This window comes from Prionailurus viverrinus, chromosome D2, assembly GCF_022837055.1.
Source record: "Prionailurus viverrinus isolate Anna chromosome D2, UM_Priviv_1.0, whole genome shotgun sequence".
In the NCBI taxonomy this organism is placed as follows: domain Eukaryota; kingdom Metazoa; phylum Chordata; class Mammalia; order Carnivora; family Felidae; genus Prionailurus; species Prionailurus viverrinus.
This window is the reverse complement of record NC_062571.1, coordinates 55747794-55856053: the sequence shown is the minus strand read 5'-3', so window position 1 is coordinate 55856053 and position 108260 is coordinate 55747794. Positions and strand designations below refer to the sequence as shown.

The following is a 108260-nucleotide window of genomic DNA, read 5'->3' as shown; positions in this document are numbered from 1 at the left end:
ATTCCATTGTGTATATAAACCACAATTTCTTTATCCATTCATCAGTTGATGGACATTTAGGCTCTTTCCATAATTTGGCTATTGTTGAGAGTGCTGCTAGGAACATTGGGGTACAAGTGGCCCTATGCATCAGTACTCCTGTATCCCTTGGGTAAATTCCTAGCAGTGCTATTGCTGGGTCATAGGGTAGGTCTATTTTTAATTTTCTGAGGAACCTCCACACTGCTTTCCATAGCGGCTGCACCAATTTGCATTCCCACCAACAGTGCAAGAGGGTTCCCGTTTCTCCACATCCTCTCCAGCATCTGTAGTCTCCTGATTGGTTCATTTTGGCCACTCTGACTGGCGTGAGGTGATACCTGAGTGTGGTTTTGATTTGTATTTCCCTGATAAGGAGCGACGCTGAACATCTTTTCATGTGCCTGTTGGCCATCCGGATGTCTTCTTTAGAGAAGTGTCTATTCATGTTTTCTGCCCATTTCTTCACTGGGTTATTTGTTTTTTGGGTGTGGAGTTTGGTGAGCTCTTTATAGATTTTGGATACTAGCCCTTTGTCCGATAGGTCATTTGCGAATATCTTTTCCCATTCCGTTGGTTGCCTTTTAGTTTTGTTGGTTGTTTCCTTTGCTGTGCCAATTTGTCATTTTAAAATACATTTGTATACTGTCCTGGCTAATGAAAAATTAGATGCTCTGTATTACCTTTCACACACACATTTCCCCCTTCCTTCATCTCCCCAATATACAATTTTAACACATTTTTGGTTACATCCATTTTCAGTTGTTTTCATTGTCATGACTACACATTGTTCACTGTGCAGCCACATGGTCTCCTATAATCATACTTTCCTTTTTGTTTTCCTAGATGCTTTTTCTTTGCTTTCTTCAAGTCTGTGTCTTAAGTTTTCTACATCCTCCAATAGCTCTGTAAAATGTCTCCATTCAGCTTTCGAAACAGTCAAGCCTATCAGATCATCTATTGGTTTTATCTTTCCACTCTTGATTGATTCCCCTGGATCCATCTAATGCTGACACTCTAGCTCCAATATTGATGGATTCTCTCTAGAGCTGATGGCTGCCTATCCTGGGTTAGGTTCCTATTCCCAGGATCACGTGTCTTTCTTTTCTTTGACTTACATATCCCAACAGCTTTCTGAGAAAGGGTGTCTGGGAGGCAAATCTTTGAGACCTGGTATATCTGAAAGTATCCTTACTCTCCCCTCATCCTTGGTTGTTTGACTAGATATGAAATTCTAACCCGGAAATCACTTCCCCTCACAATTTTGAATTCACGCTCTAGTTAATGCCTTCTAGCCCTCTCATTTCTGCCAAGGGGATTGGAGGCTACATGGAGAAGCAGCCTGGAAGGCTGTCTTCACCATACAGTGAACACACTTTCACACGATCTCTCTGTTCTCAGTAGAACCACCCACCCCCCCCCCCCCCCCCCCCCCCCCCCCCCCCCGCTTCCCCACAGTTCAACCTCTTTAGAAAATAAGCTTCCAGGGGCACCTGGGTGGCGCAGTCGGTTAAGCGTCCGACTTCAGCCAGGTCACGATCTCGTGGTCCATGAGTTCGAGCCCCGCGTCGGGCTCTGGGCTGATGGCTCAGAGCCTGGAGCCTGTTTCCAATTCTGTGTCTCCCTCTCTCTCTGCCCCTCCCCCATTCATGCTCTGTCTCTCTCTGTCCCAAAAATAAATAAACGTTGAAAAAAAAAATTAAAAAAAAAAAAAAAAGAAAATAAGCTTTCAGACTTCTAGTGTTGGTAAGTAGAGTTGCCTGGCTACAAAGGATGAGGAAGGGGATATTTTGGTATAGCCATTCCTTTTAAAGACTTTTAGCTGAGCCTGCTATTTTTTTTTTTTTTTTTTTTTTTTTTTTTTTTTTTAAATTTTTTTTTTTTTTCAACGTTTATTTATTTTTGGGACAGAGAGAGACAGAGCATGAACGGGGGTGGGGGGGGCAGAGAGAGAGGGAGACACAGAATCGGAAACAGGCTCCAGGCTCCGAGCCATCAGCCCAGAGCCCGATGCGGGGCTCGAACTCGCAGACCGCGAGATCGTGACCTGGCTGAAGTCGGACGCTAACCGACTGCGCCACCCAGGCGCCCCTGAGCCTGCTATTTTTAACTCACCTCGTATCTCTACCTTTACCTCCATCTTTAAAGTGTCACAGGTCCTGAGTTTTCTGAGGTTCTTTGTTGACTTTGAAAAGTCCCAACATCCCTGAATCTATAGGCATTTCATTTTCAGCTTCCTGTGGTCTGGTAAATTGGTTATCATGCGTCTATCTACTTTCTAGTTTCTTAGCTTTTATTCACTTGTGTGGTCCACTTGAGAGGGAGTAGAGTAAATTGTGTTCAGTCTACTACATTTAACTTGAAGTTGAATAAATTATTTCCAGTAAAAGTCTTACACTTTGTTCTTTGCTTGTTTTGATACTTCAGAAGTATGTTTCATAACTGCAGTTCTGTTGGTTACCCCCAAAATATGTCTTGGGTTGGTCTATTACTATATTAGTTTCCTTGGGCTGCCATAACAAATTATCACAAACCGAGTGGCTCAAAACAACAAAACTTCATTCTCTCATTGTTCTGGAAGCCAGAAGTCTCAAATAAAGTTGTCAGTATGCTCCTCTGAAGGCTCTAGGGAAGAATCCTTCCTTGCCTCTTCCTAGCTTATGGTGGCTCCTGGCAAACCTTGGTGTTCCCTGGCTTATATGATTCCAATCTCTGCCTTCCTCTTCACAGTACCCCCTCCTCTGTGTCTGTGTCCTCTCCTCTTCTTGAAAGGATAGTAATCATTGGATTTAGGGCCCACCCTAATCCAGTATGACCTTGTCTTAACTAATTATATCTGTAAAGACTCTATTTCCAAATAAGATTACATTCTAAGTTTCTGGAGATACAAAAATTTTTTTTGAAGGGAGGAGCTGTTCAAGTCAGTACAGCTTATTTGTGTCCATTCTCGACATCCTAGCCCAAGGTACCATCATCTCTTACTTGGACTTGTATGATAGTTTCTCAATGAGTTGTATTACCACTAGTTCTATCCTCTAAAGTATTCACCCCCTAGCAGTTGGAGTGGTCATAAAAAGGTAAATCACACCTGTTATAAACATGGCATGGAAGAGTTCCTTGACTACATTTCCAAACTGTTTTAGCATAATGCATAATGTTAAAGAGAGCTGTCAAGGCTATTTTTAAAAATAGGGCACAGAATATGTAGACATTTATAATCTCTAATCAACAAGGGGGTATTCCAAATTTGAAAATGCTATATGGCAATGTTCCATTTCCAGGTAAGATGGTTGTGACAGTTAAATTTTATGTGTCAACTTGCCCAGACATTTGAACAAACATTATTTTGAATGTGTCTGTGAGGGTATTTTTGGATGAGATGCACATCTGAATCAGTAGACTGGGTAAAGCATATTGCCCTCCTGTTTGAATAAAAATGTTTTTATTCACAACCTTACACTAACCCACTTGCCAACCCTCTAGACACAAATTGGGTGTCCTACAATTCAATTCAGTTCTGACACTGTCTACCTGGAGTAGTGTCATATCCTACAAACGCTCAATACCAGAAGACTGTCCCCACTTTAGACATGAATCGCAAGTTTTGGGGCTTTCAGACTTTTGACTAGGTATAAATGAAGAGTTCTGTGACTCCCTCCTCAGGTTTGATAATTTTTTAGGACAGCTCACAGGACTCAGAAAATAACTTTACTACTACAGGTTTATTATAAATGATACACTATGGAGGAGGAGATAGAGTAGGGTAACGAACGTATGGGCAAGGGGTTGGAGCTTCTATACCTGCTCTGTGCATGCTGCCCTCCCAGCATCTCAGTGTGTTCATCATCCCAGAAACTCTCTGAACCCCGTTGTTTAGGGATTTTATGAAGGTTGTATTATGTAGGCATGATTGATCAAACCATTGACCATTGGCGATTACCTCGATCTCTAGCCCCTCTTCCTTCCGTGGAGGTCGGGGAATAGGGCTGATAGTTCCAACCCCCTAATCACATGGTTGGTTCCAGCCTCCATCCAGAAGCTATCTAGGGGTCCACCAAGAGTCACATCATTAGTATAAACTCAGGTATGCTTGAAAGAGCTTCTTATAAATATTAGAAGATACTCTTCTTATCCCTATCATTCAAGAAATTCCAAGGGTTTTAGAAGGTCTTTTATCAGGAACTTGGGACAAAGACCAAATGCATGTTTATTATATCACAATATCATACATTCCTAATGTGGGTGGCCCCCATTTAATCAACTAAAGTTCTGAATAAAACACAAAGGCTGACCCTCCTATGAGTGAGAGAGAGAATTCCTTCTGCCTTAATGCTTTGAGCTGGCACATAGGCCTTTTTTTGGCCTTCAGACAAACTGAAACACTGGAGTTTTGTGGGTCTCGAACCTGCTGGCTTTCAGACTAGAACTTACACCATTTATGAATTTGTTTACTGGGAGCTTTTTCTACTATTTTTGAAAGAGAAAAGCAACATATAGAAAAGCATACAGAATATGGTCACATTTTTATAAAACAGGAACATATACATACACACGTATATGTCCATATGTGTATTTGAGAATGATGGTAAGTGGAAGGATGCATACTTTGTTACTAAGCAGGTGAGCCGGGTGAATAATGCGGGTGGAGGAAAGGGGAGGGGAGAACAATGGAACAGGGATCTAAGCAAAAAAAAAAAAAAAGGCTGCATTTAAAAAATATGATCACATTTATACACTTGTAATGAATATCTGTAAAAATAACTTTTGAAATAATCTCAAATATAAAAGAGAAAAATATTTTATTCAGTTACTTAACACCTTTTGATGATTTGCTATTGTACTTCAAATACAATATGAATTCCTTACCATGACTTCTGTGATCTGATCTTTGACCACCTCTCCAACATTATGTGCCTCTACTGTCCCCTCCCTATGTAAGTCTCTTTCTGGACACAAGGACTTTGCAATTGCAGTTTCCTCTGCCTGATAGGCTTTTTTTTTTTTTTTTTTTTTTTTTGCCTGATATACTTTTGATATAGGTTTGCATGACTGGCTTCCTCTCCACAAATGCCTACCCAATAAGCCACCCTCCCCTTCCTCCTCACCAACAGGACACTGATTTTATTGGGACAGCAATATCTCATTAAAATATTTGACCTCCCAGCTTCCACTGTATCACTAGGAGTGATACAATTCTGGTCACTGGGATATAAGTGGAAGTTACTAGGCATGGCCTCCTGGGAAGCATTTTAAAGGAGCTACACCAGCTGCATCCTTTAACTTTCCCTTCTCTTTCTGCGTTTTTTTGCCATGGAAATGGTTGTGAGGCTAAAGCAAAGGTTCTCAAGGTGTGGTCCTCAGATCAGCAGTCTCAGCATCACCTGGGAAACTTGTTATAATGACAAATTACCAGGCCCCAACCCAGACCCACTGAATCAGAAATTCTGAGCGTAGGGCCCAGCTATCTTTGTCAACTACTGTTCAGGTGGGTCTTAAGCAAGTTTGAGAGCCACTAAGCTAGTGGACAGAAGCCTCCTTAGAGATGCCGAAAAGATGGATGAAGACTAGTACACCTGTGACATTACAGAGTCACTGCATGGACTTGGACTTCCTCCTTTGGGCTTGGCAGTTATGTGAAAAAGTAATCCCTATTTGGTTAGGAGGCTGCGGTTAGGTTTCTGTTCCATGCAACCAAATGAAATTCTAGTCGATAAGTCATCTTCTAAATCTTGGCTGTAACATTGTCTCTTTAGAGAGGACTTCCTTGACTACTCTACTTATACCCTCCGTCCCCACTGAAGTCCTTCTCCATCAGGCCATCCTGCTTGCTTTCTTTACAGCACTCAGTACACACTGAAATTATCTAACTTACTTACTGTTTATTTGCTTATGGTCTGTTTCCCTGTAAGAATGTAACCTTCACAAGGGCAGGAACTTTGTCTTTTCACTGCTGTACTCCAGCACATAATGAAGTATCTGGTACATAATGGAGGCTCCATTATTATTTGTGGAATGATTTAAAGAACTTTAAAATTATGTTACATTTAAAATCACGTATTTTGAGGGCACCTGGGCGGCTCAGTCAGTTAAGTGTCCGACTTCCGCTCAAGTCATGATCTTGCAGTTTGTGAGGTCGAGCCCCTCATGGGGCTCTGTGCTGACAGCTCGGAGCCTGAAGCCTGCTTCAGAGTCTGTGTCTTCCTCTCTCCCTGCCTCTCCTCCACTCACACTCTCTCTCTCTCTGTCTCTCTCAAAAATAAACATTAAAAAAATTTTTTTAATATAAAAAAATAAAATCATGTATTTTTAAGTTAAAAATAGAACTACCCAGGGAGCCTGGGTGGCTCAGTTGGTTAAACCTCCAACTTTGGGTCAGGTCATAATTTTGCAGCTTGTGGTTTTGAGTCCCTTGTTGGGCTCTGGGCTGACAGCTCAGAGCCTGGAGCCTGCTTCAGATTCTGTGTCTCCCTCTCTGCTCCCACCCTCTCAAAAATAAATAAATATTAAAAAACAAAAAACTACCGTACAATCCAGCAACCACACTATTGGGTATTTATCCAAAGAATACAAAAATACAAATTCAAAGGGATACATGCACCTCGATGTTTATAGCAGCATTACTTATAATGGGCATGATACGAGAGCAGCTCAAGTTTCCATTGATTGATGAATGGATAAAGAAGATATGGTATATATATGCAATGGAATATTTATTTTTCAGCCATAAAAAAAGAATGAAATCTTGCCCTTTGCAACTACACGGATGGAGCTAGACAGTATATTGCCAAGTGGAATAGGCCTGTCAGACAAAGACAAATATCATATGATTTCACTCATATGTGGAATTTAAGAAACAAAACAAATGAGCAATGCGGAGAGAGAGAGAGAGAGAGAGAGAGAGAGAGAGAGAGAGACGAACCAAGAAACAGATTCTTAACTATAGTGAACAAACTGATGGTTAGCAGAAGGGAGGTGGGTGCAGGAACGGGTTAAATAGGTGATAGGGATTAAGGACTGCACTTGACATGATGAGCAACAGGTGATATATGGAAGGGTTGAATCACTATATTGTACACCTGAAACTAATAATAAAGTACTGTATGTTAACTAACTGGAATTAAAATAAAAATTTAAAAATAAAATCACATATTTTTAAAATAGACAAATGAAAAAATGGTTCATTACACAGTTTCAAAATTTTAGGGAAAAAATTTTAGTTGAGAAATCCATACACCTACAAAAAAACCCATATGATACAGAAGGGTTCTCTATGCTTGCCTATGAATACTTTCTACCTAACTCTTAAGTGGCCTATCAATTTGAAAACCATAAATGACTAACAAAATAGTTATGTAAATATTGAAGGTGCCACAGAAATGAACTGCGTGAGTTCAGTATTTTTTTGTCAACATTGTCTTTCCATAGACATCATTTATTGCTACCCCAATCAATATGGTTGACTTGCTAATAACAATACTTCATAGAACATTCAAATAAGAACAAAAATTCTGATCAGCTAGGGGATACACACACTTAGGTTTTAACCTTGGAGAAAAAGCGTTCTCTTCACCCACACCTCTACTATTTTACTTAGGTAGTCACAAGTTTCGTCCAAGACTAACATCACTGCACATAAATGAGGTCTTCCCTGGCACCAGCCCATGCAGGTGCATTGCAGGACAGAATTCAGATTGAGGAGTCCCTGGGGATGTATTTGGGGGGATCTCTGCTTGTGAGAGTGACCCAAGAAACTCCAGCTTGTGGGAGAGGTGAATTTTCTTTCTCCTGTTTTTACCTCATACAAAAAAAGCTTTCATCAACCTTTGGAAATCTGTACCTTTGGTTTTTTTTTTTTTTAGAGTAAGTAATTATGCAACATTTAAGTAAACTGTATAAATACTTTTCTCAGTGAAGCACAGAACAACCAAATAGAAGAAAATACAGCGCTTCTGACTTAGATCCCTGTCCACTCTCTCTCAAGGCTCCTAGGATCTAGACAGGCCTCCTTGGAGTCACTGCTGGGAAAGGAAAGCAGCAGAAAAGTGCGAGAAGCAAAATGGCGGACTCCTCACTAAGGAGAAAAGGAGCCCTGAGATTTGGTAAGACCATTTTCTCCCTTTCTCACAGAATCGGGAAAGCATGTTAGAGCTTCTTGGGAAGCCCTTCCAAATACTAGGAGCTGAAAGAACTTCAAGTCAGTAGCATGCCAAGTGAAAACTTTTAGGAGGCCCCAGAAGCTGACCTCAGCCCTCAGCCCCACCTGGCAGATTTTTCTTTTACTCTTAACCAGTGAAATAATCTTTGGAGAGGCAATGACCTGGAGTTTGTACTTGAGTATCTTCTACCTGGAATTGCATCAGAACCCGCGTCAAAAGTACCAGCCTCACTTTGGTAATGACAACATTCTAAAAGGCGGGGTTTTCACTCTTAACAGGTCATCAGAATGATCTAGGGAGCTTGTTTAAAATAATGTGGGTTCTGGAGCTCCACTCCCAAAGGTTCCCATTCAGTAGGTCTTAGGGGGATGTGGGAATTTGCATTTTCAACAATGCTTTCCAGGTGATTCAGTTGAGCTGGTGTGAGGCCTACGATTTGAGTAATACTGGCTTAAAAGGTAGGGGCCAGAATTACTTCTTTCCCATGATAAGACCCACTGTAGACAGTGACCGAAGGCCACCAGACTGACTGAAGTGTTTTCCTTGAAGAGGTCGGGAGGTCATCTAGACTCATTCTCAAAGGTTCAGGGAGTGGGTCTCCATGGTGCCTAACTCTATAAGAGAACCAACAATCGGGCTCACATTTGGCTGGATTTGAGGATAAGTAGCAAAATCTAAAGTACCGGAAAAGTCTTGATTGCTTTGGGCGAGGGGCCCAAGGCCTTTTTTTTTTTTTTTTTCCTTTTTCCTTCTTCCTTTTCACTCGTGTCGAGCTAAGGAAGCCAAATAGACCCACACAGATAATACCTTGTTTGGGTATGGGTGAATGTATACAGCTAGAGCAAATTCTGTCTGGGGAAATTCAGAAGAGTGAATTCCAGTTTGATACACAGCGTCAATAATTGACTGCACATCAGTGTATGGCATCTGCATAGGAAATCCTGTGACCTAGACAAAAGACAGAATAACATGTAAACCCATGCTACAGGCATGTAGGCAGTCAGGAATTATTGTATGCAAAAATATTACAGAAGCCTCAAAAAATGGTAGTCACGAAGTAATGTTATTTTCTAGGTGCTTACAATTGATGTGGGAAACAAAGGCAGAAGAAAATGGTAGATAGAATTAAATTTCCTTATAACCTGCAGCCCATTGACAAACACTTGAGGCTGGCGGAGTAAAATGTTTCTCCAGGAACTCCCTGCTATCTTAATGTTAATGCTTTGCTAGAGGGAAAAACAACCTTAGCTTGACAATAGCTAGGCCTCCAGTATCTCGTGAGTCTTCTTTAGCATATGAAAATCTCACTGGAAACTTCCCCTGGACTCTACCTCCCCCACTCCAGAGTATATAACCAGTCTCTCCTCCTGCTCCTGGGGCAGCTCTTTCTGCCCACCAGTCCTGTCCCCATGCTTTAAAAAATAACCTTTTTGCACCAAAGACATCTTCAAGAATTCTTTCTTGGCCGTTGCCTCTGGACCCCACAGACCCCACTATCACCCCCAAAACTTCATCAACCGTGTTCCAGGAACAGTACTAAATGCTTCACATACATATTTAATCCTCAAATAACCTTATGAGGTAGGCTCTACTATAATTCCCACTTTCCAGAGAGAGAGGAACAAAGCCAGATACCACAGCCCTCACACTTAACACTCCAAATACGTGCACCCTTTCTAGAATAGCAAACTGCCAATGGGAATATTACTTGGTCCTACAAATGAGGTATTTAAGTGAGCATTATGGAAGAATTTATTTAACACTGATTCAATTTATATTTATTAAGTGACAACTGTGTGACAGGATTAAAGGATTATGGTACATGGTCCTATGTAAAATTATCTATTTAATAAGATGCAGATAACAATCAGAAACCTCTTTCAAGCCTTAGATTGCTTACTTCAGGAGGCTTTTCTTGATCCTTAAATCTGTTCATGTGTTCTTCCCATGTGGTTGCAATAGGATGCTGTCCTTCCCTAACTTACTTCGTAAACTAGACTGCAATTACATGTTTTCTGGTCTGTCTCATTAGCCTGTAGTTTCTGTGAATGCACAAGATTGTATCTGTCTTGTTTACTGTCATAACCCCAGTGCCTAGCACAAGGCCTGTCACATGTAATACAAATAATAATAAACATCTGCTGAACACTTGCTAAGTGCTGGGTGCTGTGGTAAGTAGCAGCTCATTTAATCCTCACCAGAACCACAAACCAGATTAACTATTTTTATCCCTGTTTATCTTGCCCAGTGGGGTGGAAAGTATAAAGGAGTTAGGTAACTTGGTCAAAACTAGTGATAAATGGTTGAACCGGGGTTTGAATCCAAACCACATGATTAAGCTCAGGTTTATGATTATGTGTTACTAAGTAGATAATTTTACAAAGAAAGTACACGTTTTAAACCTTGGCTTATATTAGCCTCGGTTTATATTGCTTTGCTTATCTGTTTACCACTAATTCTGTTTTTTTTAATGCAAATAAAAGCAACTTCCTCCCTATTCATGAATAAATAGCACCCACAGATCCCTCTTTGACAGCTTAAGTACTTAACTCCAGACAGATTCCTTCTTTTCTTCTCTCAGAGGGTTTCCCTAGAAAATGTCTAGTCTACGAGATGGTAGGGGGAAAGAATCTCACTCTTGGGAGGCTGGGGCTTTCAAAAACCCATTGGATCAATTCACAGGGAAGAGTCAGTGACAGGATGTCAAGAGCTGGTGGTAGGTAGGGGAAAAACAACATACCAAATGCCCACCATGTCTGTTTATAAACTTGTTGAGTTTGAGATACCTTTTAACCAACCAAGATGATGACAAATGTGTTGGCAAATATATAAGAAAGGAGGTCAGGAAAGAAGACCAGGCTGGATACAGAAATTTGGGAGTATTTTGCATGTGAAAGGTATCAAAGCTTGCCTGGAGTCCTCTTGCCCAGAACCAAGGACAGAGAATCTAGTCTATTACTACCATCCAGAGATCATTTTTCAATTTCTTATTTACAGGTGACTTTCTTTTGTTCATCTCTTTTTCCAAACTTTGTGGCTATATAACATAAAACATATCAAGAAAATGTCATGCAGTGTGGTCATGGTAATAGTTGTTCAGTCTATTTGAAATTGCTTAGTCTACAAATAAATGTATTTTAATGCCTTATCATCTGTTGTCTAGGATCAAGATAAAAAAGCATTTCAGGGATATTGAAGATTACTATTCCCTAGCAATTAACAACATAGATACAACAAATGTCATTAATGCACTAAATCATACACATACCCAATAAAATTGGAGTAGCCTTTCAAATTCACCCTCTTCTTCAGACAAAACAAAGCTTCCAGTGCCAAGTTCTAGCTTAGGAAGGATTTTTTGCAAAATATAAGTACATTGTCGATTCCAGCGTGTTGGCTGTTTAGGTCGCCATTCCATCATTTTACATTTCAGAGTCCTCTCAATCCTAAAGTAAAAATGCAAAGGTTATTTTATGACAAATTACAATTCATGTAATAAGCGTGATAAGAGTGTTGTCACTTTACTCAAGTGCAAGAATATTTTTTTTAATTTTATTTAGTATGAACCAGACCTTCATGGCTAAGAATATCTACCATCATTCACATTAATCAAGTTGGGGAGAAGCAGGCACTTGCTTGGCTTGGGAAAGCAAGAAGCTTCCCAGGAGAGCCAACAGTTGAATCTCAAAGGCACATCTCTTTTCTGGTTACCTGTGTGTAGACAGCTGCCTACTGGGTGTGATGTGACAACGTCTACTGTCTGATCACTGGACTGACATCCCCATTCTCCAGGGCCCTCCTCTGTCATAAAATATTGTGTTTCCAAGAAACTGCATTTATGAAAGTTCAGATATCTGGTCTGGGTGATGTCAGCAGGGATGGATTTATTAGATTAGTTAATACAGCAAGCATGGTTGGAAGGAAATGAGGCACAGACTGATAAGTATGATGATCAGTTTCCCCCGCTAGAATGTACACTCCATAAAGGCAGAGATTTGTGCCTTTGTATTCAGCCCCTAGAACAGTGCCTGCTGGTAGATTATTCCAGGGACAGTGTACGTTGGTTGACGGGGCCCCCTTGAGAAGCCTCATCTTTACACAGAATCACTGTGTGCTTAAAAACAAAAAGCCACTGGGAATTTCCTCCTGGCTGAGTCTGTAGTGTGACTGAGTAGTTTTGGAGTTTGCAGAGTCCCAGAAGCGGCTAAGCATCAGAACTACTTGTAGGGCTTTATCAACATATTTCACCTTCAGGTATTGATTCAACAGGTCTGGTCTGGGATCCTGGCATCTATTTTTTAAAATAGTTCTAGAAGTGATTCTGATGAAAACCAGAAGTTGGAATCATTTCTCTACTGCATTGCTTCCTTTTTTTGTTAAGAACTGGGGAAGAAGGAAGGAAATAAGAGGTGGGAGTTGTGTACTAGTGACAGAAGGGAGTGGCAATATTATTTGTTATGTTTTGTTTTGATTAGTTGGTAGGGGCTTATATGGCAGCCTGCTATGTCAGCATGAGTCACTGGAGACAATAAGATCTAGAAGCTTCTGACACATTTGGAGTAGAAGCAAGCCCTGCTGTAAAGTTTGTGACTTTGACAAACTTATTCAGCTTGACTGAACAACTCCTTGGGACGTGTGTGTGTGTGTGTGTGTGTGTGTGTGTGTGTGTGTGTGTTTGGGGAAGTGGGGAGTGCCGATGAGGGACAATATTGATGTTTCTACCACCCAACTTGGATGTTTTTTCCATACTCCAAGTGGTGGGCCATTTACCTTCATTTCCTTTCAAGAAGTATTAGTTACTGCATTATTGTTACCATAACTTCAACAGGTGTCCGTGTTGAGAACTTCCCAGCAGTAGCCCTACAATATTTTCCAGAGGCAACCACTTTTTAACTTAGATGGTCTTTTATAAGGAGTGTCCTGGAATGACAGAGGAACTGCTTTTTGATGCACGGACCAAAAGTCAATGACTCAGTGGAAGACACTACCATAACCTCCATCTCTTGCTTCTATTGCTGAATCTAATAGGTATTTTGAGAGCCTGGGTTGGAGAACTGAAAGGAGCAAGAGACAAGGGAGAAAACGTAGTAATCGTAATATATAAATAAAGGTCATACCTGTTCTTTAGATCTTCTATCATGCTTTTATTAGTCTCACAATAAATTATTTCCTCAGGCTGAAACATATAGACAACTGAAAGTTATAAAAGATTCTAGGGAGACCACTTTGACATCACAGTCACCCCTGGAGTGCTAATTATAATGAGGGGAACCCAAACCACTTTCATGTGGCAAAAGCACTCCACCACAGAAGCACAAAGGTAAAACACAGATCACAGTGTTTCCTTTGATTTTAGTATTACTTCACCAGAGCGCGGGATGAGGAGAGGATTTACAAGGTATTTTTCCTGGGTAAGACAGGTCTGCTGGCCACATTCATTTATTCAAACAAACATTTGACATGCTTATTGGTTATACCAGAAAATCTTCGGCACCTGCACTAGTCTCGTCCACTTATTAACTGTGGCCTTGGTGAAGTCACTTAACTTCTCCAAGTCTCCGATACCACATCTTTAAGAAAGGGACAATAATAGTACTTACTTCCCTAGGGTCTTGTGAAGATTTTGATATAAAGTAATATATGCAAAGCCTGGCACATATCGTTCAATAAAATCAGGTATTATTACTACTACTCTTTCATTTTTTGAAAAAATTTTTGAAAGAGAGAGAGAGAGAGAGGGCATGAGCAGGAGAGAGGGGCAGAGGCAGAGAGAGAGAGAAAGAGAGAGAGAATCCCAAGCAGGCTCCACACTCAGTGCAGAGCTCCACACAGGACTCAATCCCATGACCCTGGGATCATGACCTGAGCCAAACCAAGAGTCAGACGCGCAGCCGACTGAACCAAATCAGGCGCCCTACTACTCTTTTAACACGGTTTGTTATCTTCCTTCTTTGGTTGAATATCCTTTTCTTCCAGCTGGCAGGAGCCAGGTCTTTGTGTGCATGTCCCTCCCTGCAGGGCTCACATGGACAAGACAGAGGGGCTGGGCTTGGGCATTTTTATTTTGAGCATTCCTGAACTGAGAAATAGAGGTAGCTGTAGAGATAGGGAGATGGGCGGAAGGAGGCTTGTGCAATAAGAGGGCAACAGTTTTCAGACCTCTAGGGGCTAGAATATTTCAAGAGTGATTGAGAAGATTCAGTCTGTCAGGTGATGATCTAAGCCAGTGGTTCCAGAAGTGTGGCCCCTGGACCAGCAACCTCACACCTGGGAACTTGTTAGAGATACAAATTCTCAGCCCCCATGTGGTACCCGCTGAATTAGAAACTCACAGGGCAAGGCCCAGCAATCTGCCAGGGTTCTGATGCCACCATGGATAGATTAGACAACAGTCCCAGGCACAGGGAGTTCCCCCACAACAGATTCCTCCAGGAGAGGGGAGACACTGGAAAAAGGAAACTATGAACTCCAACGTCATGTTGCAGGGCCACCAGCTGTCCCAGACAGCACAGGTAAACTGAATGCCTTTATTGCTGCCACCAACCACTGTGTAACCCTCCAAGGCCCCCACTCCCCTCCCCGGCCCCTCCCTCCGTCAGGTAACTAGTGGATTAGTTAGGCCACCTTCAGGCCTGAAAAAGAGGCCTGGGTTAACGTTAACTCGATAAGTTTATGAGGTGTTAGTCCACTTGCTTTCTTTGGCAAAGGCCCTTTCTTTCAGGGAATTCATATCTTTTAAAACTTCAAGAGGATCTCCCTGTTAACTTCATCTCTGAGTACCCACATGCTCATCTTACACACTCAAATTTGGGTTCACAATTGTGACAAAAAACAAGTGTTCACCACAGGTAGTGGTTTATTTTGGGATGTGTGTTGCAAGACAGAAGATTGAGGGCCATTAATCCACAAGAAAGAATAGAGATGCAAGTCAAATGCAATACTGGGTTTTATATTTATAGATTCGACATGACAAAAGGTTTTGTTTCCATACTTGGGCAGAGTGGCTTTTAAAAACTACAATTTTGATCACGGCAGCCCTTGCCTTAGTGATGTTAGCTTCTGACTGTCCTGAGGACAGGCGCCCATGTCCTTACCAGGACTCTGCTCACCGCTGAGCTTGTCTTGCTCACCCCCTGGCCGCAGCCAAGCTGGCCTTTTAGCTCCTCGACAGACACCTGCCTGCACCTGCTGGTTGTCATGCCTGCTGTGTCCTCTCCTCTGCCGGGACTATTCTCTACTCTGACCTTCCTCCAGGCCAGCTCCTGCTCACCTTCCTCACTCTGCTGGTCACTGCTTTTTACCCAGGAAGCCCCAGAAGCTGTCCTTCCCCTCAGGCCCTCTGCTGCACGCTCCCAAAAGCACACTCATTTCTTCTGTGATCGCATTTACCACTCTTGTCCTGCAATTGCCTGCTCCCTTCTCTTTCCTCCTTGAGAACACAAGTCCTGGCAATACTGAGACACATGTTTTCCTTGTGGTACTGATGCCTCACATAGCTCAGGCACACAAACAACATTTCACTGAAGCCCTAATAGAATGATTAACAGTAAACAAAAAAACCCTCATCTCTAAATATGTCACCTCGCTGCCAGAGGCGGCAATACATCAGTTGCAACTTTGGGATGGGAAAAGCAAGGCATGGCCTGTGGATGCTGAAAATGTTGTTTGCTCTAGAGAGATAACTACACTTCCCCTTCTTTAAAATGACTTTACAACAGGAAATATGTATACATATATACGCATGCTTGCATCACACGGAGAATGTTTAGAAGGATGCACAAGTAACTACTAACAGTGTTTATTTCTTAGAGAGTGGGAAAGAGATGTTGAAAGGGAGAGACATTCTTTGTACAGTTTGGTACTGTATGATCCCCTCTCTGTAACTTCCATGCATTCCTTCTGATTTTGTGAAATGGCTCAAATATATAGATGAGCATAGAGAACAAGGTAATGAAAATCCACCCATCATACCTACCACTTAGCTACATCTCACCTTTGCATTCTTGCATATTTGTTTTAGATTTTTTAAAAAGAAGTAAAACATTACAGACTTGAAGTACTTTGTATGTTGCTCCCCGACCTCATTCCTTTTTTTCCTCTCTCCAAAGGTCACCTTTAACCTAAATTTGGTATGTATCATTTCTAGGAATGATTTTACACCATCAATATGTGTCCATATATACATAAACAGCACATCATTTTCAAACTTCATAGAAGTGATTTTGTACTATGCGTGTCATTTCATATATTTTTCATTTTGCTTGACATTACTTTGTTTTATATTCATTCCTGTTGATACTCATAGCTCTAGATCAATGACTCTCAACCTCAGTTGCACATTGGAATCACCCGGGGAGCTTTAAATAACATGGGTGTGTATGTCCCACCCTCAGCGACTCTGATATAATGGAGGTACAGTCAAGTTGAGAACTAGTGTAAGTTGGTTCATACTTTTTTTTCTTCTGTTACGTAGAAGAAATCATACTATGAGTACTTCACAACTCATGTATTCTTTTTCTGGTTGATGAATTCTTTTCTCATTTTTTTTCCTATTTCAAGCAATTCTATAAAGAACACTGTTGTACTCGGCTGTCTTCCTGTGCATGCTCCTCTAGGATATATGCTGAGAAGATGAACTGGTGGGTCAAAGGTTGAGCATCTTCAGCTTTATCAGATCTCGTCACACTGCTTTCCAGAGCACTTACAGCAATTTACCCTCCCACCACTTCTCCCTCTTTGCCAGCACTTGGTATGATCACACTTAAATTTTTTTTTTTTTTTTTTGCCAATCTTAACCATGTAAAGAGGTGCTTTGTTGTTTTAAATTGTATTTTCCTGATTGTGAGTGAGATTGAGCATTCAAGTTTCTGCTTCTATGAATTGTTTTCTGCCTATTTTTCTACTATATATTTCCACTATCTTCTTTTAACTTTCACTTCTTCTCGGCTCATAGCTCTTAGTTTATGGATTTTGTAATTGCCTACACCTTGCCATGCCGGAGGCCTTGATCCAGAAACAGCCACTGAAGTGGAATTTGGGGCCCCTCACAAAGGGCCGTCACATGCACCACAGATCCACTGGCTGAGCCACCTGGTAATTCCGTCGTTCTTGACCTCAGGTCTGTGCTTCCACCCCTGCCTCGGTTCTCCTGGCACTGGGTCTTCAGCTTTTCTTCTCCATCTTCTTTTGAGAGTAGTGACGCAGGGGGACCCATCCCAATCCCTAGCTTCGAAAAATGAGGCTGGCCCGGTTCCCTGGATTTCATGAACCGTTTTCAGACCTTGTTGCCGTCCTTCATTCAGCCCTACTCATTGCTAGTATTTCTGTCCTGTTTCTACTCCACGAGATCATTGTCATGGTTTGGAGCCCAGGTAAACCTTTTCTTTTTCAATCTTTATATTTTATCATTACCATGGATGTGGAGCAGAGGGCTAGGTCAAGGTAAACTTACGACACCATCTTGACATTATATTTTCAGTTTTAGAATAAACATTTACATTTTTTCCCTTTAAAATCTACATTCACTTTGAAGATGATGACTTCTTTCGATTCTTCTTTTCTGCAAGTAGAGGACTATGATAGGAGTAGCCCAAACTCAGGCTGGATGGCAGAGAAAACTAGATTTTATTAGCATTGCCAAATCACTCAGTCTGCAATCAGCTGTATAAACATAACGAGAGCTGGCACAACTGGTAAAGATTAGAACCGATGGTAGCTTTCATACAGACATACCTGAGAAGAATTTAGTTTACCTGTATGCTTTGTGCATTTGTCCCTTGGAAATCTTTTGGAAGCAACTGTTTCCAGAAACTTTCTTTTGAATAGTCAAAATGTACAGCCATTGGTGTATTATTTTGTTGAATATTAAACCAGACCTATTAAAACATTAACATAAAATCGGTATAGGCACATGGGAGCACAAAGCCCCTACTGGTTAGGATGGAGAAAAAGTTTACAGCCCTACTACCCAGCAAAGGTAGAAGCCCAGGGAGGTTCTGAGGTAGGAGGTAGAGATTCCACGGGCATGTGAACATTAGATTGATCACTGGTTCTCAACCTTGGAGGCACTACAGAATCACCTGGGAACTTTAGGGAATGAAGAATCCCTGGCTCCATAACCCAGGGATTCTACTTGAACATCTGTATTTTCTTCAGAGTCCACATGGTTCTAATGTAGAGCCGGAGTAGAGGAGAACTGCCTGACTCTTGAGGATATTAACTCCAAATAAGACTTCTTTCCCCAGATACTTACATTTCCATCATCAAACAAACAGTCCACACTTTGTAAGGGACAAAATGGGTCAAACTGCTTATGACATTGCCCAGTTAATGGATTCCAAAGCAAATATTCATCAGTTTCTTGAGTTAATACATAAGCTACTTGCCCCTGTTTGAGGAAAAAGATGGTTAACGTCATTTTTGGCAGGTGGTTGATTCAACTCATTTTTGTATGTGGAAATTGTAATGTAAGTATATGATATCTTTGAGTTCTACAAGTCTTTTTGGGGGGAGTCTTCAAAGTCTTTTTGAAAAGGAAAAAAGCTAAAGCTCTAGAACTCCTCAGGCCCAGGCTAGCATGAGGATTCAAATGAGAGAACTTCTGAGCTGGTGCTGCCATGTGCAGCCCTGTAAGGTTTACCCTCACAGCAATGAAACATGTTGCTCTAGAAAAATCAGTATGTTTTGACAATTTCCCAACAGCTAGCACTGAAGTGTTTTTTTCTTAATTTTTCTTAACATGTTTATTCATTTTTTGAGAGACAGAGAGAGACAGAGTGCGAGCGGGGGAGGGGCAGAGAGAGAGGGAGACAGAATCTGAAGCAGGCTCTGAGCTGTCAGCACAGAGCCCGATGCGGGGCTTGAACCCATGAACCACAAGATCATGACCTGAGCTGAAGGATGCTTATCCAACTGAGCCACCCAAGGTGCCCCTGAAGTGTTTTAAGGTAGGGACACTTTGGTCTAATGCACACAAAAGCACTGTATAGGCCAGCCCTGCTTTGAGTGGAATATACTTGGGGACTGAATTTAGGAAATGGATACTTGCTGAAGGCTCTGAAAAGGCCAAGTGAAGTTAAAAGGTCATTAAGTTAATTTTGAGCATAAGATCTGGCATTGGAGGCTAGAGAGAAAGTATACAGGGGACCATCTGAAGAATAAAAGTAGTCATTATGTTATTATTCTGTTCTTAACATACCTTTTTAAGTGCAAAGTTTTATTAGCAAAGAATAACAATTTCAGGTAATAATAAAGACTACTGAACACTTAATTGGAATATGTGCACCAGGCACCATGCTCAGCATTCACACTAAATTTTTCACTTGCATTCACTCCAAATTCTTTGAGGTAGGGGTGATCATTATGCTCATCTTTCAGATAGAGTCAGAGGTTGAAGGGCTTGTGTAGTGTAACCATATAGTCCTATTTATGGGGAAGATAACTGAGGTTCAGAAAAGTTAAGTAAACAAGGCTGAGACTATACAGTTAGTAAATGGCATTGCTGGGTTTTCAACCGCTCTTTGACCCCCCCAAACACATATTCTTAACACTGTGCCTTGTCTCTCCAAAGCTCTTGTTCTTTATCACTGTGCTTGGCTTCTTTTCAGGAAGGGGGAGGCTTCGCCTCAACCACAGAGCTGAGGTGAAACACACAGCCGAAGTACCTACCACCCATGGTGTTGACTCGCAGGCATAAATGCAAATATTTGTTGAAATACTGTTGACTGTTTACTGCCATCTAGTGGCACTTAAACCTACACAGGGGGATCGTGGGGGAAATTAACCACAAGCTTTTAGCCTGCTAAAACAAATAATAAGCCATGCCAAGGAAACATAGAGAAATAAATGATCACAACACAAAGCCTAAAACGAGACTGGAAATCTTGACCCTCATCAAGATATTCGTGGTAGAAATAGAAACAGTCCAAAGGAAGATAGTGTTCTGGAGGTATGAATGCAGGAGTATATAATTAAGGTGTAAAAATGTCAGTAGGTAAATTCAAATTGCAGGCCCACTTCTTGAATGACTAAAAAGAGAGAAATGAAGAATAAGGAGAAGTATTTCTTAAGGATCTTTAAATATAGTATTAGAAAATTATAAAGATGATAGTGGTGGTGATGGTTAATAACTCCTACAACCATCACTATAACTGTTAGACCACCACCACCACCACCAAGTGGTGACTATTGAGTTTTCACCATGGACCAAGGTGCTATTCTCAGTGCCACACAGTCACTACGTAATTTAACATTTTAGTAGCCCCATGAAGTAGCACTATTATTAGTACAGTTTTACAAAGAAAAGAAAGGAAAGCCTTTCTTTACACTGTGGTCATTTGGATGAACCAACATTATCCTCTTAACTAAATCATTGGTTGCCCATGAAATTCCCCAATTAGCTTGTGAAAAGAAGGAAAATTGGGATTGAGGTCTTTTAAACTTACAGCTGAAAGTTGATTAGTTTTGTTTACACTATGTAAATATTAACACCAGCACTTACTTCCAACATTGAAGTCCCCAGGACGACTAAAGCTTTCTTTCCAAAATACAGAAAGAAATTACAGAGCAGTATGGCATGCTCTTCCTTATTCCCAATAGCCAAACTGATGCAGCGCTAAGGCAAAAGAAAAGCAACAAGGCCAGAAGAAAATGGAAGAGAAAGATAAGCAATGCAAGCATCCAACAGACTTGGGCCCCTCTCCTCCCTCCAGCTTCAAACACACATATTTTTGCCAGGTCGCTGGGATGACTGACCGCAAAGCTGCAAGGTCTGGTACCTTCTGCCTTTGAAAACACTGGCGAGAACACTAGCTTGGAATATAGGGGTCACTCTACTGTGGGGCAATTAATGTGGATACTGTGCAAGTGACCAGTTTATCATCCAATCTAGAACGTTTCTGTTAAGGACAAATATTAAACTGCCCTGGGCAAACAGGGACATATGGACTGATATTCTAAGAAAACCTCATGTGATAGGAAATCCCATAGAGTTTTTAGAGGAAAGGATCCTTTGGTCAATGGAGCTATACACTGTCATGTATCAATAGAGTGCTCTCAAGTCACAGAGAGGAAGAGATTGGAGTTGAAGCCCAGTCAGGAAGATGATTGAAACATCTTCAACTAAAAAGGCTGGACAGTTGGGGCTGGGTGTAGTCAAATATAGGGTGCCTAGTAAAACAGTTGTTGCAAGAGAGTAAAAGCATGACAGAGGTGGCAGACTGGTGGTCTATGACCTAGTTCTACTCTAAAGGTGTGTTTTTTGTTTGGCCCTGGAATGTTTTTTAAAATTGGGAGAGCTCATATAAAACTCTACATTTCCGGCTTCCCTTGAAAAAAATCAGAAGATCTAACAACATAAACGGGCCCAAATGTTCATACAGCAAGTCTGTTGTTGTTGAATAGCATCTGCAACATTTAGACAGGACGCGTGCCTTCCAGTTCAGTACAGTCCTCTGTAAAGGGCTGTAGTGGCCAGGGAGGTGGGGGATGTGGGACCTCAGGAAGTGACTATTTACCATTCTGTATGAAAGCATTTCAGTGTTTTAATAACTGATATGGTCACATCTATTCACACTGGCAGAACATGGTGGTGAGGGATGGAGTTTAGGGAGGATGGTAACATGGCTCCTCTGAAAGAAAAGTGTGAACAGAAGAGTGAAGGGCAAAGTATGAGTGGTCTTCATTGTTAGGCCAAGGAGGTTGCCCTGACTGGATTTCATAAGAGGAGGAGAGAACAGGTGAGAACAGGTAACTAACATACGAAGTTCCAGATACCTGCATATATGTTATCCTTTCAAAACCTCTGTATGACACAGATGAGGAAGTCGAGGTCCAAGGAAGCTAAATGATCTATCTTAGGTCCCAAAGCTCTTAAGTGGTTGAAGTGGGATTTGAACCAAGGTTTGTTTTTCTCTACAGACTGTGTGTTAGGAAGGAGAAAATAACACTTGTCCTGTGACAGCCTAATAGTCATATATCATGGGCATCCCATGGCCAAAGAGTTCATGTCAGTGGGAAGACATTAGCCAAGAGGAATCCCATACTTGTAATAACCTCTCGGTAATGGGTATTGTTTGGATTGGTGGTTGGGGGTGGGGAGGGACTCGAGAGTACTAGTATTTGCCTGAATGGTTATTTTTATGGTTATTTTTTAGCTATTTTAGAGGCTCTTTCAATGTTCTGCAGGATTATAATACCCATGAACACATTTTGATTAGATGAGAGAGTCTCAGAAGAGTCTACAGTTAATGACCTCTTTGAGTTCTACTAGATTTGAATTACTGAATCACTGGAACCACATGCTTGTGTCTCCCTTGTTCTCACTTACCAAAAGACAGTGACCTATTAAGTTAGCCCTGTGCCCCCTAGATCCATTTCAGCTCAACTCTAACTTCTAAAACATTCTAGATAAGTACCAGGACCATTGGCTCCAGATGGAAAGTGTCCCTCTCTAAGGCTCCTATCATACTAGTAATTTTCAATCAAAAATATTTGTTGAATGCTTGCTGACTTTACATAAAAATAAATAATAATCAAATCTACTTATTCATTCAAAGAGATTAAACTTGGGATGTATATGTGCAGAGTGTGGGTGTAGAGTCAATATATAAGCAACTAAATATAAGAGCACTGACAAAAGTGCTCTACTTAGGGTTGCCAGATTTGTGGAAAACATAGGATGACCAATTAAATCTGCACTTAGTATAAATAAATTTTTAGTATAAATATGTCTCAAATATTGCATGGGGCCTCTATTCTATTTGGCGACCAGTTTAAAGAGAATTTTAATCCAAGTGCTGAGAAAAGAGCATTGCTATGCATGCTCTTCCTTGAGATGTGGGGAGATTGGGGAAAGCTTCTGAGAAGGGGTGGTCTTTGCCCTAGACTCAGTGTCTGTCCAGCTCCATAGTGACAAGCCAAGTTCTGTCTGGAGGATGTCATAATATTGTACTCCTGGAATTTCCATTGGATGAAAATATTCATGAGCTACCACTTATAACATTGAATAGACTGTTCCTCTTGAGAATTCTTTCTATTTTTTAAATTTTTTTTTACAATTTATTTATTTTTGAGACAGAGAGAGACAGAGCATGAACGGGGGAGGGTCAGAGAGAGAGGGAGACACAGAATCGGAAGCAGGCTCCAGGCTCTGAGTCATCAGCCCACAGCCTGACGTGGGGCTCAAACTCACGGACCGCGAGATCGTGACCTGAGCTGAAGTCGGACGCTCAACCGACTGAGCCACCCAGGCGCCCCATCTTGAGAATTATTTCTATGGATTATGATAGAGCTGCCTATGATGTATTAAATTATCAAATGATGTCAAATTTCACAAAACAAAGTATTACATATGTGCATACTATTTTTAAAAATCTATTTATGAGAAAAGTAAGAAATACTATATATTTGAATTATAAAACATAATTTGTTACCTCTGATGTCATCCATATATCAAAACCATCATTTTCATCCAGAACATCGGGCACAACAGGAATCAAAGATACAAAGCGAGCAATGAGGTCCTAGAATAATATTAACTAACATTTATTAAGTGCATACTATATGCCCATCACCGGGCATAGTATTTTACATGCATGACCATCACATTTAGTGTATCCCATAAGCCCATGAAGCACATACTATTATTATTTTTGTTTTACAGAAGAGGAAAAAAAATCATAGCATGCTAGGATAACTTGCCCAGGGTCACACAGCTAACACAGTGCATGGAATCTCTGGGAACAAGCCCAAGTTAGCCTGACTCCAGAGGATGCCCATTAACCACTACACTACACTTCACTGTAATAAATTCTAGAAAATTTAAACATTATATATATTACCTATATACTTTAAATTACAACTGTTAAAAATTTTTTTAAAAATATATTGAAGAATAGCAAAACTGATTTGCTTTTAGGTTCCAAATCTATTAGAATTATTTTTATTAATACAAGCTTGTTACAAGTTATTGGAGCAGGAAGATGTTGGTACAGCTTGCTTTCTCAAACAACAGAAGTTATACTGTGGATTGTTCCCCCTACTGGGCTAGAGACAAGGACTCGGACTAAAATAGGAAAGTAGAAAGGCATACAAATAAATAATGAGTAACACAGAAAGTTTACTGACATTTTCATTGATTTATAATGGCCATCATTTATGCACCAATGACCTCCTACATTGGTCATGTTTTTGACTTCATGATTCATAGTCCTTCATAAGCAAAGTTGCTAGGAGTTATATTTAAAAACAAAACAAAACAAAACAAAACAAAACAAAACAAAACAAAACAAAACAAAACAAAAAAGGATTGGGGCAGCTGGGAGGCTCAGTTGGTTGAGCATCTGACTCTTGACTTCAGCTCAGGTCATGATCCCAGGGTCATGGGATCAAGTTCCACGTTGGGCTCCACACTAAGCACGGAGCCTGCTTAAGATTCTCTTTCTCTCTCTCTCTTTCTCTCACTCCCTGACCCTTTCCCCTGCTCTCTTTCTCTCTCACTCTCTCTAAAATAAAAAACAAACAAACAAAAGACCTGCAAAGATGGTTTTTGATATAAATCTAGAGCATTATTATCTCTTTGGACTTTGGGTGTCAGAAAACATGGGCAGAAAGAAACTCATGATGGAAAGGCAGAGCATAGCAAAAAGCAACCTAAGTTAGGATATTTTATTGCATCCTAGAGTGCAGCTAAGGGAGCTTTATAGTGGAAAAATAATACAAATATTCTGAGGTGAGCCAACTGACTCAATCAAACCTGAATAAACAAAAGGTATAAGTGATTTTTTGTGGATGCCTTTTAAGCAAAGCTTATTTTTTTTGCCTCAAAGAGGAGACTTATAGCTCTGATTTCATATTTTCCTTTCTTAAAGTGGTAGGAGTTTTTGAGTCCATAGTGAATAAATCTTCATTTTATATGAACTTCAATTTTGAGTATGTTTCTCTTGTCAGCTGGTAAATAGATATGCATAAAGGAAAAGTCACATAGGATGGGGTAGGAGGTGTTATGATGGCAGTTTACAGAGAAAAATATAACATAGTTTCTTCATTCCCATGTAACAATGAGAAGCAACCCTTTGAGAAGCCATTTGTAGGACACAACTCCTTTAGAAACATAACTTAAAAAAAAATGTTTATTGATTTATTTTGAGAGAGAGAGAGAGTGAGCATGAGCGGGGAAGGAGCAGAAAGAGAGAGAATCCCAAGCAGGCTCTGCACTGGCAGTGCAGAGCCTGAGGCGGACCTTGAACTCACAAAATTGTGAGCTCATGATCTGCTGAAACCAAGAGTTGGGTGCTCAACCGACTGAGCCACCCAGGCGCCCCCAGACACATAACTTAATTTTGCCTGAAGTCAAAGGAATTTTTCTGTGTCATTTTCCAAAGTTTGGTAGAAACACTACAAAGCTAGTGTGGTCACATGAACTGGTGTAGCAACAGTGACTCTCTAGTCCAAGGGGGTAGAAATGAAGGAGATCAGGAAGAAATATTTTCTCCCATCTGGGGCTCAAGAGGACATACTGTAACACAGATGGTTTCTCTCTCAGGAAACTGTTTTTGAAAACAAAACAATTTTAGTAAGAAAGTTATGCTCAAAGTTAATATAAAAAATAAACAAATTAAAATAGAGTAACAAAATGTTCTAAAATTTACTATGGTGATGGTTGCACAACTTTGTGAATACACCAAAAACCACTGAACTGTATACCTTAGATGGGTGAATGATATGTAATGTGAATTATATATCAATAAAGCTACTAAAATACATATCTTACAAGTGTTGCATTAGAATCATGAAGAAATATATCCAGGAGTTGCTGAGGTGGGTTTAATGCCTTGATATATCTTGTTACTAAGATCTGTATCCCTTCACCATTAAAGACAGTAGCTGTGACTCTTCGGTTGGGAAACATCGCCTGACAACTTTTTTTAAAAATCTGTGCTCTCTTGAAAACATCTGTTTGATCTGAAAACTAGAATCAAGTTCAAAATATTTCAATATTATTCCATATTGTTCCCACAGGAAAATACCAAGAGCCAATGTTCATTTTTATCCACTTTGAAATTATTACTAGCTTTTAAAACAAGTTTATACTTCTTTAATAGTACCTATAAAAACAATTCAGTGCAAAACCTACCTTGTCTAGTTCTGGATTACAGGTGACATATGATATTTGAGGTTCAATGGTAGCAAAAATATTTAAGAAGGTAGATTCTTTAAAATTCTGCCCATTATAATCTTCTTTAGGAGACGCATGAGTCTTACTCCAAGTATACCCAAGCAAAACTGGTGGAGTATTTACCTGAAATGTTCCACTAATCTGAAAGAATATATCAATATAATAGATTCTTCATGACAAAAATACACATCAGTCAAATACAGTACAGCTTGTCCCAGTCTTCTCCCAAAGAGGAAACAGACTTGCATGGGTACGCACATGCGGGTTCTACCAGTATGTACCTGCACAAGGATGATCAGGTTCCCCATGGTGATCTATTCACACACACCCTCCACACCCTGGGTCCCTGTCTAACATGCACTATGTGGACAGGGCAGATGTAGAAAAGGGATGAAGCAAGGATGCAAGTTGCCCTAACAGAGTGATAGAAGTTCTTAGAAGATCTAATTCAGGCTCAGAGAAGATGCTAAAAGACCATGTTACACTGGGTACATTTTATATTGGGTCTAGAAAGAGAAGAAAAAATGCAGCAGCAGGAAAGACAACCCACAGGTCCACAGGAGGAGGAATCTTGTGTGTGTGTGTGTGTGTGTGTGTGTGTGTGTGTGCGCGCATGTGCAGAGGTAGGAGCTGATTTACAATAATAATAACTAATAGTAATAGCTAATAGTTACTGAACACTTACTATGTGCAAGGCACTATGCTAAGTGCTTGATGTAGATCATATCACTCAATGAAGTAAATACTCCTCTAATCTCCCACTTTGCAGATAAAGAGACTGAGGCTTACAGAATTTGAGTAATTCGTGCAAACTCACACAGCTAATGAGGTCTGCCCACTTTTGAAGCCCACATTCTTAACTACTTCTCTATCCTGGAGTCCAGCCTGAGACTGAGAGATACTCGGAGATTTACAGATGTAGGAAGCCCTGTACCCCAACAACTTAAATCTCTATTGCTCTTTCTTTGCAGTCCGGATACTTGCAACATGCTCCCTCATGACATCCCTCGTGATAACATATTATGCAGGCATTTCTACTCTCTTCCCTAATGTCTATTCTCTTCTCCTTTCTCACCAACAGTTTCAGGTGGCAATATGACAGGCACATAGTGGCCAAGTCACATAAATGTAAGAAGGCTGCCAGGGTTTTCTGAGAAAGCGCACTGCCCCTTCTTGCTTCACCCTGCTCTCATCTGCAACATGAATACGAGGCTGGAGGAGCACTGAATAATTTGCAATTATGAGGATGACAGCCACATGATATGTAATGTGATATTCTTGAGCTGCTGCACTGTCATCTAGATTTCTTTTTAGGTGAGATAAATAGACCCCTTATATCACTCATTGTTAGGTTTTCTGTGGCAAATGGCTGAATGCAATTCTAATAATACACACATAGTTCCTTCTGAGTCAAATGCCCTCTTTTGTTTGACAACCATTTTTAAGGACTTGATTCAAAAGTTATCTCTTTGGTAAATACTTTTCTGACCTTTCCTTCTCCTTCTCATACCCCTCTTGTTCACCCCTGGCCCCTGTGAATACCTCCACTTCTCCAAACCAGTAAGAGTAAGGTACTCCCTACTGTATGTTCTCATAGTATCTGTCTTGTGCCCCTATCAAAGCACTATAGCATTAGTTTTCTTCTATAGACGGCGAGCTCCTTGAGGTACAAAATTCATTTCTGAAACTTCTATGGATGGCATAGCTCTATAACTAACTAACAAAGCCCCAAAGAGAGTCTAGGCTGGGTTTTTTCTATTTTTCTGGTCATGTAGGCATATTTGTGCTACACAACTCAACAGGAGAGCCCTGTGGGGATATCACAGAGACAGGTGCTAATCATCAGTCTCACCATTATCAATAAGCAATGCTGAGGAGCTGAAACTCCTAGAACCCAGTCACAAAGCAACACCATGAATCATTTATCATTAATCAAAGAACATTTGTGAATCTGATCCTAAAAAACTATTATATGCAAGTGTTAATGTTATTTCAAGACCTAAGGCTAGCTGTGTTATTTTTTTGTTTGTTCATTTATTTATTTTGAGAGAGAAAGCACATGTGTGCATATGAGCAGGGGAGGGGCAGAGAGAGAGGGAGGGAATCCCAAGCAGGCTCCATGCTGTCAGCCCAGAGCCCGACGTGGGACTTGATCCCATGATCCATGAATCATGACCTGAGTGGAAATCAAGAGTCAGACGCTTAACTGACTGAGCCACCCAGGCACCCCTAGATGTATTATTCTTTATCATCAAACACTCTAAACATATAAGAAATAAATTTGTGGGTGTCTCCTTTTCTAGAGACAGCTAGAATATTTAAATACTCCAACACCCCAGGGGCACTCAAAAACAGGGTTGCTTTGACCTACCAACCTGGTAATCACAGAATCTAATTCATGATAACAGTAAGTTTCTACTAGCCAAGGTAAAAACTTAGAATAGTTAGCAAATACTCATTTTCTATTACCTCAGATTGTTGCAGAAGAGCAGAGAAAGGGAAGACAATGGACCCGAGCCAATTCTTTCTTATATGTGAATAACTACTGCAGCTCTTGCAATAGGGATCCTGTTAATAGAGATAATTTTTGTTACTTACTTTAATCACATGGTGAATAATTTCACAAACTTCACATAAGTATAAAAAATCATTTTTTATTCTTAAAAAGAAACCAGAGTAAACAGAAAGAATATTTTTCTTTCTTTTTAATTTCTTTAATACTTTTTTTTTTCAACGTTTATTTATTTTTGGGACAGAGAGAGACAGAGCATGAACGGGGGAGGGGCAGAGAGAGACGGAGACACAGAATCGGAAACAGGCTCCAGGCTCTGAGCCATCAGCCCAGAGCCCGACGCCGGGCTCGAACTCACGGACCGCGAGATCGTGACCTGGCTGAAGTCGGACGCTTAACCGACTGCGCCACCCAGGCGCCCCATCTTTTTAATTTCTTTAAAAGACACTTGACTATTTAAAGCAAAATAATGACCCACTGTGGAGTTTATGGCCTATGTACAGCTATTTACATTATTGTAGTAGATATGCTCAGTGCAGCAAACTTTGAAAATACACTAAAGAATATAGAGAAAAGAATAAAAATTACTTTAACTCAACCCCCAAGACATCACAACCACTAACAACATTTTAAGATGTTAAATTGTAGTGAAAATATGTTGAAATGATGAGGACACATTCAGAGGAGAATAGCATCATAGATTGTAGATCAGGGAGAAAAGCAGGCTTAGAGTAGAAGTTTGATGGTTGATAGAACATGATAAAAAACAAGCAGGTTTTGCTGACATGACTAAGTTAATTTAAGTGCATGGTACCAATTAGGAAAAGGTAACCCCCAAGGCTACCTCAACTTAAGCCCTTAAGACCATGCAATTCAGTTTTCTCTGATTTACTTAGTAGTCTTCTGAGCCCAGTTCAGTTTTTTTTCTTCCTCCCTCCCTCCCTCTCTCTCTTCCTTCCTCCCTTTCCTTTTTTCTTTCTTTTGTTTATTAGCCCCATTCAGTTTCTAAGAAAGGTTTCTATATTGAGAAGTGATTGCACTGATAGACCAACTTTGACTGCTTGGAATGTTATATTTCTTATGCTATTGAGAGATTGTTTATTTTTCCCAAGGTCCTGATCGGCTTTATCATGGGAATTTTAGATTTGCAAGACTGGTAAGATTGGTTTGATTTCCCTTTTTTTCTATCCTCACTTTGGCCTTGGATAGAGCCTACCTTACACTTCTAGGAACTTATCATTAAAGAAGTAAACAGGCCATCCTGTTAAAGTAAAAAAGAGACCATCCATTTGTGTGCAAAGAGAAATTAATCATTTTGGTCTGTTTAGAATATTATGATTGATTCTAGGCATGCTTAAGCCCCATCATGGTGCAAATTGGGAGAAGGAAATTGTGATAGTTAATTTTACATGCAAACTTGACTGAACTAAGGGATGCCCACATATGTAAAACACTTTCTCTGGGTGTGTCTGTGAGGGTGTTACTGAAGAGATTTGCACTTGAATCAATAGACTGAGTAAAAATCAGCCCTCACCAATGTGGGCAGAAATCATCCAAACCTCTGAGGACCTGAATAGAACAAAAAGGTGGAGGAAGGGCAAATTCTCTCTTTCTTTTTGAATTGGGACATCCATCTTCTCCTGCTCTCAGACATTGGAGCTCCCGGTTCTCAAGGGCTTCAGACTCTGGAACTTACACCAGCAGTCTCTCAGTCCTCAGGCCTTTGCACTCAAACTGAATTATAGCACTTGCTTTTCTGGCTCTCCAGCTTGCAGATGGCATATTGTGGCATATCTCAGCTTCCATAATCCCATGAGCCAAAAATAAATCTCCTATATCTATATCTATCTCATATATATGATATATCTATATCTATATATCATGTATATCTCTATCTATCTATCCTATTGATTCTGTTTCTCTGGAGAATACTGACTAATACAAAGAAAATTAAAGGGGGAGAGGGGACATATACCATGTATGTGGGATTGGAAAGATCAGTATTATAAAGGTGTCAGTTCTAATTAAATTGATCTATGTATTCAATCCATCCTAATAAAAATACTAGCAGGTTTTGTCTTGTTTTTGGAAAGCAATAAACTGATTCTAATACTTATATGGAAATACAAAGGGCTAAGAATAGCCAAAGCAATCTTGAGGAAGAAAAACAAAGCTGAAAAACTTAGATTTCTGGATATCGAAATTTATGACAAAGCTTTAGTAATTAAGACAGTGTGGTATCAATGCAAGGATACATATTAGACTAATAGAACAGAACAGAGTCCAGAAATAAACCCACATTTATACAGTCACCAGATTCATAACAAAGGGTGACTTTGTAATGCAGTGGGGGAAGGGATGATCTTTTCCATAAATGGTGGTGGGTCAACTGAATATACTTATGGGGAAAAAAATAATCCTGAACCTCTACCTCACAGACACATAAAAATCAATTCTGGTTGGATTTTAAATCTAAATGTGAAAGGTAAAACGATTAAACTTTTAGAAGCAAAAACAGGATAATATCTTCATGATCTAAAGTGGGCAATATTTCTTAAAGAGGACCAAAAAAGTACCACCACTGCATTGCAGTACATTAAATCAAGATTTTCTGTTCATCAAAAGACACATTAAAAAAGTAAAAAAGTAAAAAAGACAAGCCAGTGTGGGAAAAATACTTGTATATCTGACAAAGTACTCATATCCAGATTATACACAGAACTGTTAAAAATCAATGAAAAAAAATGGGCAAAATACTTGAACACACCTTTCACAAAACACACATTTCACATCAAAATGGCCAATAAACATAGAAAAAAGTGCTCAATTTCATGAGTTATCATGAAAATGAGACTTAAAACCGTAAGGTGATATGGCTGCTTTCATCAGTGTGTTTGAAATGAAAAAATCAGACAATGCTAGGTAATGACAAGGATACGATCAACCAGAACTCTCATAAACTGGTGGTGGGAAGTGTGAATTGACACAACCCTTCTGAAAATGGCTTGGCATTAAACAACTAGAGCTGGGCATATGCACAGTCCGAGAGATAGCAATTTTACTCTTAACTATATATCCATCAGAAATGCAGATGTCCCCAAGACATGTACAATTATATTTATATCAGTGTTAAATATAAGAGCCAACAACTAGAAAGAAACAAATTATCTATCAATAGTAGAATGCATAAAAAAGTTAAGGTACATTCCTACAACAATACACCATACAGCAATGAGAATCAATGAGCATCATTACAGATGACTTCCACAAACACAGTGTAGAGAGAAATAAATCACTCACAGATGGATGCATAATGTATGATTTCAATCATACAAGATTCAAAAATAAGCGATACCTAGTCTATACTGTTAGAAGCTAAGATAGTTACTCGTGGGGAGGAATGAATGTGGATAGAGCACAAAAGAGGCTTCTAGGGTTATACTAGCAATATTTGGTTTCATGATCTGAAGCACTGACATTTTTTACTTTCTTAGCCTTTTGTCTCCACTATTTATTTCCCCTTGGATATAAAGCAAAATGTTTGCCAGAATAAGCTTGTCAATACAAATTTAATTAAGAAATCCTAGGTTGAGTCTCTTGCCTCTGAATAATTCAAACTTACCTGAAGTGGTTTGTAAACTCTAGAAAAAGCATGTAATTAAAATTAAACCTCAAAAATAAAAAGTTCTAAAGAGTTATGTTTTTCAACAATCATAGTTCTGATTATTAAAAATTACAAAAGCACTTTGACTACAATACAATAAAACTAGAATTTGAAATCAAAAGCTACATTAGTCATTTGAAAATATATAAAAACATATTATTAAATAAGTAGTAGGTCAAGAGAAAATAATACTACATAGAAAATAACAAAAAATAAAAATAACCTAATATGAAAGACGTGGTCTAAGATACTCTAGAGATAAATTCATGGTCTTAAAATATTTCCATTCCTATGAGAGAGAGATTGGTTCCAAATTTGTCTTAGAAAGAGCCCAGCTCTTTCATCCCCAGTGCTAAAAATAGGCCACATTTCTATGAGACTTCCAAGTCCTCAGCTTCCTGCTAACAAGTTAACTAATGAAGGGGGAACCCACAGGAAGTAAGAAATAGTTGATAGCAGGAAGAAAAAATACACAAGGAGAAGAGGAAAACTGAAGCATGGGAAGAAACTGTTTTCTAAAGAACAGTGGTTGATGATACACCAACACCTTCTTTCAGCGGGGTAGTCATCCTGGGGCTCAGCCTAGGTGGGGTCTTTTATGAGAAAAAGGAATGTTTTGGCCTGTAGTTACCTTGTAACCCAGTGCATGAGAGGAAGGCAAGAACATAGGCCAGGCCCTTTCCTTTCCTAAATAGCAGGCTCATGTTGTCACATATGTCCTGATACTTAAAGCATATGGATTTCATTCAATAACAACACAAAGCACTTACAAGAATTTAACTATGAATCAAATATTATTCAATTCCAGTCAAACCAGATAATTCACTTCTGAGAGAGAAAGTCTGTTAGGCATTTTTTGGGTTTCCCAAGTTCTACCCATTATCAGTTTATTTTTTTATTTTTATTTTTATTTTTATTTTTTTGAGGGAGAGAGAGAGAATGAGCATGTGAGCACATGTGTGGGGGAGGGGCAGAAGGAGAGGGAAAGAGAGAATCTTAAGCATGCTTCACACCCAACATGGAACCCTACTCGGGGCTTGATCTCCCAACCATGAGATCAAGACCTGAGCTGAAATCAAGAGTCAGACACTTAACTGACTGAGCCACCCAAGCTCTCCTTTTTTTTTCTTTCATTATCAGTTTAATCAGAAAACTACTCAGTTTAACTCCTTGGAGAACAGCCATCACCAAATTACTGTTCAATATTTTACCTTTTATGAAGCATTTATGAAGAATTGATAGAAACTATTTTAATAAGAATGTGTGTCCCATCTCCTGGAAAACTGAATTGGAACACATTGACATTATGTTTCTTAGTTCTTATAGAAGACTCATTCCTAAACCATACTTGAAGGTCTAGTTCAACTTCTCTCCCTCTGAGCCCCAGTCCCTAGATAGAACTAATTGCTCCTTCAACAGCACGGCCATAGAATTTGATGAGCATTTATAATAAAGCGTTTAATCAGAGTCCCAAGAGAGGAGGTATAATGGATATGCATCTTTATACTTCTGGTGCCGAGTTTAGTAGGAAGGAAGCTAATATTTATTTGACAGATTACACTAAGCATTGTTAGGAGCTTTTGCGTATCTATGATGAAGACATTCAGTAATTTAAAAAATCTGATTGACTAGAACTGGGTTTTAGTTCTGTGAATAATTTTGGTGTCTTTTGCCGAAGTGGTATGTTTTCTTTCATCAGGCAGTGAGAAATACAGAATGCATTTTCTTTTCGTTTCAATTTTCTTGGCTCCCAGAAAGCTCACATTTAAATGTAATGTTAAATTGCAGAAACCTATTTCTCCTGAAATCTTGGTATATTTACCCCCTCCACCTCCTCTATGTGGTTTATGATCTCTGATATTTTTTAACTGACTTGTCACATGTCTGATTTTATTTCAAGTTGCCCCAAGTTCTTTTTAGAAAATGTTGGAAAAAGACATTGCATCTAAAAGCAAATTTACAAAGATGTTACTAGGGTTTATTCAGTCTGACCTTAAAATTAGTTCACCATTGATTGTTATAATTATTCTAAATTACCTGTTTTTCAATAATCATTTCATCAAAAATGTTGATATATATATTATCTTTTATTTTAGATAAGCTTGAGAAGCTATAATCATGTCCTGGTGAGCTGTAAATAAAAAAAAACATATAAATTGCTTAACTTGTTTTATAAGAGCATTATTAATAAAGAACCATGTAATTACCTGTGTTCTTTTCTTTTACAAAGTGTAGGCTAAGAAAAAGCTATGTGTTTTGCAGATGACTGTTATCTTCCTTTAAGCCAGTATGTGCTTTGTAATTTATCCTGTACCTCTCTTGAGGTAATTTGCATTAAAAGTGTTTCAGTGTCAAGCAGGAAGACTTTTACTACAGCAATCCATTGCAAACAAATTATCCAAAGTATGGTGCATTAAGATTGTCCAAATAGGGGCGCCTGGGTGGCTCAGTCGGTTAAGCGGCCGACTTCGGCTCAGGTCATGATCTCGCGGTCCGTGAGTTCGAGCCCCGCGTCGGGCTCTGTGCCGACTGCTCAGAGCCTGGAGCCTGTTTCAGATTCTGTGTCTCCCTCTCTCTCTGACCCTCCCCCGTTCATGCTCTGTCTCTCTCTGTCTCAAAAATAAATAAACGTTAAAAAAAAAAATTAAAAAAAAAAAAAGATTGTCCAAATATCTTAAATTCTGCTGTCTTCTGCTAGTTCCCACATACAGTTAAACTGCTCTTTTGCTGTCAGCTAAAAAATACGACTGCTTAACCATAAAGCTTTTTTTCTTTCCTGCATTTATTTTCTTCAACTAGAAACTGGGACAGAGGAATGCATTTGCAAGCTGTCTGTTGATGGTTTACTTGACTAGATACATTTCTGGAGGTAGTGAAAGGAGAGTGTGGTATACCACAAGCAATGAACTTTCTTCACTCTTAGCTCCAGCCTGTGCATGGAATCTTGACCACGATCAAACTTCTAACAGCTCAGAGAAGTTAAATAACTTGCTTGAGAAAATACCACTAGCAAATGACAGAGCTCCTACCTGAACTCATTTCACTATACCAACTGCCACCGATAATATTATTGAAGCTTGTTGCTAAGGAAGCAACTATTTCAAAGGATCTCTGACAGTTTCTGTACCTTTCTGAGACCTACAGTCAGTGACAATTGCAAAATGTAAGTTGAGATTACAGAACAGTTTGAAGTTTCCTTATATTTTTAAGTGATAAGCTGACTTCCCTACCCTACTCCTCCAGAGTTCCTTTTCATGTTGCAAAGACTTATGAGGCCATGAATACTTACAGCACTATGCTAGTAGGAGAAATGATAACTGTCATCCTCAAACATTTTTGAGTGTGTCAACTTAGCACGTTCCTTCAATCACTCAAGTCCTGCATTGTCCTGCATTTTGTATTCTACTCAAAACTTACTCAAATTTCACAATTTCTCCTTCACAGTAGAGCTCACAAGGCTAATAACTATCTACTATGTATTTATTATTACTATCTATCCCATTTGCATGTGGTCTTTATTCACTAAAATGTCCTGTGGAGAAGGGAACAGAGCTCTGGTATGTCGTGGAACGAAAAGTGGGTAACTGAATGGTTGTGCCTTAGCTGAATCCTCTGATCTACTTGGTTGTTCTCTAAATGTGTTCCTGGCTTATCTCGCTGCTGTAACTGCAAATACTCTACAGCCTTCTTCTCTTCAGTTCACTTGTAAGTTTATTTATCTTACAATTTTGTGTTCTCCTAAATCCTTTTATTTAATACAGTGACACCATCAAAGAACCATGCCAATAGTCAGGAACCACATAATCTGTAGAACTTGAGGGAGATGAACACGATTGGCAGGAGAAGGGGGAAAGGGCACCAGGACAAGAGAAAGGAGTTTGATAATGGATGTAGTTGCCAGTTCTCTATATTACTTTCACCCCAGTGAGAGCTAAAGATACATAGGAAGTGACAATTGAAAATTGCTTATTGAGTTTAGAGAACAATTTAAGTTCTATGTTTCAAATTTGTCTTGATCAATGTACCTTATTTCCAATAACAAAAGCCTATTTACATAGATTTAGCATCAAACATAAATCTTGAGAAAGACGAACAAACCTGAAGGTATCCAACATCCTGATTTCAAAATACGTTACAAACTACAGTAATCAAAATATTATGGTACTGGCATTGAGACAGACATACAGACCAATGGTACAGAATGGAGAGCCCAGATATAAATCCCCGCATCTATATTGGGTCAACCGATCTTTGACAAGGATGTCAAGAATACACAACGTGGAAAGAATAGTCTCTTCAACAAATGGTATCAATAAAACTATCAACATGCAAAAATAGTCCAATTGGACCCTTGTTTTACACCACACACAAAAATCAATTCAAAATGGATTAAAGACTTAAAATTAAAGACTTAAAACTGTAAAGCTCCTAGAAGAAAACACAAGAGAAAAGCTTCATGGCATATGTTGTGGCAATGATTTCATTTCATAGATATGACGCCAAAGCACGGGCAATAAAAAGAAAAATAATCAAGTGGAAATATATCAAAATGTAAATCTTCATCACAGCAAAGGAAACAATCATCGAAGTGAAAAGGCAATGTATGGCATGAGAGAAAATATTTATAAACCTTATATGTTATAAAGGGTTAATCTCCAAAACATATGAGGGACTCATACAACTCAATAATAAATTAATAATCCAATTTTAAAATATGCTGAAACTTGAGTAGACATTTTCCAAAGAAGATCTACAATGACCAACAAGTATATGAAAAAGTGCTCAGGGCGCCTGGTTGGCTCGGTCACTAGAGCATGCACTCTTTGCCTCGGGGTTGTAAATTCAAGCCCCAAGCTGGGTGTAGAGATTACTTAAAAAATAAAATAAAATAAAATCTTTAAAAAAAAAGCTCAATAATTGTTAACCAATAATAAAATGCTCACTAATAATCAGGGAAATGCAAATCAAAACAGCAATGAGATACCACCTCACACCTGGCCGAATTTTTTGGCTTTGTTTTTAACAAAAAAGGAAAGATGACAAGTGTTAGTAAAGATGTGGAAAGCTGGAATCCTTGCACGCTGCCAGTAGGAACGCAAAACAATGCAGCTGCTATGGAAAACAGTATGGAGGTTCTTCAAAAAAATTAAAAACAGATTTGCCATCTGATCTAGCAATCCCATTTCTGGGCATCTATCCAAAAGATCTGAATCAGGATCTCAAAGAGATGTTAGCACTCTTATGTTTATTGTAGCGCAGACAATAGTCAAGATACGAAAATATCCTAAATGTCTGTTGACAGATGAATGGATAAAGCTAATGTGCTACACACACAATGAAATAAATACTATTCACCCTTAAAAAATAAGGAAATTCTGCAATATGCAACAACATGGATGAACCTTGAGGACCTTATGCTAACTAAAAGAAACCAATAAACCAGTCACCAAAAGACAAGTACTGAATAATTCCACTTATATGAGACATCTAAAACAGTCAACTTCAAAAAATCAAAGAGTGGAATGTTAGTTGCCAGGGCCTGGGAGAGGCAAATGGGGAGTTACTAATCAATAGGCATTAAGTTTCAGTTAAGCAAGACGAGTAAGTTCTAAAGATCTGCTGTGCAACATTGTACCTACAGCCAACAGTAATATACTGCACACTTTAAAGGTTAATGGGGTAGGATTCATGTGAAGTGTTATTTCTACATTAAAAAAAATTAGTAGACCTTGAGTAAAGCAAATTACCTTCTGTAGTGCTGACTCACGTGATTGTGGGGTATACAAGTCCAAAATCTGCAGGGTAGACCAGCAGGCTGGAGGCCCAGGGAAGAGTTGCAGTTTGAGTCTCCCTAGGGGGAGGTAAGTCTTTTTCCTGTTAAGCCTTCAACTGATTGGATAAGGCCTACCCATAGGTTAATGCAATGACATTCTGGAAAAGGGAAAAAGCTATGGAGGCAGTAAAAATGTCAGTGGTTGCTAGAGGTCCCAGGGGAAGGATGAAGGGATGAATAGATGAAACAGAGAATATTTTTAGGGCAGTAACACAATGCTGTATGATATTATAGTGGTGGGTTCATGTCCTTATACATTTGCCAAAACCCATAAAATGCACAACATGAGAGTGAACTCTCAGTAATGGTTGATAATGATGTGTCAACATTGGTTCATGGATTGTAACAAACATACCACACTGATGCTGAGGGAAGCTGTATGTGTGTGTATTGTGGGAAGGGTGTATATGAGAACTCTCTGCACTTTCTACTCAAGTTTACTGTGAGCCTAAAACTGCTCTAAAAAGTAGTCTATTGATTTTTTTAAAATGGGGAAAAAACTCAATCTCATTAGAAAACAGGGAATGTAATTTAAACCACAATGATAATATCATTTTAGATCTATCATATTGGAAAACATAATTTTAAAGGTACAAAATATTATTGAAGATACGACACACAATAGAAGTTTTGTATATTGCTATTGGGAGTGTATATTGGTACAGTCACTAGAAAACAGTTTGGTATTATCTAGTAAAGCTGAAGCTGAATTCAACTATAACCTAGCAATTCTACTCCTGGACATATATCCTAGAGCAGAGGTTCTCAAAATATCTCCTCACTAAGTAGCATCAGTAACACCTGGGAACTTGTTGGAAATGGAATCATCAAGACCTACCCCAGACCTACTGAATTAGAAGCTATGAAGGTGGGGCCCAGCAATGGTTTAAGAAGCCATACAGGTGATTCTAAGGCACAAAAACGTTTGAGCACTACTGTCTTAAAAAGAAACTCTTGCACGTGTGCTCCAGAAGACAAGTACAAGAATGTTCAGAGCAACATTACTTGCAATAGAAAAAGCCTAAAACAAGAAAAATGTGTATCACCAGGAAAAAGTAGAAAAAATTATGGCATTTTAGTCCAGTAGGATACTATCTAGAAATGAAAATAAAAGAAGGAAGGAAAGAAAAGAGGAAGAAGGGAGAAGAGGTAGCAAAGAAAGAAAGAAAATAGAAGGGAGGAAGGAGGAGAGAGGAAAGCTATGAGTATGAACACAGATGAATCTCTCAAAATAACTGAGAGCAAATAAACAAGATTGCAAAAGACGATTCAATTTATATAAACATCCACAAGTAAATAATACATAGTTAGGGATAAATATTAATGATATAAAATCATAAAGAGAGGGAATGTTAACACAGATTAGTGGTTGTTACCTCCAGGGGGAAGGAGAGGGAATACGATGAGGTCCTGGCCTTCAAAGGTAATGGTCATATTCTATTTAAGCTGGATGGCCAACACATGGGTATTCATACTATCATTTTTCCTCAGAACTTACATTTGCATATATATTCATGCCTATCTAAGAAATATTTCATAATTTAAAAGCTTAAAAAATAAATCATATCTCAACCATTATTTTCGATAAATGGCGTAAGAAAACAATTTTGTTACTGCTCGTTTTTAGAAGCTGAAGAGAAATAGATTCCAACCTACATAAAATCTACTTTAATTTCTTCGTTCCAGCATGGATGAGATCCACTTGCAGTACTGGTTCGGTATACAGTGTGTTGAAAGGAAACTTCCACGAAAGGGTATATAGTACCCTGAAACACATAATAAACACTGACTAGATTTTTGAAATATTTTATAAAGCTGGTAAGAGGGAGAAGGCTAGGACATTACTTGGTTACTGACTGACAACTGGATGGCTTACTTTTTCCAGGTTTTCAAACAGCCAGTAGTGGTTCATTCATTTAATAAATATTTATTGGTCCTATTCAATATCAGGTACTTTTCTAGGATCAAAACATAAATGGAACTTACCTTCAAGGATTGTATAGCCTGTCAGGGGAAGTTAAACAGGTAAACAAATAAAACTGCAATGAAATGTGAAAAATAAAAGAAATATATTCAAGGTAGAATAGTTACTCAGGAAGGCCAATGATTAATTTTCTGGGGTAAGGAAAAGGAGAGCTTCACAGAGAAAACATGTTTGAGCTCTGAAATGTTAAGTAGGAAGTTTCATGTGGCCAATAACATGGAGCTGTGTGGAGGCCATTCCAGGTAAAGGAAAGGGCAAGAGACCTTCTAGAAGTAGAAGTATGATATGATATGATATGATATGATATGATATGATATGATATGATATGATACTGTCGTGGGGTGGAGAGTGATGTGGCTGATTTGGAGGTAAGGGCCAGATCATCACAGATTTTTGCAGGTATTCTAAAGGAGCTTGTACCTTATTCTGTAGGCCCTGAGAGCAGGGGAGCATGGAATGAATTGGTTAGGATTACATTTTATAAAGAGCACGTTCATTGCATTATAGAAAGTCAACTGGAAGCTCAAGACGCTAGAGATGGAGGGGCGCCTGGGTGGCGCAGTCGGTTAAGCGTCCGACTTCAGCCAGGTCACGATCTCGCGGTCTGTGAGTTCGAGCCCCGCGTCGGGCTCTGGGCTGATGGCTCAGAGCCTGGAGCCTGTTTCCGATTCTGTGTCTCCCTCTCTCTCTGCCCCTCCCCCGTTCATGCTCTGTCTCTCTCTGTCCCAAAAATAAATAAACGTTGAAAAAAAAATTAAAAAAAAAAAAAAGACGCTAGAGATGGAGAGGCCAGATAGCAGCCAGTCACAATTCAGGGCAAACATAATCAAAATTGAACTTTATAGAAGTGTTATTAAATACTTACCTCATTTAAGATCTCATCTGAAGATATTGATTTGACTGTTTCCTTATGTCTGAGGTGAGATACGGATGATATCAAATAAGTGGGCAGATCCAAGGCTCTTCAGGAAAAATGAGTTAGAGGTAAACACTTTAAGTAATTTTAACATTAGTGTTGGTGGGAATCAGTAGCGTTTTGCCTATGTTCATGGAGATAAAGAATTCAGTTACCCTGGATCTGAAAATTTGCTTTGTATCTTCTTATCATAGGTGGTTAGAGCTAAACATTTGATAATCACTATTCTGGAAGACTGGCTCCTAAGTGCGGAACTATGTATTGGATCCAGTGTGTGATAAGTTTTCAATGGACTTTGCAAAGGAGAAAAATAAGGTAAGCGATACATGGAGATTATATCCTTCCTGTTTTAGGTATTATAATATTCTGTCTTTTACAAATTGATGACTACAGAAAATGGTGGTGATTTTATGATGTCCTTATTTCATAAAAGTTAGCATTTGAAATGTGCATTTGTTTTGAGAACATCAGTTCTATTGGATAAATAAGGATGTAGTTTATAAAACATAGGAAAAACTTTTGAGAGGTTTTATAAATTAGGTTTTATTTTTTATTTTTTTTTTAAATTTTTTTTTCAACGTTTATTTATTTTTGGGACAGAGAGAGACAGACCATGAACGGGGGAGGGGCAGAGAGAGAGGGAGACACAGAATCGGAAACAGGCTCCAGGCTCTGAGTCATCAGCCCAGAGCCTGACGCGGGGCTCAAACTCACGGACCGCAAGATCGTGACCTGGCTGAAGTCGGACGCTTAACCGACTGCACCACCCAGGCGCCCCTAAATTAGGTTTTATAGATAATCTATAGATTAGTACCTAGTAAGCAAAATATTTTTTCACATGTAGAAATCATGGGATGTGGTTAACATAAGACAAAAAGAGCACATAGGTGTTAAACATAGGAAGGGATACTTAATATTCCTGAGATACCTGGGTTCTAAATATCCATAATATACGATTCATACATGAGACTAAATATATAAGACACTCAATATTCAGGATACATTAAATATACATGAGCATTTAATATTCATGATGCCTTAATTTGGCCACTAAATGGCAATGTCTATTCTGGCCCCACATATCCTTGGCTCAAGAAACATAAATAAAACACAGAGAGTGCCTGCAGAAGAGTTGGGTAAGATCTGATTTTTGCAGAGGTCAACCAAAATGACAAGTCTCAGACAGAGCCTACTTTCAATACTAAGAGGGGCCAGTGGCAGAGAACAGTGCACTTGGCAGGCAGCATCACAAGTTTCCACAACAGGGAATAGGGACAAAGGTATTTATTTGATATGTCACCCCAAAATACACATGCTGAAGTTACTTTGTGCATCTCAAACTTCTGAAAACTCTTAAGACATGGCAATGACAGTATGACTATCCAAATGAAGACTTCAGCTGTCATTCCATTTCTGTATATGGAGCATTAATAAAGTGCAGAGTTTTACACATAGGACAGTTTGGAAATTATATTTAAGACAGAGCTTTTGCAACTGTAAAAACTGGTGCACACTGTCTTACCTATTAACTGTTGTGTTTCTGGTAGGAATATTGTAAGCCCGCAGTATTCTAACAAGAATCTTAATATCTCCATCACAGATAGTCTGTGCAGCCACCTTTCTCCTTTCTTTCCTCTGAGGCTTTAACTTTCTTTGTCGTTCAACAAGCTTACAAACTGCATATGTCAACTGGCTAAAGAGTAAAAAAGTGATCATCCGCATATACACAAGATTACTTTGTTTTAAAAGACATCAATTTTTAAAGTTAACTATTGTAAATAAGGCCATTATTCTGAACCCATATGTTCTCCATTGTGGAGCGGATACAGAGTTGTCTTAAACCGAAGGAAAGAAGCTTTTTTGGAGCATAGAAGAGATGCTAGGCTCACTGTCATGTTATGAGAAAATGTGATTGCTCCATGCCCTTTGGGTACATGGCCCAAGAAGAGACAAGTAGAGGTAATTCCACAAAACATGATGTTCTTTCAGAATATTATTCATTTTTCAGGAATTGCTCTCTTGAAAGTGGTTAGACACTCAACTTTTCTGCATGGCTTTGAGACAGGAGTTAGTTACACAGGCTGCCAACACAAATCCATGGAATTATAGCTTTATGGCCACACGCATTTCCCCCCCCACCCCCCCAAAAAAAGAAAATAAAATACAATAGATTTCTGCATCCAAACCAATTTAAAGCCTTATTAGTAACATTAGGAATCTGCATGTGGCCCCAGGGAGGGTTCCCAGAAACATGGCATGCATAGTACTGGTCCCACCGCTAAGTTTCAGAGACAGAATGATATAAGAATTGAGTTCAGCCAAAGGCTCCCCCAACTGCTGTCTGTGGATCACAGCACCCATGTATGGTTGAGGATTCAGTTTTGAAAGGGGGAGATTGTAGGCTTAATGTGTGGTGCTGCCAGCAGTGACTTTTCCAGTAGTGGTTCCAGGACAGGAAAATCTTAGGACAAAACGAATTTGGGACAAAGGTATTTCTTTTCTTTTTCTTTCTCGCCTAAAAACGATCAATAAGGAGAGGGTTAAAAACTGAAATACTACCGGGGCACCTCGGTGCCTCAGTCAGCTAAAGCGTCCAATTACGGCTCAGGTCATGGTCTCATGGCTGTTGGGTTCAAGCCCCACAACGGGCTCTGTGCTGACACCTCAGAGCCTAGAGCCCCCTTCAGATTCTGTGTGTGTGTGTCTCTCTCTGCCCCTCCCCGGCTTGTGCTTTCTCTTAAAAAATGAACATTAAAAAAATTAAAATGCTATGCAACTGAAAATACATATCATAGATATGTCCAAAGTGCAATTTTAAATAACCAAAAAAAAAAAACCCTAATAAAAAAAATAACAAAATGGGGCGCCTGGGTGGCTCAGCTGGTTAAGCATCCAACTTTGGCTCAGGTCATGATCTCGTGATCCGTGGGTTAGAGCTCCACATCAGGCTCTGTGCTGACAGCTCAGAGCCTGGAGCCTGTTTTGGATTCTGTGTCCCCCTCTCTCTCTGCTCCTCCCCCGGCTCACACTCTGTCTCTCTCTCTCTCTCAAAAATAAATAAACATTAAAAAAATTAATAATATATTTTAAGTCACTATATTTCACTTTGTAAATGCATCCTTTGTATTCACTTTGTAATGCATCCTTTGTATTCACTTTGTAAATGCATCCTTTGCATGTAACTTAATATTAGAACAGAGAACATAGAGAAATTTGAAGGCATTATCTTACAGCTTTATATTTCATATTTAAATAATAATTTTTACTATGTACCTTGCAGATACAATTTCTTCATAATCAGCCACAACATCCGATAAGTTAACTTTGCTAACTTTGACAATTCTTCTCATTATCAACTTTTTCATCTACAAAAAAATAAATTTAATTTAAAGAAATAACAGTTTCTATTTGAAGATTAAGTATTTACAATGGTAATGGTGCCACTATTTTTCACTCCTAATTTTTGCAAGCAATGAATGGAAAAGGAGATTAGGAGGATTTCACAAAAGTGAATGCAAACATATTAATGATACTATTTTGCCATTGTTACCTTTTTCAGAAAATTGGCAGAATTAATCCGTTGTGCAGTAATAGAATTGACATCTGAAATGGGGATATCCTTCTCTATCTGAGTTTCATATTCCTAAACAGAGAATTAAGTTAGTTTCACCTCTTCAATGTCACAGAGCTCAGCTATGATACACTACAATAAAATATTAAATGTTCACTTTGGTTCATGGATAGGAGACACTGGAAATCACTGAGCATTAGCTAAGAAGAACTTTTGATTCTTTTGTTTGATTCTAGGATAAGTCCATTCATCTTTTAAAATAGAGTAATGTTGAGGAAAAAATTACGATTGAGAAATTATGAAAAAATGTGAAGATGATTGAGAAATGTTCTTTATGCATATATTTACCTGGCAATCACTGAAAATAAAACATATAGGAAACAGTATAGTATCAATAACTTTAATTTTTAATTTATAACCTTATTTTTAAAAAAAATTTTAAAGTAAACCCTACACCCAATGTGGGGCTTGAACTCACAACCCCAAGATCAAGAGTTGCATGTTCCACTGACTAAGCCAGCCAGGTGCCCCTTAACTTCTAGCTTTAAAAAGTTAATGATAGGCAGATGGCGGTGTAGGAGGACGCTGAGGTCAACGTGTCCTGCGGATCACTTAGATTCCACCCACACCTGCCTAAATAACCCAGAAAATCGCCAGAAGACTAGCAGAATGGATTCTCCAGAGGCAAGCATAGACAAGAGGCCCACAGAAGAGGGGCCCCTCCCGAAGCGGATCTCCAAAGGAAAATCCAGCTGAGCCTGCCCCTCCTGCCCCCGTGCACCTTGCAGATCCACCCCAGCTAATACGTCAGATCCCCAGCACCACAAGCCTGGCAGTGTGCAAGTAGCCCAGACGGGCCACACTACCCCACAGTGAATCCCGCCCCTAGGAGAGGGGAAGAGAAGGCACACACCAGTCTGACTGTGGCCCCAGCGGTGGGCTGGGGGCAGACATCAGGTCTGACTGCACCCACCAACGCAAGTTATTCAAGACAGCACAGGGGAAGTGGCCCTGCAGTCCCGCACCACTCCAGGGACTATCCAAAATGACGAAATGGGGGGCGCCTGGGTGGTGCAGTCGGTTAAGCGGCCGACTTCAGCCAGGTCACGATCTCCTGGTCCGGGGGTTCGAGCCCCGCGTCGGGCTCTGGGCTGATGGCTCAGAGCCTGGAGCCTGTTTCCGATTCTGTGTCTCCCTCTCTCTCTGCCCCTCCCCCGTTCATGCTCTGTCTCTCTCTGTCCCAAAAATAAATAAATGTTGAAAAAAAAAAGATTTAAAAAAAAACCCAACAAAATGACGAAATGGAAGAATTCCCCTCAAAAAAACATCCCGGAAATAACGACAGCTAATGAACTGATCAAAAACGATTTAAACAATATAACAGAAAGTGAATTTAGAGTAATAGTCATAAAATTAATCTCTGGGCTTGAAAACAGTATAAAGGACAGCAGAGAATCTATTGCTACAGAGATCAAGGGACTAAGGAACAGCCAGGAGGAGCTAAAAATGCTATTAATGATCTGCAAAATAAAATGGAGACAACCATGGCTCGGATTGAACAGGCAGAGGAGAGAATAGGTGAACTAGAAGATAAAATTATGGAAAAAGAAGAAGCTGAGAAAAAGAGAGATAAAAAAATCCAGGAGTATGAGGGGAAAATTAGAGAACTAAGTGATGCACTAAAGAGAAATCATCAATGCATAATTGGTATTCCAGAGGAGGAAGAGAGAGGGAAAGGTGCTGAAGGTGTACTTGAAGCAATAATAGCTGAGACCTTCCCTGATCTGGGGAAGGAAAAAGGCATTGAAATCCAAGAGGCACAGAGAACTCCCTTCAGATGTAACTTGAATTGATCTTCTGGACGACATATCACAGTGAAACTGGCAAAATAAAAGGATAAAGAGAAAATTCTGAAAGCAGCAAGGAATAAACGTGCTCTAACATATAAAGGGAGACCTATAAGACTCGTGACCAATCTCTCCACTGAAACTTGGCAGGCCAGAAAGGAATGGCAGGAGATCTTCAATGTGATGAACAGAAAAAATATGCAGCCGAGAATCCTTTATCCAGCAAGTCTGTCATTTAGAATAGAAGGAGAGATAAAGGTCTTCCCAAACAAACAAAAACAGAAGTAATTCGTCACCACTAAACCAGCCCTACAAGAGATCCTAAGGGGGATCCTGTGAGACAAAGTACCAGAGACATTACTACAAGCATGAAACCTACGGACATCACAATGACTCTAAACCCATATCTTTCTATAATAACACTGAATGTAAATGGACTAAATGCGCCAACCAAAAGACACAGGGTATCAGAATGGATAAAAAAACAAGACCCATCTATTTGTTGTCTACAAGAGACTCATTTTAGACCTGAGGACACCTTCAGATTGAGAGTGAGGGGATGGAGAACTATTTATCATGCCACTGGAAGTCAAAAGAAAGCTGGAGTAGCCATACTTATATCAGACAAACTAGACTTTAAATTAAAGGCTGTAACAAGAGATGAAGAAGGGCATTATATAATAATCACAGGGTCTATCCATCAGGAAGAGCTAACAATTACAAATGTCTATGTGCCGAATACAGGAGCCCCCAAATATATGAAACAATTACAAACATAAGCAACCTTATTGATAAGAATGTGGTAATTGCAGGTGACTTTAACACTCCACTTACAGAAATGGATAGATCATCTAGACACACGGTCAATAAAGAAACAAGGGCCCTGAATGATACATTGGATCAGATGGACTTGACAGATATATTTAGAACTCTGCATCCCAAAGCAACAGAATATACTTTCTTCTCGAGTGCACATGGAACATTCTCCAAGATAGATCAAATACTGGGTCACAAAACAGCCCTTCATAAGTATACAAGAATTGAAATCATACCATGCATACTTTCAGAACACAATGCTATGAAGCTTGAAATCAACCACAGGAAAAAGTCTGGAAAACCTCCAAAAGCATGGAGGTTAAAGAACACTCTACTAAAGAATGAGTGGGTCAACCAGGCAATTAGAGAAGAAATTAAAAAATATATGGAAACAAACAAAAATGAAAATACAACAATCAAACGCTTTGGGATGCAGCGAAGACAGTCCTGAGAGGAAAATACATTGCAATCCAGGCCTATCTCAAGAAACAAGAAAAATCCCAAATACAAAATCTAACAGCACACCTAAAGGAAATAGAAGCAGAACAGCGAAGACAGCCTAAACCCAGCAGAAGAAGAGAAATAATAAAGATCAGAGCAGAAATAAACAATATAGAATCTTAAAAAACTGTAGAGCAGATCAACGAAACCAAGAGTTGGTTTTTTGAAAAAATAAACAAAATTGATAAACCTCTAGCCAGGCTTCTCAAAAAGAAAAGGAAGATGACCCAAATAGATAAAATCATGAATTAAAATGGAATTATTACAACCAATCCCTCAGAAATACAAGCAATTATCAGGGAATACTATGAAAAATTATATGCCAACAAACTGGACAACCTGGAAGAAATGAACGAATTCCTAAACACCCACACTCTTCCAAAACTCAATCAGGAGGAAATAGAAAGCTTGAACAGACCCATTACCAGCGAAGAAATTGAATCAGTCATCAAAAATCTCCCAACAAGTAAGAGTCCAGGACCAGATGGCTTCCCAGGGGAGTTCTACCAGACGTTTAAAGCAGATATAATACCTATCCTTCTCAAGCTATTCCAAAAAATAGAAAGGGAAGGAAAACTTCCAGACTCATTCTATGAAGCCAGTATTACTTTGATTCCTAAACCAGACAGAGACCCATTAAAAAAAGAGAACTACAGATCAATATCCCTGATGAATATGGATGCAAAAATTCTCAATAAGATACTAGCAAATCGATACAGCATATAAATAGATACAGCATATAAAAAGAATTATTCACCATGATCAAGTGGGATTCATTCCTGGGATGCAGGGCTGGTTCAACATTCGCAAATCAATCAATGTGATACATCACATTAATAAAAGAAAAGATAAGAACCATATGATCCTGTCAATCGATGCAGAAAAGGCATTTGACAACATTCAGCAACCTTTCTTAATAAAAACCCTTGAGAAAGTCGGGATAGAAGGAACATACTTAAACATCATAAAAGCCATTTATGAAAAGCCCACACCTAACATCACCCTCAATGGGGAAAAACTGAGAGCTTTCCCCCTGAGATCAGGAACACGACAGGGATGTCCACTCTCACCGCTGTTGTTTAACATAGTGTTGGAAGTTCTAGCATCAGCAATCAGACAACAAAAGGAAATCAAAGGCATCAAAATTGGCAAAGGTGAAGTCAAGCTTTCGCTTTTTGCAGATGACATGATATTATACATGGAAAATCCGATAGACTCCACCAAAAGTCTGCTAGAACTGATACATGAATTCAGCAAAGTTGCAGGATACAAAATCAATGTACAGAAATCAGTTGCATTCTTATACACTAATAATGAAGCAACAGAAAGACAAATAAAGAAACTGATCCCATTCACAATTGCACCAAGAAGCATAAAATACCTAGGGATAAATCTAACCAAAGATGTAAACGATCTGTATGCTGAAAACTATAGAAAGCTTATGAAGGAAATTGAAGAAGATATAAAGAAATGGAAAAACATTCCGTGCTCATGGATTGGAAGAATAAATATTGTCAGAATGTCAATACTACCCAAAGCTATCTACACATTCAATGCAGTCCCAATCAAAATTAAACCAGCATTCTTCTCAAAACTAGAACAAGCAATCCTAAAATTCATATGGAACCACAAAAGGCCCCGAATAGCCAAAGTAATTTTGAAGAAGAAGACCAAAGCAGGAGGCATCACAATCCCAGACTTTAGCCTCTACTACAAAGCTGTCATCATCAAGACAGCATGGTATTGGCACAAAAACAGACACATAGACCAATGGAATAGACTAGAAACCCCAGAACTAGACCCACAAACGTATGGCCAACTCATCTCTGACAAAGCAGGAAAGAACATCCAATGGAAAAAAGACAGTCTCTTTAACAAATGGTGCTGGGAGAACTGGACAGCAACATGCAGAAGATTGAAACTAGACCACTTTATTACACCATTCACAAAAATAAACTCAAAATGGATAAAGGACCTGAATGTGAGACAGGAAACCATCACAACCCTAGAGGAGAAAGCAGGAAAAGACCTCTCTGACCTCAGTCGTAGCAATTTCTTACTTGACACATCCCCAAAGGCAAGGGAATTAAAGGCAAAAGTGAATTACTGGGACCTTATGAAGATAAAAAGCTTCTGCACAGCAAAGGAAACAACCAACAAAACTAAAAGGCAATCAATGGAATGGGAAAAGATATTTGCCATTGACGTATTGGACAAAGGGCTAGTATCTAAAATCTATAAAGAGCTCACCAAACTCCACACCTGAAAAACCCAGTGAAAATAACCCAGTGAAGAAATGGGTAAAAAACATGAATAGACACTTCCCTAAAGAAGACATCCAGATGGCCAACAGGCACATGAAAAGATGCTCAATATCACTCCTCATCAGGGAAATACAAATCAAAACCACACTCATGTATCACCTCACGCCAGTCAGAGTGGCCAAAATGAACAAATCAGGAGACTACAGATGCTGGAGAGGATGTGGAGAAACGGGAGCCCTCTTGCACTGTTGGTGGGAATGCAAACTGGTGCAGCCACTCTGGAAAACAGTGTGGAGGTTCCTCAAAAAATTAAAAATAGACCTACCCAATGACCCAGCAGTAGCACTGCTAGGAATTTACCCAAGGGATACAGGAGTACTGATGCATAGGGGCACTTGTACCCCAATGTTTATAGCAGCACTCTCAACAATAGTCAAATTATGGAAAGAGCCTAAATGTTCATCAACTGATGAATGGATAAAGAAATTGTGGTTTATATACACAATGGAGTACTACGTGGCAATGAGAAAGAATGAAATATGGCCCTTTGTAGCAATGTGGATAGAACTGGAGAGTGTGATGCTAAGTGAAATAAGCCATACAGAGAAAGACAGATACCATATATTTTCACTCTTATGTGGATCCTGAGAAACTTAACAGAAACCCATGGGGGAGGGGAAGGAAAAAAAAAAGAGGTTAGAGTGGGAGAGAGAGCCAAAGCATAAGAGACTCTTAAAAACTGAGAACAAGCTGAGGGTTGATGGGGGGTGGGAGGGAGGGGAGGGTGGGTGATGGGTATTGAGGAGGGCACCTTTTGGGATGAGCACTGGGTGTTGTATGGAAACCAATTTGACAATAAATTTCATATATTGAAAAAAAAAGTTAATGATAACTTTAATTTTACATCCAACAGTTGGTATAAGATTGTCAGGCTGTGTCATCTATATAATTTAGAATAAATCTGCATCTGTTATATCTGCATTTGTGGGATACATCCTTAATGTACATGGAAATTGTTTTACATTATGGATATCACCAAACACTACCCAAAAATAATGAAGTAGATACTTTATAACTTTCAGCTATATTACAATGAAAATTCTTTTATCTGAAAGTAACTTATTTGTTCTTCCAATTTTCTGCAAGAAATCTTGAATTTAATTCTGTTGGTTGGTAACTTTTACTTAAAAATATATAAATATTTCATATCACTTCGTTCTTTAAAGTATTAATTTATAGGAATTACTTAAATATTATATCTCGATATTAATTTTTGTTATATGTGTTATAAATATATTTTCTTAATCTGTAGGGTTTTAATCTTAGTATCAAATTTATTAAGCTTTTCCTTTTTAATTTATACTTTTTGTGTTTTAAGAAATACTTTCTTACCCTAAGATTAAGATATTCAGTTAAGTTTTGCTTTTCACATTTTCCTTTTTATGAAGTTTTTTATTTTAATTCCAGTATAGGTAACATAATTCACGTGTAATCTTCATTACACATGGTATGTATTCCTTTTGTGAGATTTGAATTTGACTTTCCTTCTTTCTACAGAGATGACCAGAACCACTTAACAGATAGTCCATTTTTTTCCAACTGATTTGTGACAATACCTCTGCCAAACATAGAAGTTTCCACACATGCATGATAAGTCTGTTTGGAGGCCCTGTGCTCTATTTCACTGGTTTGGGATTGTATTACTACATTTTCACGTTAATTTGGGGAGGACCAGCATCCTACAATGTGGGCATCTTACAACTTCCTATCAGTGAACACTTACTCAGATTTTTTTTACATCATTCAAAATGTTTTATAATTGTCTCCACTAAGTTTTTGAACATCTTTTTGTTAAATATACTCCTGAGTATCTTAGAGTTTTTATTGTCATTGAAGGGGTATCTTCATTAAGTTACATTTTTAGTAGGTTTTTACTGATGTATAGAATGTTATTTATTTTTGTCTTTATTTTCTCCTCAGATTTTTCAAACCTACAGAAAATTACCAAGAATGTTAAAATCCATATACTCATTTTCTTGATTAAGTAATTACAGTTGATCCTTGAACAACATGGCTTTGAACTGTGCAGGCACACTTAGATACAGATTTTTTTTGCAGTATGGTACTGAAAATATATTTTTTCTTCATTACGATTTTCTTAATAACATTTTCTTTTCTCTCTAGCTTACTTTATGGAATACAGCATATAATAATGTAACATACAAAATATGTGTTAATCAATGCTTTATGTTATTGGTAACACATCTAGTCCACAACAGGCTATTAGTTCAGTCTGAGGGGAGTCAAAAGTTATACACAAACTTTCAACTGCTCAGGGTTCGACGCTCCTAACCCCCAAGTTGTTACAGGATCAACTGTGTACTTTGCCACATCTGCTTAATCTCTTTTATTATTTTTATTATTTTGGCTAAAATATCTCAAAGTAAATTATAGATACCATGATACCTCATTCCTAAATAAATACTTCAGCATGAATCTTCAAAAAACTAAGGACTAACAACCACGATGCCATAATCTCAGACAACAAAATTAACAATTTCCCAGTATTATTTAATACTCATCCCATAGTCAAATTTCACCAATTGCCATTTTTCTCCCTCAAAATCTAGATCTAATTACGGATCATATTGCCTGTGGTTGTCCCTTTAGTCTTTTTTAATCTAGAATACTCTGCTTTTTTAAAGAGATTAAAACAGTTGTACCTGCCAGCCAGTTGTCCCACATTGCAAATTTGATTGTTTCAGTGGTGCCACTTAGCTTGTTTCTCTAGTCTTCCTATCTCTTGTAAACAAATTCATCTAAAGTCCTAATTGGAATCAGATTACACATATTTGGCAAGGATACTTCATTATAATGTTGTGTATTTTATACTGTATCATGTAAGGGCCAGTAATATCTGGCTGTCCTTTATTAGTGTATCAGTTTTCTATTGCTGCTGTAACAAATTATCACAGATTAAGTGGCTTCCAACAACAGAAACTTATCCTCTCACAGTTTTGTAGGTGTGAGGTTCTAGTTCTCTGCCCCAGGTCTCTGCCCCAGGTCTCACAAGGTGTAGGCCAGCCAGGTTCTTATTGGGAAGCTCCAGAAGGATCTGTTTCCGAGCTCACTGACACTGTTGGCAGAATCCAGGACCCTGCAGCTACGGGACTGAGGTCTGATTCCCTTGCTGCTGTCAGCTGGGGCCCCCTCTTAGCTTCCAGGGACCCGTCTCCAGTCTTTACAGGTAGGTGGGTCTCTAAATCTCAGAGCCAGCAACCACATGTTGAATCCTTCTCTTGACAAATCTCTGATTTCTCTTGCTGCTGTTTTTCCTCCCAGCTGGAAAAATTTCTCTGCTTTTAAAGGCTCATATAATTAGATTAGGTCCACCCAGGTAATCCAGGATAATCTCCCTGTTTTAAACAACGTAACAGAACATATTCACAGGTTCTGGGGATCAGGGAGTGGACATCCTTAGGGAGTCATTATTCTGTCTACCACAATTAATAAGATTAAGTTGGATCACTGAGTCGAGATGGTGACAACTAGATTTCTTCATTGTAGAGGCACAATGTTCTTTTTGCCCTAACAAAATTGCTATTCATTTTAAAATATGGATATTATGTTCAACAAATTTATTATTTTTGATAGTTTGTTGTAGATTCTCTTATGTTTTCCATGAAGACAAATGTATTTTCTGCAAACAAAGGCAGTTTGTCTTTTCTAATTCTAATTTCCTTCTTTCCTTTCTTCTTTTTGTCTTAATGTATTGGCTCTTACTGGTAGAGATAATAGTGGCCATCCTTATGTTGTTCAGATTAATGGGAAAATTGATATCTATCCACTGAGTATAATATTTGTCTAGGAGCCTATGAGGAAACAGATTTCTGGTCATGATCCTTACACCAACTCAGTTTCAGAACCACACAGACAGTAGGGTCACTGAATCATACTCACGGGACCGATTATAAGGAACAGGTTTTTTCCAGAATGCTAGAAAGCTGGAGACAGAGAATTTGTTCAGGGACACTTAGGTACTGGCTCTATTTCTTTTCTTGAAGGATAATATGGCCTTGACTTGGGTTCAAGAGCCAGAAGAGTCCAAAGTTTGTAAACATGCCCTTAAATGGAAGTGCATTTACCATATAAGTATTAATTCTCCTAGAGTAGTTATGTAAATTTTGCCTATTGTGTACAGGGGATTTTTGTTTGATTGATTTGTTTGTTTGTTTGTTTCATTTTGTTTTGTTAACTCTGGCAAAACCTTACTCTGTGTGGACATGTCACAAGAAGCTTAATCCCCATTAGGGTTCCAAAGCCCAGGAAAAACCAGCATCAAAATTTGTTGCAGGTGTCCTGTCCTATGTTCTGCTCTGCTTCTGTATGTTTCTGCATCCCTGGCTGATTACATCTGAAACTCAATCTAATCATCCAGTGGGTGTGTAGGTGGTGCCTTCTCGTCTCCCAACCTCTCCCTATAACTTGAGTTTTAAATGTAATGAGTCTTGTATATATTTGTTTGCATATACTCTAAATTAGGGTATAAAAGCTAAAGGATGGCTAAGTGGCAGCAACAAAAACAAACATACAGAATTCTTTACATTATTTTTTTTTTAATGTGTAATTATTTTTGAGAGAGAGAGAGAGAGAGAGAGAGAGAGCAAGTAACACAGAATCTGAAGCAGGCTTCAGGCTCTGAGCTGTCAGCAGACCCAGTCGTGAGATCTTGACCTGAGCCAAAGTCGTATGCTTAATCAACTGAGCCACCCAGGCACCCCTACATTATTTTTTAAAACAAGTTTTATTATATTTTATATTAAGTGGTGTACTGCAATTTCCTTTCAGCCCAGGACAAAAACAAATATCAAAGAATTTATTCATTTTTTTTTCATTGATTGATAATAACCAAAGTGAAATTAAAAAACCTATTTTAACCTACTTTTAAAGTAAACGTATTTTACTAGTTAAAAAAAAGAAAAAATAAGATAGATTTAAAGCAGAAAAAATATTAATCTATCACACAATAAGTCATATTCAAATAGAAACCATGTACCTGGAAGACTAAATCTGGAATCTCTTTATCATAGAGAGGCATTTGCTGCAGAAGGAAAACATCTAATTGACCTGCATTTCTAAGTTGCAATAGCTGGAAACGTTTACTCTTTTCCATTTCCTCTTCAGAGACAAAGTTAAATTCATCTTGCATCTGTTCAAGACGAAAATACTTTGGAATGTCCTGTCCTTTATGTTTCATGTACTATAAAACATAAATAATGTAAAGTCTTTACTGAAAATATTAATTTTTTTGAATTCAAGAATTATTTCAAAACACTGTTTCTCCCTCCCCCCGCCCAACTGTGAGATGTGAGAGTTTCCATATATGTAGGAAATGGAGCAATGAATCTATACAAGAGATAGAATCTGGGGGAAAAAAAAGAAAGAAAGAAAAGGAAAAACAGAATCCAGCATTTATGGCTTCCCAACCTTTTCCTGGTCGTGACTTGAGCGAAAAATGAAAATACTTGTATTGCGCACTGGGTTAAAAGAGGAGACTATTTATATCTGGTTGCCATAACTGTTGAGAAAGGATCAAAATTTCTGTACACCTGTAACCAACTGAGCACGTTAGTTGGGGAGCTCTGATCTAGGGAAGCTTAACTGCAACGATCTGTGCATTGTTTTAGCCTATAAATGCACATGTGAGTACATGGTTCATGTAAAGAAGAGAGCTAGCTGCCAAAGATTTATTCGCTGTAGTTCTACAAGGAAAAATAAAACACAGAATGAATAACTACAGTAAAAGACAGAATGATATCAGAGCCATAGAAGTTATAAAAAGAAAAAAAAGTTAACAGGAGCGAAAAGAACGAAGGGCCAGTATCTAACTGAGGTTATCAAGGAAACCTTCACCAGACTTGCATGGTAGGTGAGACAGTCACCATGGGTGCCCTTCTGGGCAGAGGGAATGACATGCATAAAGGTATGAAGAATGCATGTTTGAGGCACACAGAGCAGTTCAGATGGCTATAAGAAAGAGAAGTGAACAGATAATGGAGCCTTTGAGGGAAAGAATGTGTCTATAAATCATCTTTATACCTCTGGCATCTATAATACCACTGGTCCTCAGTAGTTACATAAGAGATGTTAGCTTGAAGGTTAGCCTGTAGGGTGTACTGCAGGCTGCTAAGGAAGGGCAGAGTACCAACCATCAGGTCTCCACTAGCAATTATTTCAGTTGCTAAATTTCTAATCGCCTTTACAGTACTGTAAACTGGTTGAAAGTTATGTCCCCAGAATTATCTTTACATGCCTCGTGGTGCCTAGAAAAATATACAGCAAACTTTGAAGTATGAGGGAGGAGAGCTTACAAAATAGAATATATTTGTAGTATTGATATTTGCTATAACTTACCATGACAAATTCCATTAAATCAGAATATTCTGGATTATTTGGATCAATTTTTACTTCGTTTGCCCATTCAAAAAGCTTCCGTGCATTAATGAGCCATGGAATTCCAGGAACGCCTCTTGCATCTACATTCCTTAACACACTAACATAGAGAAAAGTATTTGGTGACTTTGCATACTATATGCAGGTTGTGTGTCTGTTATGCTGGGTAAAACCTACCCATTCCAGGTAGTTAAAGATGAAAGCTATCCTTCCCCTGCATTTAAGGATAAAACAGAAGATTTGGGTGTGATATCTCTCCTGGTTCTTCGCACATTCTAACTTGTATCATAGCTTGTTGATTAACGTGTCTACCACCTTCCTTAAGAGACAATAAGCTTCTTAACAGTAACGGCTATAAATATCCATCTTTGCCATCTCCACCCTGTGTAGTAGCTAAAACACAGTAGATGCCCAAGTGAATAGTGCTTACTGAATGTACTTTGGAAACCCTGAGGAAAGTAACTTGTTAAATATTTTCTTTCTATAGGACGCACAATATTGAAATTTAATCAAGATGTTAGCTTTAGCAAAATTAATAAAGTCCACAATATAAAAAGAATCTTTAGGCTCTATCTTTACAATTGAAACATAATATAGAGTAATACTGGGACATATTCTGCCAGAAGACTATCTTTGCTCATATGAGGCCATCTGGAGAAGTTGGAGAGCTATAGGAATCTAGACTCATAATTCATTCTTGGTGGCCTCAGCTATAGGCTAAGTGCAAAAGAAATTCAACCCCAAACAGTAAGGATTTCTTTGGAGCCATCAATTATCCGTTATTTCATCTCTCTCTTTATAGATAATTTGCCTCATCATGTGTAATTAGAGGGATTTGTACCAGAAAATCTCTAAGATCCTTTCCATAAAGTAACTCAAGAAACGCTCCAGTCCATAAACTGGGAGTCCAGAAATACAGTTCTAACTCAGATTAAATAATGTCTTAATCCAAACAGGGACACTATCTTATATTGTCTACTTTCCATCAGCTTCTATTCATATTTCTCTGATGAATCTTTAGAAGCTATTGCTCACTAAGCCAATTCCTGGTTTGATAGGATGTAAACACAATTACAAATAGGTGAAGTATGAGTATTCTTCCTTTCTTTAATTCCTATTTCTGTCCTTGTATTCGAACTGTTTTGATATCTTTGTCACAAGAGATCTCTAGGGCCTAATACCCCTGACGTTATCATGTAAGAAACTTTCCTTGTCACAGGAAATTTTCCTTCTCCTAGGAAGAGCCCTGGCCTAGGTCACAAAGCCCGAGACAAAGCTTACATGTTATAGATTAAGGAGAGAAACTTACCCATGATTTCTGCCTCATGGACAGTAATAAAGACCTCAGAACATCTCCTACCTTTGCTACAGTGATTCTTCCCCTTACCTCATAGGTGTTCAGCTGTGGGCTACGGCAAAATCCCTGTCACCTGTATTTCCTTCTCCACAACCAAATGCCAAGCAAGTAACACAATTCAGTGGCATTAAATATATTCACAGTGTTGTACAACCACCATCACTATCTCGTTCCAGAACTTTTATCATTCCAAACAGAAACTCTGTTAAACAGCAACTCAACAACTCCCCATCCCTCCCTCCCTTCAACTGCTGGCTTTTGTCTCTATGAATTAAGCCAAAAAAAAAATAAAAAAATTAAAAAAAAGGTAAAGTTATTAAGGGAGAAAAGACAGACTGTCTACAAAACACCAACACGGCAGACTTTTAAACAGGAATAATAAATCCCAGAAAATTATGCAATTCTAGCTTCAAAGTGTCAATGGAAAATAAAATAAAAATCAACCTCAGATTTTACACCCAAACTATTATTCAAGAATGAGGACAAAGGTGGCACCTGGGTGGCTCCGTTGGTTAAGTGTTAGACTCTTGATTTTGGCTTGGGTCATGATCTCACGGTCATGAGACTCAGCCCTGCACTGGGCTTTGCACTGAGCAGGGAGCCTGCTTAAGATTCTCCCTCTGCCCTCTCCCCTGCTCTCTCTCTCTCTCAAAGAAGTAGGAGGACTAAATAAATATATACAATAACTAAACAAATTTGCTAGCCACAGAAAGTGAGTGGAAGAATCATTAAAGGAGCAAATTTTCAGTAAGAAAAGTAAATGTAGAATGAAAGTGTGAAAGATAAACAGGTGCAAATACAAAAGTCAATCATGGCAGAAAAGTAAATTAACTAATGAGCATAAGAAAAACTGTTTCATATTTTAAAAATGTGTTAAACCAAAACTCTAGACAACAATCACTGAGATTAGAGAGATGTGCTCAGTGTGGTATTAAAACATGCCAAGATTTTCTTTTCATTCACTGCTTCATCTCCAGCTCATTGATGAATGAATGAATGAATGAATGAATGAGTAAATCAGAGAATAAATGAAGCCTTTATTTTGGATCTCCTTTGGTTCCACGCTCTGACTCTCACAAGCCAGCCTTGCTTTTTGGAGCACCCATCCTAGGTTTCTGGAACACCTTCTCAGCACCAGTCCTTGAGCACCCACAACTGTAGAGGAGAGTTCTGGAACCAATGATGCTGATCACAGAGGCCCCAGCTATAAAGTTTTACTTCAAGTTAACTACTTTAGAGAGCACTCTGGACTTTGAAACCTTCTCTTGCAATTCACTTCCTGTTGAAATCTGTCATCTGTCCTGATCTTTCACAGAACTGCTTTCCATCTTTTGTAAACTTGAGTTCCCAAGTAAAGGAACTGCTACCTGCAGCATCACAGATGCCATCAGAGAAAAAGCTTCAAGAAGTGAAATGATACGGACAGGCCAGTGAATATGGCCAGAAGTTCACTGGTAGCATTCAGGAATAAATTGGTTAAGTTAGAGAGGGAATGTGTGAATAAAAAGTGGAGGCAAAGTACAAAGATGAGTAGACCACACAAATGAGGACTTGGACAGGAAAAATGGTCAAGACAGGTCTTCAGAGTTTAATCAAATGCCTGGGTTTTTCTTTGTTTTAAAACAAAGAAGGCTTCTTGGATACCAAAGACTAACAGCTTAGGGAAATGGAATAGTTAAAGATAATGTAAGAAAAAGGGATATAAATACATCATCAGGATCCTAAAGGGGACAAAGTTCCAAATTACCTGTATAAAAGCTTCAGAGTAAGGAGAACAAACATTTGACTCCAAGAAAAAAAGCAAGGAATAGTATGATGAGGCAAAGATTGGAAATAGCTGCAGTGGGGACTATGCTAGGGAAAAACTAAGAAATAAAAACAAATAATGGTTCAGAGTATTAAAAGGTTACTCACTAGCTCCAAATGAATTACCTTTATTAATTTTCCATTTTTCTCTAAAATGCCCTTACTCAGGTCTCTAAGGAGATGACCTTGTGTACTCAGCAAAACAAGGACATCATTAAAATTTTGTTTCTGTCTACATAGTTATTTCTGTCTCCTCTGATTTAAAGAGATATTTCCTCTTCTCTGAAGCCATAGCTATTCACTTGCATTCTGGTTCAACATCTTCTTTCTGTGAAGGATCGCATACTCTTTCTAGTACATTCTGGCTCTTTCTCTATGGATTTCATTACTTGTTCTAGGAAGATAAAGATTGCCCCAACTTTCAAGAAACCTATACTTCGATTCTACTGTCTCTCTTATTTTCAGCCTCTTCTTAAAACTTCTTGACCTCAGTTTCCTCAATATCAATTGCTGAGTGCTACTGACACTTTGTTTTTTTTCTCTAAAACTATTGCCAAGGAAAGCATTTTTGAACTCTTACTGTCACTCTGGCCATATCTCACTGGTTTTATACACAGTGATCTCATTGTTATTTTTAAAATAGTCTCTAATTTCAGTCTTGGTTTCCTGTTTAACCCGTTACTTATAGCAATGTTTTAAATTTTAAAAATTATTTTATTTTAAAAATAGACTCTTTAGAGTTTTAGGTTCAGAGCAAGACTGATCAGAAAGTGCACAGTTTCCATGTATCTCCTACCCCCGCTCCCACCCCCCAAAAAATGCCACCTCCTCTACTATCAACATCCTTTAACAGATGTATAATTTAGTACATTCATCACAATAAAAGACTTGCATTTGTTACAATCAATGGTTGACACATCATTATCACTCCAAGTCCACAGTTTACATTACAGTTTGTTTTTGGTGTTATACATTCCATTCCATAGGTTTTGACAAACATGTAATGACAGGTATCTACAATGATAATATCATATAGATAGTAGTTTCACTGCCCTAAAAATCCTGTGTGTCCTGCCTATTCATCCCCGCCTCCTCCTAATGCCTGGCGACCACTGATATTTTTTTGTCTCCACAGTTCTGACTTTTCCATAATGTCATATAGTTGGATATATAACTACGTCCTTTAAAAATATGTGTTTAGAGGTGCCTGGGTGGTTCAGCTGGTTGAGCGACCAACTCTTGATTTCAGCTCAGGTCATGATCTATAGTTCGTGAATCTGAGCCCTGCGTCAGGCTCTGCACTGACAGCACAGAGCCTGCTTGGGATTCTCTCTTTCTCCCTGTCTCTCTGCCTCTCTCCTGCTTGTGTGTGCTCTCTCTCTCTCAAAATAAATACATAAACTTAAAAAAACACATAAAAATTCCATACTATTAAAAAATAATAACAAATATGTGTTTTGATGGGGAGGGGAAAGACCATCTTTTTGTTATCATCATTCATTAATTTTTAAATGATGGAAACCACTTGCCGCTTACATTTACTATTTTATTTAAATGCAGCAAACATATAAACCAGTATTATCATTTTTATAGAATTTTACTGTACTTAATTCTAGCAATCCTATTTGTGGTATAATCTAGAAATTAATCCCAATTTCTCTAAGAAGTCCTAGGACATAGGGGCGTCTGGCTGGCTCAGTTGGTTAAGCGTCCAGCTCTTGATTTCAGCTCAGGTCATGATCTTATAGTTTGAGGGATCAAGCCCCATGTTAGGCTCTGTGCTGACAGCATGGGGCCTTCTTGGGATTCTCTCTCTCCCTCTCTCTCTGCCCCTACCCTGCACTCTCGTGCTCACTCTTTCTGTCTCTCTCACTCTCTCTCAAAATAAATAAACTTAAAAAAAATAAATAAAGAAGTCCTGGGACATGAATAAGATTTCTAGGATTTTTCTTCTAGCAAACTGATAATGCATAAATGATTCTTTCATAATCCAAAATGTTTGGGAGATATAAAGGCTTCACAAATAAAATCCTTGGGAGTACTTGGCCCCTGCCTGCAAGAGCTATGGAACCGTCTCTGTCATCATCCATGTAGCTATTAACCTAAGCATTAAAGAGATACAGTCACTTACATGTAAATGCAAATAAAAATAAATAGTCCAAATAAACTGACCTGCTCTAACCACTGCTAGAGTTTTTTTTCCCTTTTACAGATATAGATTCTGTGTGATGCTTTGCTGAAGATTGGTATTATTTCATAAAAGTTTATTACCTACATGCAGAAGAATGAAACTAGACCACTTTATTACACCATTCACAAAAATAAACTCAAAATGGATGAAGGACCTGAATGTGAGACAGGAAACCATCAAAACCCTAGAGGAGAAAGTAGGAAAAGACCTCTCTGACCTCAGCCGCAGCAATTTCTTACTTGACACATCTCCAAAGGCAAGGGAATTAAAAGCAAGAATGAACTATTGGGACCTCATCAAGATAAAAAGCTTCTTCACTGCAAAGGAAACAATTAACAAAACTAAAAGTCAACCGATGGAATAGGAAAAGATATTTGCAAATGACATATCGGACAAAGGGCTAGTATCCAAAATCTATAAAGAACTCACCAAACTCCACACCTGAAAAACAAATAATCCAGTGAATAAATGGGCAGAAGACGTGAATAGACACTTTTCTACAGAAGACATCCAGATGATCAACAGGCACATGAAAAGATGCTCAGTATCACTCCTCATCAGGGAAATACAAATCAAAACCACACTGAGATACCACCTCACACTGGTCAGAATGGCTAAAATGAACAAATCAGGAGACTACAGATGCTGGAGAGGATGTGGAGAAACGGGAACCCTCTTGCACTGTTGGTGGGAATGCAAACTGGTGCAGCTGCTCTGGAAAACAGTGTGGAGGTTCCTCAAAAAATTAAAAATAGACCTACCCTATGACCCAGAAATAGCACTGCTAGGAATTTACCCAAGGGATACAGGAGTACTGATGCATAGGGGCACTTGTACCCCAATGTTTATAGCAGCACTCTCAACAATAGTCAAATTATGGAAAGAGCCTCAATGTCCATCAACTGACGAATGGATAAAGAAGATGTGGTTTATTTATACAATGGAATACTACTCGGCAATGAGAAAGAATGAAATCTGGCCCTTTGTAGCAACGTGGATGGAACTGGAGAGTGTTATGCTAAGTGAAATAAGTCAGGCAGAGAAAGACAGATACCATATGTTTTCACTCCTATGTGGATCCTGAGAAACTTAACAGAAAACCAGGGGGGAGGGGAGGGGGAGAAAAAAAGTTACAGAGAGGGAAGGAGGCAAACCATAAGAGACTCTTAAATACTGAGAGCAAACTGAGGGTCGATGGGGGGTGGGGGAGAGGGGAAAGCGGGTGATGGGCATTGAGGAGGGCACCTGTTGGGAGGAGCACTGGGTGTTGTATGGAAACCAATTTGACAGTAAATTACATATTAAAAAATAATAATTAAAAATAAATAAATAAAATAAAATAAAATAAGTTTATTACCTGCAGTAAGCAGATCTTAAGGAATGCGACTTGGGTGTCAGAGGAATACCATTTTCGTCTAAAGCCCATGATAGACAGTAGCTAAGTTTTCCTGATGTCAAAAGACAAAGTTCTTCAGTTGCATTTCCCTCAAGAATAAAAGGCACATCTGTATATAAAAAGCATTAAAAACATGCAATTTAAATAAAGCACAGAGTTTAACACATTGTAGATGTTTTCCCCTGACTTTTACCTGTGGAACCCAAGGCTGTTCTGTAGTGACCCCAGGCTCTAATTTTAGAGCTCTCCCTCATTTCCCATCTAAGGTACCTCAAGGCAGACGACTTCAAACAGACTACAAAAGAGAGAGGAAAACCTAGGGATGAACGTCTCTACTGTCTTCTCTTTACAACCAGAACTTTTCTTAACCATTCCTTCTGGAAGTGGCTTCCAGAAGGAAAGGACACTGGCAGCAGGTCAAGCACCAAACTAGCTACTACTCCGTCCTTTTTCCCTATATTCCTGAGTCTTCTCCCTCTACCCATTTTCTTTCTCAGTCTCCAGGGGGCTTAACAATACATCCCTTCTCTCCTTTTCTCTCTTTCTCTCCCTCCTTCTCTCTCCCTTCCCTATTCAGTTCAAAGACAAATCAACATGTCCTGGAGCTTCTTTAGGCTTCACTGAAGGAGAGGTAGAAGCAGAGCAGTCTCTCCACTCAGGATCAGACTCCTGTTCCACAGAGCACCGTGCTCCTGTTTCAGATAATTTAGGAAAAGCACAGGTGCTGATTCCAAATTTTAGATTTCCCAAAGATCTGATGATTCAAGACAAAGTGTAAAAAATCTTGGTTTAACATCTGAAAGGAGAGTTTAACACACTTCAAACCTGATACCGTAAACATAGCATTCTTTACTCACATAAATGATCCAGGGTCGCGTGGGATACAGAGTTCAAAAAGAGAATAGAGGTGGGGGAGGGGACGTTTTAAATAAACTTACTGCTTCCTACTTCTCCATATGCAGGTGTGACCAGCTCATCAGAGCTAAACTCTACATACTCCAAAACAGTTTTGCTTTTCACCTCTGTGCTGTTAGGTAAAGGTAAATACAGTTTTGCCAGTAAGCTTGTCCTTTGACTTACTTCATAAACCTAAATATAAAAGAAACAGTTGATAGCTCACTGGAAGTACCAAATAAATAAATAAATAAATAAAAAGCTAAAAGCTAAAATAAGAATCTTCACTAACACATTTTTATTCTTTTTTAAAAATACTAGAATATAAAATAGGTATAGCATTTCATCCACATGATTATAAGAAAAGGAAATAATCACATGTCCTTAAAAATACAATGCCTTTTAGTGGTTTCAAAGAAAATGAATTGAATAAAAGGATTACAAATACAGTTCTGAGCATATGGGTACATATAACACAATACCTGAATAACTTGCTTTTGGATAGCACTTTTAAAGTTCTTTATCTCATTTAAACCTGATAAAAATTATAGGAAATAGGCATTATTCTTCCAATTTTATAAATGAAGAAACTGAGTCTCTATATGAAACTACATTAGTTTTTATTATAAATGATAGAAACCCAGGTTGAATTGCTCAACAAAAGGGGAGATCCATTGGTTCATGGAGTCCAAGGACAAGTTAAATAAGCTATAGGAGGTACGGGAGGGAGAAAGAGTCCCAGAAGAAGGAGTAGGGAGGTGCTGAGTAGACAGTTCCATACTAAACCCGGGACTTCTGATTCTGCGTGCTGTTCTATACTACAATCCCATCACTGCCATAACTACAAACCTAATGGGTTTTTTAGAAAAATCTTATTTTGACTTATACTGTGTTGTCAGTGTTTGGGGAAACAGTGATAGGTGCTCAAAGAAGAAGGAAATCAAGGAGGGAGAAAATGCTTCCTGAAAGATAAGAACGTGTCAATCAAAAGGATGGGTGGTTAACCAGAAAAGTAGAGAAAAAGGAGAGTCAAAGAGGCAAATGTTTTTTCCGGTCATCTTAGCACTGTCCTTGTAAGAGTGAATATAAGTCAGCACACTAGTTCCTTGACAAAGGCATCCCTAATGTAGAAAAGTTTATAGGGGTGTAGTTAATGGACTTATAGGATTCAGGTCTATGGAGAAATTTCTTACTGCAACTCAGTAAACTGGCTATCTGAAGAGAGGTGATGCACTGATAACTATATTCAAATGTAAAATTGGCATTTTGATTTTACACATCAGTCTTGTGTTTTGTTTAGGGGATATAGACGTATTCTCACGGGACTATCAGATTCAGTTTCTGAGACTGCAGGGCTGGAGACCAGATCCTGGGTAGTAACTGTAAAGGTAGAGAGTTCCACCTCTGTGAAGTCTCCTGGTAGAGCCTTGTCCCCTGATGGCAGCTCTCTGGACCACTGCGTGGCTGGGATGGAGTGTCAAGAATGAAAATGGGCCTTGTGAGTAGAAGAACTAGAATGTTCAGAAGCTCAGAGGTAGGAAATGGCAAGGATGTATGGGGAAAAAAACCAAGCAGTTCAGTTTGACTAAGGTGAGAAAGGAATAAAGAGGAACGGCAAGGAGTTCCTCAATTCAAAATGTAGGTTAGCATCTGTTAGGCTATCTAAATAAATAGATTTATTTTGCAATTTTTTCAGTAGCTCATGGTACACTTTATTCCTAGCTAGATTCCCTTCCTTCCCTGCCTCTGAGTTTGTTAAGATCATGTTCTAAGTGGCAGTACGATGATGAAGGACTCAAAATACACATTTGTCTACTTGGGTGGGGGCAAGTTTTAAACTTCAAGTGGTTAGATTATTGTATCACAGTTTATTTTAAGTACAACAGGAAAGTATAGTCAGTATATACCTTAGCATATTTTTAAAATAGGAATTTCAACAGAGGTGCATTTTAAGATGATAGAAACTTGTAAAGTTTAGATAAACAAAATGAAGGTAGCCTCTGAGCAGAGATAGAAAAAATTATTTTATGTATTGTAAACATATCTCTGATTTAGATTTATAATTATAATTCTTTCCTCACTCCTCAAACCTCAGCCCATGCTCATATACACAAATCTTTATTCCCTCCTAACTCTCCTTTCAAGTCTAGTTGCAAGTTTAACCCCCATTATAGCCAAGACTTCCTATGTAGACTCCTTTACTGTCTTTAATTTTTCTCCATTGTCCTATTTTCTTCTTCATTTAGTGCAGGGGTTCTGATGATGGGGCCTTTGGACAGCAATTAGGAGTCTGTTATATGTATGTTCTTTCATCAGCTTCTTAAAGGGATCCAAAACATAAACAAACAGACAAATAAATAACATACATACATACATACATACATACATACATACATACTTACAAATTCAGCAAAAGACTGAAATCACCAAGTCAGGGTTGGGACTATTTGGAGAAATCAAACAGCACTTACAAAAGCTATGTTACTCATTTTAGTTTAAATAATTGCCTTACACCTTGCTAGCAAGTGAATAGTAATGCTGCACATCCAGGGTTGGTAGGAATTTCAGCAGGAGAGAATGGAAATATTTAGAACAACCACAAATCAAATAATATATACTTGTAGTATAAAAGACTATTGCTGAATTACAAATACATTATTTATAAATGACTTGCCTACCCATACAGATCGATCATCTCTAAACAGAAATTACTTGTCACATATAACAGTAGCTACCAAGAAATATAAAAGTATGTATGACATAAAATAAGATACAGAAGTAAATGACAATGGCATACCTCCAAGCAAATTGTTTCTGGCCAACATATTATCTGAATATTGAAAATTTGCTGAAACATGACTTTAAAATCAAACTGTAGGGGAGATACGGACGTGCAAGAAACCTGTTTATCATTGGATAATATTTTAATAAAATATTTAAGCTTCTGAATTTTGGCTCTCCTCTTTTGTTCATGCCTAAAAATTAAATAAATATTTAAAGGATCCTTGAAAAGCAAGACAGGTACAAAATATTGTTCTTTTCAAAATGTACCTAAGCATGTTAAAGTATGACCTTTTTTGAAACCATTTAATGTTATCTTTGAGCCAAATAATGCTTGCCTATGTGTGGATAATAGCCTCTCCTACTCAAATATTTTTTTTAAAGATATTTACTTAAAAATAAAGAAGTAAAGTCAAGGTACTATATATCACTCTGCTATTTATTTTACTAAACTGTAACTTAGTCTCCTAAGAGGAGAAAACTGAGGGACTTAGGAATGGGGGGGGAGGAGCTTGAATTAAAAACTCAAAAATATTTTCTAACTTCTAGAAGAAAGACACACTTTTAAAAGAAATACACCATGTTTTCAATAACCTCAGTGAGGCGGCTCTAAGTCAACAGAGTTGCTGTGTCCTCTTAAAGGTCTTTATAAACCCCTTTAGGCTTTAGGCTGCACACTCTTTTTTCTCTAGGGCGTTCTTTCTCTAACCCCAAAGACCAGAGAGGCAAGCCAGATTCCCTGGGGCTTCTATGAAACACTTGCTGGGAAGTCAAACTGATCCCTTAAGTGATATGAAACTCCTAAAGAGAGTCTTCCGGCCACTCATTCATTTGTTCATTCAACCAACATTTATTGAATTATCTTCTCAGCTGCAAGGCAACTGACCTAATGATGGTTAGGGCTTCTCTTTTTCAGAAGGGAGAAGACTGGTTGGAAGATAAGCTCTGGGATGAACCATAACATGCCCTTCTGTTCTCCACCATAATCATCCTAGGGGCCCAGCATCTCCCAGCCTCCATACCTGCCCATGTTCTCTGTAACCTTTTCAGAGGTTCAGGAGACAAAAGATTACTTATTTTTCTTATCTCCCTGTTGGCCTCTTCTAAGCATCTTACCAATTACTTTTTACTTTTTACAAATTACTTTTTAATGTTGCCCTCTGAAAGTAGTTTTAACAATGAGCTCATGAACTGATTATGAAAATCTATTAATTCAGGATTATATTTATCTTTGGGAAATCTTGCCTTTTTTGTCACCTATAAACTCTTTATAATTCTTCTTTAATCCTTGTATTCCTTTCATCTCTATCCCTGACACCGGTATATTCTTCTTTCTAGAGAATCAATCCTTATTCAACTGGACATTTTAAGGGAATAATGACAGCAGTGCCCCATAATAGCATTGGCTTTGAAAAGACAGAACATGTCCCATTTCCTTTTGCCTTGATTTCCACTAAGTTTTAGCCTAGGTTTTCCAGCACATATATCTTCTTCCTTCTCTTCCCACTCTTTACTTCTAGCTTCTATTTTGTGGCTCTTGTTCTCTCATCCTCATTTAGATGGTCCTTTTGTATGCCTGTCTTACATAATAATTATCTCAGGCCCTTTTTGGAAGTAGGTGCAGAACAAATAAAGCATTGCTTCACTGCTGCACTTTGCTAGTCAGAAAGAGGGTAGTGGTAATTGTGTCTTTGTGTCTGCTACTCTTTATGTTCATTTCAAATGTAATCATCCATCCATTCATTTCATAAGTATAAATATTTATCGGGCATTTACTACCCTCCAATGCTGTATTAAATGATGCACATTCATACAATACTCAAAGATGAATGGGTACAAAGTGTCCCATGGGGCAGAGATGTTGAAAAGTTGGACCCAGTTCAATGTCCCAAGATGCTATATCCATCTCCTTTAAAGGAGATGAGGTCCATGGGCTCAGAGATGGGAGAAATGGGAATCTGTATGAGATCTGTTTTTGCATGAATGTCCTAGGAATAGGGAGAAAACACAGCTCAAGGAAAAAAACCACAACCGGAAAGGAAAGAAGTTTGTATAAAGCAGAAAATTTTCCTCCAGATACAGAATACTTATGGAAGCAAGAGGTGGGCAACCACATACTCTTATTTTCTACAGTGGCTATCTATACCTGAACAAAAATTAGTACCATAGCAAAACAAAAAACAATCACCAAACCAAACTGGTTTATGTCCTACCTGAGTCATGAATTAGGTGACCCTGGGCAACTTACCCTTCATAAGCATAAATTCCCCCAAATCTACGATGGGGATAATACCACAGAGATATGGTTGCAGTTAAATGTGCAAATGTATTTAAAACCTTAGTAAAGTGCCTGGCATCTGGTATTCACTCTAATACTATTAGTCTAATACTATTATTAAAACAATACAACAGACAATATATAATGAAGAAATAATCCTTTAAAATGCTTACAGTGAACACTTGGATAAGTTTGTTAATTCTGTAGTGAAAGAAAGTTGTGGCATCAAGGTAATTGGTCTTATTCTTTCAATATCTGTTTCTTCAAGTTCTGAAGCTAAGTATGAGAGGCTCTAGAAACCAAAACATAAATATATAATTTACAATATAAGTTCACTGCTTAAGACAAGAATTCTTGAAATTACACTTTTCTTAGGTTTGTCATTTTGTTGGGTAACTGTTACAAATACCAAGATTTCCTATTCTACCAAACAATTAAATGTTATAACCAGCAAAGAGGAGTTGAATGTTATTTTGAAATATAAATACCTCCCATTTATCCCCATTCTTAAATGCTCTTCCTTCAGTTTTCTTCTGAGTCTCAGACATTTCTAACAGTTCTTCTTGGTTTTGCTCATCACATTTATTCATTTTTACCCTAATTGATAATAAACATAATTATTTGAAGCAGAAATAATGGGACTATGTGAAATCTGTTAGAGGTGTTCTTAACACATATACACACACACGACCAATCTCTTACAACAAATAATTGTACACCCCAAGAACATTAGTAGTGAGAGTAAAAGTGAGTGGTGAGCAGGTGGTATTGGTCTAGAACTGCTGTTCTGAACAAACTTATGGCACCTCTGTCTCTCCTTTTCCGTCCAGGGGCTCATAATGCATGGGCATATCAGACTGGTTTAAAGGAATGGAGGCAAGTCAGCAAGTTTACGTGAATTCAGAACTCTACGAAAAAGTTTCATGCTGGGTTAGGTTCAGAAACTGTCAGAAGCTGGGGCGCCTGGGTGGCTCAGTCGGTTAAGCTTCTGACTTAGGCTCAGGTCAGGTCATGATCTCATGGTTTAGGTCATGATCTCGTGGTTCGTGGTTCGTGAGTTTGAGCTCTGAGTCGGGCTCTGTGCTGACAGCTTCGAGCCTGCTTCAGATTCTGTGTCTCCCTCTCTGCCCCTCCCCCTGTCACACTGTCTCTCTCTCTCTCTTAAAAATAAACAAACATTATAAAAAAATTAAAAAAAAAAAACCACAAGAAGCACTTTCATTAAAAACCACTGTAGCAGGAAAAAAAAATCAACAAAGTAAATGTCTTTCTTAATAGGCTGAAGTTACACTAATTTCTTAGTTTTGAAAAAGACATGGGTTGTGGGGAGGGAACTAGTGATTTCAATGTATTCACACACAGCTTAAGTGATTAGCAAATACAGATTTGAACTGTAACCATCTCCTCCACTAACCATGTTTTTATGACTTATACATTTCACCTAGGAGTATGATTGCTGGGTCTATGTGAGGCTTTGTAAGAAAAATGCCAAACTGTTTTCTTTCTTTCTTTCTTTCTTTCTTTCTTTCTTTCTTTCTTTCTTTTTTTTTTTTTTTTGCCAAACTGTTTTCAAATGGCTGCACTAATTACATTCTCATCAGCAATTAATGAATGAGACTTCCTGCTGCTCAATATTTTCATCAATATTTGTTACTGCCATTTTAATTTTGTCTTGTTTTGGATTTTAGCCATTCTAAATGGTGTATAGTTATCCCACTGTGGTTTTAATTTACATTTCTTTACTGACATGCCATGCCATGCTGAGCATCTTTTCATGTGTCCATTTACCATCCATTTGCCTTCTTTAGTGAAGTGTCTGTTCAAATCTTTCACCCATTTTAATTTTTTTAATAATGTTTATTTATTTTTGAAAGAGAGAGAGAGACAGAGACAGAGTGTGAGTAGCGGGAGGGGCAGAGAGAGAGGGAGACACAGAATCTGAAGCAGGCTCCAGGCTCTGAGCTGTCAGCACAGAGCCCAACGCGGGGCTTGAACCCACAAACCGTGAGATCATGACCTGAGCCGAAGTCTGACTTAATCAACTGAGCCACCCAGGCACCCCAATCTTTTGCCCATTTAAGAAATCAAGTTGTCTCATTAAGTTTTAAGGATTGTTCAAGTATTCAAAATACAAGTCCTTTGTTGATGACATCAAGTAGATGTCTAGCTTCTGGATTTTCTCCCAGTTACTGTAAATGTCCAGTTATTCATGGGCGGTTCCTCAGGAGACTTATAAGAGCAAACAGAGTAGCCACTCACCTTTGAAACTGTAACTTTACTGGGGTGCTTGTAAACCCTTGCTGTTGTCGGAGGGATTTTATTTGTTTCCAAGTCCGTGATATACTGTGTAATAGGGAGAAGTCTTTTCCTCTTTCTAAATCATAAAGCTGTTTTGTATTACTACAACAATAATGGTAGATCAAAAATACGTTGGTCATTAATAGAAATCATTAAAAATGGCCTGGAAGAATGTACTGACGAATTGTTCTGTATACCCCCACCTTATGATTTTTTTTGCATTTTACCCACGTCTTGATATAGCTATAGAAATTCCACTTAAGAGATTAATTCCTTTACGACTGGAAGATTTTTCACAATTCAAAAGTGCCCTGCTAAAATCCAGACTTTTCCAGATGTTCTGCAGTGTATTTGTTATACTTTTTTTCCAGATCAACAATTGAAACTATTGCTTCAAATTTAGAGATACTTTGCTGGATGGGGTAGTGATCATATGATTTGGATATTGGTAATCTACAGTTTTTGAAGATGCCTCTTCTGTTTCATGACTTTGCAAACACACTATTAGTATGACAAATTACACTGACTTTCTAATGTTAAGTCACCCACCCTTGCATTCCTGGAATGGCCCCAACAACTTCACTGTATTAATTGACAGAATTCTGTTTAGCATGTTTGTAACTATGTTCATGCGTTAAATTGGGTTGCAAGAGTTTTTGTATTAAGTTTTGTTTTTGTTTTTAATTTTTTTTAACGTTTATTATTGAGAGACAGAGAGACAGAGCATGAACATGGGAGGGGCAGAGAGAGGAGGAGACACAGAATCCAAAGCAGGCTGCAGGCTCTGAGCTGTTAGCACAGAGCCAAACGCAGGGCTCGAACTCACAAACCGCGAGATCATGACCTGAGGTGAAGTTGGATGTTTAACCAACTGAGTCACCCAGGTGCTCCTCTAATCAATTTTGCTTTATATATTTTGAAGCCATATTATTATACGCATATATGTGTATATGTGTGTATGCATATATATAAATACATCTTAATTAAACTGCATTATTTTGATGTACCCTTCTTTATACCTAGTAAAACTTTTTGCCTTAAACATCTATTTTACCTTATATTAATATAGCTATGCTGGCTTTATTTTGTTAGTGTTTGTATGGTATTTTTTCCCATTATTTCTATTCCCTAACTTTTCATATCTTTATGATCTAGATAAGTCTCTTATAAATAACATACAATTAGATTTTAGTTTTGGTTTTCCTCCTTTTAAAAAAATTTATTGAAATTTAGTTGACACGCAATGTTACATTAGTTTCAAGTGTACAACATAATGATTCAACAATTCTACAAGTTATACTATACTCACCACAAATTTGTCTAACATATGTCACCTTACAACACTAGTACAATACACTAGTACTGTATTTTCCATGCTGTACCTTTCATCCCTGTGACTTATTCATTCCATAACTGGAAGCTTGTACCTCCCACTCCCCTTCACCCATCTTGTCCATCCCCTACCTCCTTCCTCTCTGGCAACCACCAGTTTGTTGTCTGTACTTATGGGTCTGTTTCTGCTTTTTGTTCATTTATTTGTTTTGTTTTCAGATTCCACATATAAATGAAATCATGGTATTTGTCTTTCTCTGTCTTACTTACTTCACTTAGCATAATACCCATTAGGTCCATGTTGTCACAAATGGTAAGATCTCATTCTTTTTTATGGCTCGGTAATATTCTGTGGTATATGTGTGTATGTGTCTATGCACGTGTGCGCGCGTGTGTGTGTGTGTGTGTGTACACCATATCTTTATTCATCTATTGATGGACACTTAGGTTGTTCCATATGGATTTTGTTTTCTAAATTCTAATCCAGTCTACCAACCTAGACAAAAATGGAGCACTTAGCTCATTTAGATATATTTAGGTTTCACTCCATTTTCTTTTATGTTTTCTACTTGTCTCATATGTTTCTATGTTCCTTTTTCTCTCTTTTCTTGTCTTCTTTTGGATTGTTTGAATATTTCTTTATTGTCTCATTTTCCTCTCCTATTGACTTGAAAGCTGTATTTTCCTTTAGATGTTGTAAGTTAAAATCTGAGCCCTTGATTTATCAAAGTCTAATATTAAGCTTTACCCTTACTCTCCTTCTGAACAATGCAAATATCTTTAATTACTCTTATCCTCCTCCATTCTTTACTCCATTCTACAAGTGATACATTTGAACTCTATGTTTTTATACCCATGAGACACCATTACATCACTTGTTCACTGAGAATTGCCTGCATATTTACCACCTTTATTGCTCCTCAATACTTCCTGATTCATTTTTTACTGTAAGCTCATGTTCCTTAGAATTCCAAATCTGTGAAAATCTCTGAGCTAAGGTTAAATTTGTGCTCTTCCAGAAAGAATATTTATTGGCTTTGCCAATTGTCTGCTGTCACTACTAATCTGGGACTATTTTAAATTCAGTTCTAAATCTGATATTTTAGATCACATAAGTACTATGAAGTCAGATTATAAATCTGTATGAATGCTGGATTGTGGTTATGAATTTTCCAAGAAGCATTTTCCCCCTTCTGCCTAGTGACAAAGTCCAAGACAAATTTTTTTGTCATCCTCTTTATATTCCCCCTTCATGAGGTTTAACACCCATTATAGAATGATCTCTTACTAGACTTTCCAATTAAGTTGACCTTCGCTTTCTTTATCTTCTACTTTTGGTACTCCCTGAAGCCATCTGAATGATAGCTCAAGGTTACTAATATTTAACAAATATCCTCAGCATAAAAGCTGGCTTTACCCCTCTCTAATTTTTATGATTAGAGGAATGATTTTTCCTTTCAGTTTGTTTTTGGCTTTTGCAGATTCCTTACTTTTTGCCATTTTGGGAATATGTTTATAAAGATAACATTCATATTTTATCAGACATTTTTAGTTGTTTTCATTAAAAGGGCCATTCATGAAATCTAGTCTACCAGAAATAGAAGCCCATTGCCATTTATTCATTCAGCAAATATTCACTGAATGCTTACTACATGCCAGGCACTGTGCTAGTTAAGAGGGATACATGGGGTGCCTGGGTGGCGCAGTCGGTTAAGCGTCCGACTTCAGCCAGGTCATGATCTCGCGGTCCGTGAGTTCCAGCCCCGCGTCGGGCTCTGGGCTGATGGCTCGGAGCCTGGAGCCTGTTTCCAATTCTGTGTCTCCCTCTCTCTCTGCCCCTCCCCCGTTCATGCTCTGTCTCTCTCTGTCCCAAAAATAAATAAACGTTGAAAAAAAAAATTAAAAAAAAAAAAAAGAGGGATACAAAGATAAACAGATATACTCTCTGGGTTCAAGAAGCTTACAGACACGTAAACTAACCAATGCAATAAAATGTTATAGGTGTTATAACAGAAGTCCACACAGCTAGAGTGTGGGCATAAATAAGAGCTAAAAGGCAATAGCAGGGGAAAACTTAAGAGTATGTGACACTCAATTCAAATCAACAAACACATAATAAATACCTATTATGTGGTAGGGAATATTTTGGGTGCTGATAACTAATATCCCAACAGGGAAAAATGCAGAACAAGTAATTACAAATATAATGAATATTATGAAAGGGGGAATATGTAAATACCATGTGAATATACAAAATAAAGAGAGAGAGAAAGAATTTAATCTAATCTAATGGGCAAGTAAGAGCCTCCCTGAGAAACTTGAAATTGAATAAAATGCATATGTTGCCTAAGTGTCAGGTAGAAAACAATGAAAGAACCTTCTAGAAACAAGAGGCATTAAAACAAGGATACTTAGATATTAGACAACATAGTCCATTTAGGGCACTCAACTATGAAATTCCAAAGCAGAAATCCCCTAACATGAAGCTTGAGAGGGAAGCAGGAGTCCGGTTACATAGGGCCTTACAGATCATACTAAAGCTATTGAATTTTATTGTGAAGGTAATAGGAAACCACTAATTGTGGTTTATTTATTTAGAAAAATCACTTTGGTTTCAATACGGAGCATGGCTTAAAGAGAGGTATTCTAGGAGACTGAGTAGTCAGGCTATGAGATAAGCACCTGAAATAAGGCAGAATCAGTGGGAATGTTTACTGTTTGGAGGTGAGGGATGAGAGGAGAGGCAAGAAGGGGGTTCATGAATGACTTACAGCTTTCTATCCTGGGGACCAGCTCATTGTGGGTATCAGGCACAAAAAAGGTTAGATAGTCATAAAAGGTTAAATATATCTTTTCTAATGGAAACACTGTTTTTCAAATGTCCACAAACTACTCTTTGCAGCATTTCAACACCACTCTAAGAATTTTCCTGAATGTAAATCTATTACATCGCTTTTTTCTGCTTTGATAAAGCAATGATATCTTCAATGACCCTCCGACACACACACACACACACACACACACACACACACACACGCACACGTGCACACGTGCATAGTGGTAGGCCCTTATCTACCATCATCAGATCCCATCTAAAGCCTACTTTTCTCTTTTCTTCATTAAAGCTTACTTGCTCTGTGCCAATGTCTGTTCTTTGCCTTTAATTTTAGTTAATCTTATAAATAACACCAGTTTATGGTTTTGTAAATACTGGTGGCTTCTATTCATTCATTCAAGTAATGTTTATCAAGAACTCATTATGTGCCAGGACTTGTGCAAGGTATATATCAAGTTTCTCAGGTAACATTGTTTGTGTTTAACTAGATTATTCTAGGAAACCAATTATTTAAATTGACTGTTGCTTCTAGAGTTTGTAGAACCACGTCAGGTCAATGGGCAGGGAGTGAGGGAAATTCTTTAACTATCAAGTCACTCTCTTATATAGACATTTATTTTATCTTTGTGCATAAGTGAACTTTCTATACAATAAGTACCTCCCAGTGAGATTTCTTGCTTTTGGAGTGTCCTTGAGACGTACTTTATTTAGTTATTTCATACTTTCCTAACTTATCTTCCCAACTACTCTATAAGCTTATGGCTCCCAACTTGTACACCATGTTTTTTTTTTTTTACAGGGATCCTTAAATCTATATGCTCTTTGAGTAACGTTTTTAGCTGAATTAATTATCTTGTACATACGTATACATGGATTAATTCTCAAATATATACAAACACTTGAGGCTAATATGTTCCAAAAAATATTAGTGAACTCATGGTGGTTTTTAATTAGCATGTGTTTTTTTAAATCAATGGATGTGTAAATTACAACTACTTTCATGTGACACTTCTATGAAATATTTTTACACAAATTTTTTTTTTTCAAAACTGGGTCTTAAGGAAAGGTTGGAACCATGTCTGTAGTTGTCTAAAGAGTGAGGACCTTGTATTTTTCTTATTTTATATCTTCCATAGCAAGTGCAATACTCTAAGGAGTTTCTTAATAAATGCTTGAGAAATACACGAATAGTCAAAAACCTACCTTATCTGCCAATAATAATCTTGTAAAGATTTTTTGGTTAGCTGACTTATTTCCAAATTTTCACTTGCTAATTTGGTAGCGTCTCTCAGTGCTATCAGCTACAACAAAGAATAGAGCTTTTTAGTACATTTCATCCACTGTCACCAATACTCCAATTTCTCTGAAGGTCCAGGTGTGTGCAGCAGAAGCACAACTGTATAACCTTTTGTGTATTACTGTCTTATCTTCCAAAATATATTTCATATAAGTACCTTGGGGCAGAACTGAAAATAACCTCAATACATTATACCTATGGGCACCTGGGTGGCTCAGTAGGTTGAGCATCTGACTCGATTTCAGCTCAGGTCATGATCTCACAGTTCATGGGACTGAGCCCTGCATCAGGCTCTGTGCTGACAGCACACAGCCTGCTCGGGATTCTCTCTCTCCCTCTCCCCGTTTTCCTCCCTCCCTCTCTCTCCCTCTCTCAAAATGAATTTAAAAAAGAAAGAAACATTATACCTAGAACCTTCTAATCAGTTCATTAATTAATGTAAAAAAAATGCCAACCAATTAAGATGGCATATTGAGCACAGGAATCTACCTTATCTTCCACAGTTACATTGGGGTTCTTCCATGGTTACAGAAAAGATATGTTTATCTGTCTTTGTCCATATCTACTGCCAACATCACATCCATATCTATATATGTATATTTATGACTGCATTTATATCTATATCTCTCTATAAAAAATAAATGTATAACATAGGAAAACAAGAAAAAAATAAAATGAAAAGAAAAAGATATACTGAGGAAAGTATAAAGCAGAAATATCCATAGAGAATATCTTTAGAGAAATAAAACTGGAGGAAACTGTATCCTTAAACATGCATAGGAGAAATGTGTCACAGGGACAGTTTGTAGGAACTCTAAGACTAGAATCAATTAATATAAACATTTACTGGAAGAAATCAGAGAAGATCTCAACAAATAGGAAGACATATGATAGTCTTGGATAAGGAAACACAATTTTTATAAAGATAAAATTTCTGGGGCGCCTGGGTGGCGCAGTCGGTTAAGCGTCTGACTTCAGCCAGGTCACGATCTCGCAGTCCGTGAGTTCGAGCCCCGCGTCAGGCTCTGGGCTCATGGCTCAGAGCCTGGAGCCTGTTTCTGATTCTGTGTCTCCCTCTCTCTCTGCCCCTCCCCCGTTCATGCTCTGTCTCTCTCTGTCCCAAAAATAAAAAAAATTAAAAAAAAAACGTTGAATAAAGATAAAATTTCTTTTGAAACTAATATAATAATATAATGCAATCACAGTAAATACGGTAATAGAATTTTAAAAATAGAAGTTGACAGGCTAATTCTAACACATGGAAGATCAAATCTTTAAGAGCATACAAAAACATCCTAGAAAAAATGAGGAATCACTTGTCCTACTGCATTATAATTTAACAATTAAATATAGTAATTAAGACAGGGCAGGACTAGGGGCACCTGGGTGGCTCAGTTTGTTGAGCATCTGACTCTTGATTTCGGTTCTGTGATAGCTTGCTCTGCATGACTTGTTTTCTCTTTCAATATTAAATGGTCAACTCTATAAATAGAATAAAAACCATTCTCACCTTCTCATAAAGCAGCTGAGGTAAATTCTGTTGCTGCCTGTCCTGAAAACACTCATAAAGTTGAAGCAGCCTAGCACATAACACTTGTTCTTGATTGAAGAGAGGATGATGGCTGAACTGCAAACCCACAATGTTAAGATCTAATTGATACATTTCCCTTTGACCTTCCATTTTGTTCCTCATAGAGCTTTCCAGATCAGGTTTCACTGCCTTTTAAGAAAAATATGTACATAATGTTAACTTTATTCTTTGTATGTCTTTTGAAATTATAAGTGATTTTTCCTTATAAAAGTAACACATTAACTGTAAGAAAATGAAGGGCTATAGGAAAGCAATAAATAATTTGCTTTTTTTTCCTTGAAATTGATTATGGCTCTTGATTTCATAAAATATATTTATATTGCATCATTTTAATCATCTTTCTATAAATTAGTGTCACATACCTTATTGTTGTGTGCTGGTAGAAGTTACACTTTCAAGTTATAAGCCTCACAATGATTTCCTATAGAAACATTATGACAAATGGTCTGTTTAGGTCTGTTGGGTTAATAGTTTAGGTCTGTTGGGTCAATAGTTCGACTACCTGATGATCTCTAATAGTCATCCATGGGCCAGAGTTAAGTGGTAAACCCTTATTAAAACATTGTTCTTATGTGAATATATTGGTAATGCCCTGGAAAATCCCCTGGAGGGGCCTGGACCCTCAAAATAAATGCTACCTAACAAGGAGACCATCTTTTGTTATACATGAGATTGTCTCCACGTGTAAACCAAACTGCCCCTAAATTAGCTGAAGTCTGTAAACCTTAACCAATATACCAAATGATTCAATTATGTTTTAGTACACTATTCTGAATTTAAGTACATGTGTTTGAATATGCACGTGACTAGTTTTTAGTGATGTAATTTGAGAGAGTTAAGAGGTTACTCAGCATAGATAGCCTAGTTCATGAATGCCTAGCCACTCTCAATAAGATCCATGACTGCATCCACCTAAAAAGGAGAGCTCGAGCCCTCTTTCTGGATCAGTCTGGTGTAATAGGATGTGCTTCCCAGTCTGTGCCATTGCTATTACAATCGCTGTTACACTGAAAAATTGCTGTTGTACCTTTGACTTGGTGTGGCAGACCCAGTGCTTCTCAAGGACTGTAGGTTACCAGTATGATGCCTACATTTCTCCCTATCTACTCTCTCCTGAGCCAGGAATATTCCCCTATTTCCTCACTGGCCTGAGGGGAGGCAAGAGAAGAGCCATAAAGTTTGTTTTGTTTTGTTTTATCCTTATCTTGTAAGTCTCTATGTTCTATGTAAGGACCAACTCAGAGAAGAAAACCTGTTCTTGATTCCACTTATAAGATTTAGTTAATTGGCAATAAAATGGTCATCTACCAGGCAAAAACACCAATGAAATAAACGGCTTTGGTATTAAGCAACCAAATTATAAATAAACTTTTGAAAATTAGAGTTCCTAAGCTAGAGATGCCTGTTTTATTGAGCAGATTCATCACTGGTCAGTTAAGTCAGAGGATTAAGAGAACTTCTAGAAGTAGGTAAGTGTGTTAGACCAAAAGCACAAAGATCTAGGCAACAATAAATCAAAGGCTGGATAAATGCAAAAAAAATCCAAGCTGGCGACAAGTATAAAATCTATGCAAACGCATAAGAGGAATGTTGGAAGAGGGAGTAAAGGGCATAGTCAAATGGTCAGGCAAAACTACTCAGCAAACAGGCAAATAAGGCCTGGGGTAGAGGAATCTGGCAGAGGCAAGAACAAAGACAGGACTTTGGTATTTGGGCAGCTATTACCTATGCTTCAGTCGCCCTCATATTTCTTTTATTCTGGTGAGAAACCCCAAATGAGTCTTGCCTCCAAGGCTAGCTGGGCTGAGTAACAAATGTGGAGAAGATAAAAGGGGAAAGCAGGCAGAAGCATTTGGCTGACACAAATTCCAGAACATTATCTGTTAAGGATGCTACAGAATGAATTTGAATACTCAGTTTAGATGCTTGGTGAAGTGACATTTCCATTTACTTCCAAGTCTAAGAGTCCATGAGATACTGAAGTTGTGCTTGGATAAAGCGAGAACACAGGCATTTGAGGAAAAAGATACTTGTTCAGCCCAGTGGTTTCCAATTTGGGATTATGGTGGTTACAAAGGTTAATCTGGATGGTGGTTAATATTTCTCCAAAAATTATACATTTTGCATTTATTTCTTTTCATACAATTGTTCGTTCATTCATTCAGCAAACTATAAGTTGTTTCAAGGATCTCTCTCCCTAAGAAGACTCATCTCAGATAATTATGTCAAAATATCTGTGCTTTATCCTCAGCAATATTTAGATAAAACATATTGTCGCTATAAGGTGTAAATGCTATGCCACATAAGAGCAAAGAACAAGATGAGATAAAATCTAGGGGTTTTCCCTCTTCCCTCTTTTTCATTCTTTCATTTTCATTTTTATTTATTTATTTATTTATTTTAATTAAAAAAAATTTTTTTTAATGTTTATTTATTTTTGAGACAGAGACAGACAGAGCATGAACAGGGGAGGGTCAGAGAGAGAAGGAGGCACAGAATCTGAAACAGGCTCCAGGCTCTGAGCTGTCAGCACAGAGCCCGACGCGGGGCTTGAACTCACGGAGTGTGAGATCATGACCTGAGCCGAAGTTGGCCGCTCAACCGACTGAGCCACTCAGGCACCCCTCTTTCATTTTTATTTTTAATGGATATGGATTTTTATAGTAACCAAACTGGAAAAAACAGAAAGACATTGCAATGTTGGGTGTGTATGTGTGTTGGGGATGGAAAGCTCATTTAAAAAATGTCAGTAAATGTGTAATATTACAAATTAGGATAGGGCAGAGACATTACCAGTCTCTCATGGTGTGACAGGCACCATGCAAAAAATAATATTTTCCAAGATTATGGCAGTCAGCTGATGTCTTTCTCTTCTGATGTATACTAGGACTATAAAAGTTGACATCTACTGAGGTTGCATTACAAATAATACAAGCACTCATTGAGTGTCTATGCTAGGCATTTGGATATGTGTTAGCAATTGATTTAAAAAAAAAAAAAGGAAAGAAAATACCACTCTCTTCAGTCAAGCAGGAAAGAGATTAGGTAAACAGAGGATACAGATACAGATTGAACCTTAACAAAACTGCAACCCAGTCTGAAATCAATAAAGTCTCGAACTGGGTTAAGATTTATTATCCCCACTCAATATGCCTAACAAAGGAAAGGACAGAACCTTTCTGAAAAAAAGATATCACCTAGAGATTTTATAACTTTTCATACATGTTTTAATACAACAAAAAGCCTTTTAAAAAATAGAGTAAAAGTTTAAAAAACAGAGTTAAAGGGAGAATACATGAAAAAATGGGAGTATTCTAGAAGAAAACTGGAATATATACATAAGAATCAAATGTCAAAAGAACATTTTAAAGCTAAAATTATACTGAAAATATCTGAAATTAAGAATTCATTAGACAGGTAATTCTGGGAATACCATGGCAATATAGTTTTACATATTCCCAAATCTCTACCTTTAAAACAGGCAGAGACGGATGTCTGGGTGGCTCAGTTAGTTAAGCATCTAACTTCAGCCCAGGTCATGATCTCACAGTTCGTGGCTTCAAGCCATGAGTCAGGTTCTGTGCTGACAGCTCAGAGCCTGGAGCCTGCTTCAGATTCTGTGTCTGCCTTTCTCTCTGCCCCTCCCCTGCTTGTGCTCTCTCTCTCTCTCTCTCTCTCTCTCTCTCATGTTTAATGTTTAAATAAACATTAAAAATTTTTTTAAAAATAATAAAAATAAATAAAACAGGCAGAGAAACTAGATAGCAAAGCTCAAAATCCATGGACAAGATCCATAACAAAACTAGATCTCAAGAATCCTCCGTGAAACCCAAAATATAAGTGGATGGAGACAAACCACTGACAGTAAAAAGACCTGCATGGTATTGGTGATTGTGTGGAAGAGAGGCGCAATGAAGCCACTGAAGGCCCTGACGGCAGGAGAACCCCAAAGGGCCAACAGATATTCACCAGAAAGTACAGCATCCCAACTCGGAAACAGCAGGTAAAGTTAGAAGAGGTTTTATCTACTCCAACTGTGGGTGAGTGCAAGGGGTTTTGCTAAGGACTACAGGGCCTTAGAGGCACCTACTTCCTAAGAAGTTTTAGGACAAGTCTTCATACTAAAGAGAAATTGCTAGGAGTGGAACACAAATTGAAAAGGCCGGGGATCGGGGCGCCTGGGTGGCGCAGTCGGTTAAGCGTCCGACTTCAGCCAGGTCACGATCTCACGGTCCGTGAGTTCGAGCCCCGCGTCGGGCTCTGGGCTGATGGCTCAGAGCCTGGAGCCTGTTTCCGATTCTGTGTCTCCCTCTCTCTCTGCCCCTCCCCCGTTCATCCTCTGTCTCTCTCTGTCCCAAAAATAAATAAACGTTGAAAAAAAAAAATTAAAAAAAGAAAAAAAAAAAAAAAGAAAAGGCCGGGGATCACAGAGATTACAGAAAGAGAAGGTACAGAAAAATATCTAGGAAGAGAAACACAGCCAAGAAATTTCAGAAATCCAGCCACTATATTTTTTTAACCCTACACAAGAACAATAGAGTTCTGTGACATTATTAGAAAAAGCTTTCTAGGAAAGCCAAGCCTTTTCTCTAAAAGTTCAGGAAAACTAATTTAATATAAAATGAGTAGTAGAAAAAAGGCTCAAGATTAAATCTATAGAAATAAGAATAATGAATAAACAGTAAAATACTATCCCCACTGACAAAGTACAACAGAAAGACATCCAGAAACAGATAAAAATAGAAATGTACTTCCAAATGAACGAAAAGTATTGAGAAAAATTGTATGACATTAAAGAACATAAATCAGAATTAGAAAAATAGAGAAATCAGGTGACAGACGGAAAGTGACAGAAAGAATTAAAAATAAAAAATAATTTAGGGGCGCCTGGATGGCTCAGTCAGTTAGGGGTCCAACTTCAGCTCACGTCATGATCTTCCCATCTGTGAGTTCAAACCCTGCACAGATACTGCATGGGATTCTCTCTCTCCTTCTCTCCCTTCAAATAAATAAATAAACATTAAAAAAAAAAAAGAGCAAAGCAACAGAGGGAGTAAAGAACAACATCCTGTAAGTATTTTTAGTATTATTTCCACTTTGTATCTACTTATAGCCAAATCTCTTATATATGGAATAGTTAAGGCAAGTGAATGGGCAACTGAGTCTTGTAAACAGTTCTGATTTAAATTTTTCGGGCCAATTTTTTTATGTTTATTTATTTATTTATTTATTTAAAAAAAATTTTTTTTCCAACGTTTATTTATTTTTGGGACAGAGAGAGACAGAGCATGAACGGGGGAGGCGCAGAGAGAGAGGGAGACACAGAATCGGAAACAGGCTCCAGGCTCTGAGCTGTCAGCACAGAGCCCGACGCGGGGCTCGAACTCACGGACCGCGAGATCGTGACCTGGCTGAAGTCGGACGCTTAACCGACTGCGCCACCCAGGTGCCCCATTATGTTTATTTATTTTTGAGAGAGAGAGTGTATGCGCATGCCTGTGGGGAAGGATCAGTGACAGAGGGAGATAGAGTATCCCAAGCAGGCTTTGCGCTGACAGCACAGAGCCTGATGTGGGGCTTGAACTCACTAACTGTGAGACCATGACCTGAACTGAAGTTGGAAGCTTAACCAACTGAGCTACCCAGGTGCCCCAAACCAATTTTTAAATGTAACTATTTCTGTCTAAGTATTTCTTCTCTTAGGTTAATGGACTGCTAATTTTCACAATGTCTTGGAATACATATAAAATTTGTTTCTTTGACTATAATATATATTCATTTTTAAAATTTAGAACAGAGAAATAAAGCAAAAATAATCCTATGCCCTACAAGAGATAATTATTAACTTTGATATATTTTTCCACTTTTAATCTATCTACACATGTATGTATACACTTAGTCATTCATTGATTCATTTATTCTTTATTCTTATAAAATTAGGATCACATATAACTTTGCATTCTGCTTTTTTGTCACTTGGCATTTTATTTTGAGCATTTCCTCCACATCACTGAATATTCCTCAAAAACATAATTTTCATGACTATTTTACATTTCATCATAGTTTTGCCATTTATCATTAGATTTACTAATATCAATAAAGGGTGAATTAACACCACAAAGACATAAGTTATCATTGATATCACAAGAATTCTTTTAACCATCATTACAAATAAACTTGCCGGTTACCTTTCTGTATATGGTCTTTAGTGCTGGATTTAAAGATCCCTTGCTTGTGTTTAGCCTGAAATTCCACGATTGTCTGATGGGTGAAGGTAATGACATAATTTCTCCACTTTCTTCAAACCAACTCTTCCCCTATCAAAAATATTCAAGAAACAGAGTAATAAGATATTTCGCTAAAAACAAACGTCACATGCTCTGAATGAGTGATGTAACTTGGTAGCTGGCGTACTTGCCTCTTCTACGGTAAGTAGGCGATTTTCCATTTTGTTGCAGGTCTTTTTATGGATTTCTGGTTTTCTCTGAATATAGAATCCTTCATCTTCTAAAATGCGTGGCATCATATCTTTTGGCAGTTTACGCTCGTTGGCCACTTCATAACAAAACCTTGATATTACTCTAAAGTCCAAAATCCTAAACTGGTATTGACTAAACAAGAAGCAAAAGGTAATTATCATATCCCCTACCACTAAAGTCTAGCAGGAAGTCTAAATGTATACATACAATGAATGAGCTCTTTTAACCAGTTTCCTTAAAGTCCGAGAAGACATGAGGAACAAATACAGAAAACTTGCTCTAGTTTTAGCCTGGTAGTTTGTATCTATCCAGCATACAAAAAGCTATTATTCTACCATATGATTCATTCATGACTTAAATATTTCATTGTAAGGAATTTTACCTGGAGAATTACTTGGCACAAAAATGTTTGCCTGTTGTTTTCTGATTTGTTCTTGATCAACTTCATATTCAGCAGCTTTTACTTCAAGTAAATCTGGAAAAATGACTTCCTGCATAAAATCTTCACCTTGGTCTTCAGCAAAATTTTGTAAATTATCATCAAGTGAAAAGTGTTTGGGATAGCTGTCATTTACTGATCTCTGTTGAATACCGAGAAGAAAAATAAGTAAATGTGTTGTCCCCAAGATTAATACATAGATAAATGAGATGTATTGGGACCTTGCTGTGAATTGTCTTTCTGATCCATGCCACCTAGTTCAAGTTCGAGCTGAAACTGTTATAATAAAATTTCATTGAACATAGAGGAACTCATTTAAGGCTTAACAATATGCAGTATGATTTTTCTCTATCCCTTCTTTGCAGTTCACAATGAAAGATTACTGGAATAGAACTATAATTCAAGCCCTTCCTCTCTCATGGAGAATGTCCTGAGATACTGGATTATGATATTTCAACCACTGAGAATTCAGTTGTAGGGCAAAGTCCAGAGACATCAGGCCATGCAGTCTTAAATTGCATTTTTTTTTCACCATTCAGGAAGGTGACCAGATCACAGCAGAGCAGGGTCTGTGCTGTTAGGTGTTATGTGACAGGGAGTATGAGGTCAGAAGCATCCACCTAACTTTCCATGCATAAGTGTAGATGGATACACTTGAGTATGGTGTGGTAGAAAAGAGATATCCTGACTCCCCCCGCCCCCCATGTCACAGGAACATGTCTTGCTGATTGTGGTGTGATAGGCAGAACTGTCTGAAAATAACCTTGGACCTCACTTTGGGCTGTCCAGACAATATATTTGGGACCAGGACTCCCCTTTCTCCCAGCAGGAAGAAACTCAATCCCCAACAAAACAGTGGCTTTCTTCTCTTTGTGACAAGGAAGTCATCAGGGCAATGGCTTCTCCAGACAGCTCCTCTCAACAATCCAGACCTAGGAGCACCTGGGTGGCTCAGTTGGTTAAGCATCTGACTTTGGCTCAGGTCATGATCTCACGGTTCATGAGATTGAGTGCCAGGTCAGGCTCTGTGTTGAAATCTCAGTGCCTGGAGCCTGCTTTGGATTCTGTGTCTCCCTCTCTCTCTCTGCCCCTCCCCCACTCGTGCTCTGCCTCTTACTCTCAAAAAAAGATAAATAAATAAACATTGAAAAAAATTTAAATAATCCTAAACCCGGACTCACTGAAGTCCAAGTAGCTGGTCTGCCTCACTGACCTAATTGCTCTCCTGCCTGCCCTCCAAGAAGGAAAGCAGCCATAACCAGAGCACCTGACCCTGGTATACTCTGCTGGCTGGCCTTTCTTTTGTTTTCTCAGAAAAGCTCATTCTTTAACCCATATTGTGAGACTCCAGGACGTCAAATGACTTGGCAGAGCATGCACATGTTTGAAACTTATTCAGCATACGTTGGACCATTCACTGAGTGCCTAATACGTTTCAGGAAGAAAATAAACAAATAGATAAGGGATATAGGTTGGGTGGTGACAAGTATGTTGAGAAACAGAAAAGCAAGATAAGGGGTTAGAGAATACCAGGCCAGGTGGGTGGGGGTACTAGACAGAGTTGTCAGACACAGTATCTTAGATTATGTGTCACTTGAACAGAGACCCAAAGGTAGTGAGAGAGAGAGAGCATGAGGATAAGGGAAAATCTTCCTACACAAATCAAAGGTAGAAGTCCTTGAGGCAGGAGCATGCTGTGAGGAATAAGAAGGAGGCCAATCTGTCTGGAGTTGGGTGGGAGAAGGGCAGAGAAGTGAGCAATGAGGTCAGAGAGGTACCAAGGGGGCCAGGTCACATAGGCCTTGGAGGACTTGAGGTTTTGTTTTGAGTGACATAGGAAACCATTAGAAGGTGTAAGCGAAAGCATGGTCTTAGATCTTAACAGGATCACTCTGCCCACTGTATGACACGGAAAATAGCCTGTTGAGGTAATAGTGAAAACAGAGGGTGACACTGACAATGATCCAGATGAGAGGTTATGGTGGCTTAGACTAGGGTTGTACCAGTGGGGGTGGTGAAAAGTGGGTCAGATTCTAGGATACTTTGAAGGTAGAACCAATAGGGATTTGTGATGAATTGGATGTGAGGTATATTGTCATTTGTTTATTTATCTTCTTCCTGTAACACATTAGGCACTCAATGAATGTTCTAATGAGTGTTGAATAAATGAGTTTCAAACATGTACATGCTCCGCCAAGTCATCTGACCTCCCAGAGTCTCATAGTACGGGTTAAAGAATGAATTTTTCTGGGAAAATAAAAGAATACCCATATCCATAAAAGAGGATCCAAGGATGACACCAAGGTTCAGCCGAGCAACTGGAAAATGGAATGGCCATTTACAAATATGATTCTATTCATATAAAAGCCCATGTCCGTGCAAGTATGGGCATAAGAATAGAGAAAGATGTGAAAAATGATAGTGGTTTATCTCAGAGCAGTGGGATTTCCTGTGATTTTCAGTTTCTTCCACATGTTTTCTGAATTTTTAAAAATACTGTACATACTTTCTTTAAACTTTTAAAAGATAAAGCTCTTTTTATTGTAGAAAAAACAACAGTAACAAAGAAGGACCGAAAGGACCGGGGCAGGATGCAGAGAAACGGGGGTGGAAGGGAAAGGGAAGTACATCAGAATGCAAATGGGTGCCCAAGAGGGACTCCTGAAGCCTGAGGGATTAGAAAACAGCTGAGGGGTGTCAAGAGACACTGGGTCCAGTAGTGCTGGGGGAGAGGACCAAGGAAACTGTGCAGAGACTGAAGGCAGAGAGGAGTTAGAGAAAGGGTAGAACAGAAGCAGGCAGGGACAGCGGCGGGGGGATGGACACTCAGGAGATGGGGAAAGACTCGTGAGACTAACTGGTACCGGAGGAGAGGACCACCAGGGAGTAACAGGAGGCTGAGGAGTTTGGAGAGAAGTGGAAGAACTGCTACAAATTAGAAGAGTCCTGGATCAGACCGGGAGGGAGGGAGAATCAGTTATCCACGGAGAGTAATGGAGATCATGGAGAACAGCGTGGGACACTTGGAGAGAAGGACAGGAACAACAAAAGAAAAAGAAAACACGGGTTTTGGAGGGAAAGCCGGTGCTTCCAGCTCTATTGATGTTTAACCCTCTGTGCCTGAGCTTCCTTGCCTATAAAGTAGAGATTATAGTAACACCTGCCTCACACGATTAGGATGAGGATTGGATGATATGGTCCATATTAAAAATTCAGTACAGCATTGGGCATCCAGTAAGCACTCAATCAATGTTTAGAATTATTATTTTGAACATATTCTTTTTTTTTTTTTCAACATTTTTTTAATTTATTTTTGGGACAGAGAGAGACAGAGCATGAATGGGTGAGGGGCAGAGAGAGAGAGAGAGACACAGAATCGGAAACAGGCTCCAGGCTCCGAGCCATCAGCCCAGAGCCTGACGCGGGGCTCGAACTCACAGACCGCGAGATCGTGACCTGGCTGAAGTCGGACGCATAACCGACTGCGCCACCCAGGCGCCCCAGAACGTATTCTTAATTAAAAGAGAAGAAGGTGACTCAGTAATAAAAATTTCATCTCCCATCCAAGCATTTCATTCTATGCCTTTAATAAAGAGTTCATTGTCCTGAGGCACAAGAGGAAGGGGAACAAATCCAACCTGCTCTGAACACCGGCCTGAATCGGAGCCTTCGTCACCACGAGGCATGAAAAACCAAAGGCCTTCATCGAATGAGACTTCAGTCTGTGGATTAAACAATGGTGAAGCGGTATTCAGGGTGGAAATACTTTTTTCTGCTTCTAAGTGGAAGAAAAACTTTTGTGTAATGTGGTAAACACTAATTATTGTCTTAGTCGTGAGCAAGGAGCACCAAGAGTCTGTTTGGTTCATTACGTTTTTTGGTTTTGGTTTTGAAGGTTCTGGTAACTGCAATAAGAAACAGAATGATGTAGAGCCCAATTCTTCTGCTTCCCAACTATCTCTTCACTACTAAGAGTAGGAATACTACTAAGAGTACTAATACTAAGAGTATTACCTTACAGTTTGACCAAAATGAAGGCACAGGGCAAACTCTTTTTTCTCCCAGTTTTTGGGTGCTCTGATGTGCTAACACACGAGTACCACCGCAGGGCATCTACAGCCTTTACGGCTATAGGTAGTTCAAAGTATTAAAAGGGGCATATTCTTAGTTATAAGTTTGCTGATAAATAAGCTCTCATTTTTCAATACTGTCAAGTCTGAATCTTTTAAATGTAAATCACCATTTCTTTCTCACACACATATTAAAAGGAACTGTTTGTTGTTTTTTTTTTTAAATTTTTTTTTTCAACGTTTATTTATTTTTGGGACAGAGAGAGACAGAGCATGAACGGGGGAGGGGCAGAGAAAGAGGGAGACACAGAATCGGAAACAGGCTCCAGGCTCTGAGCCATCAGCCCAGAGCCTGACGCGGGGCTCGAACTCCCGGACCGCGAGATCGTGACCTGGCTGAAGTCGGACGCTCAACCGACTGCGCCACCCAGGCGCCCCTAAAAGGAACTGTTTGTAGGGAGATTTGGGAGAGGAATTAATTCCATAATAAAAAATAAAACTCAGGGGCGCCTGGGTGGCTCAGTCAGTTAAAGGATCTGACTTCACTTCGGCTCAGGTCATGATCTCACAGTAGTCATGAGGTGGAGCCCTGCATTGGGCTCCCTGCTGTCAGCACAGAGTCTGCTACAGATCCTCTGTCCCTCTCTCTTTTCCCCTCCCCCGCTGCTGCCCATGATATCTCTCTCTCTCTCTCTCTCTCTCTCTCTCTCTCTCTGTCAAAACTAAATAAACGTTAAAAAAAAAAAGTAAAACTCATAGTTACTAGAAGCCAACTAATTTTAAAATATGTAAAATACAAAGCTTACTTTATACCTTGTTCGTATCTACAATGCAACTGTCACATTAACTTTAAAAGTTATTCACCCTGGGGCTCCTGGGTGGCTCAGTCAGTTCAGCATCAGACTCTTGATTTCAGCTCAGGTCATGATCTCACGGTTCATGAGACTGAGCCCCACATTCAGGCTCTGTGCTGACAGCGCAAAGCCTGCTTGGGATTCTCTCTCTCTATCTCTCTCTCCCCCATCAAAATAAATAAATAAACTTTAAAATAAAAAATAAAAAATTCACCCTGCAACAATGCTGCATATCTAAATTGTCAGTATACACTTTACTTCCCTTCATCTCTGCTCATTGCAAAACCACTTGCTAAAATCCTCAACTTCCTGAGCAGATATTTCTATCTAGTGGTTGGTATGGAGAGCCTTAGAAGCCAATTTCTCCTCCTTTGAATGCATAATTCTGTAAGTTAACTAAAAATCGTTAAGTCATACACTTAAAATGAGTGAATTTTTGCAACATAAAGTATATCTCAATAAAGCTGTTTTAAAAAGTGTAAAGAGGGAGGGGTTAAGATGGGGGACCCTGGACTTTCCTTGTGCCTCAAACACAGCTGTATTGTGGTCAGATCACTTGGAACACCTAGGAAATCGACCTGCCCACTGGCAGAAGGATCTCCACAGTTGGAGGGAGACAGCGTGGTAGGTGTGAGGTGCATGGAAGCGAATTGGGGGAGAGAAAAACAGTGGCGCCACGGAGGGGAGGGAACCTTTTCCATGGAGAGACCAAAGGGAGAGAAAGAGAGAGAGATTGAGAAAGTGTGGCATCAATTTCTCACAAAAGGAAAACCTCTCTGGATCACAGACTGGGGAGCAAAAAGTGCTGAGTTCCACAGGGTTGTTTGTCTGTCTGTCAGTGTGTTTGTTTTCCACAGGGTTTTTTTTTTTTTTCCACAAACTTCAATTGGAGCTCAAACTCTGAGGTTTTGGAAGTGTGCAACTTTCTCTGGAGCAGAGCGGTGACATGTGCTCCTGGGGAGGAGGGAGCTATCCCCTGAGGGCATAGTGTGGTACACAGATCTCTGGGGCGCATTGTGAGAGAACATTCCCTTTCCTGGAGTACTTTTGGAAGAGGGTTTATTGCCTCCCCAAGGACAAAAGACCCTAAGGGTGCCAGCCAAAGACCTTTCATCAACAGGTCACAAAGGTGCATCCAGGGGGATATAACCTTTGCTACTTTTAGCAGTGCTACTCCATAGATTCTGTGCACTGTGCAGGCGGGGAGCTGTTTTTCAGGGACAGAGGGTGTCAGACACCGTGTGGAGAAGCTCTACTCTGGAGGAGGGGAATGGATCCACGTGGTGTCAGGTCCTTTAAGACTTTGGGTTTTGAGCATTTGACAAAATACAGCATTCTTTCTTGATAAAAACCCTCAAGAAAGTCAGGATAGAAGGTATCCTAAGATACCTAGGAATAAACCTAACCAAAGAGGTAAAAGATCTGTATGCTGAAAACTATACAAACTTACGAAAGAAATTGAAGAAGTAATAGAGAATCACTCCATGGATTGGAAGAACAAATATTGTTAAAATGTCTATACTACCCAAAGCAATCTACGTGTTCACTGCAATTCCTATCAAAATAACATCAGCATTTTTTTTAGCATTTATTTATTTTTGAGAGAGAGAGAGAGTGAGAGGGAGCAGGGGAGGGGCAAAGAGAGGGAGAGAGAAGATCTGAAGCAGGTGCTGCGCTATCAGCTAAGAGCCCAACACGGGGCTCAAATAATGAACCATGAGATCATGACCTGAGCCAAAGTTGGACACTTAACTGACTGAGCCACTCAGGCGCCCCAACACCAGCATTCTTCACAGAGCTAGAAAAAGCAATTCTGAAATTTGTATGGAACCTGAAAAGACTCCAAATAGCCCAAATAATGTTGAAAAAGAAAAGCAAAGCTGGAGGTATCACAATTCTAGACTTCAAGCTGTATTACAAAGCTGTAATCATCAAGACAGGATGGTACTTGCACAAAAACACATACATCAATGGAACAGAATAGGGAACCAAGAAATGGACCCACAAACATATGGCCAACTAATCTTTGACACAGCAGGAAAGAATATCCAATGGAAAAAAAAGACAGTCTCTTCAGCAAATGGTGCTGGGAAAAGTGGACAGTGACATGCAGAAGAATGAACCTGGACCACTTTCTTACACCACAGACAAAAATAAACTCAAAATGGATGAAAGACCTAGCTGTGGGACAGGAAGCCATCAAAATCCTAGAGGAGAAAACAGGCAACAACAACCTCTTGGACCTCAGCCGCAGCAAATTCTTATTAGACATATATCCAGAGGCAAGGGAAACAAAGCAAAAATGAACTATTGAGATCTCATCAAGATAAAAAGTTTGCACAGCAAAGGAAACAATCAGCAAAACTAAAAGGTAACTGATGGAATGGGAGAAAGCATTTGCAAATGACATATTGGTTAAAGGGTTAGTATCAAAAATCTATAAAGAATTTATCAAACTCAACACCCAAAGAACAAATAATCCAGTGAAAAAATGGGCAAAAGACATGAATACACACTTTTCCAAAGAAGACATCCAGATGGCTAACAGACACATGAAAAAATGCTCAACATCATTCATTATCAGGGAAATACAACTCAAAATCACAATGAGTAACATCTCACAGGTGTCAGAATGCCTAAAATTAACAACTCAAGCAGCAGCAGATGTCCGTGAGGATGCGGAGAAAGGGGAACACTCTTACACTGTTGGTGGAAATGCAAACCGGTGCAGCCAGTCTGCAAAACAGTATGAAGTTTCCTCAAAAAAATTAAAAATAGAACTACCCTATGACCTAGCAATTGCACTATTAGGAATTTATCCAAAGGATACAAAAATGCTGATTCGAAGGGGCACATGCACCCTAACGTTTACAGCAGTGCTATCAACAATAGCCAAATTATGGAAAGAGCCCAAATGTCCATCAACTGATGAATGGATGAAGAAGATGTGGTATGGGGCGCCTGGGTGGCTCAGTCAGTTAAGCGTCTGACTTTGGCTCAGGTCATGATCTCACAGTTCGTGGGTTCGAGCCCTGCGTTGGGCTCTGTGCTGACAGCTGAGAGCCTGGAGCCTGCTTCAGATTCTGTGTCTCCCTCTCTCTCTGCCCCTCCCCAGCTCACACTCTGTCTCTCTCTTTCTCAAAAATAAATAAACATTAAAAAAAATTTTTTTAAAGAAGGATGTGGTATATATATACAATTGAGTATTACTGGTCAATCAAACAGAATGAAATCTTGCTATTTGCAACAATGTGGATGGAAGTAGAATGTATTATGCTAAGTGAAATAAGTCAGTCAGAGAAAGACAAGTATCATGATTTTACTCATATGTGGAATTTAAGAAACAAAACAGATGAACATAGGGGAAGGGAAGGAAAATAAGATTAAAAACAGAGGGAGGCAAACCATAAGAGACTCTTAAATACAAAGAACAAACTGAAAGTTGCTGGAAGGGAGGTGGTGGGGATGGGATAAATGGATGATGGGCATTAAGGAGGTCACTTGTTGGGATGAGCACTGGGTGTTATATGGAAGCGATGAATCACTGGGTTCTACTCCTGAAACCAATACTACACTGTATGTTAACTAATTGGAATTTAAATTAAAAAAAAAAAGTAAAAACAGAGCACCTGGGTGGCTCAGTTGGTTGCGTGTCTGTCTCTTGATTTCAGCTCAGGTCATGATCCCAGGATTGTGGGATTGAACCCAGCATCTGGCTCCACTCTGAGCATGGAGCCTGCTCAAGATTCAATCTCTCTCTCTCTCTCTCTCTCTCTCTCTCTCTCTCTCTCTCTCCCTTTCTCTCTCTCTCTCCCTCCCTCCCTCTGCCCCTCTTCCCTGCTTGCACTCTCTCTTTCTCTCTCAAATTAAAAAAAAGTGTAAGAAAATTTATTTACCTTAGGCCATTGAGATATCTTATCATCAATGAGTAGGTGAGTTAAAGAGTTTTCGCCTTGGTTAATCTGAAACACAACATAAATAAGTGTAATGGAAAAGTTAATCTTCACAAGTACGGCCACAATTGTGCTCATAAGTCTTTTGTCCAAAGGGATAAAAATCAAATTTTCTCAATGTTTTTCTTATTTTTTCATTTTTTTTTCTTTTAACAAGCACATACATGTTTTCCCTTGAGATGTCATCTAGCATGACCAACTCAACTTTTCTTGGCTTTAGGTTTGAAGAAAAAAAGCATGGAAAAGAACTTGAAGATGTTGGTATTTAAGGAGCTATATATTAAGGCTGAATTTTCACTCTTTTTTGACAAAGAAAAGTCTATTATGATGCATATTTGCAGTAAACAGTAAATCTGAAAATAGGAAAGAAAAAAGAAGCATTACCTGAACATTTTTTAGTTTTTCTCTTACTTTGCCTCTCAACATTTCTATTATGTTTTGATTTTCTTCTGCATCTAAATCTACCAAGAAGTCAACATAATAACATAGAGTTCATAACACTTTCTTATAACATAATTAAATAGCAATAGTGGCAAAAGTACTTACTAAATAGCTAAATTGCATGTATTTCTAAAGATTATGACAATTATGAAGACTCGGTCATTGCCCCATGTGAGCTCAGAACCTAAGACCATGGCTGTTGTCCCTTCCCTCTTTCTCAATCTGGACTAAAAACAGGATGGAATTTTGTTTCTTTTTGTGACTTTTCCCCTAGCTCCTGTATCAGCTATCGGCTAGAGTTTTTCTTTGTAGTCAGGCAAAAAAAGAAAAAAAAAAAAAGCAAGCTCAGATAAGCATGAGAATAGTCATATTCTATACAAACTGTCCCGCAGAATATACAAATAACAAAGCAAGGTTATTTCAATCTGATTAAACTGGAGAAAAAGGAATCTGAAAGGAAGAGAGATAAGTTTCTAGGTACCCATTTTAACTACTAATGTCGGTTCTGTAAAGTCAATATAATACTACCAACCCCCCACTTCTGCCAGCTCTTAGGGATATGAAACATAGGGTATAAAGAAGATTCCAGTGTTGTGTGCACTCCAACCCATGTGTAATTTTCTGCTTATCCACCCGACAATCCACCAGTTGGCCTGAGAAGGACAGGGGTTGTGCTGTCCTATGTACCTTAGAAAATGGAGGGCCTATTGGTTATTCGACCTAGCATTTGTCTTTTTCTTCTCCTTTGAGTACTCAAAGGTTGCACAGAGGCTGGTGGAAATAAAGGCTAAGTATAAAGCTAAATCACTGTATGTCATGAGAATCTTACTGCAGTATCCCTTGGTAAATTTAAAAATTGCTGGTTGGTTTTATACTCTACTCCCAGAACTTAGAACGGCAGATGCCACCAAGTTGGTGCTCAATAAATGTTTGATGGATGGATGACCCAGGGTTCAACCATATTTATCTGTGTTTCTCCCTGAGCTCTACACCTTCCCGAAGCAGGTTCTGTATCTATGTATCTTTACGGTCTAACACAGTCTCAAGCACTAGTGGCTTCTCCACGTTTGTGAAAAGGGTTAGAAAACATAACTTGGCTTTATTACACATATTTACTATGTATTTTCTTATGCCCATCTTGCATTATCCAGGTAGTTTCGTTTCTGTTTGAGCCCATCTCTTAAGAAACTTGGGTTCCCAGCTGAAACCCGAGAATTAGATGTAGATGTACATCTTTAAAAAACACAAACCAACAGTATCAGAGTGGTGGTATACTTATTGAGAAGCTTTTTGGAGATGCTTGTCTATATTTTCTTCTGCACTGTTATCTTCTGACATCTGCAAAGAAGTTGAGGTGGGGGGTTACCTGGCATCTTTTTGTTTTATCTTTTCATGTGGTCATCAGCCCTTTGAAAGTCATCACCTTTAGTATGCCAAGTCTTATTCTTTGCCTGTTTTCTTAAATTTCACCTTTTTATCAACTGACATGAGCTCTTTAAATATGGTGGATCTTAAATTAAGAAACTGCTCTCTGTAATATCCAAAAGGACGTTTTAATGATAAAATCCAATGGGTAAGTTCTTAGTGTTCACGTATTGCCAACTTCACATATCTTTTAGGAGGGTCAAATAAGATCAGACATATGAAAATACTTTGAAACCCAACACTATCAGTGTTAGCTATTCTTTGATTACTCTATAGCATCTGATGATGTTGGGCCCCTTTATTTTCTGAAAACTTTGTATGTCACTGTTCTCCACTCTTCTACCTCTCTGGCGCCTTATCCCGTGTATTCTTCAATGGTCACACTTCTCTTCATAGCTTAAACGTGGGCATATTCCAAGGCCTCGGAGAGTGTGCGCACGCATTCCCAGGGCTTCCCAAATCTCTGTCCAATCTTGACTGCTATCCTGAATACCATATTTCTAGCTGCCTACTGGTTTTTCTGACTGAATATCTTACCATTATCAAAAACTCAATATATTCAAATGAGCTTTTATTTCTTTTACAGTTTTTTAGGCCTTAATATTCTGCAGTTACACCATACTAGCAATGTTAAGTCTTTTTTTAGGACAAGATAGATTATGAGTTTGTTTTTCATTTCAAGTTTAAGAAATACAATGGCAAAAGACTCCTTAAATTACAACTAAAATAAAAGACGTTATCACAGTAAGAGCCTCATCTACAGAGTTTCTGAAAGAACTTCAAAATCTACCAGTGCTTCCTGGACCACACTTAAGAACTATTGAGGGGTGCTTGCGTGGCTCAGTCGGTTAAGTGTCTGACTTTGGCTAAGCGTCTGACTTTGGCTCAGGTCATGATCTCACAGTTTGTGAATTCGAGCACCGCTTCAGGCTCTGGCTGAAGCCTCAGAGCCTGGAGCCTGTTTGGGATTCTGGGTCTCCCTCTCTCTCTGCCCCTCCCCTGCTTGCACTCTGTCTCTCTCTGTCTCTCTCTCAAAAATAAACATTAAAAAAAATTTTTTTTAAAGAACTACTGAATGAGGCCAACATAAACTAAGATGTTCTGTTTTTATTAAACCTTTAGTATCTTCCTCAACACAATTAAAAATACCTAATTCTACTCTTGACCAAGGAACAGCAATCCTTCAAGGTGGGATGGAATATCAACCCTAGCAAGTGACTGATAGAGGTCTCCCTTTAATTCCTAATAAACTCATCCAGCATTTCAGGGTTCTGCATATTTCTCTGTAACTTCCCACTAGAAGGCAGGGATAAAACAGGAATCTTAGCTGAAGTTACTCCAAAAGACATGTAGATATTGGTCCTATATATGTTTAATCCACCACCTAAAAAAAGAAAACTTTTTTTTTTGAGCACAGCAGCAATGGACTGCTGGCTGAGAAAACAGGTAATTGAATTAGCATTTATATAAGAGAATAAATAAATAAACAAATAAATACTTCACCTCTAATACTATTGTACAATTAACCGACCAAAGAGTACAATTCATTCTTAAGTTTATTATTTTTTTAACATACGAACTATGGTGTCTCTCAATTGGATAAGGGACCCCAAATGTGGGGTGACCATCCGGAAAAAGCCAATGATGCAGAAGGTGAAAGAATTCACCTGGGGCAGAACAAAGGAGCTAGAAATTTACTGACTCCCCACAAGGAGGCGGCGCACAAGACAGTAGAGGAGAGACTGTCTGCCATGAGGCAGTGGGAGGGGGCTGTTTTTAAAGAGGGAAGGTGAAGAGGTGTGGCAATAAATGGAATTCCCCCTTTTTTGGTAACTGTGCCTGGTTGTAAGTAGCCCTTCAGTTAAGGCCTCTGGATATTTTGAGGCCGGTGGCCTGATGGGCCTGTCTGTGTTTCATTGCTCAAGCCTATTTGCCTGAAAGTGGTCTCCACATGAACTATATGACTTGAATATAGAACCAAATATATCACATTGTTCAGGATTATCCTACATTTATAATTGGGCTATTAGTATAATCAAGATCCTTATAAACTCCATCAATCCCTTACCTTTTTTTCCGTATCTTCTCTCCTCTTTGAGATCTTTTTCATGATGGTTCTTTCATTTCTACTTTCTAAATAAATAAGAAAATAGTCTTAAGGATGATATATTACTGAAAGTATGATGTGATATTTAAAAGTATGCTACTTAAATTTAACTAGAAACTAAACAAAGAAATATGCCATCACTTTTAATATGCAGTAAAAATGCTGGTTAATGTAATAAGACATGTAAAAGAAGAGGTATAACTATTGAAAAGAGAAGACAAAGTTATCATTGTTTGTAGAGGATAGGTTTTTATATGTAGAAAACCCAGGACACTCAATCAAAAAGTTTAGACACAATTAGAAAGTTAAGTGGCAGAATATAAGATCATGTATATAAAAGTTAATAGCTTCCCTATATATTAATATGACAGAAAAAAACACTTTCATAATAGCAATACAAAAACATTTTCATAATACCTAGGAATAACTTCAATTAAAATATGTGGGAACCCTCCCAAACTATAAAACTTTAGTGAGAAAAAATATCTGATTAAACATGGAGATATTCACCAGAGGCAGGGAGATTGGTTAAGAGGCCATTATAATAGTGGAGGTGAGAGATACGAGAGATCTGGATCAAAAATAGACGTGGGTGGGGCTCCTGGGTGGCTCAGTCAGGTAAGAGTCTGACTCTTGATTTTGGCTCAGGTCTGGATCTCACCATCTTGGGATAGAGCCCCACGTTGGGCCCCTTGCTGAGCATGGAGCCTGCTTGGGATTCTCTCTCTCTCTCTCTCTCTCTCTCTCTCTCTCTTAGTCTCTCTCTCTCTAAAAAAAATGGAAGTGGGAATGGAGGGTGGAGAAAGATTCATTTAAAAGGTATAAGTCACAAAATCTCATGAGCAATTAAACATAGGACAAAGTGAGGGAGAATCAAGGACTCTAGGTGTTTGGTTTTAGTCATTGAGAAGAAGTATCATTTCAAGTATTGTCAATGTAGGAATGAAGGTGGAGTAGGGAATCAATAAGTTCAGTTTTTGGGTGTTACTAATGGATGTTTATAGGACATTCAGGTGAGACATCCAGAAGATGATTAAAAATACTGTATAAAAATAAAAAAATAAAAATACTGTATAGAAGAGAACAGAAGAGAAGTCTAAATTAGCAAAATTCTTTGTTTAATCAGTAAATAGACATTTAGGAAATAGATTTAAGATTCTTTAAAGCATCTTTAAAATTCTTCCTAACAATATACCTAAATTAGGCACAACAGGAATATGATGTCAGGAAAACAATTTTTAACTTACTTTGCATTCTGCAAGAACATCTAAAATGAACTTAAAATCAATATCTGGCTTACCAATGCCTACACCTGTAAATTTTATCTGCTAAGCTTGGGGAAACATTAGCGACAACACATCCTACAGATAGTTAAATTACAATAAATCAAATAAAAAACTTATCATATGAGAAATTTTTAACCAGATATTGTTTTGCAGACTTAGTGATGTTTCTAACCTGGTTCATTTATCATTCCATAAGATAAATAAATGATTATAGACAAAATATTACATAAAATTGAAGATCTGGAAAAAACTGCATTTGCTTTTTGAAAATTTGCCTAAGGGAAAATTGTGACTCATACCTTCTTACGGCAATTCATTCCTCTTTATTAAAAAATTGCCTCCAATAAGAGACTTAAAAACTGAGAACAATCTGAGGGTTGATGGGGGTGGGAGGGAGGGGAAGGTGGGTGATGGGCATTGAGGAGGGCACCTGTTGGGATGAGCATTGGGTGCTGTATGGAAACCAATTTGACAATAAATTTCATATTAAAAAAAAATTGGCTCCAACAGTTAAACCCAATCTTCTCTTCAAGATTATTGCTAATTTACAATTCTTGCAGTTAAAGCTCTTTCTAAAGGGTAAGGAAATTGAGGATTAGCTTTTCTTTTTTTTTTTTGTATAAGATGACCTGGAGGTCCATAGTCAAAACCTGAGAATTAAAATCAAATAGTTCATTCACTCTTTTCTGATCCAGAGCAAACAGAAGGCAATTTATGTGTATAAATGCCACTTGCTTAGCATTTAGAAATCTCTGTGTTCTGCCAATTTATCCAGTTACACCTTTATCACCAAGGTGATTCCTGAAGTGAAATTTTATGTTGTGTGTAAATTTAACACTCAATCACCTTGATTACTTCTGTCACATGCCATTTGATTTCAGGAGTGTTAGCAGAATAAAATTACAAAAAAACTCTAGCATATGGAATAGTCACAAAATGCATATTCTGTTATCTAGTATTTCTTTGGTTAATTATGAACTAACTAGAAGTTTGTTTTTCCTTTAGTTTTCCCCCAGCTCTTGGAAATCTTTCCAAATGTATTAATCCATCTTCCTTCTTTAGAGGAACTGAATTCAGTCTCAAATCCAATTTTATCTCTTAGTTCATCGATTGTCACAGAGTCTGATCAGTCCTTTTTGAACTCCCGTATAGCAGTGTTTCTCAAATAATGCTTTCCCAGACTTCTTCGATTTGCATTATGATGGTATGCAAAAAACTTAAAACCTCACTCAAAGTTATGATACAATTAAGGTAATGGATAGCATTTTGCCAACATCAAAATTTATTAAATATATGGCAAATATACTGGTACTAAGATGTGGAAAAGGTGGAATTTAACAAAAAATTCTACAACTGGTTAAATATAACAGCATTATTTCACAAGCATCATGGCTTCCAGGTGTTTCATTACCTGACAAATTTGAAAACAAATACTTTTTAGTTAACTATAATCTTATTTTCTAAAAGAAAAAACTAGGAACAAGTGGCCTAACAAAGATTTTCTGTGAATTCATATAGAAGTCTTGGAAAGGCATCAAAATGGAATCATCCACTGCACAGGACTAAGCCCCCAAATCATCATAAGCTGCTCCTGTAAGTCAAGAAAGATTTGGGTTCACTTCCCTTGAGTCTTCAGGCACATAAAAACTGAATAATGCCAAAACAGGTTACAAAAACTATGGCATATTTTGAAAGTTTATAACACACACACACACACACACACAGTAATGTAATTTTGCTACTCCCAAGTTAATTACAGGATTTATAAAAAATGTACTAATTCATAGAGCAATAGTAGGTCCAGAAACTGGACACAGGTAAGTCCTGTGATGTTGTCTTTTATTTAAAACTGACAACATATCGCAGTGCCTGTGCTTTGAGTTTCAGTCCGAGAGAAAGTCAAAACGAGGGCCTTTCTGAAAGTGAGGCGAAAAGACCACTTGGTCTGCCTCCCCAGCTAAGCCCTGCTTCCCACTCTCCAACATACACCTTCCACTATAGCCTGACCACTCTTCTTGCCACTCTCTGCCACATCCATCCTTTGATTTTTGCAGTTTTCCTCTAATCTAGAGCATTTCACGTCTCAAAGCCTAATTCAAACCCCGCATCTTCCAGGAAATTGTTACTCTGACCCTTCTGTGACCTTGAAGAGCACTTACGATTGCACTTTTTCTTCTTACATCCTACTTTGCAAGTTCAGCTTTCTGCCTACCATAACGTGAGGATGAGAGCTGGGGTACGAACTCATCCGTCCGCCACCAATCCTAACAAGATGTTCAGCACACAGTAGACAATAAATAACATGGTCTTGGATTTGCTGCAAATCAAGCTCGACTCCCGAATGCTGGAAAATGGGAGTGTTTCTCAACCCTCTCAATTCCCAAAGGGCATGATTGACAGGTCGGCCAGGTTCTGGGGACTACAAGTTTCTAGCGGCCTGTGCGGGTCTCTGGTTACTGGGGGCCGCCGCTGGTTTTGCCCACAGAGCAGGACTCCAACAGACAAGATAGTGGGGTCCAGGGGGCTTTAACAGGCAGTATGACATTCACCTGGATGGAGAGTGCACTCTTGTTATGTTACGAGGACGCACCATTTATTGCGGACTCTGGGAAGGTCACCAACCGCCCAGCAAGGATCCGGACCACCGCGCCCGCCTGCCCAGCGCTCGCTCCTCGGGCACTGAAGTCAAGGCGGTCAAGGAGCATGCGCGATGCGGCTCGTGAGGGGTAGAGCGTGCGCCTTCGGGAGTCTTCGGGAGTTTTCGGTGCGCTACGTCTGTTCACGCGCAGCCTGGGCTTGTGACTCGAATTGAGGCGTCGGAGTCTGTCACTCCTGCCCTGGCTTATAGTTCCTCCTGCAGGAACGCCGGCTTTGATCACCTGCGGGCTGAGTGCGCGCCCCGGTGGCCGCAGCTGCCCGAGGGTCTGTTCTGGAAGAAGCCTAAGAGCTGGTTGTTCTGGCGCGTGGGAGCCCCGAACTTCTCTCGTCATGGTGAAGAACCGTATCCCCAACGGGTGAGTACCTGCCGCGAGCTTCCCGGCGCGCACGGGTCCGCAGCGACAACCGGAGTCCTGGGGGACGTGCGCGCGAGACCGCTTGTCCAAAGTCAACGTGCGTCGAGTGGCCTCCCGCCGGTGTGCGCGGCGGTTGGCGCAGATGGGGGCGCTGATAGCGTGTATTTACTGAGATGTATTATAACTACACCTAAGTGTTATGAAGTATATTGGCCTGAATATACAACAGGCTAAAAGGAGGCAGTGTAGGATTTGAGATCTAATACTGGACAGTTTGTAGTTTAGGGGGATTAAAAAGAAAATACATATATATATATATATATATATATATATATATATATATATATACATACACACACACACACACACGTGTATGTATGTGTATATATATATATATATATACATACACACACATTTATATACATATATATATCAGACTTATTTTCAGGTTTAAAGGGAAATAGTATTGGTCTAGCAGATATCTCAGTTTAGTAGTCCCAATCTCACTTCCAAAGTACTTAAGTTATTTTTATTTTATTTTAATTTTGTTAAGTCGCTGTCATTATCAGGAACTTCACATGAAAATCGAGATTTCTTGAAAAATCAGACGTAGGAAACCAGATCTGTACATGGCAATAGTCCGTGATTTGCAGGGTCTTCCCTGTGAAGAGTAAGCCTCTCCGGTTCTTCAGTCCAAGTGTCCCATCCCCCTGTAGCCTCCGCAGCACCAAGACTTAGTTTCGTTGATTTTTTTTTTTAAATCATATCTTTATTTGGGACATGTCTTACTTAGGTATGTCAGCCTGCCTGGCATTTGAATTTGTAACTCCAGCTGTAAAGGGCAAATGGGAGGAAAGAACTGAAGTTTATTATATTACTTGTTTCCAGAATAAAACGTCATATTGAGTGCAGCGAGGCGGTGCTGTGAAGGACTGTTTTGTCAAAAAGGGTGGTTACCTGCCCTATTATGAACCTCATAAGATGACTCCACTTAAATATGCTTAGAGGCCCTTCACTTGGTGAGGTGTAGTTTTAGCATCTGAACAGCCTGGGTGATCATAGTTTTCAGTGTCCTACCTCCCACCTGGGATTATGGTGAAATGTGACAGTGAAAGTGCTTTGTAAACTAAAGCCTCTAAACAAACTAGTAGCAGTAACTCTAAAACAGCAGTTTTCTTGTCTGGAGGTATAGACTTACTTTTACCTTCCAGTGACCCCTCTTCCCAAAGTTTTTTGTTTTGTTTTGTTTTGTTTTGTTTTGTTTTGTTTTGTTTTTTAAGAAAGAGAAGAAATATATAGGGCTACAGATGAGAGATACTCTAATTGGGATAGATTTAGAAAACAATTTAAAAATGTACAATTGCCCTTTTAAATTATAGAATATTTTTTTTATTTTTATTAAAAAATTTTTTAACCTTTTATTTTTGAGACAGAGACAGAGCATGAACGGGGGAGGGGCAGAGAGAGAGGGAGACACAGAATGGGAAGCAGGCTACAGGCTCTGAGCCATCAGCCCAGAGCCCGACGCGGGGCTCGAACTCACGGACCGTGAGATTGTGACCTGAGCTGAAGTCGGCCGCTCAACCGACTGAGCCACCCAGGCGCCCCGAATTATAGAATATTTTAACATGAGTTTTTCAGAAATGTGCTGTTTATTTAATCCAATTAGAATACAATTTAATTAAACTCTCTGCCTTATTTTTTTCTTTGAGAAACTGCCCTCTGTTATAACAGCAACTCCTGGTGATTATACTTTGCATCCAGTCTCTTTTCCAAGTAAAATTCTGTGCATCGCTGTAAGAGCCCTGATAGGTTTTATACATGTTGTGACAAAGTAATCACACTGAGGATTTTTCCATCTCAAGCCACTACATTCATATTCAAAATAATTGTGATTCTCAGTCCTATACTATGTCTTCCTCCACTCATTTGCCCATTTTTCAGAGCTGTCACAAAACCAGAGGGTCCACCATGAGAAGGACAGCTATAGCTGTGTATGCCGGGGGGGGGGGGGGGGGGGGGGGGGGGGGGGTGAGGGAGGAGGGGGGGGGGAGAAGTCCCTGAAAAAAAATGAAATTGACAACAGAGTAGTATTTGAATAGGTGGAAAGATTTTTCTAGTAGACATTGTCTATAACATCCTTCTGTCCCTGCCTCTATAATCTTAAATTAGTATTTTCATCCATTCACATAGCTTGGATGATTGACAGTTTAACAACTTCTTGATCTGTTAGTAGTGCTAAGAACACTATAGTTTTTCTCCATATAGTCTCTACCTTTTTTTAAATTGTTTAATTTTGCAATGGTAATTGCCTTTTATCTTACAATGTGTCCAAGAATTCTGTAAGCAAGTTTTTTTTTTTTTTGTATAGTGTACGCTAAAGATTTCTGCCTTCTTTAGGAGCTCAATAAAATTTTATCTGTCTGAAAACCAGAAACCCAAAAGTATTGCATTCCAGAAGCAAAAATTGGGAATGTATATAGACTCACTTTTTTTAAAAAAGTAGCTGACTAGATAATTCAAATGAAGCACCAGTTTATTTCGATTCCATCATTTATGTTATTGTGGAAACATTAGTTGTGGAAATAAATGAATTGAAAAAAGTGCATGTTATAGTAATGTTTGCAGTATTAGCAGATGATCTAAAATTCCTTTCATATGGTTTCCTTGTATAGTTAATGCTAAAAGAACAGCTTCCAACTGGATGTCAAAACCAAAGATGAACATGTTTATAGAATTATCATGGTCATAATTGAATATCATTCATAATGGTGGAGTTATGCTATCGAGGAAAGAATAAATGTCATAACTATTCATGGGTATCTTATTCCACAATGAAGAATTCCATCAAAGAAATGATCTTCTAGAAATGTCACAAGCAAAAATCTAAGAGTTAATGAGTTACTTAAAAATGAGGCCTTTTATTTAGAGATGAGGCCTTTTATTTACTTTTGATAGAAATTATTTTCTAATTTTTAAAGAGAAAGAAGCCTAATCCAACATCATTGCTTTGTTGGGTTTTGGTGCCATTTGGATTGTATTTAAAAACTTGAGAAACTGTATTTTTCAATTCTAGATAAATTATCAAAATCAAATTTCTGTTTTTGCAAAGCAAAGGACTACTGGAACATAGTAATCATTCCTTTTTGAAGGATAGTTTTGCTAGATATAGACTTCTTGGTTGGCTAGAATTTTTCTTTCAGCATTTGAATGTCATGCTCCTACCTCTGACAGTCATTATTCCTAATGATAAGTCAGCTGTTAATCACATCTAATCAGTACATTAGGTAGTGATTTTATGAAGCCAAACTTATTCAATATTAATTTAATGTTTATGGAGTATCTGTGGTATGGCAGGCACTGTACTATGAAGAAAGACAGACATGGTCACTCTCACAGAGTTAATGGTCAAGAGAGAAACCACGATTTGTCAGAAAAAAAATTCACATAATCATGTGTGTAGTTACAAACTCTGTTAAGTGCCAGGAAGGAAGGTAAAAGGTATGTCTAAAGAGAATAGGTGGATGGATGATAGACACTTTCCTGAGAACTGATATAGGAGCTGCAAGCTGAGCATGACTGAAGGGGTGACATGGGAGAAGGGGCAGAAGGAACAGCATGGAACATTGGGAGGACTAAGGAAAGGAAACCAGGTGAAGACAGACTGGGGAAGGAAAAATGGAACAGCAATGAAGCTGGAGAAGTAAGCAGGGCATTAAAATGCTCATTTTAAGAAATACTCATGTGTTAAAATTAGAATTCATAAAAAATAACAGGACATCATTAGATGACAATTATTTTTAATACCAATTTCTTTACTTTGTTTTTCATAAAAAGTTATAAAGATGTTTAAAGTTAATGAACTGTATTTCTTTTTAAAAAATTTTTTTTAATGTTTATTTATTTTTGACAGAGAGAGAGAGAGAGACAGAGCATGAGCGGGGGAGGGGCAGAGAGAGAGGGAGACACAGAATCTGAAGCAGGCTTCAGGCTCTGAGCTGTCAGCCCAGAGCCCGATGTGGGGCTTGAATCCACAGACCGCGAGATCATGACCTGAGCCAAAGTCAGACACTCAACCGACTGAGCCACCCAGGCGCCCCAATGAACTGTACTTCTTTTTTTTTTAATTTTTTTTTTCAATGTTTATTTATTTTTGGGACAGAGAGAGACAGAGCATGAATGGGGGAGGGGCAGAGAGAGAGGCAGACACAGAATCGGAAACAGGCTCCAGGCTCTGAGCCATCAGCCCAGAGCCCGACGCGGGGCTCGAACCCGCGGACCGCGAGATCGTGACCTGGCTGAAGTCGGACGCTTAACCGACTGCGCCACCCAGGCGCCCCTGAACTGTACTTCTTAATTCAAGATTAATCAGAAATTAAAACAAGACATCTCCAAAATAATGTTGAAGAAGTGACTTTGTTTCCTGCTTACTAAAACACTGTAGGTTTTCATGTTTTACTTTGATTATTCCTACATTTAATACATATTACCACTTAGTATAAATCAGTGATGATGATGTAAAATTCATAAACTATTTTCCTTCTTTTACCTATTATCCAAGAAAAACAAAGACAAAATATTGTTTTGGGTATTGAAAGTTTATATCAGGAATGAATACTACCTTATTCACTGTAGAAGTGCTGTACATATGTAAAACCTTCCATTATTTTTGTGTTTTCTTTTTGAGGGAGGAAGCAGTAAATTAAAATTTCATACATGATAGCACTCAGAAAGCAACTAACCAACAAATTAGGCCCTATTTATTAAAGAATAATTTCTTTATCATCTTGAGTTATTAAACTATTTTTATTATAATTGTTATTTTCATTGCAGGTGGAGCACTGTGATGCCAATTGGACATCCTCTACCTGGGACACAATTTATTGTGTTTAAAGTACTTTCTTTTTTTTTAATTTTTTTTTTCAACGTTTATTTATTTTTGGGACAGAGAGAGACAGAGCATGAACGGGGGAGGGGCAGAGAGAGAGGGAGACACAGAATTGGAAACAGGCTCCAGGCTCTGAGCCATCAGCCCAGAGCCTGACGCGGGGCTCGAACTCACGGACCGCGAGATCGTGACCTGGCTGAAGTCGGACGCTTAACTGACTGCGCCACCCAGGCGCCCCTTAAAGTACTTTTAAAGGGAATATGTAAATTATTTTCTTATTTATCATGTAAGGAGAAGAATTGGGACTGATGTGATCCATGTTTACTTAATGTTATGCTTTTCTTCATAAAAATATGTGAATTGTAAGTTTCCAGCATATGTTTGACATTATGGAAGTAACAGTAGACGTTTTCACACATGTAATTATTAATTGCTCATTCTAGTGGAAGGGAGTATTTTGAATTAATTTTTAAATAACAGCTTTATTGGTGTGTAATTCACCTATTCATATTCACCTGGCTAATGTAAACTGTGGTT

At 38.6% G+C, this 108260-nt stretch overlaps 1 protein-coding gene across 11 annotated transcripts; it reads right to left on the bottom strand.

Annotated features, from left to right (window-relative positions):
* Positions 1 to 7549: 7549 nt before the first annotated feature.
* On the bottom strand, positions 7550 to 102628 carry CC2D2B (coiled-coil and C2 domain containing 2B). 11 transcript variants are annotated; one of them, XM_047824822.1, is made up of 33 exons: positions 102412 to 102628; positions 98497 to 98561; positions 94506 to 94571; positions 89324 to 89407; positions 85629 to 85827; positions 85186 to 85322; positions 84956 to 85084; positions 78687 to 78896; positions 77083 to 77180; positions 71673 to 71813; positions 69902 to 70010; positions 69587 to 69705; positions 67152 to 67329; positions 64399 to 64549; positions 63422 to 63569; positions 56672 to 56810; positions 55314 to 55517; positions 44809 to 44901; positions 44532 to 44623; positions 42781 to 42951; positions 41208 to 41304; positions 40015 to 40124; positions 34563 to 34656; positions 28819 to 28917; positions 26308 to 26490; positions 25945 to 26142; positions 23606 to 23695; positions 20674 to 20787; positions 18427 to 18561; positions 17927 to 18049; positions 13292 to 13350; positions 11443 to 11620; positions 7550 to 9122 (listed from the first exon to the last, which is right to left on the bottom strand). In XM_047824822.1, exons 1-33 carry the CDS (start codon positions 102524 to 102526, stop codon positions 8934 to 8936), a joined length of 4317 nt encoding a protein of 1438 aa, XP_047680778.1. In that variant the 5' UTR covers positions 102527 to 102628; the 3' UTR covers positions 7550 to 8933. The 11 variants fall into 11 exon arrangements, with proteins under 11 accessions (XP_047680778.1, XP_047680781.1, XP_047680782.1 ...); XM_047824825.1 differs by having other exon boundaries at positions 102371 to 102489; XM_047824826.1 differs by lacking the exon at positions 102412 to 102628 and adding an exon at positions 101981 to 102265.
* Between the last annotated feature and the right edge of the window lie 5632 nt (positions 102629 to 108260).

What these genes read in the sequence shown, in the direction of transcription:
- CC2D2B (XM_047824822.1), bottom strand. Translation starts at nt 102,526, where the DNA reads ATGCTCCTTGACCGCCTTGACTTCAGTGCCCGAGGAGCGAGCGCTGGG. An exon ending in CAGGCCGGTGTTCAGAGCAG is followed by an intron (nt 85,828 to 89,323) that starts GTTGGATTTGTT and finishes GGTATTCAACAG; the next exon opens with AGATCAGTAAATGACAGCTA. An exon ending in GTTTGTTTGATGATGGAAAT is followed by an intron (nt 18,050 to 18,426) that starts GTAAGTATCTGG and finishes ATGTTTTAATAG; the next exon opens with GTCTGGTTTAATATTCAACA.